At 44.1% G+C, this 109,955-nt stretch overlaps 1 protein-coding gene across 1 annotated transcript; it reads right to left on the reverse strand.

Moving 5' to 3' along the window:
* Nucleotides 1-14,226: 14,226 nt before the first annotated feature.
* Nucleotides 14,227-100,767, reverse strand: LOC310792198 (stonustoxin subunit beta-like; the record flags this gene model as incomplete). The annotated part of the gene is made up of 5 exons (XM_083653927.1): nt 14,227-16,657; nt 55,022-55,068; nt 60,684-60,842; nt 99,996-100,169; nt 100,763-100,767. 5 exons carry the CDS (start codon nt 100,765-100,767, stop codon nt 16,113-16,115), a joined length of 930 nt encoding a protein of 309 aa, XP_083510053.1. The 3' UTR covers nt 14,227-16,112.
* Nucleotides 100,768-109,955: the final 9,188 nt, after the last annotated feature.

A 109,955-nucleotide genomic window follows, 5' to 3' on the forward strand; every position in this document is an offset into this window, starting at 1 on the left:
ACATCACAGTTACAGTAACATGTTCTGTCTGTATCACTGTATTACATCACAGTTACAGTAACATGCTCTGTCTGTATCATCAGTTACAGTAACATGTTCTGTCTGTATCACTGTATTACATCACAGTTACAGTAACATGCTCTGTCTGTATCACTGTATTACATCACAGTTACAGTAACATGTTCTGTCTGTATCACTGTATTACATCACAGTTACAGTAACATGTTCTGTCTGTATCACTGTATTACATCACAGTTACAGTAACATGTTCTGTCTGTATCACTGTATTACATCACAGTTACAGTAACATGTTCTGTCTGTATCACTGTATTACATCACAGTTACAGTAACATGCTCTGTCTGTATCATCAGTTACAGTAACATGTTCTGTCTGTATCACTGTATTACAGCACAGTTACAGTAACATGTTCTGTCTGTATCACTGTATTACATCACAGTTACAGTAACATGCTCTGTCTGTATCATCAGTTACAGTAACATGTTCTGTCTGTATCACTGTATTACATCACAGTTACAGTAACATGCTGTTAACAGTAAACCAACACAGCTGTCAGCACTGCCCCGCCCCCGACCCAAACCACCAATCAGCATGAATTAAATGTGTTGATAAACGTAACCATGGCTACGGGCGCACCAGGCCAACCAGGGTGACCTTCTGGTCCAGGTTAATGATTAGGAGAGCTAAGTCCCTCAGAGTCTGCTGACGACAGGAGGTCAAACAGTCTGTGATTCTACTCAAAGCTTGATTCTCTCACAGGGGAAACCTGCCCGGCAGACAATAAAAAGCCATCATGACAAACGCAATACAAACATCAGTTGATGAGAGCAGACAGAGAGTCAATAGCTCAACACAGTACAACAGTCATTCATGAGTGGGAAATGTCTTTTGTATATGCATGCAAAAATCTGCTCTGCTGTGCAAATTAAATCAGTCTCTCAATAATATTGAAATCAAGCAGTGGCTAGCTGCTTCAATGCAAATTAATATTTAATGTGGTGGTTTTAGAAAATATCTAATACAGTCAACCTATATTAAGATCGGAATTCACTCTGTAAATAAAAGCGTTGTTAAATATGTGCAGGGTAGATGCGGGTAGACGGCGTATACCCACTTATTTTTCAGACGGCTTTGGATGTATTAAAATAACTTTTGGGCCGATTTTCTTGAAATATCGTGATATTTGGGAAATAGCACAATTTTGAACATTTGCTTTCAGAGGCTGCAACAGGCTCAGTTTTAAAGCCAGAGTGAAGTTTCTGGTATCATATGAAACTTGAAGACCTGAGGAATCGATTTGTACCAACCATGTCGTGCTAGCTTGTCAGGAGGCATGTTGGCAGGTGTGTGTGTGTGTGTGTGTGTGTGTGTGTGTGTGTGTGTGTGCGTGTCTGTGTGTGTGTGTGTGTGTGTGTGTGTGTGTGTGTGTTCTGTGTGTGTGTGTGTGTGTGTGTGTGTGTGTGTGTGTGTGTGTGTGTGTGTGTGTGTGTGCGTGCGTGCGTGTGCGTGCATGTTTGCTTTGAACCAGCTAGTAGCCTTATATTGTTATTTAGCCTTTCTGCTGCTATTGCACGGTTAAATCAGCTAATTTTATTTTATTTTTAAATAAAATTTGGCAGAGGAAACAGTGGATGGATAAATCCAGAAGGAGGCGGTAATGCAACATAAAGGATGCAAACTAGGGGTGTCAAAAATAATCGGTTATAAGATGCATCGCGATGCGGACGTCGACGATTCTGCATCGTTTCACAAATGTAAAAAATAGTTTATTACATTATTATATTATTTATATTTTCTGCGAAACGGAAGGTCAGATCGCGATGCCTATAATGTATGTATGTATGTATGAACCCATGAGTCTCTACGAGTTACGGTTGCGGAGATACTGTACGTGCATGCAGGGCTACAAGAGAGAGATAGAGTGCAGACAGAGTAGTGTCAAGCCGTTCGTCGGCTAGCAGCTAGCGTTAGCACTTTTGCTTATCAAGTGTTGAACTTAGCTCCGGTGGAATCAATGGTGTCCTTGTTATTTTGTGTCCTGTCGCAACATCAAGGTTCCGCTTCTGGCACCATGTTTATATGATGGATGTCCAGTCAGGTGATATGTTTTGACTCGTTCTTTATTGCAACTTAATGTCAGTAAAGCCTAATGTCAGTGAAGCTTGTGCTTCTTCTTCTACTCTCTCCGCTTATACTGTGGCTTTCCTGCATGCTTGGAACCCTGACTGCCACCTGGTGGCTAACTCTCGTAAACAGAGGGCAGCATTTGTATTAATAAAACATAATGGAAGTAAATGCATTTGTTTATTTTAATTATGGATCATAATACACTGCAATTCCAAATGCACTTTATTTAAAAGTAGCCACACAGTGAGAAAAAATAAAGTGGGAAAAAATATATAATGTATTGGGAAAAAGTGATCCATCGATTCAAGATGCATCGAGATGCATCGATAATCGTTTTATAATTGAATCGTGTGGCTTTGACTTACAACTGAACATTTAGCCCACTTTGTAGAAAAGACCAAGACAATCTAAAAATGTATGATTTTTGGTTCATAGTCTTTAACCAACATGAAAGAAACGTGATAAGATCATGGCTCGGAATCCTACCTGAATTTTATTTTTTTATTTTTACCATATCGTCCGCCACACTCTCTCCCTCTCCCTCTCTCTCTCTCTCTCTCTCTCTCTATCTCTCTCTCTCCCTCTCTCTCTCTCTCTCTCTCTCTCTCTCTCCCTCTCTCTCTATCTCTCTCTCTCTCCCTCTCTCTCTATCTCTCTCTCTCTCTCTCTCTCTCTCTCTCTCTCTCACGAAGCACATCTGAGTTTAGTGGCCTCACCCTCCACTACAATTGAGGCAAACATGAATATTGATTTTAAATGTAAATTATACTATATGGTGCTCCCTATACTGTCGCCTCAGTTCACTCTCTCAATAGTAATCTCTCTGGTTATACAGATATTACAGCAAAACTATAAGTCCTATAGGAATAACACATAGTGATGAAAATACAATAAAAACATACAATAGGGCCACTTATAAACTCTATTGAGAAGCTCAGACTCACTGTAAGACGCTGTAATTATAATACTGTACAACAATGATTTTTTGCAGTGTTATACGATTACTATAGGATGTAAAACACCATTTAAAAGTATGATAAAGCTGCTAAAGTGCCATAATGACATTACCATTGGGAACATTACAGTTTAAATACTACAGGAATATTATAGGAATATAATTATACTATAAGAGATTAAAATATACCATCAAATACCATAAAGTAGCTATACGTTTACTACTGAGTGTCACAGACACGTTAGACATATCAACAGATATTGTTAGTGATATTGTTTTTGAATGATGATGCATCAATATTCAGTATCACAGCTGCTGTAATACTGAATATTGATATGATTATAATATTGAGCATGTCAGTGAAGCTACTAGATGTTCATCCTCCTGCCAGTCTGTCTTGTGCTGCCATACTGTTGACTCTCTCTGATAGCTCTTATGTAAGCACAAGACAATATAGAATACAGTATTATCTATATCAGATATTTATAGCTTCTGTGCATGAGAGAAATGAATGCACATTTACCATCAATACTGGCCTGTGTTAGGATGACAATACAAGGGGAATTGGAGAGGATGTGAGGTCGTTTTCCACTCATCCTGCACTGATGCTGTCACTGATGGATGCTGCCTCCTTGTTTACAGTGTAAACACATCTCAAACCTCTTTCTTCATTTGGATGTTGTGTGTATATTTTATTTATTTATTTTGTATAATTATTTATTAACGTGTTTTTCCTCGTTTATTGCATTATTTATTCTATTGTTTTGTTTTATTGTTTTTGTATGCTCCTATTACATCATTGTCGGCTATATTACATTAGGCCATGTCCCTAGATATCTGTCAATCAAAACGTTCTATTACAGATATCTGCAAATCAAAATATTCTGACTATAATTAAATGTAGGCCTTCCTAACAGAATAATGCATCTTGTGTCAGTGAGTCTGCACTAGTGTAGTGATGTGACAGCACCTTCCTATAATATTCCTATGATATTACTATATTACTATGTAGAGACTTGTGGGTTTGCTATTCTTCTGAAATGTCTTACAGATGCACAGTGCTGGTTTACATAGAGCTGCAGTAACCTGAGCATAGATGAGCTTTGAGCCTGGCTGCCATCCTCCTCCACTAAGAACATATTGACACAGATCAGAAGCTGACAGGAATAGTAGCTACTAGCTTAGGTGTGCGCGTCTTGCAGGCTGCAAAATGGCTCTGTGAGGTTTCTCTCCGCATCAATCAAAGAATCCAAACCGAAGCTGAAGCATCATCTGAGGGACACTCACCGAACCTCCTGTCCGCGGAGGCTGCAGGGCACTGGGAGGCGAGCAGCACGAAGAGCAGGATGCAACGCAAAGGCTCCATGTTTCTTCTCCTCTTGTTGTTGTTGTGTTTGCACTCTTCTCTCTCGGAGTGTTAAAAGGCCATGTTGTTTTTCCTCTCCCAGCGGGGTTGGGTTGGTCTTGGTGCCCGGGTCAGAGCTGCCCTGCTCGGTGTGGTGGTGTGGTACAGTACCGGACCGCTCCGAAGCGGAGGAGCTGCTGGATGGATGCGAAGAGAGGAGAGGATACTCGGATACAGGCAGGGCGTTCCTGCTGCTGCTGCTGCTGCTGCTGCTGCTGCTGCCGTGAGCTCAGCCCCCACACACCGCGTCAAAACACATGCAATTAGCACTTCCGCTGTGCACTTTCACAATAAAAGCCTCGCTGATCAACAGTAGCCTATGTTGACGTTTTTTGCTGTGTTGCTGCCCAGTAGGCCTATGGTAAATGAAAATACAGTGTTTTGTTCCCAAAATATATATTTCATAGGATATGAAGATATTCAAACAAAACTTGTGAAAAAATGTGCAGCGTTTTTGGAGAATATTCACCTTAGAGACAGGAAGTATAAATACAATTGGAAGTTCTGATTGTGTTTACACTTGCTGTGACTCATAAACCCCAGTCTGACTCATATGTGAGTCAAACTAGGTTTGACCAGGTGAGTCAGACTGAGGAGTTAAAACAGCCGGCATTTTGAACAGGGACAGAATGGGTCGTGACAGAATGGGTCAAGTGGGCAGAGCTACATAAGGTGAATACCATCAATCGACTGTCTAAAAATTAGCGCCGTTAGCGTGCTGTCAGAACCCCCGCTAAATACATGCAAAGAAAAAAAAGGAGTCCCCCTTGCTCAATTCCTGGATGCCTTTGTGATCGTGATTATGTTGTTTGACCCTCATAGACAATCAACAATTGAGCCAAGAGCTGATTTCTGTTTGACAAACTTCAGACTGCACCAAATAGATAAAAGGTGTCTGATGGCATTTATTTGTTTCTGACTCTGGGGGAAGTGGGAAAAACTGTCAAACCTACGTGTTGGCCCTGTTATAAACTCGGGCATTTTCACATGGGGTGGGTGGGAAATTACTCCCTTTCGGAGCTAGACTCAAGTGGCCAATTTTGGAACTACAGCTTTTAGTATCACTACCGTGGTTTCTTCTGTCAAAGCCCGAGCAAGCCCACTGAGAAATATAAAGTATCCAAGTGAAAATAGAGAGAGGCCTATCTAAGGAGGAATGTGCAGAAGCTTTATCTTCACACCGTGTGGAATTTGACTAAATTATTGACATTATTGTATTTTTTACTCTAAAGGAAAGTCAAGAATACATGTATGCTTAAAATCTGTCATTTTGTTTGTCATCAAATATGTTTAAACTGCCTATTTTACAAATAGAGTTTCAATGCATGTTGAATGTAATGCTTCCATTAAATATTTTGGAAAAAATGCATAGGCTTAAGAGGACTTTTTCTTTTTCTGATGATTAATTGTGATTTTATTTAGTTTCCAGTTTTGTTCTCTGTGGCTTGGCGCAGCTCTTCAACCCTACAGCCTCAACAGCTTCAGCATTGCCGCTACCTTCAGGTGCTGTGGGAAATATCAGATACGCTATTCGACCCATGAATGACCCAACAGAATGATAATACTACTGGCTTTCTCATCCATAGTTCAGTCATGTGTTTTATTGTATGCTACTGGTAGGCCATGTTTATCTGACATTTTAATAACAGTCATGTAACCAAACAAGCTCTTTTCCATTGGCTTTTATTTCAGGATATTATTTTCATGTGAGAAACATACATGAGATTGCAAGTTCATCACCAGAAATGTTACCAATTACCATGAAACAAATGACAGAATTTAAACCATATTAACCAGAGTCTGCTTTAACTGAAACTAAAACCCTTTTTGATGATAAAATTATGTTGCCAAGAATCAGAAAGGAAAAGAGACAAGATACATGAATAGTTACAGGACTTGTTTCACCGGCAGACAGTTTGTCAGTGGAGAACTCAATTGAAAGAACAAATCCATCTTCAAATGTGCTTGACAAGTCTGAAGTGTTTTTTTCTGTTGTTTTATTAAACAAATCAATAATGGCTATAATCGACAAAAAACAATGTACATATGTTGATTATTTGTCTTAGATGACAGTGAATCCTGACACCACTATACATCAGATGGCAATAAGTCATTTTGTTGTAGGCTCATAGGCCAAACACCCATTTAGGGGGACACCTGCCATAGCAAAAGACTGTACAAGAAGCCGAAAATACTTCAAACTATTTCCTGTGTTGTTGGTTTCACTAATGATAAAAAAAACATATAGGTTAGTAAACACTATATTATTATAAACATTTTCAAACCCTAGTTTGATTCCTAGTTTATATTTACTAGGTATCTTGCGCGCTATACGCGTGTGTAACAGGGTTGTTATAGTTTGTTGAAGTTCGACAAAATTCTTTATTATTTTTTATCTGGCAAGCAAGTCTTGCAGGTTTATTACTTTCTTTGGTTTTACATTTTGTTAATCTATGCAAGGGTTCTCTTTTTTCTTGTTGCACTTAGCGCCCTCTTGTGGCTTGTGGTGGATGGTGGTAAACATAGCAACCCGGAAGTCGTCAGCTCGCCCCCTTTGCTTGCTGACGTCTCCACCTATGGTACGTACTGAAACAGCTCCGTGGCTTTTGTCAAATGCTAAGTTATAAATCTAACTTCACTCAGATCAAAGTGTATAGGAAGTGACATGACTAGTCTGGTCACGGTATGTGACTGTCTGTAAGTTGCAGTTCCACCGTCAATGCTGCTGTTTTGATCAGTGAAGTGTGTTAGCTTGTGTAAGTGGTTAGCTGCTGCTGTGTCATGCCCTATCGTTCTAACGAAGTATTGCGCAACTAATGCAACATTGCGACTGCTTCAGTGTGTTGAATGTATTCCTATTCTGGTGTGCAGGGGCATGGAGCTGTGTGTGTAAATGACAGTCATCACCATCCACAATCGTGTGTTTGTTTACAGGTATGTTTGCACTATTTTATGAACACTGTAAAAACTGCATAGAATTATTTTGTTATTTATTTTTGCATATAAATATGGAAAAAATGGGTTCATGGTAGTTTATGTGAGAACACAAAATACATATTTTGTATGTTTTATTTGTAGAGGTTTTATTTTATTTTGTAAAAGGAAAAACTATACGATCACTATGTGAGAGAGTTGTGCCCCTTTGCTAGCTGACGTCTTCACCTATGCTCGGCTGGAAAATAAATGCCGTGAACCTGAGAGAAGTTGTAGCGTGGTCCTTCAGTCTGCTGTGGGTGAACCAGAAGGAGGGGTTACCATGCCACTCCCCCCATGCCACTCCCCCCCCCCCCCCCGCCCACCCACGCTGACCATCACAGCGGACCAGGTGAAGAATCAGCTGAGGAGACTAAACACGAGAAAAGCAGCTGGCCTGGATAGCGTCAGCCCCATGGTGCTCAAAGCCTGTGCCCCCCAGCTGTGTGATGTGCTACAGCTGATCTACAACAAGAGCCTGAGTCTCCAAAAGGTCCCTGTGATGTGGAAAATGTCCTGTATCGTTCCTGTACCGAAAAAGCCAAGACCCAGTGGCTCCAACGACTACAGGCCGGTAGCTTTGAAGTCCCACATCATGAAGACCCTGGAGAAACTCGTCCTGGAGCAGCTCAGGCCTATGGTCAAACCATCCCTTGACCCCCTCCAGTTCGCCTACCAGCCCCGGCTGGGAGTGGAGGACGCGGTCATCTACTTGACCAACCGCGCCTACGCCCACCTTGACAACCCTGCCAGCACTGTGAGAGTCATGTTCTTTGACTTCTCCAGTGCGTTCAACACCATCAGGCCGGCTCTACTGGGTGAGAAGCTGATGGCGATGCGAGTGGATGCCCCCCTGGTGGCCTGGATTGTGGACTACCTGTCTGGCAGACCACAGTATGTTCGCCTGCAGAACTGTGTGTCAGACAGAGTGGTCAGCAATACGGGAGCACCACAGGGGACGGTCTTCTCTCCCTTTTTCTTCCCCATCTACACCACGGACTTCACCTACCAGACAGAGACTTGCCACCTTCAGAAGTTCTCTGATGACTCTGCGATAGTGGGATGCATCAAAGATGGCGATGACGATGAGTATCGGGATGTGGTGGCCAACTTTGTCACATGGTGTGAGCAGAACCACCTGCAGCTCAACGTGTCAAAGACAAAGGAGCTGGTGGTGGACCTGAGGAGGGTCAAGGCTCCGGTGACCCCTGTTTCAATCCACGGGGTCAGTGTTGACATAGTGGAGGTTTAGAAGTACCTTGGAGTGTACATTGACAATAAACTAGACTGGGCTAAGAACTCTGATGCACTCTACAAGAAGGGGCAAAGCCGTCTCTACTTCCTGAGATGGCTGAGGTCCTTCAACGTCTGCCGGACCATGCTGAGGATGTTCTATGAGTCGGTAGTGGCTAGTGCCTTCCTCTATGCTATTGTGTGCTGGGGCAGCAGGCTGAAGGCAGCGGATGCCAACAGACTTAACAAATTGATCCGTAAGGCCAGGGACATTGTGGGGCTGGACCTGGGCTCTCTGACTGCGGTGTCAGAGAAGAGAACGTTATCCAGGCTACGCTCCATCATGAGCAATGACTCGCATCCACTCCACGGCGTGCTAGTCAAACACAGGAGTACATTCAGTGAGAGACTGATTCCACCTAGATGCAACACGGAGAGGCACAGGAAATCATTCCTGCCTGTGGCCATTGGTCTATTTAATGCCTCTCTTAAAAGAGCACCTCGGAGACGCTCAGTCTCCCTGAGACTGAGCCAGCCGATAGGCTAACTGGAAAAGTGCCTGGCTGAGCCACGTGTAACGTATAGCAAGCCGAATAATATAACTTCAGTGTGCAATAAAGATAGGCTAACTGGAAAAGTGCATGGCTGAGCCACGTGTAACGTATGGGGCAGGCCGAATAAGAATAATATAAGTTCAATGTGCAATAATGACAATTGGCACGTAAGGTATACTTACTCTATGTATTGCTTACTTAGACGTACTCCACTATTTTGCTCCTATTGCATTTAATACTGTTTACTGTTTATACTGTTTATTCCATGCTATGTTGTGTTCTTTCTTATTCTCATTCTGCTTATTTTACTATTGCATTACTACTGTGTATTTTATTTTATGCTATGTGTGTTATGTGAACGAGCAACTGTAACTTGTCCCAATTTCCCCCCGGGGATCATTAAAGTCTTTCTGATTCTGATTCTGATTCTGATACACGTGCTCGATTCCTAAGCTCGCCCACCCTCGCTCGGCCGCTGTGTCGCCACGCCCGCAGCTCAGCTACTGCGTGGCCTCGCCTGCGCTATCGGCATGCGCGCAAGGCCTCCCTCTCTCCCGCTCTCTCTCCCTCTCTCCTCTCTCCATCTCCCTCAGTCTCTCTCCCCCTCTCCCTCAGTCTCTCTCGTGTGTGTGTCAATGATGACATCATCAGCGATGTCACAATGATCTCACAATGCCTATGTATGACATCACTTATGACATTATCACTGATGACATCATCAGTGATGTCACTATGACATCAGTTGCCCTAATTGCTCAAGTGACATCACTGATGACATCGCTTATGACATTGTCAGTAATTTATGACATCACTTATGACATCGGTAATTAGGGCAATCACCTAATTTAAAAAATATGGCTCCGTCAGGTCACCTGCACGGGTGCTCTTTACACCCCCCGAAGTTTCAGCCCGATCGCACGTAAAACGGCATATTTATATATATATATATATGATATACAGTAAATAGATGTGAGCACAGTATCGAAGCTTCTTTCCTTTCTCTCAGAATCAAGTCATCACTTTACCCGTCTACCAAAAAGGGCGAGTATGAGAATAAATGTCAGGTGAGTTGACATTTACACCGGCTACAATCAGGAATGTGCAAATGAGCTGAAGCTGTTTTTCAATGGCTTTGATGAGGCTGAGAGTTTACTGCTCTCTTTTCTCATCAACTGGATCAATCAATGAGGGGAAACAAGGTGTCACTTGGACCTATAAGGGTCTATTTGTCTTTGATGATATGTTTCCCTTCTGGGTTGGAGTGCAGGTTTCATCCCTGTTCAGTGCTATTGACTGCTGATCACTTCACTGGGCCTACTGCTATTCAAACTAATGCTGCTTACAGTAATAATAATGATAACTTAGGCTAAATGTAGTCTAGGCTTATAACACTTCCAAAAGTTTACAAAGCACATTACAGATCAACCCAAGTCCTAAAATAAAAATAAAGAAAAAAGAAAAAAACTCCAATATGTTCATGTAAAAATACACCTGTCAGATCACCTGATTCCCCCTATTTGCCCAAATTAAATTCTGTATATTTACAGTGATCATTAAATGACAAACAACATGTACTGTAACATATGTCTACTCCAAACCCTTTGTGGTCTCATGAGATGATATTTTCACTATTCCATGGTCCAAAACATCTCTGTATCAGCCTGCCTCTTTGTGCGGTCTGTGTATCTATCAGGAGAAGGCAGGGCTCTCCCAGCTCGCTCTCACTCACACTGTCGCTGTTCTATTATGCATGGCTGCTGGTAGCCTAACACAGTCATGACCAGCATGTCATGCCTCATATTCCGCCAGCAGAGGGCAGTGTAACCAAGCAAAGGGATGTGCATAGTCAGAACAATTGGTGTGTTGTTGTTGTTGTTTTTCTTTATTTGAAGTTATTTTCCTCCTTTTATTATATGTTGCTGATGGTTTTGTCTATACGTATGAAATGTCACACATAAAAAGTTAAAAAAGAACAACTGGTGTGTGTGTGTGTGTGTGTGTGTGTGTGTGTGTGTGTGTGTCCTAATTAATAAGAAGAAGAAGAAGCTCTAAAGTCTGAGACTGTCTGCTTTTTCACATTCTGGATCCAGGCGGAGCAGCATGGCTACAGATGATCCAGGCTGACTTGGTGGAGCAGCATGGCTACAGATGATCCAGGCTGACTTGGTGGAGCAGCATGGCTACAGATGATCCAGGCTGACTTGGTGGAGCAGCATGGCTACAGATGATCCAGGCTGACTTGGTGGAGCAGCATGGCTACAGATGATCCAGGCTGACTTGGTGGAGCAGCATGGCTACAGATGTTCTAGATTGGCAGAAAATGAAATGAAAGACTGTATAACAGTTGATATAATTTTAGTGTGTTGTTGTTTTTCATCACCACTTGTCACAACCATAGTGGGAGGGAACATCACAATGATAAATACAAAGGGGGGGGGGGGGGCTTATTATCATTTGTCATTGAAATCAATCTGAAGCCCTGCATGCTTATTATGGAATAGTTTGAGCCTCAAACCTTGAGGATAGTTTGGTATCCATTGGTTTAAAAACTGTGCCAACAAGCCATTGATAGTGTGACACGTACATAGTAAAAAGAAAACAGAGTAATATTATTAACTTTTGACAATCTGTCACCTTGTCTTCCTTGGTGAGTTTCCCCTGGATCTTCTCTGGGTCAGAGATGGTGTCTCCAACATGGGCCATATATGACATCAAGTCCTGTTTAGCTTCTGTGGCCATACATACAAACATACACACACAAGCTGATTAAAAATGATACCAAGATCACCTCTGCTGCCAAAGAGAACAGACGCGCTCACCTGCCAGGATAAGTCAGTCAGCACAGTCTGTGTGTGAGTATCTGGTGGTCAGGTCTGCAGCCCGCTCCCCTCTGAAGGTCTTGTGTGTGTCGGCTCCCAGGTCAAGCAGAGTCCTCAGCGTCTCCTGGTGGCCACAACAAGCAGCACAGTGCAGCGAGCAATAACCTGCGACACACAGCAGAGAGAACTTCCACACATCTGGGGAGACTCAAACTGATGCCTGCCTTTGTAAGACAAAACACAAATATCAGAATCAGAATCAGAAAGACTTTAATGATCCCCGGGGGGAAATTGGGGAAATAGTATACATTGATCTTTTTTAACAGGTTATTTTGTGACATCCGTGAGACTGTAATATGTTTATTTCGTATACGGTTAAATGGTCTGTCGACTTATGGTATCAACCAAAACTAAGAACCTATCGTCTCATAAAAGACAGTTACTGTGTTGAACCCTATGCGAAGTTTGATTTGAACAGAGGAAAAAGATCTCTGTGTGCTCAGTTACGATTGGGAACCCTTAGCACTAGAAACTGGTAGGTTTTATGCTATCCCTGAAGAAGATAGACTGTTTACTATGTGAATTACATGAAACTGAACATGTGGTTAATTTCTTGTTCTATTGTAGCCTACTGCTTATGATGAGGCAAGGGACGGACTCGTGGTAAGATGCCCCTCTTCTTGTGGTGAGAGAGGAGGGCATCTGCTCAGCCTAGAATAGAGAATCCCCCCAAATGTACTCTTTAGTCAAATGTCCTCTATTTATTTTGACTTTTTTTTAGTTGGACGACTATGAGAAACTTGAGCTGTGTTTAAAAAAGGAACCTTAATTCCTCTCCGCAAATTGTATTTGTCATGGGAGCAAAGACAGAACCTTTGGTTTAGAAACTGATGTATTGTTCATTATTGCTGTCTTATCTATTGCTGACTTGTGACTTGTGTTATTTTAAATGTAGCACTGTTGTGATGTTTTATTGTTGTATTTGATGTGTCTTGTAAACCCATGGGGGTTGGTGCACCTGGAGTGCATCATGACACTTGAATCAATCAATAAAACCATGTAGTGTATAATGGGACTGAGATCTTGTCATGTTTTAGAATAGCAGCTCTTCTCACACATTGGTGGTTCTGGACAGGTGGGGAAGACACATTTATCTGCAGGCATATTTTCCCCCGCTCTTCTTCTTTGGTTTTTGAAGTTATCCAAACTGCTTATTCTTTGTTTCATGCTCAATAAATCAGTGACACATAGCCTATATTTTTATTTTAAAATCTGTATTTGAATATGGCAACATGATACCTCCTATCTGGATCATTATAGTTTTGTATTTTTCATCATTTGTTATTTTTATTCTGTTCTTACAGTTATCTTTGTTTTCAAGACTAAAACAAAAACTGTCTGTATATTTTAATTTTAGTTTGTTTCATAAGTACACAATATCATTTCAGTTAGTTTTTTTCTAAAGTCTAGTTTTTGTTTTGATTTTGGTTAACTAAAATGTTTTTTTTTTTCAGACCTAGTTTGAGGTTTTAGTTTAAGTTAACTTTAATAACCTTGCTTCCTACAGTATTTATATCATGACTTAACTGACAGAGATCCAAGACAGCCCAAGACCACCAATCACAGTTTCATGAAGCATGACATCATCATAGCAACAGGGTCAACCCCGCCCTTTCTAATAGTTTAAGAGTTCCCCTCGTTCCTTAGTCAAAGTTGCTCTCAGCAGCTTTGTGAATATGTTAGAGGAAACTCTTAGCTAGGAACTTTTAGTGATATATTTAGGAGTCCCCCTAGTGGTAAGATAAAATGCTTTGTCAATACGGGCCCGGGGCATATGGAGGGTAAACACAAGTAAACACAGTTTACTCACCTCTTTGAAATGAGGCTGCCTTTACTCACCTATTTTCAGATCAACTGTATAACTCAATGAGGGGAAACAAGGTGGATAAACTACTGACCTTGGATAGTTTACCCACCTCTGTATTTACCACTACACACCTGTCTCAGAATGTCATATGTCATTTTCACATTTTCTCCAGCAGCTTTGATACACTTCCTGGAATTAATATAGAAGAAATACTTTATTGATTCTTAGAATGAAAAACTTTATTGATCTTTACAAACATTCACTTTGGCTTCACATCACATGCTGCTAAAAGACACTGGTTCAATCTTTATATGCATATAGTCAATTCATCAACACAATCAATTTGTGAAACCAGCATGTCAGCACTGTGGAGGAAAACAATGTGCATTACAATTGTGGTTCACTTTTCTTAACAAAGTTACAAAGTGTCAGGAACAAAATCAACATATTAACAACTATTCCGCCATAGATGTTTTGCTGTCTCCATTGAGGCCCATGCAGTGAAGAGAAACAGCAGAAATATTACAGAAACAATACAAAGTACACACATTCTTTAGGCTATTAAGTAGAAATAGACTCTGGTCAAAGTATAACTACCGAGTTAACTTGTTTACTCAAGTTAAAAAAAAGTAAAAAGTAGGCTACAGCCTCTGAAATGTAGGCTACTCAAAGTATAAAAGCATTTCTGCAAAGCTACCTGAACCTCACATCATATTAATATAATTAAAAGACTATTAGACTTAGATGTAGGCCTATATTAAACTTTACTTTGATTAATAATTTGTGTCTGATATGGTTTGTCCACAAAAAAGTTCAATAGGCGATCATTTCAATCCTTAAAATAACAACTTCTTTGTCTCCCTCATTACATTGCATCATTGATGTGATGTGACATGTTGCAGGTTTAGCCTGTCACCTTAAATACATTATTTTCCACTTTCGCACATAATATAATTCAATTAAACGTCAAGGGCGTTTTATTTTGAAAGTAATAACAGGAAGTGGTGTTGTTCACGTTGTTTAGCTTGACCAACGACCTCCGCCATTTTGGCCCCTAAGGAGACTAGTGAAACCTGTCTGTCTATGGTCAAAACAGCATCCAGTAAAACATCCCGCATACAAAGTGCCGTACAGAGCTTATTTTTCAACTGTACATTCTCCTTCCCGGTCAAAATGCATTGTGCTGCTGCTGCTGCTGCTGCTGCTACTACTGTTGTTGTTTTAAGGGCCAAGATGGCGGCGGCGCTGCTTGGGCGCTAACGCAGTGCAGCGCCTCTAATGCAGAACACACTCTTTCCTTCCACCCTCTTTGGCTTGATACAGAAGAGGAACGCACGCGGATGTTTCTGTCACTAGCGGGGAAGCTGGGAGAGCGCGAGACAAAGTGAGTGAGACAAACTGTTACATGTTTTTGTCTGTTGTGCTTTAAAACTGAAGTCACAAGCCTGCTTTGAAAATATAATGAGTAGAAAGTAGATATTTGTCTTTAAATGTAGGGAGTTAAAGTACAAAGCTGTCAGAAAAATAAATACTTAGTAAAGTACAGACACCTTTTCAGTTTTCAAACAAGGGAATCCTCAAATCCTCCAGCAAGCTGATTTTTTTTTTTTTTTTTTTAACATGCTAGCAGTAACCAATCACGCACAGTCACACACACACACACAGACACACAGTGTCCCTGAATATAAAATCTTCTGCTGACAGTGAATGTTGGTTAAAGTGTATTTACAGTAAGTGAAACACACACGCCCACATTAAGGTGTGTGTGTGTGTGTGTGTGTGTCAGAGACACGCCCACATTAAGGGGTGTGTGTGTGTCAGAGACACGCCCACATTAAGGTGTGTTTGTGTCAGAGACACGCCCACATTAAGGTGTGTGTGTGTCAGAGACACGCCCACATTAAGGTGTGTGTGTGTCAGAGACGCTCACATGTCTTTTTTTTTACTCTAAGTCAAGTCTCAAGTCTCTTATGGACGAGTGTTCTTCTATCATCTGCTGGATGTCATCTGGTCACATGCACGCACACGCACAGGCGCATGCAGTCGCACACACACACGCATGATAAGATGGCTGTCTGTGTGTGTGTGTGTGTGTGTGTGATGCTGTACAGAGTGAAGCATCATGTCAGCAGCTGTGTTTGGTCACAGTGTGTTTCTCTCTCACTCTATCTGACACAGAGACACTGAGTCACCATCAGACCAGAACATAAACCCAGGGTATAGAGGTTCAGTGAATGAAGTTTGGAAAGTGTACAGGTGAGTCAGTGTGTCAGAGGAAACTGTGTAGAAGGACAGAGAGCCAGCAGGCCAGTCGAGAAACACTGCGACTCTGTTAGAGTCAGAGGAGGAGAGAGGTATGTATGCCCCTCTGTTATTGTGCACGGCAGTGTAATGATCATCAGAGCAGATCAGACTCCAGGTCTTTTCATTATATCCAAGCCCACAGTCAAGACCCCCTCCTCTCCTGCTGATTCCTCTGTAAGTCACTCCTATAGAAACCCATCCTTCCCTCTCCATCTCCATCTCCCAGTAACAGCGACCAGTCAAACCATCTCTACACAGCAGCTGAGGGTAGTCGGTGTCAAATCTCTCTGGGTGATCAGGATATGGCTGCAGCTCTCTCACCCTCGTCACCTTTCTGTTGTCTTCAGACAGGAGGAGGTGTCTGTCTGCTGTGTTTGGGTCCAGTGTGAGTTCACAGGCATCTGGTGAGACAACAAGACTCAATACAGCAGCAGCTTCTCATCTAATACACCTGCTGTGTTTATTATTTTATTAATTACTTCACTGTTAATTATTCAACAGTTTAATTTAGGTTAATACTTTATATTCATGTATTGATTTAAATGACAAGACAAGACAACAAACCTCTGATGTGTCTTACATGAGCAATGAGCATGAACATATGATGAAAAGAGACGAATGACAACAGGGATTTAAACACACACACACACACACACACACACACACACACACACACACACACACACACACATATACAGACACACGCAGGCATAGACATAATTAAAAAGATAAATATTTCACAGCACCAACACCTTAAAACACACACATGCTCCGAACACAGTCACACACACACACACACACACACACACACACACACACATGAAGGCACACACACACACACACACACACACGCACACACACACACACACACATGCAGGCATACATGTGCATTAGTGATGCGTGGGTCACCCAGAACCCGCCCGCCCCGCAGCCGGTCTGTGCAGTAGACGTGACTGTAGTCACGTTGTACGCAACAATTGAGAGCGCATGAGGTAATTAAAAGAAATGGGGAAGAATAAGAAGTGTTTCTGTAGCCTGCCTCTACCTGCTACCTCCATTTGAAGACCTTGGATTAATTGAAGAAAGACAGATAATAGCGGAGTAACGAAGCAGAAAGAAATCGACGACATGAAAGCAGCCGCGCAACGCATGTGAGTGTCTGTGTGTGTGTGTGTGTGAGAGAGAGAGAAAGAGAGAGGGGGGAGAGAGACAGAGTTACTTTGCACACCATTGGAGAGCTCTGCTGCGCTCCTTCTGAGTCCGGAGACATATTACATTAAATTGGCCATTGCGGGCTGCTGGGTTGGGCTGGGTTCAGAATTTTCTGATATTTTAACGGGCCGGGCGGGGCGGGCTGGCTCCAATGACGGGTTGGGTTGGGGCGGGCCTTAAAAAACCCTGACCCGCGCATCACTAACATGCATACATAGACACACACACACACAAGCTGCGTACACGCATGACGCGCGTTGTAACAGTCACAAATGCCTAGATCCTCTGTTTTGGGAACATTGTTTGGTTGCAGTAACATATTGGTCCACTGTGTGGCGCTCCTTGTTTTGTATTGACAACAGGGTTGGTTAAGACGACAGGACCTCCGTGGAGGAAGTGCATTAAGGAGGGAGTGCGAGTTGGACAGGCACCCGGAGGCGCACAGCAGAGGAGCTCCACACAGCCCTGGAGACGGCGAGACAGGACACGAGGACAAGTGCCCTGGGGGGGACCGCAGTGTCCGGTCAGATCGGCCATCCTGCATGAGCGATGTTTAACACACGTCTGCCTCCACACAGCCTCACATCACGTCACGTCTCTCTCACCTCGGGAGGTGAGAGAGACGTGACGTGACGTGACATCACCCAGGAACATCTTTACCTTACTCTTCTTCTCCAGTCTGCCTCCATGCAGTCTATATGCAAGACGCCAGAACAGTCTTCTCTTCAGTGACAACTTGGTGTGTGTAAAACTATAGCCTGTTTGTCTGTCTGTCTGTCTGTCTGTCTGTCTGTGTGTCTGTCTGTCTGCCTGTCTGTCTGTCTGTGTGTCTGCCTGTCTGTGTGGCTGTCTGTCTGTCTGTCTGTCTGTGTGTGTGTCTGTGTGTCTGTCTGTCTGTCTGTCTGTCTGTCTGTCTGTGTGTCTGTCTGTATGTCTGCCTGTCTGTCTGTCTGTCTGTCTGCCTGTCTGTCTGTCTGTCTGCCTGCCTGTGTGTCTGTCTGTCTGTCTGCCTGTCTGTCTGCCTGTCTGTCTGTCTGTCTGTGTATCTGTCTGTCTGTATGTCTGCGTGTCTGTCTGCCTGTTTGCGTGTCGGTCTGCCTGTCTGTCTGTCTGTCTGTCTGTCCGCCTGCCTGCCTGTCTGTCTGTCTGCCTGTCTGTCTGTCTGCCTATCTGTCTGTCTGTCTGTCTGCCTGCCTGTCTCCCTGTGTGTATGTCTGTCTGTCTGTCTATCTGTCTGTGTGTCTGTCTGTCTGTGTGTGTGTCTGTCTATCTGTCTGTGTGTCTGCCTGCCTGTCTACCGGTCTGTCTGTCTGTCTGCCTGTCTATCTGTCTGTGTGTCTGTCTGTCTGTGTGTCTGTCTGCCTGCATGTCTGTCTGCCTGTCTGTCTACCGGTCTGTCTGTCTGTCTGTCTGCCTGTCTATCTGTCTGTGTGTCTGTCTGCCTGCCTGCCTGTCTGTGTGTCTGTCTGTCTGTCTGTCTGTCTGCCTGTCTGCCTATCTGTATGTCTGTCTGTGTGTCTGTCTATCTGTCTGTGTGTCTGTCTGCCTGCCTGTCTACCGGTTTGTCTGTTTGTCTGTCTGTCTGCCTGTCTACCGGTCTGTCTGTCTGTCTGTCTGCCTGTCTATCTGTCTGTCTGTCTGTCTGCCTGTCTACCGGTCTGTCTGTCTGCCTGTCTATCTGTCTGTGTGTCTGTCTGCCTGCCTGCCTGTCTACCGGTCTGTCTGTCTGTCTGTCTGTCTGTCTGCCTGTCTATCTGTCTGTGTGTCTGTCTGCCTGCCTGCCTGTCTGCCTATCTGTATGTCTGTCTGTGTGTCTGTCTGTGTGTCTGTCTATCTGTCTGTGTTAGGGCTGTCACTTTTTCCCAAAATAAAATTCGAACGAACTTTAATTGACAAAAATTTGTTCGAACATATCCGAAGTTAATTGGTTAATCTGCCCCCCCCTCCCCCCCCACCTCGCTGCCGGCCTTTGCGGGAAGCAGCGGCCACCGGCTTAAATGAATGCCAACAACATTATTTCCACACTTCATTTTATTTTTTCCGTTAACAGAACATACTTCAATGTATTTATTTTCGTTAATACAACATACTTCAATTTATTCTTTTCGTTATTTTTGTTAATACAACATACTTCAATGTATTCGTTTCGTTATTTTCGTTAATACAACATACTTCAATGTAGCCTATTCGTTTCGTTATTTTCGTTAACACAACATAGCCTACTTCAATGTATTTATTTTCGTTAATACAACGAACATACTTCAATTTATTATTTTCGTTTAATACAACATTTGTAACATTCTTCCAGCAATAACTTTTTTAGCTGCTATGTTTATCTGATGAGTAGGCCTATGTTCTTTCCAACACTTCAAGTAGGCTCTAAAGTATCAATCAATGTGCTATAAAACACACAACACAAAGGGCTTTGTAATAAAATGTAAAAAAGAGTAGGCATTTATAAGCTGCGGCTTCAGCCTACACCTTTTCGGTCTCCTATATGTAAACGCACATTATTACTGTAATGCATTCATGTGAAACTGAAAAATTGACCGAAATAAATTATTTACTTCCTTCCTTACTTACTTTGAAGTAATATAGATATAATTCTTTCCTTATTTTGTTTGACATTTTTTAGCATCACTCCAGCTCCATTTCGTGCTTACCCAAAAGTAGCCGATTTATTTCATATTATTTGTTACAAACACAAGTCTGTCGACATTTTCGGGATCGAGTGCGGCTCTCTTTTTATTTACGATATTACCTGCCGTCGAGAACACCCGCTCAGAGCGGACAGACGTTCCAGGCACGCACAGGTATTTACGTGCCAGCTTTGCGAGTTGCGGGTATATGCACTCTCTATCTCTCCACCAAATAAGTGGGTTTCGGTCTGCATCGAGAGGAGGCTCCTTCTTGAACGATCGCATCTCCTCCTGCACCCCGCGTTCCCCTTGCTCATCGTCCTCCTGCCGGGAGTCACCCTCGCCCGATTTGTACAAGTCCCCAAACAGGCTTCCCATCGCACCCAGGGCATCTTTGTTTCTCCCCCGTGCTGCTTGAGGTGGAGAATCGTCTTCGTCTTCCTCTCCCTCAATTTCGCTCAGCTCTCGTAATATACTATTACCGACTACATTTCTCTTTCCAGGTGAAAGATGGACTAAGCGCGAGAACCGGGGCTCCAGGAAAGACGCTTTATTGAGAAGCATCCACTCGCTGGTCGTCTCTTTGTAGCGTGGTTGCAGATTTTCCGACATCTTGCCTGTGAAAATAATAATGAAATAAATTTAGCTCTATATCACAGCCTTTTTTTTTTTTTTTAGCAAACGATGTTTCTAATCTTGTTCATTTTGAGATAGGCTATCAGTATTTTATTCGTCTTGGAAAATACGCATTGTTGTAATGTAATAAGGCATTGACTTATAAATGTAATAATAATTAAAAATGATAAGAAATAAAAGTTAAATAGCTACTCACTTCTCACTTCTTTGATAGCTGGTTTGTGTGATGGGTCAACAGTCTTCAGCTCAGATAACATCACGTGCTGGAGAGGGAGGACAGCAGATGCGGTGGGATAGGACTCTGTGGAGAGGGCCTTAGTTGCGGTTTTAAAAGGATGCAGTATATCTTTGAGTTGATCAACCACAGTCCACTCAGTTGAGCTGAGTTCCAGATGAGACAACTTCTTTTCAAAAATGATGGCTGCCACTGGTAATTGCTGTTCAGACGCACGACATATCATGTCATAGGTGGTATTCCATCTGGTGACACAGTCATTTATGAGTTTGTTTTTGGGACATTGAAATTGTTCCTGCTTTTCTTCTAGCAGGCATGTGTGTGCTGGAGACCTTCCAAAATGAGCTGCAGTTTGCTTAAGTCTGGAAAGCGCTGTATCAACTGCTCTCACTTCAAGTCCCTTGCGCACGGCCAGGTTTAGCGTGTGGGCCATACAGGGTACATGGATGAACCCCAAGTTGTGTATGGCGTTGATGTAGTTCGCAGCATTGTCTGCGGTAACAGGTTAAACCACTTCATCAGAGATGCCAAAGTGATCCAGTGTGCTGCTGATGCTGTCGGCAACATGGTCTGCATCGTGGCTTCCTTTCAACTCCTTAGTAGAGAGAACACAATTTTCAGCTTCCCACTTGTCTGAAATCCAGTGAGCTGTGACGGTCACATAACTATGTGTGGCCAGCGACGTCCACCCATCTGTAGTAAGAGAGAGTGTTTTTATGTCCTTGAGTATGGTCTTCACATTTTCCCGTGTAGTGTCGTACAGTTTCACTATGCACTTTGTGATTGTGGCACGACACAGGATTTTATACCGAGGCTCAAGTTCCTCCATGAGTCCCCGAAAACCTGCTCCCTCAACAACACTAACTGGCCGCATGTCTTTGCATATGAACTTTGCAATCTTCTCTGTGATCGCCTTTTTACGACCTTCTGCCAACACCCCTGAAGACGAGTAGTAGGCAGTGAGACGGGGTTGCACCGGTTCCACACTTGCAGGTCCATCTCCGCTTGCCGCTTGTAAGAGTAGTTTTACTTTGTTTCGAACTCAAGCTCTCACTAGTGCCTACAACGCTGCGACGCAGCCCTATGGAAGACTGTCATTTTGCTCCAAAATTACTTATCATTAAAACCTGACCACCCACCCGTAAGTGGCGTGGTGCCCCCCTGGGGCTGACACGGATCCACGTGATTACGTCACGTCCTGTCAGCCCAGGGATACTCACTTTCCGTTTCTTCCAGCTGCTGAGAAGACGTGTTTTAGAAAGCTCTGCGGTTAACTCTGAGTTAACTCTCTTACATAGCTTTAGATACTAGGCTCGTTCCGTCTGGTTTGCCCACCTCAAGAGGTTCGCGTGGACGGGATAAAGCAGGCTTCGGGAACCCGATCCTGTACCCTTCACCAGCGCGCGTCGGAACAAGTCATCTAAAAGCTAAGAGTATCTTCCTTAGTTAACTGTTTATTGCTACAGTGGTAGACGGATCTATAAGCGTGTTTTACCACGATGCGGCAGTAATTCTGTCTAACGGTAGAATGTGGTATCATAGTGGGCCACTAGAGGGCAGTAGCGCACAACTACCTACAAGCGGCGAGACCAAGCAGGGCCTCTGCTGGTCTCGCCACACTGGTCTAAGCAGAGGCAGAACGCAGCAGAGAAGACGCCATAAGCTCCGGGAAGTTTTTTACAATTTAAAGTTTTATTTCATCACTAAATTAATTTCTGATGACTTTTGATGCCTACAAGCAGGGTAGTAGGTTTCAATAAGTGCTACTTTACGAACATTTATGGCGAAAAATGGCAAAAAGCTCCAGAGCACAATTGGCTGCAGCTGAGCTTTTTATTTGTGTATTATCCTGCGCTGGTATTGCGCAATACCCTCTATAATAATACAGATATTTATAATAAAACAGATTTATATATGTTTTGTTTTGTTTTGCCAGGGTTTTTTTGTTTTCTCCACAGGGTTAGGGTTGCAACCTGTAATTTTTTATGAAACATTCGCACTGTTCCGCCTTGCTGCTCCGACGCTTTCAGGTGGAGGCGGGTTGTCCGCTAATACGGCGCTGTGACAACGACCATAACCAGAGTAGACCTATATTGTTTGATAAAAATATGTTTTCAGACAATGGGCACGGCGCGCGCGCGCGCACGCACACACACACACACACACACACACACACACACACACACACACACACACACACAAAGGACACAGACTAGAGAGTGTACATTTTTATAATAATAGTAGGCTGCAGACTGCAGCTGTTTGATATGCGGTATTCTCATATTAGCCTATGAAAACGAATCAATCAATCATGTTTTGTCTCTCCCCTTGATGATTAAAGTCCCTGGAAACCAAAATCCACAAACTAACTATTAAATCCACTAACTAACTATTATTAACTCATTAAGTGCCATAGACGACCTAACTCGTCTTACATAATCCAGCGCTTAAGTGCCAAGGACGAGCTAACTCGTCTTACATAAACATTTTTTTTTTTTGACGGTGGGACATCAATCAACCCCTTTTACATCTTCGAGATAACTATTTGGAGCAAGAGCATGTGTGTAATCTATTTTACCGACCACTAAGTGGCGACAGAGACCGAGAGAAGTCACAGCCACGGGACCCAAAAGCCACAAAAGCAGCCGCCTCCCGCGGAAATGGCTTGGCGATTTTACAGTCAGAAGCCCGGACACACACACACAGAACGGACAGAGATCCCTTCCCCCCAGAGCCGCGCAGCAACGCGCGAACACACACACACACACACACACACACACACACACACACACACACACACACACACACCGCGGGAGCAAGCCATTCAAGGAAATGGCGACGCGATTTTACAGTAATCCATTTCAGACTCGTCTTGCCCGACAGGCAGACAGGCAGGCAGGCAGCAGCAACGCGCTTCTGACACGCCCGCTGTTAGAGCCAGGAGGAAGGAGGAGAAGACACACGGAGGGAGGAGTTTGAATGAGAGGGGTGTTTCCTGTTGTTATGGAGGAAATTACTGTTCAAAACTATTGTTTAGAATGTCTGACGGTCTTACTGATGCCAAAAATGAATGGTTAAAGTGACTGTTTCACAAAAAGCCATTTATCTCTGAATAAATTTCCAGACGCTGAAACCATGCTGTACTCAACGGCTAATATCTACATAACTACTAACTCTGCAAACTAACTCTTTTAGACAGAGAAAGCACACATTCTATTAGTTATTTTTAGATGATTGGTGTTCATGAATTCTTAACAGAAAAGAATCCTCGGCTCTTCTAAAATGAGCCAGAATCGTCAAAAACACCCCTGGCACAACTTACCTACAGGAATGAAAACATGGCTGGCATTCAATGTGTTAAATTAACTATTAAATTTAGTGTCTTATGTGCGTAATTGTGTGCCTCTGAAAAGAGAGAGAATTACTTTCAACCCTAACCCCAAAAATCGACACTTTTCTACAAGGTCTGGATTTCCATTTCCTCATTGAAGATAGCGGAGCGCGCGGTGCTAAAATGCAGGAGCTTTAGCACGTCATAAGATTTAATCGAATCACACACACGCATGCACGCACGCACGCGCGCACGCACACACGCACACACGCACACACACACACACACACACACACGCAGGGGCGCCGTATAGGGGGGGAAACCTAGGACGATTCTAGGGGCCCTTGAAGCTGACAGGGGCCCTAAAAAAAAAAAAAGAAAAAAAAAGTTTTTTTTTTGCAATTCCATCGCGGGCCACACAGGGGGCGCCCGCGGGCCGCCAGTTGAGTATCTCTGGTCTAGTCTGTCCGGCGCCATCTGAACATTTATTCAACTTTTCTTAACTACTGGAAATTACCCTGTTAGACCTTAGTGAAATATGCTTACTTCACAGAGTGTTTACATTTCCCTCCTGTCTAGCGAACATTTAATCAATGCAAACAATTGTTTGCAAGCCGTTCCTAACTGATGAAGGAGGTGAGACACACACAGCAGCATTGTGTTGAATGACATGGTAGTTGGCACAATTGCAGTGGGTCTGTGGAGATTTATTTGTAATACTAATAATAATAATAATAATAGTAATAAAAAAATAAGAAGGATCAACACAATTTATTTGTCCACATAATGACCATTATATGAAAGGAAAAGCAGCCCACAAATGACAGCCAATGAGAAAAGGAGAACATAATGATATTAAGACTGAATAATGATATCACAACAGTCTCATGCTAAACACTCTCCTGTTGGACTCCACATGTGTATCAATATTCTTTCTAGTCATTAGTTGATAGTGTTTCTTTGTTCCCTCTGGTGTATTCAGAGCAGAGTATGATGATTCAACAGGGATGAGAGTGAGAAAAGGAGCAAATATTGATGGTTAAGACTGAATAATGACAACACTACAGTGTTATCCTAATATAATTTAAAATGCGATATTATCCTCTAAATCAGCTTCAAACAGCCCAAATTTTTCGGCCGGCGCCCTTCGGACGCCGGCATCAGTGGGGCCCATACTATGTCCTGTCATGGGGCCCAAAATCCCTGGCGGCGCCCCTGCACACACGCACAGTAGTGCTGTGAGCGGCGAGTGTGTTCGCCGAGCAACATTCCTTTATTTCCATTTCAATAGGTTGGCTACATGAGACAATAGACTAATAGACTTGTGAAACATTCCACCCCCATCTCAAGTGTCTCTTAAAATGCGCATCAGCCCGAAGAATGACAGCAGCCCTCATCCCAGCTCTGCAGGCCCAGTCTGAGGCCCGTGAGGGGCATGGTAAGCTAATAGTTCAGCCTGTAATATTTAATTATTTTAGCTTGTAATTAACTCTTTCAGCGTAATACTTCAACCTGTAATACATAAATAAATTATAAATATATAAATTGTACAAATACGATAGCCTATATATAATAAATTTATTAATAAATATGATATAATAAAAAATAAATTATATATATATATATATATATATATATATATATATATATATATATATATATATATATATATATATAATACATATTTATTTATGTATTACAGGTCAAGGTTTAAAGGTTAAAAAGCCTTTATTGCCATATCAGAGTTGAAAATAACACTGCCCGCTCGCAGGGCCATCAGGCCTTCATCCCTGCAGCGTGTTATTTTAAATTCCGATATGCCCTAGAAAAATAAATAAATATTATATATATAGGCTATATATATATATATATATATAATACATATTAATTTATGTATTACAGGTTTAAAGGTTAAAAAGCCTTTATTTCCATATCAGTTAAAAATAACACTGCCAGTGCCCGCCGACCGGTTTCAGCCTCGCAGGCCGTGTTATTTTTAATTCCGATATGCCCTAGAAAATAATTATTATTAATAATTATTATTTTTAACCTTTAAACCTTGACTGTATGAGTTGAGTGCCTGAATAAAGTTGCTTATTCATAGATACTGATTATTATTGGGTTAATTTGTGTAGCATCGGTGGAGGCGACTCCGGCCACATCACGCGCCCCCGCGGAGGAAGAGACTCTGGAAGCGGTTGAGACAGAGGCGGTTGGGGAAGACACCCCAGACCTGATCGAACCAGATGAAGTTGAGCGTGTGTGTGGAGGGGGGGTGGGGGGAAAGAAGATAGTTCATGTTTATAGCTATAGCCTAAAATTAAGCGTTCAGAGAATAGTTTGTTTGTGTGAACGTGATATGTGCGGGTGTATGTTAAAACAGGTAGCCTATTTGTTAATAATAAATTAACGTTTGGATCTCTGTGAGAGATACTTAATGTTTAAAACACCTATTCTTTAAGAAATGCACCGTTAAGATGTGAAGAATGTAGCCTTAGCCTACTGTGCATTAGAGAAGTAAAGAGTTCCTCATGGTTACATGACAATGTTTTGCTGCTGTGTGCTGCATTGTGCATGCTCTGCTGTTTGTTCGCCAATAAAGAACACGTTTGGAACAGTTTGTCTGTTTATTTAACCGTAGATCTTCTCAGGGGGAGTACAGAAGCATTTCTGCACCTTGGAGAGCGCAGCAGCGCTTTGCCCCGAGTCCAGAGACATATTGCAATAAATTGTCATTTTGCGGGTTTCTGGGTTGGGGCGGGCTCGGCATTAAAGCCGATTTTACGGGTTGGGTTGGTGCGGGCTTTAAAAAAACCTGACCCGCGCATCACTTGTAGCTATTCCCCCGACCAACTATGCAGACTGCAGCTGTTTGATATGCGGCGTTGTCTTTCAGAACCGCCCCTAATTAGGCTACTTGATGGTGTGTCTGTGATGCATAAAGTCGATCATGCAAGTCAATGCTATTTATTTATTTGTTGATTTATTTGTTGATTTATTTATTTATCTATTTATCTATTTATCTATTTATTTATTTATTGGCCTCTTCCAGGCCAGGGATTTTATTAAATGCCTTGATGTTGCTTTTGCACTGTCAGTCACTACACGAATAACACATCGTTGCACGTTCCAATTCTTCAGCACACTTTCATACTTTCGGTAAATGCGATCAGCGGTATGGTGATCATGTGATCACAGCCTAACAGAATGGTGTGCCCCATGAACGTCCCGTCAATGAAACTGGCCACGATGCCCAATGTTGTTGGTTCGCCTCGCTCATAAATAAAACATATTCAGACGGTCCGAAATTAAATTAACATTATAGGCTACTTTTTTATTTTATTTTAACGCTATATTGGGGCCTATTTAGCTGGCGTAATTACCTGTTTTCTTCCCGGCGCTCCACCGCTCCCCACGCCTATAATAGCTTATAGTTTCATTTGAAACACACAGACAACGAACCAAGTAGGCTACCAACTCAGCTCAAATTTAAAGTTATTTCGTTTGTAAATGATTAAAAACAGTCAGACACCTCAGGCTATCATTGAAAATGTTTTTAATTAGGCTACATGAATAAACAAACATCTTCAGTCAGGGTTCCATATTCCAGTATTTCTCTCAGTCAGGATGCTCTCAAGGAATAAGATAGCCTAATGTATAACAGAATAAGTTTTCAAAAAATGACTTTTGGGGATAATACCAATCGACTCTAAATCTTCTCCTTAAGGTTAAACCTTTTAAGGAAAACATAAGATTTAAGGGTGTTTTGTGCAGCCGATTCTATTTTATGGACACCTTGGGCTCTATTCTCCCACAGGCCATCGGCGCTATTACGGGCCTTAACCGCAAAAAAACGTGCCTTGCGCCTGTTTCGGCAAGATAGCAATAGGCTTTAGGCTGCCAAATGCGCTTTAGGCCGAATGGGCGTGGCGCAGTCCCAAAGTGGGCGTGTCGGCGCTAAATACCAGCCTAGTGATATCTTGGGACCTGGCCTACATTTAGCGCTTTGCGCTTTTGAAAAGCAGGCCTATTCTGTGCCTTCACTGCTTCTTCTCTGTCACCCTTCTCTCTCTCTCTCTCTGAGTTCCCAGCATGCATTGTGTTTCTTCATTTCGCTACTAAATAGCCACCAAATGAGCCAAAATAGATATAAAAGGTAGTTCTAAATTAATGTGTAATGGTAACACAGCCTGCCATTGTCAACATTTCAATATTGGACCAAATAAAACATCGAAATGAAAACACCACCCTATGTGAAACATATATGTCCTCCTGGGCCTATATATACCCCTTGTCGAGTTAACGTGATTTAGAGAAGTAACAGCGGAACGCGCTTCGGAACGCGCTTCTAATGGCATCTGCTATACTGTGATGTCCCTCCAATAACTTGGCCCTATTTCACATTTAGTTTTACAATAAAAACACATTTATGCAATGACTTGACATAATGTAGGGTATATTTATGTGCATCATCCTTCCTGCAGCAGGCGAGAGAAAATGATATCTTTCTGGACAAACTTTCACCAATCTAATAGGCTATATTTTTCTAGCTGATGCATAGAACATTATTTTCACTTTGATCTTGCTATAGTGTAGCGTATTTACATGCTTGCAGTATTGAAACTGCAGTTAGATTGGTTTGAGAAGCATAATAATTTGGAATAATAGCCTATAATGCAGACAGACAGGCTGGATGAAGGGAGGGGGGGGGGGGGGGGGCAGAGCGTTTGGCTTTCGTCTGGTTTTGCGGGATCACTGGAATTGGAGCTAAAAAGGCAAGCGTGCGATTCGTTTATTGCACTTATCCAATGAGCATGACGGTGCATAATTTTACGCCTAAAAGGCGTGGTTGTAATGCTTTGGGCTGCATCTAGCGCCAGCACGACGATATCAAGTGCGCCTGTCCACGCCCACTGCTTTGATCTGCGCCTGCCGCTCGGCCTAGAAACTGCGCCGATGCAACGATAGGGGCCCTTAACTCTGACTCTAAGGGAAATCTTAACCTAAGGTGCTTTGTGCAACTGGGCCCAGATCTTATCGCGTCATAAGATTTAATCGAATCACACACACGCATGCATGCACGCGCGCACACACACACACACACACACTGACACACACACAGTAGCATAACATTAAATGATCTCTGTCAATTTAAAATAAAGTGCAATTTAAAATAAATAAAAATAAAAATAAATAACAGTCTTTCTTTACAGACTATACGTTATAGTAGCTAGTCTATAGGCTACTATCCTTCTATAGCCTTGTCAGCTGACAAGACAAATCCATCACTCTTTTCTAATAGCGCCCGCAGTCCATGTAAATCATTTTGAAAAATGATATATCCGTCACGGTTGGGCCTTTGTGTGCAATGAAGAAGTAAGTAACCGACCAGCATATTTATTGTTGTTTTTAACTGAGCAGCCTACTACTACTAGCCTGCAGTTTGAGTCGCGCCTGACTCCGTGACATGACATGTTTGTGAATGCGCATTCGCAGCGGTGCCGGGCCGGGCACTGGTGGCACAAATACACAAATATTTCCGTGCCATGCCGGCCATGAGTGGAAGCCGTGCCTGGTTATCTTTCCACCAGGCTAGAAATCCAAAATGCTGCCAGATAGGCGAAGTTGTGCCTTTTTTTGCGACAAGGTTCGTCTCCTCATGATTGAAGAAGGGCAAGTTTCCAACAAAGCCTCTAGTTTCTCTTTCCCGAAATTTCCACACCAGCCGCTCCCCCTCCTTCCCTCTCTCTGCTGGATGGCGCTAGTCTTACTTTCGGTTTCAACACCTGCCCCGCATTTATTGCTGTTTAAATGTTATTTCTGAACTAAATTCAAACCTGAACCGAATTAATTAATGAATTAACGAGTGGTGAGGCTCACGGCTCTTTCCCTTTGCACTGCACGCACAGACCGCGCACTGCGTGCAGACCACAGTCTAATTATTTTGAAACATTAAAACATATTTTATGTTTCAATGAAGATTTTGTTTGCTAAAAATATGTTATGTATCACAAAAATGATTACATCGATTTTTCTTTCTTTATTGTCCTCGCTTTTCTCTGCTTCCTCAGCCTGCTGCAATTTCATGACATTGTACTGTGTGTGTGATTACGTGATGGAAAAAAAAGAGGAAAAAGTCCGCACACTAAAGCTCCCTTTATGTGCATTTATTTAGCACCGATAGGATGTGATAAATAAATGCACATAAGGTCGGAAAAAGCATCCCCGAACGTCCCGTCAATGAAACTGGCCCGGCAACACTTAATCTCAAGGATGCTCACAGATGACACCTGGTGGTCAACGGTGCAACTACACCTCCCTGGGTTTTAATGCCGCCGCGCGTCAATACACAGCTTGCGGTAAGGCACGCTTATTGATCCGTCTACCACTGTACCACCGTGTAGTTCTGCTGCTACCGCCGTGTAGTGGTTATTGCTGCCGCTGTGTAGCTTTGCTTCGCTCCCCCGTTGGGGCAGCGTTTATCGTTTGAGGGCCGACTTAGGTCCGCGCTCAAAACTGTTAAGGCTAGGTTGCATACGTGCAAATAGCTTGTACCATGTAGCACAGGAACAAAGAGGCTAATTAGCCCAGTTGTTACAGATAGCTAGCTTTGGCACCCGTGCGGGTAGCTTTCGTGTGCTAAGTACTTTAGGCGCCGGCTACTAGTGTTAGAGCGCGCGCTGTAACGATAGATAGATAGTTAGCTAGTTTGCTCAGTGCAGCTAGCTTGGACTACCTTGTAGCACTCCAGCTATCTGGCTGCGTCAGGGTAACGCACCCGGTTATTGTGGCAGATAGCTAACGTGCAGTTAGTGTCTGTGTGCTAAGTACTTCGCGCCAGTTACCTCTGTGTAGGGCGCGCGTTAAGCGAGAGTAGTAGCTAGAAGCCATGCTCTTCAGTTAGCTAGATAGCTAGCTTGCTCCCGTGCAGCCAGTATCTAGTGTTGTGTAGCACTCCAGCTATCTTACCGTTGCAGGCTTTAGCTTGCACGGTAACCCCGTTATTCCTGTTAGCAGAGAGAGGGGGGAACAGCTAGGTGCTGTATTAGCTGTGAGGCTACGCTGGCCGGTTACGACCGGCACAATTAATTAATGTGTGCATGCCTAAGGGCAGGAGCACGCCGCACAGGCGTTGCTGGGACCTACATAAATGTAGTGTAGCTTTTACTGGCATCGGCCCCGAAGGGGGCACTCTGAGATATTAGCTGAGCGATTACGCTAGCTAGGTGAGCTCGCCCCGCACGTTGTGTGGGCCGCTTCTCTCAGTACTTACGCCATCTTAGCCAGCTTGCTTGTCTGCTAAGTGTTGCTTGCCTCGTGCAAATAGCATCTACTAGATTTAACTCCCTCTGAGGAGTTTCTTCTGAGATTGGCTAGCTTCGCGGGCCGCTGGCCTCTGCTTGCGGTCACGCTTGCTTCCCCGTGTTACTCAGGGTAGAGACTCGCCGCACCGGCTTGTGCGCAGGCTTGTGTTAGCGCACGCTTGTCTCTCGGTGCTTATGCTAGCTTAGCTAGTGGCTTCCACGCCTGTTCTCTCGGGTTAACAGGTTGTGGGTATTGGTGCCTCCCCTTCGGGATGGGCTATTGCCGCTTACGTTACCATTGCACGCGCACGTTCGCTAGCCTCCGGGTTGCTTACTGTCTAGCCTGTGCTTCTTGCTAGCCTGCTAGCTTGCTTAAGCAGTACTCCCGCTAATAGCGTGCGCCCTGCGGGAGCTTGCTATAAGTGAACCGGCACGTTAAGTGCGTGTTCTGCCTTGGGCATGAGCATGCGGCACAGGCGCCTTGAACCCTCGGTCTTGTCCGCAGCTAAGCTCTTGAGAGCAGACCAAGGTCCGCTCTCAAAGGAGTGTGAAAGCTAGCTTGCATACGTGCAGATAGCATTAGTACTGTTTAGCACAGAACGATAGTATTTTTGCAGATAGCTGGCGTGCACCCGTGCAGTTAGTATCTGTGTGCTAAGTACATTGGGCGCGAGCTACCTCCGCTACAATAGACGTACCGCCCCGTGCTGGCGCTACGCGTCCAGCAGGGGTTACAGCTCGCCAAGGTCTGGGCTCAGTGCCAGCCTTTGGCTTGTAGCTCTAAGGACAAGCCCACTGCCCTTGGTGCCCAAGGCCCGGGGTGGTTGGGAGCTCTCCATGGGTCGCACTCCCTTGTTGGAGCGCCCCCTGCAAGCGCAGGGAGCCTGGCAGGGGGCACAGCGCACCTTGGTCCAGGGCCACGGCCTGGCCTCGGTTGGCAGCGCTCAGGTCAAGCCCACCGGTTGGCTCACCAAGGCTGGGCTCAGTTCCAGCCTGCGGCTTGTAGCTTTAGACCCACCGTCCTCGGTGCCCAAGGCCCGAGCTCGGTCGGGAGCTCGCCCAGGGTCTCATACCCATCATCAAGGCTCGCCTTGGTCCATGGCTACGGCCTGGCCTCGGCTAGAGGCTCCTAGGACAGCCCACCGTCAATGGCACCGAGGGCCCATTGCTGGTCGGGAGCTCGCCTGGGGGCCGCACTGTCGGGCAAGTCCACGTGCGGCCGGTCTCGAGAGAGAACGTTACCTCCGCAGTCCCCCTGGCCTACGAAAGTCGCACGGTGGGGGGGGGGGGTTACTTCGATACAACACGCCCACGGGGCGCGTCAGTGGACGGAGCTTGCGTAAGAAGTTATCCCCCAGCATGCACAGCTTCTACGGAACTGACCATGCGGCAGGGGGGGCGTAGCCGCTCACGTCCCGCCCCCCCATCAGGGTACCGGATCAAAAGGTCCCGGTGCCCAACAATAGGCTCATGACGGGTTCCGCTCCTTTGGCCACAAGAGACCATCTTGTCCAACAGGCTCGATGCCTGGGAGCATCTATGTTCCCCGTCCCCATTACGGCGCACCCTCCAGAAGGGATACGCTCTACAGTTGCCAGGCCCACACCCACGTTCGACGGGACCCCCGATCCGGCCGTGGAGGGGGGAGGCCATGGACATACTCCACAAGGAGGTTATTCGTTCCTCGCCAAAGGGGCGATTCCCTCGGTTCCCAAGGCAGATGTGCGCTTGGGTTTTCTACCACAGGTACTTTGTCGTGCCCAAGAAGGACGGCTCCATGCGTCCAAAATTGGACCTTCGGCGTCTCAACAAGACGCTGAGGAAGTCCCGTTCCGAATGCTCTCTTTCCCCGCCTGTTCAACGAGTTGAGACAGGGGGATTTCTTACTTCCGGGGATCTGAAAGATGCGTTCTTCCATGTCCACGTGGTCAGGAGACACAGGAAATACCTGAGGTGCTCCTTCCTGGGGGAAGGCTTACGAGTTCTGTGTCGTGCCATTCGGCATGTCTTTGAGCCTGCGAACCCTCACGGTGTGCGTGGAGACAGCCTTGGCTCCCCTCCGCGCGAGGGGGATCCGTGTCTTCCTATTTCTCGACAACGTTCTCTTAGCGGCCGACTCGAGGGTCCGTGCCACGGAACATACCTAGGTGGTGACCGATCACCGGCAAACCTTAGGGTTTTTGGTGAACTGGCAGATGAGTTGCCTCGTCCCAGCGCAGGCGGCGACCTTCCTGGGGCTCGAGATAGACTTCCTGCGAACCTTTCGCCAGAGCGACAGGCTCGCACGGTGCGGACAGCAAGCCAAGGACGTTAGGTATGTGCCCTCGGTGTCAGTGCATCAGTGATGTTGGGCCTGATGGCCTCAGCACTGCATGTGCTCCCGCTGGGGAGGCTACACAGGCTCCCGTGGTCCAAATCTGGTTTCTCAGGCTTCGCCTGGACTCGGCCGGGGACCGTCATCGCAGGGTTCCTCTGACAGGTCAGGCCGGGCAGGCGCTGGCCAAATGGGCGGACCCTTGTTACCTCTCGAGAGGTACTCGGTTGGGCCCTGTCCCGCTCAGGATGGTGATTCGCACAGACGCCTCCCTCTGGGGACGGGGTGCGATTTGCGGGCATTTTTCGGCGAACGGCCGGTGGGAGGCTCAGGAGCTTCGCCACATAAACGTGCTAGAGCTGAAGGCGATTCGCCTGGCTCTGCTTCAGGACAAGCCCACCATCAATGGCGCCGTGGGCCCGTTGTTGGTTGGGAGCTCTCCTGGGGACCGCACTGCCGGACAAGTCCGCGTGCGGCCAGACTCGAAAGAGAATGTTGCCTCCGCAGTCCCCCCAGCCTGCGGAGGTAACACTTCCAGCGGCTCACACATGGGCACCATGTTCTGATTCGCTTGGACAATATGGCAGCGATCGCTCACCTGAACAAAACAGGGCGGTGTGCAGTCGGGGGCGCTGAACCATAGCGGGGATTCACCTGTGGGTGTATCCCCGTCTCCTTTCAGTGTCAGTGGTCTATCTGCCGGGACGGCTGAGTTACGACCGACCTGCTGTCTCGAGGCAATCCCTGTTATACGGAGTGGTGCCTCCACCCTCGGGTGATGGAACAGGTTTGGGCCAGGTTTGGTCGCGCCCGCGTCGATCTACTTGCATCGCGGCGCGCGACACACTGCCCACTGTGGTGCTCGATCCAGGAGGACAGCCCCCGTTAGGTCATGACGCGCTAGCGCACGCGTGGCCGAGGGAGGGGCTCTATGCGTTTCCCCCGACCCCCCTGATCCGTCAGGTGTTGGACAGGGTGAGGGAAGAGCGCCTCTGGCTCGTTTTAGGCCGTTTTGGCCCAGACAGACATGGTTTGCGGACCTGGTCTCCCTGGCGCAAGATCCGCCCTGGGCGTTGCCGGTACGGGCCGATCTCCTATCCCAGGCGAAGGGGGAGGTGTTCCACCCCTCCCCAGGCAGGTGGAAGCTAGCAGTCTGGCTCCTGAAAGGGACCAATTGCTAGCCCAGGGCTTGCCTGGTAATGTGGTATGCACTATGCAGCAAGTAAGGGCGTGGATCCAGTGAACTGCAGTGTGCGACCAGTTCTCTGTTTCCTTCAGAGCCTTCTTGACGCGGGTCAGTCCCCGCAGTCGCTTAAGGTGTGCGTAGCCGCGATTTCTGCTTGCCACATGGGAATTGAAGGGAGCCCCGTGGGGGCGTACCCTTTGGTCTCGCGCTTCATGAGGGGGGCGCGTAAACTGCGCCCGCCGCCGCGGTGCGTTTTTTCCCCAAATTGGACCTGGTTACGGTGCTGGACGGGCTAACGGGTCATCCGTTTGAGCCCTTGGACTCCGCCGATTTAAGGGTTCTGTCTTTAAAGACCTGCGCTGCTGCTGGCCTTGTCGTCAGGAAAGAGAGTTGGTGACCTGATTGCCCTCTCGGTGCAGCAGGCCTGTGTGGTTTTGGGAATAATGGGCGCAGGGTTACGTTGCGACCTAACCCGGCTTACCAACCTAAGAATATTAATGCCAGCTATAGGTCTATGGTCATAGACTTATCAGCATTCTGTCCCCCGCCGTTCAGTTCGGGTGAGGAGTGACGCTTGCACATGCTGTGCCCAGTAAGGGCGCTCTCGGCCTATGTGGCCAGGACACGTTCATTACGCACTCCAAACCAGTTGTTGGTCTGCTTTGGCAGAAGGCCCAGGGTGGCCTCCTTTCCAAGGATCGCTTATCACACTGGATAGTGGAGGCGATCGCTTTGGCATACTCTGCCGTGGGTAAGATACCTCCGGAGGGTATTAAGGCGCATTCTACGCGGGGTGTTGCGACATCCTCTGTGTTGTTGCGCGGTGTTCAGGGGAGGACATGTGTGCCGCGGCCTCATGGTCCTCTCATCACACTTTTGTTTGGTACTACAGTCTCGACGTGTCCGGTTCGCAATTCGCGCACGCGGTGCTGTCGGTGGCAAGAAAGTAGTATCGTTGCCACTCTAATATGTCAGACGGTCAGGCATGAGCGTTGCCATACGGCTGTGGTTCACCGGTGCCTTTCGGGTCGCCCTGTGGGGTGCTCCCGGCAGCAAGGTCGGTTGAATTAAGGCACTAGTGAGAGCTTGAGTTCGAAACTAAGTAAAACGTTAGGGTTGTGCTACAACCCAGGTTTTACGAGTGAGAACGAGAGCTCTCACTACCCAGCCTTGCTGCGTCGATGCGTCACGGGGTGCGTCGGATCTCAGCTGGCTGGAAGAAATTAGAGTGAGTATCCCTGGGCTGACAGGACGTGACGTAGTCACGTGGATCCGTGTCAGCCCCAGGGGGGCACCACGCCACCTACGGGTGGGTGGTCAGGTTTTAATCAGGGGTGGAAGGAACGAATTACAACTACTCACGTTACTGTAATTAAGTACTTTTTTTTGGTACTTGTACTTTTAAAAGTAATTTTTTCAAGTCTGTAATTTTACTCTTACTTAAGTATGGATTGCACCATGTAATCTACTTTGTTACTTTTTAAATCATACTGAGTACTGAGTACAATTTGAATTAATTAAATCCAAACATCCAAACCTTTGATCTGCATTTTACACAGCCAATAAACTATCAAGTGATCGCAAACGGGCCAATGAAAACCATGAAATGGGGGGGGGACACGCCCACAGGTTAGATGTTGTTTTCCAGCTTGGATAGGTGACATGACCACGCCAGAGACGGGGATTTAATCAGGAGAATGACTCTCACCTGAGAGTGAGCAGAGGGGAGACGCTGATTGAGAACTGAAAAGGCAGTCAGTCTATGGCTGCGGTGTTGCTGCTGGAGCGTTTCTCTCATTGATACGGCTGGTGACTCTCTGGGACGAGGGAGACGTTCGCAGCTGGTTAGGGCTGCCGACGCTGAAGACAGCTAGAGAGGGGGAAGTTATCCCAGTGTGGCTGTAAGAGGGGAGGTCAGCTGCCTCCTGTACTAGTTAGTCAGGGCTGGGGCTGTAGGAGTGTCAACTGGCCGCCGCTCTCCAGCCGATCCTCAGCAGCGGTACACTGCCGTATGCTGTCCACAAACTTTCCTGAGTCATCACTGACTTTGTCCAGCGCCGCCAACGAAGCCGTGATTGAGTAGCCTATTTTTTTTTTTTTACCATATATATGTTTTATGTCTGTGTTTGGGTCCTGTCTTTGTTTATTTGTTAGCTTATAGGTTTTAGATAATATAGTGACTTTTGTATTGCCCTTCGGTTTCCTGTGTGGGATCATTACAGCCTCTTTGACATTGGACAGGCTCACAACATATGTTGTTGTGTTTCTGACTTGGATTGTGGTTGTTTCCACAATCTTTCCAAATCTTTACTACTGTACTGTACAGCCACCCTAGTGATGTCATCAAGGAGCGCAATAGTTGGCAAAAAGGTGAAATGTTCATCCTTCTAGCAAATCTAGGTAAATTTCAGACTTGAAAGCAGTGTCCTGTCTTCTCTGAGGTGACATGCAAATTAACTAGATTCATATGATCAAATGTTTCCTGTCCTCTTTAAGAGTCAAATGCTTACCAGTATTATTAAAAATGAATAACATCTTTGGGATAAGCAAACCTTCAGCAGGTGTGACTGACAGACCCCTCCCACCCACCAGTTTTCAGTTATTTAGGGTTTTGCTCCCTGTTGATACTAAGAAGTGATTGATATTTCATTCATATCATTTATTAGATAAATATGCTTTGTTGAAAGTGTAGAATGTAGTTTCTACATGGATCTCCCGTTTCAAGTGAATGCCTGTGACAGCCTGCTATTAAAAATCGATGGTTAAAAAAGTAACTAATACTCTGAGTAGTTTTTTAGAAGAGTACTTTTTACTTTTACTTAAGTATATTTTTAACGGCAGTACTTTTACTTGTAATTGAGTAATATTTCAGTAAGGTAACAGTACTTCTACTTGAGTACAAACTTTCAGTACTTCTTCCACCACTGGTTTTAATGATAAGTAATTTTGGAGCAAAATGACAGTCTTCCATAGGGCTGCGTCGCAGCGTTGTAGGCACTAGTGAGAGCTCTCGTTCTCACTCATAAAACCTGGGTTGTAGCACAACCCTAACGTTCTGCTGCCTGAGTCGGGTGACTCACTTGCAGGTGTGCCCGCAGATTTGATGTCGTGCTCATGTAAGACAGCTGTCTTTTACAAAGTCGACACACAGCCTTATCTCTGTTTGTTTTGCCATCTACGGTGTAAAATCCAAAATGTTTCCACACACTGCTCCTAAAATGAGTAGGTGTTGTGATTGTCCGGCGTGTCCGCTCCTGGCTTTCTTCCTCTGCATCTTCGTCCGCCTCCATTTTGTCTTGTCTCTCTCATCAAACCGCATCAAACGGATCAAACAGCCTGTCATGTCATGTCAAGTCAAGACAAGTCAGGTGGTCCGCATAGGTCAAGCTGTTAGAGCGGAGCGCCCTCTGTTGGATCATCAATGAATAATATAAAAAATAATCCCCAACGCCAAAAAAACAATGTTTTTTTTTTTTTTTTTTTTTTATATATAATAATTCGAACAGTCAATTTACATATCGAAAACGAACCCCTCCCCCACATTCGAAGTTGCATTTGAATTCCGAATGAAAAGTGACAGCCCTAGTCTGTGTGTCTGTCTGCCTGCCTGTCTACCAGTCTGTCTGTCTGTCTGTCTGTCTGTCTGCCTGTCTACCGGTCTGTCTGTCTGTCTGTCTGCCTGTCTATCTGTCTGTGTGTCTGTCTGCCTGCCTGCCTGTCTGTGTGTCTGTCTGCCTGCATGTCTGCCTGCCTGTCCTCCTGTCTGTCTCTCTGTCTGTCTCTCTGTCTCTCTGTCTGTCTGTCTGCAGAGCAAGTCTCACCCTTTGAGAGTGAGAGTCACGCCACACTTGCTATTTCACATGCTCATAAAGGTTTTTCTCTCTCACTTCTATGATAAGATTTCTATCTTTTCTATCTATTTATTTAATATTTAACTTGTTGCTTGCCGAGTGAGCCCACCTTATTCTGCCTCTGACTGGCTGACCCAGATATTCTTATCCTACCCTTAACCAATCATCCCCTGCCTAAATCTAACCAACCCAACAAAATACAACCACGAGTACCAACCAATCAGAGGCAGAGTAGGGCGGGTCATGGCGTCACTATCCCAGGAAGAAGAAGAACAAAACAGTTTGGCGAACAGTTTGAAAAGAGAACTCAGTTTTCTGTGTCAGCTGAATAATGCCGTGACACTCTTTCAACTGAAGCAGGAGGTCAAACGGTAGGTAACCACCTCATCTTGATCATCCAAAATACCTTATTTTTATAGAATAAAATAAATGCATTCTAGTCACTCAGTCCGATCAGGAGTAACGTTACACAGGCTGCTGGTGAACAGCGTGGCAGGTTGCTGCGGTGGGTTTAACAAAAACAACAACTGTGACTAATAGCTAGTTAGTTAAAATCATCAGGTATTTGCGTGTGTGAGCTAACTTTACATTACATTACATTACATTACGTCATTTGGCAGACGCTTTTATCCAAAGCGACTTACAATAACACACTTTTTGTCAGTAATAGAGCAATCAACTATGGAGCACAGTCTATGACAACTACAACTTCTGAAGGAACAGTGGTTCGAGTTTAGTTTAGGATTTTTTTTTTTTTTTTTTATAAAGAGAGAAAGAAGCTAGATCAACAACAGCACACTGCTAGCTGTCTCCTCTGTCTCTCTCTGCTTACTGCTAGCTGTCTCCTCTTCACACATATCAGCAGTGGCTGTGAAGTGGAGAGAGGCACGCACAGAGGCACGCACGCAACAGGTCGCAACAGCTCTGTCCTTCATTTCATCTGTTTTCCCAGACTTTCCCCCGTTGCTTCCCCGTGATTAGATTCAGGGTAGAGGCTCGCTATTCACAGGATTGTGTTTAGCTCAGAAGGGTTTGTCGGCTGGACTATGAGCAATCTGCGGACTTTGTTTGCTAGCGAGCTGGCTAGCCTGCCGAATGGCTACTAGTGCTAGCCTAGCATACATTTTTGATTTTTGGCTTGATAAAACTTCCCGGCTACCGACCACCTCTATTGCATCAAAGACCTATCAACAGTGAGACATCGGCCCTTCCAAAAGAGCCAGAAATCTCCATTAAGAGCTGGAAACCTCTTGCCCAGCTTAGCTGCTAGCTAGCCACTGGGCTAACTGTTGCCTGTTACCCCAAAGGCTAAGCTGCTAGCGCTAGCGCTAACAAACACCAGCGAGAAGATCTGCTGGGAGGAGGCTAGTTTACAATCCGGCTGACAAGCTAACCAGCTGGAGTCAAACGCTACAGAAGAAGTCTGTGCCCGTCCGACCAGCGGCTACAGCTGCCAGCAGCACCAGAGAGAAGACCTGCTGCGCGGAGGCCCAGCCGCGCGGCCACTCGGCCTACTGTTGCCCGACCAGCGGCTGCAGCTACCAGCACCAGAGAGAAGACCTGCTGCGGCGGAGGCTAGTTTTCAACCCGGTTCCGCGGCAGGACTGCCAGACGAACGGCTGGCCACCCAGCAGCTGTCGAGCTGCCTACAAAAACACACACAGGACACGACCAGCATCCGTGAGTTAAGCACATCATGGCTAAACAGAAGCAGGACATCGAGGAATTAAAACAATCCCTCAACTTCATGTCTGCAGAGCTATCAAAGGTAGTAGAGCAGCTAAAAGTAATCAAGGAGCTCATGGGTGAGATAATGAATCTGAAAGAACAGAACCTTGAAAAAGACAAGAAGATTTCCAACTTAGAAAGAAGAGTTGAAGACTTAGAGCAATATTCAAGAATGAATGATGTAATAGTTAGCGGACTGAAAACAAAACCACGGTCCTATGCCAGGGCCGTTGATGGGACAACTGAGCCTACAGAAAGTGACATTGAGTCGATAGAGCAACAAGTTGTTTCTTTCCTAGGCAGCAAGGGAATACAAATCTACGAAGGAGACATTGAAACCTGCCACCCTCTGTCGGTCAGGAACAGAGACTTCCCGAACATCATTGTGCGTTTTGTAAATAGAAAGAGGAAAATTGATGTTCTCAAACAAGGCAGAAAGTTGAAAGGAACGAACATCTACATAAATGAACACTTGACGAAAAGAAACGCTGACATCGCCAGGCAAGCTAGGATTCTACGGAGGGAAAAAAAGATCCAAGCGACGTGGACAGCCAACTGTAAAGTATACATGAGGCTAAATGGTCCTCCCGAACACGCTAAATCACTATTAATCAGAGACATAGCAGAGTTAGAAAAGTATGCATGAGAAAACAACTGTGGATCCCATCACTTTCTCCACTCTCAAGTTAAGTTGATAAAAATGAAAACATAAATATACAAATTCACTATCTACTTATTTATAGGGGTGTCACGATACACTCAGTTCATGATACGATACGTATCACGATACTGGGTTCACGATAACGATACGATACGATACGATTTTAACAATATTTTTTTAAACTTGAATAATGACAATATATGACTGGAAAAGTAGTATTTTATTTGAAATGCACAAATACAAAACATGCTGTTGTGGGAAATTGTTATTACAATAACAACTAGAAAAAACATGAGATTGGAGATAAGGCTTATCTTGAAATAGAATGAGTTACACCGTCACTTAGATTTACTTTGAACTAAAAGGTTTCTCAGCAGTATTAATTATTATGCATCTTCAGTTTTTCTTCAAACTCAAACAACAAGACTTTTCTTAATCTATTTTTTATGCATCTTCAGTTTTTCCTGTCAAGTAAACAGTTTTGCCAGAAACTCAATTGAATGGTTTCTCTCCTGTATAACTTCTCATGTGTCTCTTCAGAGACTTGTTCAACTGAACTACTTTCCACACATTGAACTTCAACAAACAAAGACGTTTCTTAGTCTATTTTTTTTGGGGGGGGGGTTTTGTTTTTTTGTTTTTTTGCGATATGAGATTTCATCTCAACGATACATATCGTGACGTTTTACTATCGCGGACGATATATTGTGACACCCCTACTTATTTATATAAAAATGTCTGCAATTATGGTTATAATTATGGTTATATTTGCTATTATTATAATAATAATTACAGTCTTCTTAACACGTTCACTGCCAATGACGTGTTGATACGTCAAAAAAAATCCAACGGTTGACTGCCAATGACGTGTTAATACGTCAAAAAAAACGGTGGGACGTTGATCTAACCCTTTTACATCTCTTATATAAATATTGAAGCCACCGAACGTGTACAACCCATTCCACCGACCCACTAAGTGGCGACAGTGCTCTCCATTCTAGAAAAAGCCGAGCCAAAACTGCAGGGGAACGCGCGATGAAACCATTCTCATACTGTAAAATGGATTGGCGAAAACGCTTTCGCTTTCGCGCTGATTGCTGGCGGTGGGGGATTGCAAATTTGCATAATAGATTATGGGTGCAACACACTTTGAAACACGCAGCATAAATAAGACCAGAATCGCAAAAGAAACACCGTTTCTTGGGGTTTCTCAACCGAAACCCCAAGAAACGAGCGAGCCCATCCTCGCCCAGCGGCCGCCAGCAGACAGGAGCAGCAGCAGGAGCAGCAGCAGAAACGAGCTTGTGACACGCCCGCTGCAGCCAAGAAGAACACACACGGAGGGAGGAGTTTGAAGTAGAGGGGGGTTTCCTGCTGTTATGGAGGAAATTACTGTTCAAAACTATTGTTTAGATGTCTGACGTCTTACTGATGCCAAAAATGAATGGTTAAAGTGACTGTTCTATCGAATTTCACAAAAAGCTATTTATCTCAGCTTAAATTTTCAGACGCTGAAACCATGCTGTATTCAAGTGCTAATGCCTACATAACTACTAACTCTACAAACTAACTCTTTTAGACAGAGAAAGCACACATTCTATTAGTTCTTTTGAGATATTTTGTGTTCACAAAATCTTAGCAGAAAAGAATCCTCGGGTCTTGAAAGATGAGCCAGAATCCTCAAAAAAAACCTCTGGCAGAAGCTACCTACAGTAAAAAAAAAAAATGGCTGGCAGTGAATGTGTTAAGAGCTGGAATTCTTTGCCCTCAAAGCCCTCAAAGCCAGAACACTCCTGTCTTTTCGCAGTCCATTACGACAAGCAACTGTTGTTGTATTCCTTGTATAGCCGATCAATTTCACACTTGGTATCATGACATATAAACTACCAAAAAAAGGCCTCAGAATGGCCCACTTAAATATTTGTAGTCTCAGGAATAAAGTAACAGAAGTAGAAAACATTTTAACATCAAACAATCTTCACATATTACACTAGATGAAAAGTGGCATTTTCGTCAGTAAGCGCCATTGTGAATGGCTGTGGAAGTTCAGATTAACAACTATTTGTGGTGATCTCCTGAGAGCACAGGAAACTCTGAAGGATTGACGGGGATGGCTGTTTTACACAGCCCCCGCAGCCTCCCCCTGGCTTGGGGCCTTTCACATGTAAATAATAATGAGGTGATACAGAAATGCAAATCAGGGCCAGGGCAGGGCATGATGCTCGTGAGTGTGGGGGGGCTATTGTTTACAGACAGCCTTTAAATCACAGCCTTTAAATCAAACTTTACAAAGTTCACAGCAATATCTCTATCTAACAAAAATGACCAAAATGCACAAAAAAATCTGATTATCTCTGAAGAATATTACATTAGAAAAATTCCACATTTTGTTTTGTTTTGTTTTGTTTTATTTGTCAGGGTAAACAGAAATCTGCAGATAAGGCCATTTGTTTTTACAAAATATAATCAAAATACAAACAAAACATATCAAAAACATATTTTTGCTAATGTACACAAAAAAAACAAAATATTATAATATATTCTGGGCTGGAACTGCTTTTCCTTTGCCCTTTGGTTTGAGGTCTGCAACACATTACACATTACACTGGACATTAAAGTAATTTGAAACCAAAAAATGTGTTTAAGTGTGTCACAGCCCAGGAAATTGAGTTATTAACCACCCAGTCAAATTTGAACTGAATTGAATGTCTCCAAGTGTATAAAATTAGGAGCTGAACATTTATGTTCTCAATGCAGTTCAGCTCTGCTTTTCTTTAATGGATTTTGGCTTCACGCATCCGCCTCGGCTTCTTCAGGCTGAGCAGCCAGGCAGAGATGCTCCTCCTCCCCTCCCCCCACACGCACACCTACCAGGGGGCAGGGCCAGAAAGTTTGGGGAAGAAAGCAAGAAAGTTTGGAAAGTGAGAAGATGGCGACGCTGCCGCGCAAGAAAGTCAGCACCGTTTGGCAGTATTTTGATGCAGATGACGATGACAACAAGGTCGTGTGTCGGCTGTGTAAGCAGAAACTCGCATATAACCACTCTACCGGAGCGATGAGAAACCACATCCATATGAGACACCTCGATGTAAACCTGCAGGGCGGAGGAGAAGATGGCGAGGTTGGGCCCGGCGGCGCCAGGCAGACGAGCATGAGAGCCTTTGTTCCAACCCGCAGACGCTGTGATGCTTACCACGCAGCAAAGATTACTCAACTGATTTCTGAAATGACTGCCCGGGATATGCTGCCGCTGTGTTTTGTTCTCATCAGAGTTTGCTGAACAGGTAAATAAATAAATATTAAATAATTTAGATAGAAGTAGCCTAGATGTCGGTTTTAACTTTAATGATTTACAGTTGCACACATTGTGTGTGTGTGTGGAGGATGGGGGGTGTTTGGGGCAGCAGAGACACAAAGAAGTTATATTATGTTTTAATAATTTCTCCATTTAATTATCTCCACTATAGGCATCTCAACTCAGCAGGGGACCCCAGCAAGGTGGTGGACTTCAAGAAGACAGTGGCAGCATCGCTGGAGAGAAGAATTTCTCACATTTCACGGGGAACCAAATGAAATGTGAGTTCACGTGACGGGCTGGTTTACCAGGCTGTCCACATAGGCCTACCTATGAGGTTCAAAACTATAGATCTCTGACACCTTGTAACAACCAAATAATCATCATAATAATAATAATAGTAATAATAATAATAATAGTAACAACAATAACACTACCAATAATATAATAATAATAATAAACAATAATAGTAGTAATAATAATAACAACTTACAATAACAACAACAATAATAATAATAATAATAAAAAATATAGCCGCAAGCGGCGATGCGGGGTCCAAGCTTCCGGTGACTTGGGGGGTGTATGTCAGATGATATAGACACTGAATTGCACATTTAGTCAGAGTTGGTATGTGCACAAGTGCACAAAGTTTGGTTGAGATTTGGTGACCTGACCGGGTTCAAGCAGTAGTAGCAGTAGTAATAGTAGTGTTAGTGTATATGTGTGTAAGTGTGTATATGTGTGTGTGTATATATGTGTGTGTATATGTGTGAGTATATGTGTGTACTATTATTATTTTATTATTATTATTATTATTATTATTATTCTCAGCTAAAACAGTATGCACGTCAAAAACCGTAAGGGGTACAGTAGCCAGACTTTGCACATAGGTTGGAAATGTGCCCACGGAACAGATACAATAGGGATCCACGCACTTCGTGCTTGGACCCCTAATAATAAACGGAACAGATACAATAGGGATCCACGCACTTCGTGCTTGGACCCCTAATAATAATTAGCCGGCACTCACGGTAGGCTAATTTGAACAAAGCCTTTTGATGTGTGTTTGTATATTTCTGAATGTGTCTTTCTCATTGTTGACAAAGGCTTTACGCCGAAACGTCCTATTTTTCTCTGCCCAATAAAAGGCTTTGTTCAAATTAGCCTACCGTGCGTGCGGGCTCTCCTCTTTTATTGTTATCTATTATCCAGGCACCCGGTCTGTTGTTCATACAAGGAGTTGTGCACTTTACCTCAATTCTATGTAACAGTAATTAACCTTGATCAATGCTGTGTTGGGTCCTTGAATTTGGGGAAAAGGGTCCTTGAAACACACACACACACACACCTCCTAATGTAATAGTTTTCATTTAATTGTGTTCCAGCTGCCTGTAAGACGTACTATGAAACACTACGTCGTAGTTACCGTTACACCCAACCAGACCTTGAGGGGCAGGCCGAAGCGATGAAGACATCGGCCAAGAGTCGACAGAGAAGGAAGAGGGTAAGCACTGACCACAAAATGCATATTTTCATTTGCATTATTTTTCTGTCACTTTGAGTTGAGTTGTACTGATTGTCTGTACTGATGTTCACAGTTGCTGGAAGCAAGGCGGAGTGTACTAACGGCAAATGACATGGACTTGTGGAAAGGCGTCACAACAGACATGATGTCCGTTGAAGAAGATGGCGTAGTTGATGGACTGCCTGGTTGGGTCGTGCGACCACCTTCCTTTCGCAGCCAGGAGCTCGCAAACCTGTGTGCTTCACTCCAAGCAAAGCTGGACTCTGATCAGAAATACACTGCGACACACCACAGACGCTTGCGCACGGGCACAGTTTCTGACAGAATGCCGCCTAGATCATATGACCCAGAAGCAGCAAAAATACATTTCAGGCCTCACTTGATGCCATTGACTAGCATTGGCCACTGAATTTATTTTAGAGTTTGCAGTTGAGTGGAGTTGTTTACATTTGCAGTTTATATTTGAAGAGCGTTTTAATGGATCTTTTTTTTTTTTTGCAATATGTGTGAGCAGCATGTGCACAGGCTGAATAATTTGTTTCAGAGTTTGCAGTTGAGTGGAGTTGTTTCAATTTGCAGTTTACATGTTGACATTTTGAAGTGTTTTTTTTATGAATCTTTTTTGTTGCAAGAACTGCTCATCCTGTTTACATTAATTAACATTAGTTAATGCTGCCTTTACATGCTGATACCTAAATCTTTTTTTCTTCTTAATTGTTTATGACATGTACATGTGTATTTTGATTTGCATTTGATTTAATAAAACTTTACTATTCACGATGTTCCTCGCAAATGTTCTTCCCCATTCAATAAATAAATATTGATGGCATTCATTGAAGTGTAACAATAACGTGAATTTAAGCACAGAGCATTGATTTATTATTATTATTATTATTGTCATTAATTACTACCAGCACCACTATTATTATTATTATTATTATTATTATTAGGGAGGGGTTTAACCAAGCATGACCAGGGGTTTGACCAATAGCAAGTGATATTTCTCTGTGGCTCCATCCAATGAATGGACACGCTAGCGGTTAGTGACAGCTCTATCCACCAGTCACAAACCATCTTGTATTGTGAGAGTGAGCTGCTCTCATCCAATGAATTCATTCGTTTTTCGCTAGAGGGCTGAGCTTGCTGCTATTCACATTCTAATTAGGCGCACTGCAAGGTGTGAAACATCTATTGTCGCGGCTGAAAGTACCCCCCCCCCGCCCCCGCCCCCCGTGCCGACACCCGCGGATGCGTTTTCGGCGATCAGCAGACAAAACAAACGCAACACCACAGGTTTTGTACTGCCGTGAACTGCCAGGAATTAGAGAGGTATGTGGCCGTATGTGGCCATTTAAGGGGACGGAAACCCGGCTTTTCGTGCAGTGTTAGCATTATCAGAAACACACCTGGACTCATCACTGGAAGATGGGGCATTACATATAGACAATTACAATATTTACAGAAAGGACAGAAATAACTTTGGAGGTGGGGTAGCAATTTACACACAGAATAGTATTCCAGTGAAAATCAGAGAAGACCTCATGAACAAGGATATTGAAGTTCTATGGCTACAAATGCACCTGCCTCATGTGAAGCCCTTTTTGATAGGCACTTGTTATAGACCACAGTGCAAGCATTGAATATCTTGAGAATATCTGTAACATGTTGGATCAAGTGTCAGATTCTAGCAGGGAAATTTATTTCATGGGTGACTTGAATATTGATTATTTTTCATCTAATTGCCCTTTCAGGAAAAGATTAATAACTGTAACTAATGCATGTGGTTTGTATCAAGTTGTGGACAAAGCAACAAGGATTTTTATGAAATGTGATGGTACACAAACGGCAACTTGTATAGACTACATTTTCACTAACAAAGCTGAGCTATGCTCAAAACCGGTATCCCTAGCTGTTGGTTGCAGTGACCATAACATAATTGCTATAGTAAGAAAAACCAAAATGCCTAGGCTTGGTCCTAAAATCATTGTAAAAAGATCTTTGAAATTGTTTAACAAGGAACAATTTATTAAGGATGTCAAAAAAGTAAGTTGGAGCAAAGTGTTAGCACAAGAAGATCCTGATAAAGCAAATTTGACGCCATTTTTACACCACTGATGGATAAACATGCACCATTGAAGAAGTTCACAGTCAAGAACATTAGAATTAAAGGAACACATGAAACAACGTGACAAGGCCAAACAAAAAGCAAACACATCAGGTGAGGGACTAGACTGGTATGAATATCGAAAATTAAGGAACTTTGTTACAAAGTTAAATAAAAACAAAAGAAATTGTACTATCAAAATAAGTGTAACTGTATTAAAAATAACTCAAAATTATTATGGAATACTCTTAATGAGCTAATGGGGAGGAATAGAAAACAAACGCCAGCTTTTTTAGAATCAGATGGATGCTTCTTAACAAAACCAGTTGACATTGCTAACAATATCAACAATTATTTTATAGGAAAAGTAGATAAATTAACACGTTCACTGCCAATGACGTGTTTTTACGTCAAACAAAATCCAACGGTTGACTGCCAATGACGTGTTTTTACGTCAAAAATGACGTTTGTTTTTTTTTGACCGTGGGATGTGCATCTAACCCTTTTACATCTCTTATATAAATATTGGAGCCACCGAACGTGTACAACCCATTCCACCGACCCACTAAGTGGCGACAGTGCTCTCCCAGACTAGAAAAAGCAGAGCCAAAACTGCAGGGGAACGCGCGATGAAACCATTCTCATACTGTAGAATGGATTGGCGAAAACGCTTTCGCTTTCGCGCTGATTGCTGGCGGTGAGGGATTGCAAATTTGCATAATAGATTACGGGTGGAACACACTTTGAAACACGCAGCATAAATAAGACCAGAATCGCAAAAGCTTCATCAAAGCTCTCAACCGAAACCGCAAGAAACGAGCGAGCCCATCCAGACTTGCCCAGCGGCCGCCAGCAGACAGGAGCAGCAGCAAAGCAGTGAGCCTGGTGACGCGAGGTTACAGCAGCAGCAGAAACGAGCTTGTGACACGCCGGCTGCAGCCAAGAAGACACACACGGAGGGAGGAGTTTGAAGGAGAGGGGTGTTTCCTGCTGTTATGGAGGAAATTACTGTTCAAAACTATTGTTTAGATGTCTGACGTCTTACTGATGCCAAAAATGAATGGTTAAAGTGACTGTTCTATCGAATTTCACAAAAAGCCATTTATCTCAGAATAAATTTTCAGACGCTGAAACCATGCTGTATTCAACTGCTAATGCTTACATAACTACTAACTCTACAAACGAACTCTTTTAGACAGAGAAAGCACACATTCTATTAGTTCTTTTGAGATATTGTGTGTTCACAAAATCCTAACAGAAACGAATCCTCGGCTCTTGAAAGATGAGCCAGAATCCTCAAAAAAAAAAACTTGGCAGAAGCTAACTACAGTATTGAAAAACGGCTGGCAGTGAATGTGTTAAGAAATGATATGAAAATAATAGATAATGATATATCCAGCTTATTAATAAAAGATAAAATAATGAAAGACAAAAATTGTACATTTAATTTTGAAAAGGTAACCGTAAAGAATATTGAAGAACTGCTGAGAAATACCAAAGAAAAACCACCTGGTGTAGATGGTCTTGACGTGCGACTTCTGAAAATGGTACCCGATGTAGTGGCCCCTGCAATCTGTCACATCATAAATCTATCCTTCTCTGAATCAGTATGTCCGGAAAAATGGAAAATTGCTAAAGTGATACCACTCCCCAAAAAATGTAAAACTGCCTTTTTCAGGACCGAATAGTGGGCCGATAAGTTTACTGCCTGTCTTGAGCAAATTAATTGAAAGAATTGTATGTGAACAAATCCAATGCTATTTTTCCATCAACAATCTAATCACTGAATTTCAACATGCATATAGAAAAGGACGTTCTACAGCGACTGCTTTAACACAAATGACAGATGACTGGCTGAGAGAAATTGACAAGAAGAAAATGACTGGGGCTGTCCTGCTAGATTTTACTGCAGCATTCGATGTAATTGATCATGGATTGCTGCTGAGAAAACTAGCAAGTTATGGTTTCTCTCAGCCAGCATCATCATGTATAAGAAACTATTTAACGAATCGCTCACAGACAGTTTTCATCAATGGTAGTTATTCACAAGCTAAATCAGTAAGATGCGGAGTGCCCCAAGGAAGTTGCCTGGGACCTTTGCTCTACACCATTTTCACTAATGATCTGCCTCTTGTACTGAATAACTCCTCCATCTCCATGTACGCAGATGATTCAACTATATACACATCGGCGTTCACAGAAAATAAATTAAATGCTGTCCTTGACGCAGAACTGAAATCAGTAGTTGAATGGATAAAAAATAATAAACTTGTATTAAATACATCAAAAACAAATAGCATTGTATTTGGTTCAAGTCATGCCCTTAGTTCAAACCCGGTCTTGAAACTCTCAATAGACAATGTGACAATCAATCAAGTCCAGGAGACAAAACTCCTTGGAATTATATTAGACAATAAATTAACTTGGTCAAAACACATTGATAAACTTGTAGTTAAAATGGGTAATGGGATTTTTGTTGTTAAAAGATGTGCAAAATTTCTGTCGCCTGTGATTCTAAAGCAGGTTATTCAAGCTATAATTTTGTCGTATCTTGATTATTGTCCAGTGGTGTGGTCTAATGCTGCAGTGACCAATCTAAGAAGACTGCAGATGGTACAAAATAAAGCAGCTAGGATTGCACTTCGTTGTGATCATAAAACAAATGTGTCAGCCATGCACAGCTCCTTGGATTGGTCATTTGTAAAAAATAGACTACTCTATTCACTTCTTATGTTTATGTGGAATATTCTTGACACTAAAGACCCCTTATCTCTGTATGAAAATGTAACTCTTAGTCATAACAGGCACACATACTCAACTAGACATGCTACTGCAGGAGGTTTTACACTTCCAGTAGTTAGAACAAATGCGATGAAAAGAACTGTCATGTTTAGAGGTATGCAGGAATGGAACACCCTTCCCACATATATTACACAAAAGAAAAGCAAAAAACATTTTAAATTATTGGTAAAACAGCACTTACTACTGTGATAATATATAATATATATGGTGATGGTAATAGTTATATGTATAATTATATATATAAGATATGGTAATGGTATATATACACAATATGTGATGTAGTTTATATATATTCTACACATCTGTAATGATATGTAGGTATTTCTGATGTATGCAATACCTTGAAAGGTACAGTATGTATGTATGTAATATCCAAAACTGTACCGTTTGTACAGAATGTATTTTTTACACAGAATGTAAATTTTGTATGTGATTGAAACTATGCAAATTGTTTGATGTCTTGAAACTATGCAAGTTGTTTGACCCCAGGAAGAATAGCTGCAGCTCTGCTGTAGCTAATGGGGATCTTAAATAAAGACAAAGACAAACAAGGGCCCAGATGGAGCCTGAAAAGGTGAGTCTTTAGTCTTTTCCGAAAGATCGGCAGTGATTCAGCAGTCCTGACCGAAGGTGGCAGCTCGTTCCACCATTGGGGTGCCAGGGACGAGAAGAGTCGAGATCGGGATGAGCGACTTTTGAGCGCCCGTAGCGAAGGAGGAGCGAGGCGCCCTGCACTGGTGGAGGAGCGAAGGGAGCGGTGAGAGGTTTGGAACCTGACCATAGATTGCAGGTACAGGGGAGCTGACTGGTGTACTGCCCTGTAGGCCAGTACCAGTGTCTTGAATTTGATGCGAGCTGAGATGGGAAGCCAGTGGAGGTCCCGGAAGAGGGGAGTGACATGAGAGAATTTGGGTTGGTTGAATACCAGACGGGCAGCAGCGTTCTGAATGAGCTGAAGCGGTCGGATGTCGGTGGCAGGTAGGCCAGCCAGGAGCACGTTGCAGTAGTCCAGGCGAGGGATGATAAGTGACTGGACCAGGAGTTGAGTCGCTTCTCTTGTGAGGAAGGGACGGATTTTGCGGATGTTGTAGAGGGAGAACCTACAGGAGCGTGCTGTCGCAGCTATGTTGGCTGAGCAAGACAGCTGGTTGTCGAGGATCACGCCAAGGTTCTTAGCTGTTTGGGAGGGCAGTACAGTGGTGTTGTCGATGGAGATGGAGAGATCTGCGAGAGGACAGTCTTTCCCTGGGAGGAAGAGTAGCTCTGTCTTACCAAGGTAGAGCTTGAGGTGGTGGGCAGACATCCAGTCACCAATGTCCTTGAGACATGCAGAGATGCAAGCCTCGATTTGAGTGTCAGAGGGGGGGAAGGAAAGGAAAAGTTGGGTGTCATCAGCATAGCAGTGATAAGAGAAGCCATGAGAAGAGATCACATAGGCAAGAGATCTGATATAGAGAAGGAAAAGTAAGGGGCCCAGGACTGAGCCCTGGGGGACACCAGTGGTAAGAGGGCAGGATCTGGAGACGGACCCTCTCCATAAGACCTGGTATGAGCGGTTCGAGAGATAGGAAGCAAACCAGGAGAGTGCAGAACCTGAAATGCCGAGGTCAGACAGAGTGGAAAGAAGGATTTGGTGATTGACTGTATCGAAGGTCTAACTATGAGCTAAAGGGATTTAGAGTAACATGTAGCTCTCTTTTGAGACTGTGGGTCATTCATTCCTTAACTGCACACTTCCATTTTTGTGTTTGAAACAAATTGAAAGATGTCAGGGAAGAAGAAGCAGAGAGACCTGCTGTCATTCTGGGCAGTGAAGGTCAACCACCCCCTGCCAAACTTTCCAGGTCAGAGGAAACAGTGGAGGAGGCTGTGGATGACTTCTCTTCTTACAATTATTTTCATTTCGACTTGTGCTTGTCAATTAGCAACACTATATAAAATAGCAGGAAACTGGTTTTAAAGTTGCACAAATAATTGGGTGGAGAGGAGCTGCCTGAATAATGACATCTGACAGTCTAATCCTAATGTAGACTTGGACTCTGTGTATTCTATTCTTTTTGATCATATTTCTTGCATGTTCACTATTCAGAGTAAAGAGAGAGAGAGAGAGAGAGAGAGAGAGGGAGAAAGAGAGCGAGAGAGAGAGAGCATGAGGAGGCCGACAGTGCAGAGAGAGCAGCTGGCATGAATAATGACATGACAACAGTCTAATCCTGATGTTCATTTACATTGAGATATCGCTCTGTCTGTCTGCCGGTCTGTCTGTCTGTCTGCCTGACTGCCTGTCTGTCTGTCTGACTGCCTGTCTGTCTGTCTGTCTGACTGCCTGTCTGTCTGTCTGACTGCCTGTCTGTCTGCCTGTCTGTCTGTCTGCCTGCCTGTCTGTCTGACTGCCTGTCTGTCTGTCTGCCTGCATACCTGTCTGTCTGTCTGTCTGCCTGCCTGTCTGTCTGTGTCTGTCTGTCTCACTGCCTGTCTGTCTGCCTGTCTGTCTGCCTACCTGTCTGTCCGTCTGTCTGACTGCCTGTCTGTCTGCCTGTCTGTCTGCCTACCTGCCTGTCTGCCTGTCTGTCTGTCTGCATGTCAGTCTGTCTGTCTGTCTGCTTACATGTCTGCCTGTCTGCCTGTCTGTCTGCCTGTCTGCCTACCTACCTGTCTGTCTGCCTGGCTGTCTGTCTGCCTGCCTGTATGTCTGTCTGTCTGTCTGTCTGTCTGTCTGCCTACCTGTCTGTCTGCCTGTCTGTCTGCCTGCCTGCCTGTCTGTCTGCCCACCTGCATACCTGTCTGTCACTCTGCCTGCCTGTCTACCTGTCTGTCTGCCTGCCTGTCTGTCTGTCTGTCTGCCTACCTGTCTGTCTGCCTGTCTGCCTGCCTGTCTGTCTGCCTGCCTGCCTACCTGTCTGTCTCTCTGCCTGCCTGTCTATCTGTCTGCCTGCCTGCCTGTCTGTCTGTCTGTCTGTCCGTCCGTGTCTGTCTGTCTGTCTGACTGCCTGTCTGTGTCTGTCTGTCTGGCTGCCTGTCTGTCTGCCTGCCTGTCTGTCTGTCTGTCTGCCTGTCTGTCTGCCTGCCTCCCTACCTGTTTTCCCCCCTCAAGACTCGACTTCAAACTTGGGGAGTGCATTTACAGTAGGGGGACCTGACAGAGTTCAGTGCCGAATTTCATGCTATTCGGCATAGCGCCACCTATTGGCAAACACAAAAAACGGTTTATCTCGGGAACCATTCGTCTGATCGACTTCATACCTGCCAACACGAGAGTCTCCTCATTTTTACCCCTCTCTCTGTGATTGGTCATTTCTCCTGTTCATCCCCTGATATAAATATATAGCGATACAAATCAAATGGCTGTAGCAGATGAGATTCATTCACATAATTCTGCCTTTTATTGAGTTTTTGGGGGTTGTTTTCTTTTCAGGACATTGGGGGCCACATTGAGATTTTTGCCCATGTGTGTTTGCCCCTAACTTAGGGGGACCTGATGGAGTGCAGTGCCGTTCATCTCGAGAACCATTCGTCGGATCAACTTCAAACTCGGGGACTGCACTTAGGGCTACATGTTGGATTGCAGTGCTGAATTTCATGCAATTCAGTATAGCGCCACCTACTAGCAAACACAAAGTGGTGGTTTATCTCGAGAAGCATTTGACGGATCGACTTCAAACTCGGAGAGTTCATTTACAGTAGGGGGACCTGACTGACAGAGTTCAGTGCCAAATTTTGTGCTATTCGGCATAGCGCCACCTATTGGCAAACACAAAAAGCGGTTTATCTCAAGAACCCTTCGTCTGATCGACTTCAAACTTGGGGAATGAGCTTAGGGCGGCTTGACGGAGTTCAGGTTCTGGAGTTCTGGTTAAGCCTACAAAAATACATCATCCCTGCGGTACTCTATAGTTGATTGTGTTACTTTGTTTTCATGAATCAAACTAAATGCATACTTACATTTCCTCAGACCTGGTTTCAACCACTGCACTGCATCATGGTCCACCCTGGAGGAAGAAACAAAGTCAGATCAGCAGATTCTCTTTGATGATGTAAACATTCAAGAGGAAATTAAACATTTGATCATGTGACTACTTCATTTGCATTTTACCTGAGAAAAGACAGGACAATGCACTGCGGTTGGGGGGGAGGGGCAGAGTACTACTTTAACAGGTTCTGATAAAAACTTATTTGAATACGTTATTATTATTATCAAAAAGTGCCAGTAAACTAAATTTCTGTATTGCAGAACAAGTCAGTTTGATATTACTATTACAAAACTCCTTGTAACAGCACTGATACAGTGCCATTTTGATTTTGCCTGTTCTACCTGGTACAGTGGCCTGATAATGAGATTAGAGAAGAGGTTGCAGGTTAGGCAAAATAACATCATTCATTATCTACTGAATGCTCCTCCTAGGACACATGTAGGAGGTAACGAATTCAAGAAGGTGGGCATGTTGCCTGTTGAGTTTAGGATTAAACAGCTAAAGCTAAACATATGTATACCACAGTGGGTAAGCCCACCCCCTTTACCCTGAAGATGTGGACGTCTTTGTTTAAGCTGTAATTCCTTGAATGGTCACTTGAGGCAGGACTCAGAAGTCCCATCATTCCTGTTAAAATGCCCCACTTTGTAACAGTAATTAAATATCTTTATAGTCTGGACCGAAACACGGTTTTGGTCTATATAGCTAATTTCACTTTTTCATAACAACTGTGGGGTGGGGGGGGGGTAATTTTTTATATAACTCGCCCGTTTGGAGTCAAATAGATAGATAGAAAAGGGGGTGATTGACAGATCGCCTGTCCAGTGAACGCGCAGCTTGCAGATCACGGACCAATAGCAGGCGGAGCTGTGGCTCTGGGAAACCCCCATCTCACGTACATCGTCAGATGTATGCTGACGATACGATCATATATCTACATGCAAAAAATAAGGCACAAGCTGCAGCAGATCTGTCAGCTGCAATGGTCAATATATCAAACTGGTTAACTGAGTCATGTCTACACCATGTAAGCAAAACTGTATGTATGTTTTTTTCCAAGTCTGCCAACAGAGATCCAGACCCAGATGTGTTGGTAGCAGGGAGCAGTCTTGCAGTCGTGCAAGAATTTAAATACCTAGGCATAATAATAGACTCCCAGCTAACATTTAAAAAACAAGTTAAAAAAGTTGCCAACCGAATCAAATTCAACCTGGCAAATTTCAAATATATCAGGAACAATCTGACTACTGAGGCCTCAAAATTGTATGCCAATGCTATGATTTTTTTCACATATTAATTACTGTCTCACTAGTTGGACACAGACAGGTAAAACTACTTTAAAATCAGTAGAAACACTTTATAAGCGAGCCCTGAAAACACTGGACAAAAAATCTAACTCATATCACCACTGTAAAATCTTAAATATGACTTTTTAAATTGGGAAAACATGATCAAATTTGCAGATATTTTACTTGTGTATAAAATTTTTCATGGTCTGGCCCCCCCTCCGCTCAAGGAATTAATTTCACAAATCCAAAATTCATCTACCAGAGCCTCTACCAGAGGAGACTGTACCATTAATGGTAAGCAGCGGTAAGCAGCTTGAAGCTGTCGGCGACCCGCCTACAAACAACAGAAGAAGAAAGCATGTCGCACTGGTCACGCACTTTTTGTGGCGATGCACTGTTTACATATACCCCGCTAGTTGAGAGAAGTGGACAGACGTTTGATCATGGGTAACGAAATGGATAACCAAATTATTCTGTCCTTTTTACTTGTGATCCGATGCATCGTGGTGGCACCTCAGTAGTTTTTGGATATTATCTCCAGACCTCGCGTCACCAGCCTGCCCCGGCCGCCTGCGGTTTGACGTTACCTTCCACAAAATTGAGGTCATCTTTAGCTAACGTAATTGCAAGCATGACATTTAACATGTCCATTTGTCAAATATTACATGAGGACTAACATTCTAGAGAAGCAGAAGTTACGTGTTAATGTTTTAAAAATGTTATTGCATGCTGCACAGCATTGTGTTGGGTAAACAAATGCCCATTGATTAATAACACGTGACGTTCGTTTATTCAAGGGAATGATGACCGTCGAGTGACAACAGAGGAACAGGATTTTTGGAAAATGAACGTTATTAAATGCTGTAGCGTTAACAGTAATTCTCATGTGTATGGTTTATTTAGCCTACTTAATCTCTCCTGAGATTATAACGTTAACCTGTTAGGCTACTGTGCAGGTTAATACTGCTGATAATCAGTTGTTTCAACATCAGATATAACACAAGTCAAATGCCAACAGTTTTGAGACTGAGATATTTGTTTTGAACTATTTGTACGCATCTATCTGCCAGTGACCGGAGAATTATATTGTTATTTGCTTGTTTTAATGCTTTTGTCAATAAACATCGCCAACAAAAAACCTTGTTGTTATTGTTATGTACTTCGGTAAATCATGTAGGTTACCTGAATGTATCACAATATGATCGCAGAAGGAGCCCATTAGTTGTCAGAGGCAGGTTGGATAAAATTATCAGATGTGATATAATAAAGATTGTTGATGTCGAGTGAACACGAACTATGACACGAACCGAAGATTGGACCAGACGAGGCACACCAACCGAAGATTGGACCAGAGGATATGACGACGGCCGAAACAACCGACCAGCAGCCTGCTTCAAATCAATGCTTTATATTTATTGAAATTAAATATGGTGATATCTGTATAAATTTGGAATACGGTACATCAAACAACGGTTCCTTTCCCATACCATGGTGGGCTGGACTGTAGCCTACAGTAGGCTATTGCTGTGAAAAAGTGACTACACATTTGATTGTGTTAAGTGTTACACTATCAATAAATGTTTTCCAATGACACATTAGCTTGCCATATTCTTAACTGAGCTTCGTGGAATTAGCTCAAGACAAGTGTGTATCAGCTTAATGTCCAATACAGAAGAGCATGAAACAAATCTGCAAAAACTATATTTATTGAAATGTGATCGTCACGTTATATAACGTTATAGAGCCCAATTGGTCTGCCCATAGCCTCACTTTACATGGAGGCTATGTAAGAAATCATTTGCATCTGTTAAACCAACATATATCTTCCATAATGAATTCAATCATAATCATAATGCTACAAAGACATGAGTTAATCACCACAGAACCGCACAGACCATTTCGCCCGGTATCACGGACGTAAATGTGTCCAGGCCACTGAGATGAATATGAATCTTTATTATATGTCGATGAAGCTCTGAGCTTCCATCAGCTAGTATGGTCGATGTGCTGGCTGGATCCCCTGCTCTCAAAAGTCAGATTTCGAAATAGGCGTTATTTTTTTATAAACTGGCCTCATAACGGGGATCTATAGCCTACAGTTATGTGTCTACTAACATTATTAAAAGATCATAAAGGTAATGCTGTTTTCTGACAGTTTGCTGCTTCTTCTTCTTCTTCTTTTCTTTTCTTTGACTTGAACGTAGGCGTAGTTGCTGCCCTCTCGTTGTGGACTCCAGTACTAAACATAGAGGCGTGCGCATGCCCAGTGTAGGTAAAGCATCGTATTGCGGGCGTCTCGCATGAGCTAATATGGACGGAGACTGCTCGGAGCCTGCTCTAGTGTAGACTGGGAAGGCTTCAACTACGGGGTCTTTGAAAACGGCTTAGTGAAGATGTAGCCTAAGTCGAAGCCTCTGTTTCCTCATGTTTCTAGCCTCTGTTTATAATAACAAAGCTATGAAGTGGCAACTACATCTGACTGACATACAGTTATCCTTCCCAAACTCCACTAAGAAAGTTGGAAAGCCCTCATGGCTGAGTGGTTAAAGCCGCTTGCTTTGCAATCTGAAGTTCAGTGGTTCGAATCCACCACTGGGTTTTAGCAATCTCTGTCCCAGCCCGGAGCTTCTTTACAGGTCCGGTACCATGTAACTACATATGAACTACAGTTGAATAGACTCACTCCACTTTACAGGTCCGGTACCATGTAACTACATATGAACTACAGTTGAATAGACTCACTCCACTTTACAGGTCCGGTACCATGTAACTACATATGAACTACAGTTAAATAGACTCACTCCACTTTACAGGTCCGTTACATGTAACTACATATGAACTACAGTTGAATAGACTCACTCCACTTTACAGGTCCGGTACCATGTAACTACATATGAACTACAGTTAAATAGACTCACTCCACTTTACAGGTCCGTTACATGTAACTACATATGAACTACAGTTGAATAGACTCACTCCACTTTACAGGTCCGGTACCATGTAACTACATATGAACTACAGTTGAATAGACTGAAATTGAGCAATGCGGTAGTTCAGGCAGGCCACGAACGTCAAGCCCAGCTTAAACCCAGCCCACAGCTGATTAGGAGCTGATCTCAAACCCAGCCCACATCAGCTCAGCTGATGCCATTGGCTCAACTCATACAGGGGCGCCCTATTTAAACCTGCTTTACTCTGCCTGTCATTGCTGCTTCCTCTGCAATCCTGTTTGCAACCCACCTCCTCCCCAGCTCCTCCCTATGCTATATCTGACTTAAACAATGTCAATGATTCTGTTGTCATTGTTGCTTGCTCTGTTCTGTACCTGGGGGTCTTTTGCTGCTCCTTGCCTTAAGGCTATTCCACAGATTGTGGAAGGGCAAGGAGCTCCCATAATCTGCTGCTGCTGCTCTCTGCCTTAGGCTTTCCATGCTTGCTGCATGGAAGGGCAGGGAGCCTCCAGAACAGAGCCATACCACCAAAGTTAACTTATGCAAATAAAAGCTTTAAATTGATCTAAAGTGGTGTTGTGTTTTGACTAAAGTGGTCCTGACTGAAATGTTTTTTTCTCTCAACAATGGCTTACTTTTATTATGTTATTTTTTATTGTAGTACATCTTAGTAAAGGGCGGTACATAGTCCATGCGCGCTTCCAACCGCGAGGGCCGTGCGGCCAATATGACGTCATTACGGTGGGGGCGAGGCCACCGCAGCCGTAAACGCGTGTCGCCAGATTTTTCTAGCAGCGCACCGCACCGCTCTGCTGTGCAGGGAGACAATAGATCCATGGGAGAGACAGGAAGATAAATGAAATGAAGAAGTAAGTAGGCTACACTGAGCCATGTTTTGACCACGTTTCTTGACCCATGTGGAAAATTTGGATTTCTAACTGTTCGTTTTTAGTCATTTCAAGTAATGTGCTGTGTTGAGACAGATCTAGGCCTATTTACATTCAATAAAAACAGGATTGGCGATTCTATTCATGTGCTGATACAATCGTTTGAGAGTGAAACCGCAGTCTACTGAACATAATGGCATTCCATTGACTTTTAATTGCGTTTCATTGACTTTATCATGGGTCATTCACTGTACTATGTAAACAGCTGTGCTCTGAGCAGCACTCTGAGTATGACCCCGTCTGTCCCAGCGCAGGGTGCGCACGCAGTCTGCGGAGCTCCGCCTCTCACTGCCCGCATGGAGTATGTCCCGGGCTTAATACACAAAGCTCTGTGTAAGTGTCTATTTTCATTGTTTCATGTCCTCTTTAATATTCCTCCTCTTCTCAGTGTGACAGAGAAAATGTGTGTGACTCTCAGCCTTCTAGCAGATTTTGCCTCTCCGTACCTGAGAGAGTCCAGTCTCCAGTGTGGATCCTCCAGCAGCGACACTGAGGCTCCTGGATGATTGTAGCTCAGGTCCAGCTCTCTCAGATGGGAGGGGTTGGAGCTCAGAGCTGAGGCCAGAGAAGCACAACCTTCCCCTGTGAGCAGACAGCCTGACAGCCTGCACACGCACACACACACACACACACACACACACGCACGCGCAAGCACACACACACACACACACACACACACACACACACACACACACACACACACACACACACACAGGTAAGTACATATATGATAATATGGTAATTGGATTACTAAATGTGACTTTGATTACATGAACCATATTGACTGACCCCTATGACTATCATATTGATTTATATCGTATCGCCCAGCCCCTATAGTGTGTGTTCTGCTCTCTCTTCTCCCCCTCCCTCCCCTGTTCTCCCCCCCTCTCTCTCCCTTCCCCCATTCCCTCTCCTTCTCTCCCCCTCCCCCTCTCTCCCTCTCTAATAAAATATTGTCCATTCTCTTCATTGATAGTGCTTAGCTAAACTTAGACATATTATCTGTAAAACCCTCTGAGACATGCTTGTGAATACGACTATACAAATAAACTTGAGTTGACTTGACACACACACACACACACACACACGCACACACACACACACACACACACACACACACACACACACACACACACACACACACACACACACACACACAGCATATTGCATTGTTGTATCTTCTTCACTGATGTATAGTTTGTAGTACTGGGTGATAAAACCTAGATTTAGGAAAGATTGATGGATTCAATATTTCATCAGTTCCTTCACTGTTTGATGTAGCTTCAGTTAAATCAATATTCCACGAGTTTCAACATGGATTTATTTATTTGAAAGGCAGAATATAATCTACTGACCAAGACCAGATGCAGCTGGACCAGTTTGTAGTTCAGATTTCCCTTCTCTTGTCTATGGAGAAAATTAATGGGGAATTCTCGTCTGGGGTTGGAGACCTCACGTGACTGTTGAGATCTATTGTGGCTGGGGGAGCTTAATTATTTACAGTGGGTGCTCACTTAAAATATATATATATATAAGAAATAATAATTATATGATTGGCAGTAGCATATGTGCTATAGTGAAAATAAATAGAACCATTCATATAGACTGCACTACTTAACCACACCAGTGGACTGCGTTTGACAACAGGTGTTTTGATACTTTTATCTGGCTATACTAGCATGAGAAACATTTACCATTTTGTCATTTCATCCAGAGGAAGTGGCCCCACCTCACATATTTAAAGATATTAAAAGTCTTAGTACAGAAATTGATTTGATGACTAATTCAGAGCCACCTTTAATAATAACCACCATTGTTTATTTAAACTTGAGGATCTCCTCCTTGCATGCAATTGCAATTTCTGTTAATTGAATTTCATTTTTTAATGTTATCAAATCAATTAGTAAATTGGAGATGACTAGTCAAAGTGAATCTATGCATTCTCCAATCAACTACATTCATCTTCCAGGCATTTCTACTAGAATCTTTTTAATAACCGTAGCAAATAAAATTGGGCCTGAAAGAAGCACATCTACCACTTCCCACACAGAGGTTGTGATCTATAACAAACTGGATGGGAGAATGTGCGCATCTGTGCGTTAACTTTGATCCATGCACATTTTGGAGACAGTGGAAACAGCGACTGGGGTGGCAAAGCTAAAATAAAGCAAACAAGCAAATAATTTCCAGGCCGACTCCACAACAACTTACCACTATAATAATAACAACCTATAATTATTGTTGGAAGAACGTCTAGGCTACAACGAAATGTGTCTTTGTTGCTTTATTAGTTCCAAAGCCGATCTGCTGTGAATTAGTCTCAAATGAAGCTTAGGTGAAACTTCAGACCAGAAAGACCTTTGTTTGTTTCACACTAACTCATTCCCCTCTTTCCTTTCAGCTGCCCTGCATTCAACTGATTAGGGGAGCGTTAGTGATTTTTCTAAACCAATCACAGTTGGCCACATCTTCCCATTCAGCCAATCTCAGCCTTAGCGGCAACCTTTAAAAACTGCTCTCTTCTCATACACAGTCTGCTGTTATTTCAGTGTGATTGCTGCAACCCTCCTCCACCCCAGTGGCGGACTGCATAATCGGGCACGTCGGGCAAATGCCCGGTGGCCTGGCCTGGCCTGGCCTGCCAAAAAAAAAAAAAAAATTATTTATTTTTTGCAAGCCAGGCCAGGCCACTCACTGAACAGCAGGCCAGGCGCCGCCTACTGGTTTACTAGTGGTTTTATTACTTTATTCAGGAACACAGTCATCGAATGTGTTCCTGGGCGGGGAGGAACTTGAACTGGTGTCTGAGTTCAAATACCTCGGGGTAATGTTAGACTCTACCCTAACCTTCAAAAAACATGTAAAAAAGGTTGCTAACACAATTAAGTTCAACCTTCAAAACTTTAAACAAATCAGACCTTATCTGACAGTAGGGGCCGCCAAATCTTATCTCCAATGTATGATACTATCACATATTGAGTACTGCTTCACAAACTGGTCTTGCACAGGAGTAACGATCCTCAAACCCATTGAACAGTTATATAAAAGTGCACTGAAGGTTTTTGACAGAAAACCCTACTCATATCACCACTGTAACATCCTCAGTAAGTATCATTTTCTAAGTTTTGTCAACTTTAAAGTTTTTAAACAGGTTGGTATTGTCTATAAGACCTTACATGGACTTTGCCCGCCCCCCCTGAGGGAATTCATAAAACGGAAGCCTGACACAGGACTCAACACTCGGGCTTTCGCCAGAGGGGACTGTGTAGTACCACACCGGACAACTGCCTTCGGCAAAAACACCCTCTCAGTCCAGGGCTGCCAAATCTGGAATTCGCTACCTCAAACTATAAGAAACTGTCTGTCATTCCCATCTTTCAAACACAACGTAAAAAAATGGATTTTAAATAGCCAAATCTGCGACCATGTGTAAATTGTACTGTAGTGCTCTTGTTTTGCTTGCTCTGTTATGCTTCTTGTTTTTGTTTTGTCTTGTTTTATTAACCTAGTTTAGTTCATTTTGGTTTACTTTAGTTTCTGATCCGTTTTGGTTTTGTTATTGCTCATGTTGTTTTTTGTATTGTTCTGTTTAGTTCTGTCCTGGTGCTGCCTCTGTCGTTTTTCTGTCTCTCTGTGGGGACTACGGATGTAATTTAGCATTCTTGCTAACTCCGGCTTATTTACGTTGCCTTGTGTAATGTTCATGAATATGCACTGTCCCGTCCAAATAAACAAATAAAGTAAAGTAAAGTAAAGTGGGTGCATCTCATTGTAAAATTGGACTTGGCCCAAATTGGGCTTCAAACGGCCCAAATTGGGCTTCAAACGGCCCAAATCGGGCTTCAAACAGCCCAAATCTGGCTTTAAACGACCCAAATCTGGCTTCAAACGGCCCAAATTGGGCTTCAAACGCCCCAAATTGAGCTTCAAACGCCCCAAATTTTCCGACGGCGCCCTTCGGACGCCGGCACGCGCGTCGGCCCGTATCGGCCTGGCCTGCTTGGTATCTAATGCCCGGCCTGAATTATGATCCCAGTCCGCCCCTGCTCCACCCCATTCTCCTCCAGGGGTCTCATCTATCAAACCTTGTGTAGAATCCCTACTAAAACCATGACTAACCTGTCCAGTGACTATCTACTCTATCCAATCCGTGTTTCACCACCCAGTATGATATCGTCTTGCAAAGGTATCCCACACAGACGTAGTTATGTAAACAACAAAACGGTTAAAAAGTAAACAAGACAACTTATGCAAATAATCTGCACCAACCCTGACACTTCTTTAACTCCAGCGCCCCCAGTGGTTTAGTGGCAAAGAGAAGTCAGTGAGAAGTGTGCACAGGCGTACCTTATCCTACACAAACTATATTCCAAAGCCGAAATGCGCAAGCTCAGTTTCTACAGTAGTGCAATTATCTACAGTCCACTGTAGACAATTGCGCGCTCCGATGGTCTCGCCGACTGTAGACTCCCAATCAGATCCTAGAATCCGACCGTAGACTATCAATCACGTCTCGCTGACTGTAGACTACCAATCAGAGGCAGCTTAGGGGCGGGTCTTGCCGAGGTTGCTTCAAGATGCCTTGTAGAGAGGCAGAAACTATAGGACAGGTGTGTCAGGCTGAACAAAAACAAAGGGATAATGGCGATTTAATTCTCCTCCCTTTAGACATGTATGTATTCATGAAAGCATTGCCATACGATGGAATATTGCAGAGGCTACGTGCACCGCTAAATCTTTCCCGTTCGGCTTAAACCCCCGTTCACCCAATGCGTGTTTTGGCCGACAGCAGAAAGCATCACTTTATTCCCCCAACGCTTCCCTGATGAGTTTAGTTACTTTCAACCAAGTCCTATACTCTCAGAATGGCCTTCATTTTGTAAATGATGGTCCCATTTCGAGCAGACTATGTGAATCATTGCCTTCCAACTTCCACCCGTAATGTAGCGTCATATTGATGCTGTGTATAAGCAATGGCTATCTGTCAAAACATCACTGTGCTCTTCATACATAGGCCGCGGGGTTCCAGTTATGGGGGGACCTATGGGGTCTTGGACCCCATAGATAGAGTCTGGGACCCCATAGTCCAGAACACCTGTGGGACCCCCACAAATATAACTTCTTTCCACCCCCGCCCCCCCCCCCCCCCCCCGAATAACACATTTTTCGATGTAAGAATTAGTATTATTTATGTTAACTAGTTAAATAGGCTAAATAAGAAACACGTTTTCAGTTTTCCCAAAACAACCGTTTGAATTGTTGTGTGAAATAGGCTGCATTTCACCTCCAAGCCACCATGCGTTGCCCATGAGCGCGTGTTCTACTACTACAACCGAGTTGCAGGGAGAAGAAGCCACAATATGCAACCATCACGTGATGTAAACAGTCGCCTGAGCCAACAAGATATTATTAATCTTTAGTATAGCGTTACCATGCCACCGAAGAAAAGGCTGAAGCTGCCAACGGGGTGTACAAGCCTGGATAGCTTCTGTTTCAGAAAGAAACAAAGAACGGCTTCAGACAACGGACAACGACCTGTTAGCGCAGCAGCCAGGTTGCTACTAGCTAGTAGGTAAGCTAACGTTATGGTCTGATGATATCGTGGACACAGCTGAGAGGAGAGGAGACTGAGACTTTTCATTTTGTAAGTATTAAGCCTACAGTTGTTTTTGTTCTAACAAGATGCTGCTACTGTATCTGCTGAAATATGCTGCTGTTTGTTAGGTGCAATTTGTTTTTCATTCACAAGTTCTTGATTACCTGTGCACATTAGTTTGTTCTTAAGGTTAGCCTACTCACTTCCGGTCTGTTGTTGCTATGCAATAGTAGCATAGGGGATGGCTGCCCCATTCATCTGTTTTCTTCTTGTTGTTGTTTTTAGATAGCGTTTCTTGCAGAGTGCAGAGAACTGCGCGGAAAGCAAATTGTATTTGCATTATGTATATGTATGTATAAGCATTATGTATTTATTTTTGTAGTTTTTGATTTATAAGTGCAGAGACAGAGTTAAATAAATGTTCATTTAAGTTCAGCAATTTTGTCTCATTTGTAAAATTAAATTGTTGTATTTTATCAAATGCAAATAAGTAAATATCACGGCATTATATAGGCCTAGCTATCAGAGCGGAGGTGAGTGAGAAAAGGAACAAATTGATGGTTAACTCATTCATGGCCAGTTTAGGACTGCCATTATTTAGCACAGGCCAAAGATTTTCATAATTGTTGGTCATCTTTCAAGACCCACAGTAAATTATCTATTAGCACCAGAGTGATTTGCAATACCTCAAAATGAAGATGTACGTCTCTGGGTTCACCAAGAAAAAAAAAGTGAGCTTTTAGCATGTTCTGTACTCTACTTATATCCATTTATATACACCCTGTTTTCACCCAAAAGGTCTCTCTGAGATGACAAACAGGAGAAAAGGCAATTTCTGTAAAATACACATTCTCAGGCAGAACTCGCTCTCAATTCTTTTATTTTGAACTGTATTGACATCAGACATGTAAATACTATTCGTTATGACACAAATGAAAATATATATATATATATATATATATATATACACATGAAGTGCTTTTTTTTTACATTCAACAATACAGCAGTGTGAGTGAGTGTGCAGACAGACACACAGACAGACACACCGACAGACAGACAGACAGACAGACACACACACACACACACACGATCCCCCTTCGTTGCGTGATTTCTAACCCCACATAGGATAAGCAATAACCACGCCCTGTGGCGCCGGGATTGGCCAGGAGCAACACTGGAGGGCACGCAGCCCAGCGATTTCATGAACCAACTGAATAGCTCTTGAGAACGGACAGCGGGCTGCTGTGACTGCCGCTTCTGCCTGCTGTTCGTGTGTTTATTTTGTTTTGTTCTGGTCCACCCGTCCTCGTCCATGCTGTCCTATCCTCCCTGCTATTTGATCGTTCCCGTTTTCCCCTCGGCTATTCAACACGTCCTCACCGCCCTCTGATCGATCATTTCCTCATTCCTCCGATGATCAAACGCATCTCTGGATTACTTTCTCCCGTTTTCTCCCGGCTGGCACACAGGAAAGCGACCAGCTCCTGCAGCGCGCCGAGGGGCGTTTCAATGGCGTTTCTCCTGTCTGCAGAAGGAAGCGTTTATCCGTTTTCTGCTTTTCCTCCTGCTCAATTTCAAAACAACAGCTGCGGTATGTGTTTGTTCACGTGTTGTCTTAGATGCTAGGGACCTGATACTATGTCACAGGCTGAGGAAGTGTTTGAACTACGCGCTGCAGTAATAAAAACAAAAACCCGTCAAACACGTCATTGGCCCTCTGGGCTATTCCTGATAACACGTCAAAGACGTCATTGGCCCTGAATGAGTTAAGAGTAAAGGTCCTTACACATCGGGAGCATTTTTTTCATGCGATTAATTCGCACATCAATATTATTTTCCGAACCTATATCAGTTAATGCAACCGTGCATACCAACGGCGAGGTTTCGGCGAGCGTTATTGCGGTGTTTATTTTTTCGAACCACGGTCGATTTTTCTGAAATTCGCTTCCGACGTGTACACATCTGTCGCTGTGATTGACAGGTGGGTCAAAACTTGCATCGCAATTTCGTGCTGTATATTCGCATCGCTCTTGATGTGTAAGGACCTTAAGACTGAATAATAACATCACACAACAGTCTAAACCGAATGTTAATTTTAAATTAGATATTCCTCTAAATCTGGCTTCAAATGGCCACAATTTGAGGAAAAGACGGCCCAATTCTAAATCGGTGGCCCCCATAGCTATCTGACTATAACTCGAACACTGCATAGGCCTACTGTAGTCATGTTGTGTAGCCTATAGTGTAGGCTGGCTGTCAAAACGTTACTGTGCTCTTATTCTGTCAAAACGTTACTGTCTTATTCATACATTATGTTAGAAACTACAAGTTTTTTCCCTGATCTCCACAAGGAGACACCAAGTGCTTGTTCAGTGTGCCTGTGCTAGTACCTCCCACTTTATAAATAGAGGCAGGGACCAGGCCATCCTCCTCTGTCTCCAAACATCTTCACCTCACCAGAGTGCTTGTACCTGTGTGCCATGTGTCTTTTGAATAACCTTCAATGTAAGTAGCAATTCAGTTTCTTTATACAGTATTTAAATTTGCTTAAGGATTGATATGAAGGTTAATTGATAATAGATTATACAGTTTGTTAACACATTCACTGCCAGCCGTTTTTCAATACTGTGGTTAGCTTCTGCCAAGGTTTTTTTTTGAGGATTCTGGCTCGTCTTTCAAGAGCTGAGGATTCTTTTCTGTTAGGATTTTGTGAACACACAATATCTCAAAAGAACTAATAGAATGTGTGCTTTCTCTGTCTAAAAGAGTTAGTTTGTAGAGTTAGTAGTTATGTAAGCATTAGCAGTTGAATACAGCATGGTTTCAGCGTCTGAAAATTTATTCTGAGATAAATGGCTTTTTGTGAAATTCGATAGAACAGTCACTTTAACCATTCATTTTTGGCATCAGTAAGACGTCAGACATCTAAACAATAGTTTTGAACAGTAATTTCCTCCATAACAGCAGGAAACACCCCTCTCCTTCAAACTCCTCCCTCCGTGTGTGTCTTCTTGGCTGCAGCGGGCATGTCACAAGCTCGTTTCTGCTGCTGCTGTAACCTCGCGTCACCAGTCTCACTGCTTTGCTGCTGCTCCTGTCTGCTGGCGGCCGCTCTTTGAGGAAGTCTGGATGGGCTCGCTCGTTTCTTGCGGTTTCGGTTGAGAGCTTTGATGAAGCTTTTGCGATTCTGGTCTTATTTATGCTGCGTGTTTCAAAGTGTGTTCCACCCGTAATCTATTATGCAAATTTGCAATCCCTCACTGCCAGCAATCAGCGCGAAAGCGAAAGCGTTTTCACCAATCCATTCTACAGTATGAGAATGGTTTCATCGCGCGTTCCCCTGCAGTTTTGGCTCTGCTTTGGAGGGCACTGTCGCCACTTAGTGGGTCGGTGGAATGGGTTGTACACGGTCGGTGGCTCCAATAATTTTATAGGAGACGTGGGGGGCGTTGATCCACGTCCCACCGTCAAATTTTTTTTTTTTTTTTTTGACGACTCAACTCGTCATTGGCAGTCAACCGTTGGATTTTTTTTGACGACTCAACTCATCATTGGCAGTGAACGTGTTAAATAACGTTGTGAGGAAGATCATTTGCCTAACTATTATTTTGGATATTTATGGTACTTTAATTTGCATATTTGGAACGATTGAAATGCTGTATTTATGTATTTCTTTGGACAAGATGTAATTTGTCTTTCCTTCTGTTCAGAACCATGGCGATCCTCATGGCAATCTTTGGGCAATCCTCATCAACATCAACCTTTAAATAAATAAATTGGACGATGGATTGCAACTCTTGTTTCCTGGTGGTTTGTGGCTCCAGTTAGAACTTTAAATCCAGTACACATTACATAGGCCTACTGTTATGTTGTGTAGCCTATAGTGTAGGCTAGCTGTCAAAACGTTACTATACATACTATTGATATTTACAGGACAGCCCATATTTCTAATCAATAGGGTGATCATATATGATTGCCCATGTGCTTTGGGGTTGATGTTGAGAGCTGCCCATGTGCCCATGTGCAATGGAGTTGATGGGGTTATCCCTGGCTTTGCTGAGAACAGTTAGTGTGAGAAAAGTACCGAATTATGTAATCATCCCTCTGCAGTTCCCACCAAAAAAAGCTGTTGATGTCTAGCATAGAACAAAGACGGTCTTATTTTATTATCAGTGCTGTGTATGAAATGACGTACTTCGACCTTGCAGGTGGCCGTGTATCAGAAAACATGGCGTAGATTTCCCATCAAGGCGTATAACAGAGCATTGTTCTTCTATGATATCTAGAAAATGAGTCACATAACTGATGAGCTGGCAGAATCGCACACCACCGGCCCCCACCCTTCTTGAGCTCTCTCTCACAGAAGACATGTCACTGCAGAGTGTACATATATGTTATTGTTTATATAATGCACACTTTATATACATTCATCATGACACATACACACACACGTGGACAATGAGGGAAGGAGTGGGTTAAGAGCAGAAAACAGCTGGTTTCCTGGCACTGAGTACGCACACCTCCAGCTCCGACTCTCAAAGTCTGCCCCCCCCCCCCCTCCCCCCCCCCCCCCCCCCCCCCCCCCCCCCACTAGAGCCGGTACCCATGAACTCGGGAGTTCACTCGAAGGATGAGTTTCGATGATGTCATTCTGCTCGGGGTGGAGACAATTGGACGAGCCCCCAATCATGGGAGACACACACACACAAACACACTATCTCTCTCTCTCTCACACACACCCTATATCTCTCTCTCAGACACCCACACAGCGTCAGGCTATTGGGAAACGGAGCAAGGGAGGGAGTGGGCCTTGCAGTGGATTGGCTGCTCCTTAAGGCTCCTCCTAAACTCTCCACCCCAAAAGCCTGTGTGAACCAATCAGAAGAATAACCAATCACAGAAGACCAACTGACTGAAAAGCTGGAGTTCAAACTTCATTCAGGTCATCCATCTCTATCTAAGCTTTCATCTTGCTCTGAGATAGTTGGTCACTGCTGCAACGATCGTTGGAAGCTGGGAAGAACTTCACATTCTATCCTCTTTGGGTAAATGTATCGATGAGTTCATCAATTGTTTCTGACTTGTACCAATTTTTTTTTTTTTTTTTTTTTTTAATGTTTTTTTTTCCCGATTTTTTATCCCATTTTATCCCCCGTTTAGTGCTCATTTTGATTACTCAATCCTGGTTGCTACTCCATCCTCTGCCGATCTGGGGAGAGCCGAGACTGATTCCATGCATCCTCCGAGACATGGGCAGTCAAGTCAGCCGCTTCTTTTCACCTGCCCGAGGGAGCTTCACCGGTAGGACATAGCACGTGGGAGGTTCACGCTATTCCAACCAGTTCCCCTCCCTCTGAACAGGCGCCCTTAACGATCAGAGGAGGAACCATATAAGCAACCAGGATGTTGCATGTTTTTGTGAAGGGGGTTCCTATATGAAGGAGACCCCCAGGAGGCACGGGGAGAACATGCAAACTCCACACAGAAAGGCCATTTTGCCGACCCCACCCGGGCGGTGGGCACTCGAGGACATGCGGACGGGCACGCATTCCTTCAGTGTTCACATCGGTCCAGGTGGGAATCGAACCCACGACCTTCGAGCTGTGAGGCGATAGTGCTTACCACTGCACCACCGTACCTCCCGACTTGTACCAATTTTAATATAATGCTTTGATATAAGCATTCATGTCTGCTAGTCTTAAATAAACGTGTGTCACTGTGCACTTAAACTTATCCACCTGTCTGTTGTCGGATGTTTCCTTGTCCTAGTCTCGCTGTGTTTTCCTCCCATTCAACGAACACGCCTGGGTTTCATGTGACAAAACCCTAATAGTAGTCATGTTGTGTAGTAGCCTATAGTGTAGGCTAGCTGTCAAAACGTTACTATACATACTGTAGTCATGCTGTGTAGTAGCCTATAGTGTAGGATAGCTGTCAAAATGTTACTGTGCTCTTATTCATACATACTGTAGCCATGTTGTGTAGTAGCCTATAGTCTAGTCTAGGGCTGTTAACTCATTCACCGCCAGTTTAGGACTGCCAATATTTAGCACAGGCCAAAGATTTTCATAATTGTTGGTCATCTTTCAAGACCCACAGTAAATTATCTATTAGCACCAAAGCGATTTGCAATAGCTCAAAATGAAGATGTACGTCTCTGGGTTCACCAGGAAAAAAAAAGTGAGCTTTTAGCATGTTCTGTACTCTACTTATAGCCCTTTATATACACCCTGTTTTCACCAAAAAGGTCTCTCTGACAAGATAAATTGCAGATATTGGCATTTTTCTAAATCACACAATCTCATGCAGAACTCGCTCTCAATTCTTTTATTTTGAACTGTATTGACATCAGACATGTAAATATTATTCGTTATGACACAAAAAAAATAAATATATATATATATATATATACACATGAAGTGCTTTTTTTTTTACATTCAACAATACAGTTTACTCGGTGTGAGTGAGTGTGCAGACAGACACACAGACAGACAGACAGACAGACAGACACACCGACAGACAGACAGACAGACACACACACACACACACACACACACACACACACACACACACACACACACACACACACACGATCCATCTTTTATCTTCGTTGCGTGATTTCTAACCCCACATAGGATAAGCAATAACCACGCCCTGTGGCGCTGGGATTGGCCAGGAGCAACACTGGAGGGCACGCAGCCCAGCGATTTCATGAACCAACTGAATAGCTCTTGAGAACAGACAGCGGGCTGCTGTGACTGCCGCTTCTGCCTTGTCTTCTTGCCTCCCTGCTATGATCGTTCCCGTTTTCCCCTCGGCTATTCAACACTTCCTCACCGCCCTCTGGATTACCCGTCAAACTGATCGATCATTTCCTCATTCCTCCGATGATCAAACACATCTCTTGATTACTTTCTCCCGTTTTCTCCCGGCTGGCACAGAGGAAGGCGACTCCAGCTCGTGCAGCGCGCCGAGCGGCGTTTCAATGGCGTTTCTCCTGTCTGCACAAGGAGGAAGCATTTATCCGTTTTCTGATTTTCTTCCTGCTCAATTTCAAAACAACAGCTGCGGTATGTGTTTGTTCACGTGTTGTCTTAGATGCTAGGGACCTGATACTATGTCAGAGGCTGGGGAAGTGTTTGAAATACGCCCTGTACTAATAAAAACAAAAACACGTCAAACACGTCATTGGCGGGGAGGGCTATTTCTGATAAAACGTCAAAGACGTCTTTGGCGGTGAATGAGTTAAGGGAAACTTGGTGTAAGATAGATAGATAGATGTAGCCTCACCTGACAGTTCCATAATTTTCCTCAAATGTGATGTTTGACTTTAGGTTGAATAATTACATTAATAGACACTGATTTAATGAGACACAAATAAGTGTAGCACAAAGTCTGGGACCCTCCAATTGCTTACTTTGACAGACTTGCATTACTCCCTTCTCAGTAGCTTTTATCACATGACACACAAGCATCTGCAACTATCACATAATGTGTAAAAACCTACACAATAACTACAACCTAAAGCTGAAAGGGATGGAGAAGAAAGAAGAATAATCATTTTACCCAATACTGTCTTTATTGTAGCCTATATATTTTATGTCCCTCAATAACGGTAATTAACCTTGGTCCATATCTCAAACTCTGCTGTACAGTGTTGGGTCCTTGACTTAGGGGAATTGGGCATTGAAAGTCCATTAATTTGATGTTGAACAAGGTGTGGGAACCCTGGGGAAGGAGGACAGTCCACAATCAGGTGTAGCAAACTGGGCTCCCCGTCACATCTCCGAACATGGCTTTGACGCTAGTGGTTGTGAGTCGAGAGATATGATTGGTAGTCTACAGTCGAATCCTACGATGGACGTGATTGGCCGTCTACAGTCGAATTCTCTGATCTGATTGAAAGTCTACAGTCACTTCAAGACCAATCACAGCGAGTAACTGTTTACACTCACTGTAGAATAAATGTAATTGGTTTAAAATCCAAAACCACGTTGGGAGCATATATACCACATACCGCAACTGTGGAGGAAAAATATCCACTGCAATGCTCTGCCGATTCATCAATAATGAGATATCCGTTTTAAATGTTCATAGGAGGTTTTCTTTATTTCCACAATCATCTCTCCGTGCACGGAGGTCTCCTCTTGTCTACATTTGACAATGCAAGAGCCCCGCATTATTGTTTACTTCACATCATATACTGAAACTATCGCCCGCCCTCTTCTGGATCCGTTCATTCAACCTCCCTCCAACTCAGTACTTCTCCATGACGTCCATAGTTAATCTGATGTTCACTAGAATACATAACAAATCCAGTCTATAGTCACAACAAGACACAGGTTCCCACAGGAACCTCTATTCCCATAGACACTTCCCAAAACAAGATACTTGTTCTCACAGAACAGCAATCCTCTGCATTGCTGAAAAACACAGTTCACTAAATACAGCATGGAATTGCCATAGCTAATAACTAATCAATCAATACACACTTGATCAATAATTTGCCATTACAATTGCGAGCACTAACGTCACTTTTTATGTTTCCAGATACTATGTATCACCCCCCCCCCCCCCCCATTAAAAGCAAATGCTGCAGAAACAGTTGTTGAGATCACGTGTATGTATTCTATATGTGTATATGTATATATATATAGGGCATTTTGGATTTATATGGGCTACTTGTGATTCCTCTTGAAGCCAATGCAGAATACTCCTACAACACACACAGTCTCAAGTGAATTGTGTAGCCTATACAAATGCTATAGTTCATGTCATTATTCTTACTGCACTGATCCCCCCTCCAAATGATAAACCGAATTTTTAATCCTCCACTTTGCGTGTGTTGTAAAGGCAGCTCTGAATGTGGGCAATGTGGAGTTGCAACTCCACCTTCCCTGCAGGCTGCAGTCCTTTTTTCTTTATTTTCTTTTTTACCAATGGCGTAAAGGGGAATTGCACTCCGGTACGGCTCATCCCCGGTCGCAGACTGCCGTCCAACTGAAGTGCGCAGTTCCCCAGTTAATTTGTCCTGTTGGAAAATTGCTTTGCATCTGTTGTGACAAGCGGAGATTATTGTTGTTTGCAGTGAATGTGTTTGGTAAAGATAGCCTATGGGTTGTAAAAAAGATGTTTTGAATTATATCTCCCGTGTCAATAAAGTCTGTTTTTTGCCGTTCACACCTCCCCGCCTCAAGTCATTGGAAATGTTTAGAACTTGGAACAATCATATTCTACCAGTCAACACTGGAACCTTCTCTTTTTCTTTTTATCTTTGTGATTAATGATTTAAATCCATGTGGTCATGAATGGGCTGTTAACTCATTGAGTGCCAAGGACGAGTATGTTCGTCATTTCGTTTAGTAACGTAGAGTGCCAAGGACGAGTATGTTCGTCAATTGCGTTTTTTGACGGTGGGACGTGGATCAAAGCCTCAGGCATCTCCTGTACAAATATTGTAGCTATTGAAGGTGTATAACCTATTTTACGGACGACAGTGCTCTCCAGATTAGAGAAAGGTCCGGAAAACAGCAGGAAAAAGCCCCGTGATCAAAGAGAAACCGCTCATGCTGCAGCCAGAGCCATATAGATTGCTCTGTCTGCAGCTGACGTTGGCTGCGAACAGCAGTCAATCCGCGCCCACAACTGAGCCCCTCTGCCTCTGTCTGTCTCTGCTGTATAGTTTCTCCACACGATTAGCCGCCAGAAAGGCAGCACCCGACGCCGAAGGGCCAAACCTTTCCCTGCAGTCCGGTTTGGCATTTCCGTGTCGCGCTGGGAGCCGGGTCAATATAGGGTCAATATAAGTAAATTAATATATGATAGCCTTTCCACAGGAGTAGCTTTTCATATTTATTGGACATTTTCTTATTTTCCCCTATTTAGTCCATGGGCCAAACACAAAAATTGCACATATCGGTACCACTCAAGTGGACAAATTCTAATCATGATTTTTGAACAGGTATATATCCATAGATGCTATTTTAGTATGATAGCCTTTGCAGAATGGCAGCTTTGTCACAGTTATCGGCTCATGAAGTTAGCAAACCCCTACAATAAATTCCATTCTAGGTGCTGATCCATAACCTATTTTAGGCTCAGGACCTTTAACCATGTTCTATGAGAACATGTTTGACAACATTTGAAAGGGTAGCTTCTTAGCTTTCATTTGAGCTCAGTTGTGAGTCTGTCTGACAAATAAAGAGCTCACATGGGCTCTTCAAAGTGTCAGTGACATTCATTTTTCCACAGTTTTCGCCTAAATTATAGTCTTTATTTCAGCACTGTGGCATCTAGGAACATCACAGACACAAACAACAAATACTGGAATACTCATATAGGACTATAAGGATTCAGAAAAGGTATAATGAACCCATACTATCCCATCGTGAGGGGTGAATTTTGCCCTTTGAATTTGGTAGAAGAATGCCTTCTCGAGGGAAATGGGCCAGAACCCAAAATGTAAGATATCGGTACCATCCGGGTGGAGAAATTCTACTTGTGATTTTTTTAAATTCCTATGACCATGGTAGCTTATTAGTGCTTAACCACTCCTCTTAAATTATGGACTTATGGGAATTATGGGAACTCATCTTTCTTTCATTATATCCTCTCCCTGGGGTGTCTGGACTACTAACTGTTAATATTACATGTCTAGATATAGGCATGCTATCCTATGATACTATACATACCATACCATACTATACTATACTAGATAGATATATATGCTATACTTAATTGTCTACTAAATTGGCACATTTCCCAGTCAAAAAGAGGGTAAATTGGCATGCTTTTCAGTCAGAAATTGTTTTATTTGTGTTACGGTATATGTACAGCTACATTCAAAATGTTTCCAGTCTTTCAACACAATATTAGGACAATTTACCCTTCCTGAGACCATGTCATCCACGAGGGCAACACCATCATCGTCATTCACATCTGAGTCTGTCAGCTGTGCAGCAAGCTCTTCTTCACTGTGTTGGTTGGCACATGTTTGTAGTTTGCACAGGTTTGTGCATTTCAGACCGTTATTGAGACATGTGCACTCTGGTGGTTTGCACGACCTCACACACTTGCAGGAGAGCAACTGCAAGACGGCACCTGGTGCTGGGGAACCGTGCATCCACTGGATTTCAAGCTGCCCCTCATCATCTGTGGTCCACCTATGGTCCTTAACACTTTGAGTGCCACGGCCCTTGGGCAAAAGGTTGCTGTACTGTGCCACATAGGCCGCAATGCATTTTAATATAGCCATATCATTTTTTGTGTTCCTCTTATATGGACAACCAATAGCCTCAATGAAACTTTAAACCCTTCTGTTTCATTTAAAAAAAAACTGTGTTTATAAACCGTTCCATTTTGGAAATACACCCCTCTGAAAAAGAGTGTTTTTGACCGAAAAGAGCATGCTGAAATTAGTTTCTGAGATAATCACATCTTTATGTTAGAAAGGCGACAGAATGAATTCTGCTTTGAGTTGAACAAAATGCTATAGCTGGTGTGTGTGTATTGTCAACGGTTGTATGCTCTAGTGCCCTGCGTGCCCCACCCCCCTCCTCCTCCTCCTCTGTGGTGGGAGGAGTCGAGTGTCTCTGCTGCGGTTTGCTCTGAGTTTGATCTGCACTGAAAAGTCCGCTGCCTGCATCCCCCCGCTTTTTTACAGCGTGTCCTCGGCTCCCAGCTGAGAATAATGTAACTTTTCAGAAAGACGCTGGTGTCGCCGTGTCAGCAACTAAATCATATGGATGGACTATCGCAGTGGACACGGATGGGGCTCAATTGTGGCAGCAGATGACTGCTGTTCACAGGCACAGCTAACGTTATGCTTCAAGCATATCGATGCGATTTCCGTATTCCGTTTCCTCATGACTTCTTCTCTCTTTTCTCCTGGCCTTTGTCTAATCGGGAGGGCACTGTCGCCACCTAAGGGTTCTGTAAAATAGGTTAGACACATTCAATAGCTCCCATATTGTAAGAGGCGATGTAAGAGGCTTAGGGACTGTTCGTTATTTATGAGAGGGGGGGGTATGGTGCAGGGGCGACTTTGTTTTCGTTTTGTTCCTTCACCCTCCCCAGATCTATAAATATTTTCCCATGTCCCTCCCTGAGTGACTGGAGATAAATGCATCACCCTCCCTCCACCATAAATAACCACACTTTATCATATTCACACCAAAGGTAGTAGCCTACTGAAGAACGCTACGTTTGATAGCGCCCGACATCGGGGGGGAGAGGGGGCGGGCGGCATATAACGTTAATAGTACCCAGCCCAATATGGCCTCATCTCCTAGTTATAAAGCCTACAGTAGCCTAGCCAACTGCATATGTGTCAACAATTCCAGCTCTGAAACAATATAGGCTAAAGCGATGATAAACGTTTCCAGTCAATGCACCAAGCAAACTGCAGGACCAAAACAACCTATTCTGCACGCACACACACACACACACACACACACACACACACACACACACACACACACACACACACGCACACACACACACACACACACACACACACACACACACACACACACACACACACACACAAAACATACCGACACGTGCATATTAATGACCGTTCTCCCAAATGTACTGAATAGGCCTGTACACAGTGCATACTGTAGGAGCAGCGTCCACAATATTGGCACGGCGGCCATATAACACTTACCATTTGATGGTCGCATGACAACGAAATCCCTGGAGTTGGGGGGAAAGTATAGGTTTTCTGTACCAAATCCTGGTGTACGTTTTTCATCTTGAAGGATAAATCCTCACTTTCAGTTTCTGTGTTGTTTTTTCCCGCTATCTTGTATTTGGTACCACCCACTGTACAACGCTATCTACCACTTTCTCCTGTGCATAAAACACGGAATGTGCGCACGGCGGCGCAACCACAGTAATATAAGACTCACAATGTATTTAGCCTATAGCCTATATCATCAGCAGATTCACAACTTAACAAAGGCGAGTTGTTGTTACGAGCTGTTGGCAAATAAAGCTTGTTTACCTTTCAGAAGTGGACACCAGCGGGGGCTGCGTCAGCAAAGGTCTTTAAATAAATCCAATCATCCTCTATTAGGATTCTCTCTGCCAGTTCATTTTATATGGAGATTGTTGCCAGTCCATTAAGTCTGTCTTGTTTCATTGTAGGCTACTACTGCAGAGGTAGTTTCAACTTTGAGAAACTTCAGATATTGTATCTTGAATGAATGGGCAGGCAAAGTGCGCACTGCGCGCTGCACAGGGAAACAGATTGTTTTGGAACCCAGAAACAACGTTAGAAATATCGCGCTTATTTACTGATTACACTAATACTGGTACACACATATGAGCACATGGCCTAGGCTACCTTAACCCAAAGTTAATGATGTAAATTAGTCTACTTGTAGGCTATGTCATTTCATTTACTCCGTGTCCCTTTTCCTCATTCAAGCGGGATGGAGAAGACATGATGACCCGCCCTCCTCTGCCTCTGATTGGCTAGTAGTAGTGCTTGTTTAGGCATGAGTAGTGATGATTGGTTGGGTTAGGGTAAGAATATCAGGGTAGGCCAATCAGAGGCATAGTAGGGCGGGCGGTTCGCAGTCAATGCACCAAGCAAACAGCAGGACCGAGTGAGGGCCTGTACACAGTGCATAGGAGCAGCGGTTTACGTGAAAGGAAGGAATGGGAGATACCAAGTCCAGTCACCATACAGGTAAACCATAGATATAAATAGGGGAGTAAACACGAATTTTGGAACGAAAAAACGCATTTAAAATATATACAAAATACAAAAAATGAATGTTGTATAGCCCTCCCTAAAGCCAAAATAAAAAACACAAGTCCCTCCCCAGTACTAAAAAAAATATTTGATATCCCTCCCCCTTTCTGCACCATACCCCCCCTCTCATAAATAACGAACAGTCCCTTAGATCGACATCCCCCCGTCAAAATATGAATTTGGAGTTATTGACGCCATTTGGCGTCGCTGGCAGCCTACGGTAAATTTCTCCTGACGCCATTTGGCGTCGCTGGCACTCAATGTGTTAAAGTACAGTCCATTGTTGATATCATGGGAAACTCCTTTGTGAATCCACTCAGTCCAGATGAATATGAGTTTGTCAGCTTGTCAACTGCAACTGTTGCCCCGCCAGATGTAGCCAACCTGCATGATTCCAGCCACAACATCCAGCAGTGGAGGAAACTGCTCTACAGCGCTGCCAGCAAAGTCAGTCTGATCAAATTCTTGTTTGAGCAATGGAAAGGACCCAAACACAGATAGAAACTACAAGACAAGGCCTTATATGTTACCTGTGAAGTAGTCTGCTTCAAAATCAACAAGAACCAATGGAAGGAGGTAACACAGCTCAAATCCTCTCAGGAAGAAGCTGACACCTGCATGCTAATGCCTGCTCTCCATGTAGCAGAGTCTGGCTTCAAGGCAATGATCATCATGGCAGACACAGATGTCCTGCTACTGACTCTGGGTTGGAGCAAGGACATCCCATGCCCAATGTACCAAAAATGTGGAACACAGAACAAGGCAATGTTCCAGGACATCACCAAACTATGCAAATCACGCGGCGATAGTATTGCTGGCGCCTTGATTGGCATGCACACGTTCACTGGCTGCAACACTGTCAGCGTATTTGCAGGACACGGAAAAGTGGGCACCCTGAACAGACAGGACATATCAAGAAGCCTTCCTTGAGCTCGGCCGTGCTTGGGATGTCTCTAATGAGCTCTTCAAGAAGCTGCTGGAAATCATGTGCCACATGTATTATGTATATGTACTAGGGCTGGGTCGGTTTGAAAAATTTAAAACCGGTTCGATATTGCCGTCTAAACCGGATGGAACCGGTATACCGATTTTTTTTGTAATTCTTTTTTTTTTTTTTTTTAAGCAGGGCTCCCGAGTGTGGCCCATAACTGTCTGTAGTGCAACTTCAGTCCACCTGATAGCGATAATACACCTCTAAGCTGGTATTGTCAACCAGCAATGATACTGAATAAAAAGAAGCAGGACACCTGTGTAACAAACACACCCTGTATTTATTTCTCATAACTATTCAGCTTAACTTTTCTTCAAACATCAACATAATAAACAAAATAAGACTTTTGCATACTAGTGCAACTTGAGAAGAGGCTAATATGAACAATAGTGCAATCAGAATGGACTGGCAATTTTTTTTTTTTTTTTAGGTTTTTTCGGTTCGCACGTGATCAAACCGGTTTGGGCTCGTACACCGAACCGAACCGGTAAAACCGGAAATCGACCCATGCCTAATATGTACCCTCTACACACATTACAGATGTCAACCTCCTCCGATACCAACTTTTCTGCACCAGACGTGGGGAGGTCGAGTCCAGCCAGCTTCCACCATTTGAGGATTGGCTATTAATGCATTCCATTCATGCAAAAGATCAGACTGCAATCTCTAGACGGTCTCTTCAAACCCAGCCATCTGTACCAAGCCCCAAGGACCATGGGTGGACCACAGACGATGAGGGGCAGCTTGAAATCCAGTGGATGTGCGGTTCCCCAGCACCAGACCGTTTTGCAGTTGCTCTCCTGCAAGTGTGTGAGGTTGTGCAAACCACCAGAGTGCACAGGTCTCAATAATGGTCTGAAGTGCACAAACCTGTGCAAACTACAAAAATGTGCCAACCAGCACACTCAGATGTGAATGACGATGATGTTGCCCTCGTGGGTGGCATGGTGTCTCAGGAAGGGTAGATTGTCCTAATATTGTCCTGAAAGACTGGAAACATTTTGAATGTGGCTGTTCATATAATGTAACACAAATAAAACTATTTTTGATTGAGAAACGTGTCAATTTACTCTGCTTTTGACTGAGAAATGTGCCACTTTAGTAGACAAGCATAGTATATCTATAGTATAGTATAGTATAGTATAGTATGTACAATATCATAGGATAGTTTGCCTATATCTATGTAATATTAACAGTAGTCCAGACACACCCTAGGCAACGGATAATGAAAGAAAGATGATTTCCAGGGAGGGCACTTTCCTAGTTTTGAACGACAGCAGTCCATAATTTAAGAGGGGATAAGCACTAATAAGCTACCAGTCATCAAGGTCTATCATATAAAAACATAATCTAGGGATGTACGGTATATCAATTTAAAACTAGAACGACCGCAACGCGGACTTATGCCTCCGCCATTAGTTCATTCTTGAGTCCAAGTGGATGTTGGAGCCAAATAGGAAGAAATTGCATCAAGGCATTTCTGTGCAGAATTGGATATTTGAGCCAAATGTGAAGAAATTTAGTCAATGTGTTACTGAGATATGGCGTTACCGAGCTTGAAAATGGCATTTGTTAGGTCACTGTGACCTTGACCTTTGACCTTTAATAACCAAAATGGAATCAGTTCATCCTTGAGCCTAAGTGAATGTTTAAGGCGAATCTGATGAAATTCCATCCAGGCGTTCCTCAGATATCGCGTTAACAAGCTTGAAAATGGCGTTTGAGAGGTCACAGTGACCTTGACCTTTGACCACCAAAATCTAAACAGATCATCCTTGAGCCTAAGTGAATGTTTAAGATGAATCTGATGAAATTCCGTCCAGGCATTCCTCAGATATCGCGTTAACAAGCTTGAAAATGGCGTTCGAGAGGTCACAGTGACCTTGACCTTTGACCACCAAAATCTAATCAGATCATCCTTGAGCCTAAGTGAATGTTTAAGGCGAATCTGATGAAATTCCATCCAGGCGTTCCTCAGATATCGTGTTAACAAGCTTGAAAATGGCGTTCGAGAGGTCACAGTGACCTTGACCTTTGACCTTTGACCACCAAAATCAAATCAGATCATCCTTGAGCCTAAGTGAATGTTTAAGGCGAATCTGATGAAATTCCGTCCAGGCGTTCCTCAGATATCGCGTTAACAAGCTTGAAAATGGCGTTCGAGAGGTCACAGTGACCTTGACCTTTGACCTTTGACCACCAAAATCTAATCAGATCATCCTTGAGCCTAAGTGAATGTTTAAGGCGAATCTGATGAAATTCCGTCCAGGCGTTCCTCAGGTATCGCGTTAACAAGCTTGAAAATGGCGTTCGAGAGGTCACAGTGACCTTGACCTTTGACCTTTGACCACCAAAATCTAATCAGATCATCCTTGAGCCTAAGTGAATGTTTAAGGCGAATCTGATGAAATTCCGTCCAGGCGTTCCTCAGATATCACGTTAACAAGCTTGAAAATGGCGTTCGAGAGGTCACAGTGACCTTGACCTTTGACCACCAAAATCTAATCAGATCATCCTTGAGCCTAAGTGAATGTTTAAGGCGAATCTGATGAAATTCCGTCCAGGCGTTCCTCAGATATCGCGTTAACAAGCTTGAAAATGGCGTTCGAGAGGTCACAGTGACCTTGACCTTTGACCTTTGACCACCAAAATCTAATCAGATCATCCTTGAGCCTAAGTGAATGTTTAAGGCGAATCTGATGAAATTCCGTCCAGGCGTTCCTCAGATATCGCGTTAACAAGCTTGAAAATGGCGTTCGAGAGGTCACAGTGACCTTGACCTTTGACCACCAAAATCTACTAATCAGATCATCCTTGAGCCTAAGTGAATGTTTAAGGCGAATCTGATGAAATTCCGTCCAGGCGTTCCTCAGATATCGCGTTAACAAGCTTGAAAATGGCGTTCGAGAGGTCACAGTGACCTTGACCTTTGACCTTTGACCACCAAAATCTAATCAGATTATCCTTGAGCCTAAGTGAATGTTTAAGGCGAATCTGATGAAATTCCGTCCAGGCGTTCCTCAGATATCGCGTTAACGAGCTTGAAAATGGCGTTCGAGAGGTCACAGTGACCTTGACCTTTGACCACCAAAATCTAATCAGATCATCCTTGAGCCTAAGTGAATGTTTAAGGCGAATCTGATGAAATTCCGTCCAGGCGTTCCTCAGATATCGCGTTAACAAGCTTGAAAATGGCGTTCGAGAGGTCACAGTGACCTTGACCTTTGACCTTTGACCACCAAAATCTAATCAGATCATCCTTGAGCCTAAGTGAATGTTTAAGGCGAATCTGATGAAATTCCGTCCAGGCGTTCCTCAGATATCGCGTTAACAAGCTTGAAAATGGCGTTCGAGAGGTCATAGTGACCTTGACCTTTGACCACCAAAATCTAATCAGATCATCCTTGAGCCTAAGTGAATGTTTAAGGCGAATCTGATGAAATTCCGTCAAGGCGTTCCTCAGATATGGCGTTAACAAACATCCGTACGGACGGACAACCCGGATCCATAATGCCTGAATGCTTCGCCGGCGGAGGCATAATAATCACAAGTAAGATTTGCCCACCTGGCTGGTACCGATTTGTTAAATTTAGGGCTCTGGCTCATTTCCCTTGAGAAGTCATTCTTCTACCTTAAGGGCCACATTCACCCCTCACAATGGGATAGTATGGGCACATGATACCTTTTCTGAATCCTTATACTCCTGTGAGTATTCCAGTGTTTGTTGTTTGTATCTCTGATGTTCCTAGATGCCACAGTGCTGAAATAAAACTATAGTTTAGACGAAAATTGCGGAAAAACGAATGTCACTGACAGTTTGAGGAGCTCCTGTGACCTCTGTATTTGTCAGAGAGACACACAACTGAGCTTAAATGAAAGCTAGGAAGCTACCCTTTAAAATTCTATCAAATATATTCTCATCAAACATGAGTAAAGGTCCTATAAAAAGAGCCTAGAATAGGATATGCATCAGCACCTAGAATCCAAATTATTGTAGGGGCTGGCTAACTTCATGAGCTGATAACCGTGAGAAAGCTACCATTCTGGAAAGGCTATCATACTAAAACATCATCTATGGATATATACATGTTCAAAAATCATGATTAGAATTTGCCCACTTGAGTGGTACCGATATGTGAAATTTTGGTGTTTGGCCCATGGACTACTTCAGAGTCAGAATGTGCTTGAAATGCTTCATTTCACAAAAGGCGGAATAACTCAGCTTCTAATTTGAAACGTGTCTTTTTGCTCAAAACAACCTATCTTCTCCGGCTCATAACTAAAGAACGGAAAATGGTATCAATAAACTTTTTTTTGCAGATGATAGAAGAGAGTCTCATTGTTCTTTGTGCGTGTTCGGTGTTTACATAGTAATATCACACAATATTCTGTGGGCCTCGAGAAATCACTGAAAACGCTCTGAAACTCTGGCACTGGGAGCGTCCGTTCTCCAAAAGTGGCTGGCACTCAATGAGTTAATGGTCATTTACGGTATTTATGTATTTATTTCCTGTCTATATGAATATTTCATTTGAAAAACAGATTTAAATCCATCCTTAAAATTAGCCCAATAGACAACACGCGGATACGCCATAGCCTACGAAAGTGAAAACGATTAGGTGAAAGTTGTAGGCCTATTTGTGATCTACAACAAGAACAAATATTAAAAGTAAAATACAATACAAATATATAAATAAAATTTAATCATATAGACTAGGGATGGCACGATACCACTTTTTCCATATCCGATCTGATACCGATACCACATTCTTGAGTGTCTGCCGATACCGATATCAATCCGATCCGATCTTTTTCCTTCGCTTATACAACTAAGCTGTTAATAATAAATTTACCAATGCACTTTGCTCAACCCAGCCATCTAAACAGCATGTTCAATCTGTGGAACAATATTCCTTAAATGAAAGGCTATAGCCCAGAACATAGACTCAAATGCACTATTGCTGCTGCTTCTTTTTAAGCCTTCACACGCACGCACGCACGCACGCACACACACGCACGCACATGTCCTTGTTATAACTGTCCCTGGTTTATTGTCACACGGATGTACAAGTACACACGGTGAAATGCTTGAGCTGTGTTATGTTCCGTTACAAGTCATCATCGTCATCAACATCGTCATCATCATCGTCATCAACATCGTCATCGTCATTCACATTATCATCGACATTATCGTCATTGTTTCCTGTCATGCTTAAACTGGTACCTTAACATCAGAACAATTGTCATCGTTATTGTCATCTGTTTCCTGTGCTTTTCGGGTCTGTGCTGTATATTGCGGATGCCCATAAATAATCTTTATGTTATATTAATTAGTAGTTACAAGTCTTTGTCTATATATTGCGGTTGCCCATAATAAATCTGTACATGTTATCTTAGCAGCTGGTCATAATGGTGGGGTAGATCTGTTTATTGTTTAGGAGTCTGGTGGCTTGGGGGATGAAGCTATTTCGTAGTCTGCTTGTCCGGGTTTTGGGGGTTCTGTATCTCCTACCAGATGGTAGCAGGGAGAACATGTTGTTGAGTGGGTGGGTTGGGTCCTTGATTATTTTCCTGGTTCTCTTGAGGCAGCGCTGAGTGTAGAGGTCTGCCAGTTCCGGCAGCTCGCAGCCTGTTACATGCTGGGCCGCGCGCCTCACTCTCCTCAGTGCTTTTGTGTCTTTTATGGTGCAGTTTCCATACCAGGAGGTGAAGCAGCCGGTCAGTAGGCTTTTGATGGTGCCTCTGTAGAAGTCTTTGAGTATTGTGGGTCTCAGGCCGAACTTCTTTAGTCGTCTGAGACCGTGCAGCCGTTGTTGGGCCTTTTTGGCAACAGAGGTGGTGTGGCTGGACCATGTTAGGTCCTGGTGGATGTTGACACCCAGGTATTTAAAGCTGTCCACTCTTTCCACCTCTGTGCCGTAGATGGTGACCGGGCGGTGGGACCCCCCCGTAGATGGTGACCGGGCGGTGGGACCCCCGCCCCCTCCTGTAGTCTGTGATGATCTCCTTGGTCTTGGCCACATTCAGGGAGAGGTGGTTGTCCTGGCACCATTGTTCCAGGACAGCCAGTTCTTTCCTGTATGCCGTCTCGTCGCCGTTGGAGATCAGCCCCACCACTGCTGTGTCGTCCGCAAACTTCTTTGAGGTTTGGGTTGCCACGCAGTCGTGGGTGTAGAGGTCATACCAGTATAGGGGCTGGAGACACATCCCTGTGGCGCTCCAATGCTGATGGTCAGTGGGGAGGAGGTGCGGTCTTCTATTTTCACCACCTGTTGTCGGTCTGTGAGGAAGTCTGACACCCAGTCACATATGGCTGAGTTCAGGCCAAGGTGCTTGAGTTTCTCGACCAGCCTGGAGGGCACGATGGTGTTGAACGCTGAGCTGTAGTCCACGAACAGCGTTCTTACATAAGTGTCTTTTCCTTCCAGGTGGGAGAGGGCCGTGTGGAGCACAAGGGCTACGGCCTCTGCTGTGCTCCTGTTAGCGCGGTATGCGAATTGCAGGGGGTCGTGGGTGGGGGGGAGCAGGGGGCGTATGCAGGATATTAGTATAGTTTTTCCAGGCATTTGCTGGCTATGGGGGTTAGTGCTATTGGGCGCCAGTCGTTGAGGCTGGTAATGTTTTTCTGCTTTGGAACGGGGATTATTGTGGCCGATTTGAAGCAGGTGGGGACGGTGCGTAGTGCTATGGATTGGTTGTAGATGTCCGTGAATACCCCCGCCAGCTCTTTAGCGCAGGCCTTCAGGACGCGGCCGGGGACGCCGTCCGGCCCGGGCGCTTTGCGAGGGTTGATGCGCATGAACGCTCGCCGGACTTCGTCCTTGGTGAAGGGGATGGGGCAGTCTTGGTCTTCAGTGTGGGAGGGGGGGGCTAGGGCATTGTGCAGGGGCTCTTGTGTTTGGGTCGGGTGGAGGGGGCGAGGCTGGTGGGGTGGGGTGGGGTTAGGGGGGCGGGGCCTACGGGGGTGGGTGGGTAGGAGGGGATGTGGCTCTTGGCTGCGGGGGAGGGGGTGGAGTGGGGGGGGGGGGTTTCCATGGGTGTTGAGGGGAGAGGTCTCCTGTCTGCTAGGGGGGGGGTGCCTGGGGTGGGGGGATGGGTGAGAGTGGCGTTCTCATCTGCGGGAGTGGGGGTGGGGGGGTTGTGGGTGGGGGGAGGGGATTCCTGACTGTGGGGGCCTGGGGTGGGGGGTTGCCGGTGTTGGGTGGTTTAGCGGAGGGGTCGACCCTTGCGTAGAACGCATTCAGCTCGTCTGGCAGGGAGGGCGAGGTGTTTTGGGGCTGTGGTTTGTCCCCTTTGAAATCCGTGGCTGCATGGAGGCCTCTCCATAGGTGCCTAAGATTGTTGGTGTACAGTTTATTTTCGAGCTGTTTGCCGTAGTCTCGTTTTGCTAGCCTGATGGCCTTCCTGAGTGCATGCCGTGAGTGCTTGTAGTCCTCTGTTGCTCCAGAGGTGAAGGCTGATGTCCGGGCAGCGCTCCCTGTTGATCCAGGGTTTTTGATTTGGTGGAATTTTTATTGTTTTTGTGGGGATAACATCCTCCGTGCATTTCTTTATGTAGCTGGTGACTGTTTGTGTGAAATCACTGAGATTTCCAGCGGCTTTGAAGACGGACCACTCGGTCCGGGCGAAGCAGTCCCGTAGAGTGTCTTCTGACTCATCATCCCAGCGGTGTGAGGTGCGGGAGCGGGCTGGCTGCTGTTTCAGTCGGTGTTTGTATGCTGGGAGGAGGAGGACGGAGGCGTGGTCTGATTTCCCAAATGGAGCTCTGAGCAGTGACTTGTAGGCATGGCGAATGTTGGAGTAACACAGGTCGAGTGTGCTGTCGCCTCTGGTTGCTACTTTCACGTGCTGGTGTAGATTGTGGAGTCTCGTGTTTGCCCTGTTAAAATCTCCTGCCACGATTATAGCTGACTCAGGCTGTTTGTTTTGTTGCGCGCTGATCGCTCGTTCTAGCTCTTTGAGCGCAGCGCTCTTGTTTACTTGTGGGGGGATGTAAACACCGAGCAGCGTTATCGATGTGAATTCCCTTGGGAGCCAGAATGGTCGGCATTGTACCACTATATATTCTATGTCAGCGGAGCAGTGTGTTCTTACCGGTTTGATGTTTGTGCACCAGGATTCGTTCATCATTAAACACACTCCTCCGCCTTTTGACTTGCCCGACGCTGCCTGATCTCTGTCGGCTCAGTGGACAGAGAAGCCCGTCGGGCGGATGGCATGATCGGGGGTGTCCGCTGTGAGCCACGTCTCTGTTAGACACATTATGTTGCAGTCTCTTGTTTCTGCTTGGAAGGCTATTCTGGCTCGCAGCTCATCCATTTTATTTTCCAACGACTGTACGTTGGCGAGCAGTATGCTTGGTAGCGGTCTCCGGGGCGAGCGCTTTCGGGTCCGGACGAGGACCCGAAAGCCTATATATACATAATGTCTATACACATAATGTCTATGTGTCTTTGATTCACATCAAATGAAATGCTGTGTGCAAAGTTCATTGGGAAAAAAACTTTGAAAATGGCTGTTTCCAGTAACTTTGGATGTCATTGTGTGGTTGAGTACACGAGTCACAACATGTACATGTGAATCTTTCTGGCGCTGAATGTTGAAAACTACAGTAATTTCAGATATTTTTTTGCTTACAAACTGCCAACAATTAGCCAATGAGATACAGCAGCGATACTCTGTGCATGTCTGTATATATGGAGAGATCACGGCATCTCTGTCTGTGGAGAGATGGTTGCGTTTCTGTCTCTGCGAGACCGCTGTGTTTGAAACAGCTGGAGGCCTAACTTACTGTATGCATTTTTAAAGTCAGTAACAGTCCTTTACTTTATGTAGCCTACTGTATTAATGTAATACATATACAAATGTCAAGTACATATCAATATCAAAGGAATATACTGTAATATTATAGAAATATTGTTGTGATATAAGAGATTAAAAAAAGCAGAAAGCACAATAATGTCACTATAGCCACTTCTTAACATGCAGTGGAATCCGTATTATAACCAGCTCCTAGCCGGTTGGCCTGCATGTTACACAACAATTAGCCGGCCTACGCGCACTCCCGCGAGTCCGTATCATATTCATCTTGGTCCCATGTATAGGATCCGCATTAGAGCAAAAGCGGCTGCTGTTTAACTCTGGCAGCTCATGATCCAGATCATCTAGCTGTTATGTCTGAGTGGGCGCGTGGTGGCACTTTACAAACCATTAATGTCCCATCATTATTTTCATGAATGGACGTAGAGTTAGTTACGTGGCTGGATTATTTGGAAGAGAACCAAATTAGGTGAGTAAACAACTAAAAGTTGAATCCCCCATCTGCGAGTTTAAAAATGCAAAAAGAGAGATGATAGCCTACTAGAGTTGCGCGATCTTGACCTCAGTCAGATCGTCAATCGCCACCCTTTGACATCGCCAATACATGATGTCATCGCGCAAGCACATGGCTATATATTAATATGGATGTTAATGTCCATATTAATTAGCTTCAGCTGCGCTCTTGCTGTAGGCTACTTTGCTAACTTAGCATCGATGCTAGCGGGACTTACCCAGCTATCGTCATTGCCTGCTTTTACTGCTGCTTGCTGGTAATAATCCCATCATTCCCATGTCAGAAAAAGTCTCCAGATTTGTCGCTAACGTTAGTCTCTTCTGAGAAGTTTTCTCGAGTTGGATGCAGCCAAGTCTATTGTGTGAGGCAGCCATTTGAGGCAGGCAGTGTTGTGTGACTGTGAGCGTCCACAGCTGCGGATAGAGGAGAGGAGCTGACTGACTGACAGCCTATATCGAGACATAGGCCTAGCCTAACTTTTGTGGGGAGAAATAAATAAAAAAATAGTCAGATATGACTTGAATGCCACTTGTTGACTGGGCGGCTTTATATAACAAGGCAAGCGCTCATTTTTGGCACAATGCCACCCCTCGTTATTGCCTGAATGGTTGGAATGGACCCTCTGTTAAAACGGCATGTTTTTGAGTGGAGTTTGGTTACAGATTCGCTAAAGCTGTTTCCTATCACATTTCTTGTTATCGATACATGCTACGGCAACCCCCCCCCCTCTCCCCCCCACCCACTGGCAGGAAAAACGGCTCATATTCAGTTGTTTCTAAACAAAGACCCCTCATGTTTAAAAAGGTAAAACCGGAAAATATCCTGCTCTGGCTAGCCAGACATGATCCAGACTTCATGTTTAAAAGCCACTCATGAGTACTACATAATACACTATATGGATAATTATAAGAAAACTAGATTATCAGGCCGCTACGCTGCTTTTAAATCTAGTTTGGTGGGACTCCAGCCGTGTGTTGTGTGTGTAAGGTCTGTGTCTGTTTTGGATGTAACAGCCAGACCTAAAACCACATAACAGCCTGACCTAAAAACACATAACAGCCAGACCTAAAACCACATAACAGCCAGACATAAACCATGTTACAGTCAGACATAAAACCATGTAACAGCCAGAAAAAAAACCATGTAACAGTCAGACATAAAACCATGTGACAGCCAGACGTAAAACAATGTGACAGACAGCCAGACAAAAAAAACATGTAACACCCAGACGTAAAAGCACATAAGAGCCAGATGTAAAAGCACGTAAGAGCCAGACGTGAAAACACGTAAGAGCCAGACGTAGAATCACATAAGAGCCAGACCTAAAACCATGTAACAGCCTGGGCCCGGGCCGCGTAGTATCGAAGGCCCGATGTCACTTTCGTGACACAAAATGTGACGCAAATGTGACAGGCACTGGTAATTACAGTACAATCTCGCCGAGGTCATTTTTCTGTTTTTTGCAGATTATGAAACTACAGACTGTAAGCTTGCAAATAATGTGTCACACATCAAAATCTGAAAATAATTGAAGAAGATCTGCTTATTTGAATGTTTGTACACCTCAAATCAAGTTTCCTAGAAAATCAGCCTGAAAGGTGAGTACTTCTCAGCCCCTGGGCCAGCCAGATAATGGGGGGAGTGAACAATAGCTGCTCATTTACATTAACCACTCCCCATGCACTCCAGCTGTCATCTGTCACAGGTCCCCAGCAAAAAGTGGGATACTTATTTTCACTATAATTCCATCCACAAGTAACATAATGATAGAATGTAGGACTATTTTGGTCATGGGTTTCATAGACTTTCTGTAATAAAACATCTAAAAGCAAAACTCTTATCAAAGGGGGGTCCGTGGTCAAAATTGTTTCATTAGGCCTACATTACATTACATTACATTACATTACGTCATTTGGCAGAAGCTTTTATCCAAAGCGACTTACAATAACACATTTTTGTCAGCAATAGAGCAATCAACTATGGAGCACAGTCTATGACAACTACAAATTCTGAAGGAACAGTGGTACAAGTTTAGTTTAGGTTAGTATTTTTTTCTTTTTCTTTAGAAAGAGATCAGTTTCAGTTTAGGGAAAAAGTTTTGAGAACCACTGTCTTTAGTGACCTTGACTTTAAAGTTGCAAGTAAGCAGCAGATGTAACCGTTCAAGTGAATTTATGTCATATTCATGGTAAACACGAGCCCTCTTATATAGTTATAGTGTTGTCTACAAGTGTGTCTTTTTGTTGTCTGCGTTCTGTCGGTCTTGTGAATAAAATCTGTCGTTCCTCCATGTTGTCAGATGAAGTGGCACTCGTCTTGCAGATAAAGTTTCAATAATTTTAATCCACACAGACTGTCCTCTCCCGTGGCTCCTCTCTTGACTTGTAAACATGGGGGCTGCTCCCCGCCCCCATGAAACACGTTGAATTCTATTGTGGCTGATTGGCCGATACTCGGAACAATAGCAGACATTAAGCCAGTGAAAGGCCGCATGCAAATTAATACCAGCTGTGTCGAGCGAGAAGGAATTCCTCTGTCAGAGTCGGTTTTTATCTTACAAAATATACCTATTTACTGACTCTAAAACGACTCCATTTTATGTGGAATGGATAGTCCATGCTCTTCTTTGTGTAATAATACAAAAAAACGAAAAACATATTTTTTCACAAACCAATCTTTCACCTCCATTTGCACGATTTCTACGTGGCGAGATTGTACTGAAATTACCAGCGGCTGTCACAAATCATGACTGACACCACCCGTCCGCCACCCGCCAACTCAGGCAACTGTCAGGCGAATGCAGGAGGAGACCATGTTTTTGTACGAATGTGTGTGTGTGTGTGTGTGTGTGTGTGTGTGTGTGTGTGTGTGTGTGTGTGTGTGTGTGTGTGTGTCTGTCTGTCTGTGTCTGTGTCTGTTGCTGTGGCTGTGTGTGTCTGTGTTCCTCCTGTAGCTCAGAAACCATAAGAGCTACAGCTACAAAATTTGGTAGGTAGGTTCATCTACATTACTATGGACTAAAAACATTACACCAATTGACCTGATGGTGGCGCTATAACAACCCTCTTTACATTTTGGTTGATAACTTTATGTTTTGGTTCATAACTTTTGAACCCTAGAGTCTACAATCAAAATTATTCTCTCCCTGGATTCCTTGGGTCCTTACGGATCTACTGATATAGGCCACACCAATTTCTGTCTCACTAGATTTTCCGCCATTTTGAATTTTGTCCAAAACAGTTTTTCCGCTACTCCTACAATTTCTGTTGAATCTTCACCAAACCATGACACACACCATGCCTGGACTGACATGCATAAAACCCATGCTAACCAAACTTGGTATAGGTTTACAGGTATGTACTCGGAGGTAGCAATTGGGTGTAATTTTGCTTGTAGGGGGCGCTATTGCAATATTTCAAAATTTAAAATGGCATAACTTTGTGGTTGTAAATCATAGAAACACTATTGCTTGATTGTTGTTTTCCTTGGGCCAAGCCACATCTATCCATGGAGGGCCCGCCCATCTCCGCCCTTGTGTCTTGCCACCATTTATAGTTTACTCCAAAACTACTATTTCTGCTACTCCTCCTACAAATAATGTCTGGACTGTTCTGCACTAAACCTCTGTAACCATTTTTTGAAAGTCCACAACGTTTTCATATCATTGACTTATAAAGTTTGGTGGGTGGAGCCTATTTCACAAAAAAGTCCACTATAAACCATCAATCTGGGTTGTTTACCTTTAAAAAATGCTTTAAAGACAACACATTACCTGATGTTGTTGTTTTTTCTCTAAATGTGCATGTTGGTTAAGTTATTTCCCCTCCTAACTCTTCTAGTTATAGGATTATGAAAATACTAGGAATCGATTCCTAGGGTGGAGACTCGAGTTGATGCCCCATGCCTGCAGGTATGGAAATCGCCCGCTCCGTATGCTCCCAAAATCATGACTGACAGACAGACACTGCCCACCCACCTAGGTGCCATCGTGCAACTGCGCCATTGGCTCATACTACATCACAGTTGTCTCCCCTTATTTCACTCTATTGTCTTCTTCGAAGATGACTGTTTCCCATAAAGTTGGATTATTATTTAATCGCGTGTTGAGTACACGAGTCACAACATGTGCATGTGAGTCATGCACATGGTTCTGTTGGCAATTCTGGTGCTGTTGGAATGTGTAATTTTTGTGACTGAATAAGGGTAGGCAGCTGTACCGTATAGCCTATTGCCATTGTAGTGCTCACTAGCAGGAGGGGTGAAACACACTTTCTAATGCACGCACAGGGAAATCTACATTCAGTTTTACTATTGGGAATATGGCAAAAAGGCAAATGTCCAGATATGTTGGCGTATCCCTTTAACAGCTGACCCCAGCATTAGGGTTGTGTTTTCATTTCAGTTTTGGACTCAGTTCGACAGAATCTGACAAGTCATTTACTTCAGGTTTCACCAACAGAGGCAGTGAGGATAGAAATAATGAATATTTTAGAGGAGAGAAATTCAAGCTGAATGTTGGTTTCAAAAACCACATCAGCAGGAAAATGCGAGAACAGATATTTTGGTAACACTTTATTTTAAGGTACACTTATTAACCACTAACTAACTGCTCATTAGCATGCATATTAGTAGCATATTAGCTGTATATTAGCCATTATAAAGCACTTATTAATTATTCTGCATGATCATATTCGACAACTAGGAGGCCATTAACTACGAGTTTTCCCTCAATAACCTCCTAATTACTGCTTATTGATAGTAAATAAGCAAGTTGTTGTGCATGAATTATGATCTTAATAGGCTTTGCTCAGTATGGGCATTATAAGGTGGTAATACCACAAGAATAGTTATTCTTTGTTTGTTAATAACTCTTAATAAATATGGTCTATTCCCATTTAAGGAAACACAAAACTAGAAGTGTTACTAGTGTCCAATTAACTCCAAACTAAGTCTTTATAACTCAGAATATGTTCCCCAATCTAAAGTGAGGTCTTATTCATAACAAATTCACTAGTAGTTTGACACTTATTAACCCAAACAGGTTCCCTAATCTAAAGTTGCCTCCTCTTCATAGTTAGTAAGTCAACTACAACACAAAACTTCTACAATTAACAGACACTATTCGGTGTATGGTTACACCTTGAAAGTTTGTTAGGTCTGTGATTCAAATGTCTATTCCCATTCAGTGGTAGAAGAACAAAGTCAACACAAGTAAAAATATCTCCTTTTTAATGGACCACTTTTTAAAACATCACAGAACAGATTTATAGATACTGACAAGAGCTTTTAGGTGTAAAGGATCACGCAGATTGAAACCATTTACAGTAGCACCTTAAATACCATATCTGATGACAGGCCAGGCAGCAGCACAAGAGACTACATTCTATACTAGCCTGCATCATCAGGCATAGGAAATTTATAGAGCAAGTTTACATTGTGAAAGTTAGATCTTTGTACAGTTTTATACTAATTGTTCAGAGTAGCTGTATAGAATAGGCTAGTATAGAATGTAGTCTCTTGTGCTGCTGCCTGCCCTGTCATCAGATATGGTATTTAAGGTGCTACTATTTAAGGTGGTTTAGGTCGGGGGACAGAGATAGGATCCGAGCCATCCAGGGGGAACTGAAAGCGAGCATTAAAGTGGCTAAAGAATGCTACAGGTCGAAGCTTGAGGCAAAGCTCCAGCAAAACAGCATGAGGGAGGTGTGGAGAGGTGTGAAAGCCATTACTGGCTTCAACCAAGCGGGGGGTGGGGGGGTGGAGGGGGGGGTTGATCGGGCCAACGAATTGAATCTGTTTTTCAATAGGTTTGATACGGCTGGCCCGGGGGCCCCCTCCCCCGACTCCCCTGACTGCAGTATACAGACAGCAGCCCCCGCCACACGGCTCTCCCCCCCCCTCTCTCTCCCTCTGGCCCCGGCTGATGGCCCACCTCCCCCCCCCCCCCCCTCATCCTCCAGGCCATACCCCGTCTCCCAGTGACGAGGCTTCACCCCCCCCCCCCCCCCCGAAGGGCCTCAGAGCTGATGATGCCACTCCCCCCCCACCCACGCTGACCATCACAGCTGACCAGGTGAAGAATCAGCTGTTGAGACTACACACAAGGAAAGCAGCCGGCCCGGATGGCGTCAGTCCCATGGTGCTCAAAGCCTGTGCCCCCCAGCTGTGTGATGTACTACAGATGATCTTCAACAAGAGCCTGAGTCTCCAAAAGGTCCCCGTGATGTGGAAAATGTCCTGTATCGTTCCTGTACCGAAAAAGCCAAGACCCAGTGGCTCCAACGACTACAGGCCGGTAGCTTTGACGTCCCACATCATGAAGACCCTGGAGAAACTCGTCCTGCAGCAGCTCAGGCCTATGGTCAAACCATCCCTTGACCCCCTCCAGTTCGCCTACCAGCCCCGACTGGGAGTGGAGGATGCGGTCATCTACCTTACCAACCGTGCCTACGCCCACCTTGACAACCCGGCCAGCACTGTGAGAGTCATGTTCTTTGACTTCTCCAGTGCTTTCAACACCATCAGGCCGGCTCTACTGGGTGAGAAGCTGACAGCGATGCGAGTGGATGCCCCCCTGGTGGCCTGGATTGTGGACTACCTGTCTGGCAGACCACAGTATGTGCGCCTACAGAACTGTGTGTCAGACAGAGTGGTCAGCAATACGGGAGCACCACAGGGGACGGTCTTCTCTCCCTTCTTCTTCACCATCTACACTACGGACTTCACCTACCAGACAGAGTCTTGCCACCTTCAGACGTTCTCTGATGACTCTGCGATAGTGGGATGTATCAAAGATGGTGACGATGATGAGTATCGGGATGTGGTGGCCAACTTTGTCACATGGTGTGAGCTGAACCACCTGCAGCTCAACGTGTCAAAGACAAAGGAGCTAGTGGTGGACCTGAGGAGGGTCAAGGCTCCGGTGACCCCTGTCTCAATCCACGGGGTCAGTGTTGACATAGTGGAGGATTACAAGTACCTTGGAGTGTACATTGACAATAAACTAGACTGGGCTAAGAACTCTGATGCACTCTACAAGAAGGGGCAAAGCCGTCTCTACTTTCTGAGACGGCTGAGGTCCTTCAACGTCTGCCGGACCATGCTGAGGATGTTCTACGAGTCGGTAGTGGCTAGTGCCTTCCTGTATGCTATTGTGTGCTGGGGCAGCAGGCTGAAGGCAGCGGATGCCAACAGACTCAACAAACTGATCCGTAAGGCCAGGGACATTGTGGGGCTGGATCTGGGCTCTCTGACTGCGGTGTCAGAGAAGAGAACATTGTCCAGGCTACGCTCCATCATGAACAATGACTCGCACCCACTCCACGACGTGCTAGTCAAACACAGGAGTACGTTCAGTGAGAGACTGATTCCACCTAGATGCAATACGGAGAGGCACAGGAAATCATTCCTGCCTGTGGCCATTGGTCTATTTAATGCCTCTCTTAAAAGAGCACCTCGGAGACGCTCAGTCTCCCTGAGACTGAGCCAGCCGATAGGTTAACTGTGCCTGGCTGAGCCACGTTTAACGTATAGGGCAAGCCGACTTAATATAAATTACGTGCAATATGTGCAATATGTGCAATATGTCACGTGCAATAAGGATAATTGACACGGAATGTATACTATACTTACTCTACGTATTTGTATTTTGCTACTTAGGCATTCTACTTATTTTTTTTGCTTTTTGCTTATATCGCATTTACTAGTTATTATATTCTATTCTATGCTATGTTGTGTTTTCTGCTTATTTGCTTAATATTGCATTTACTACGGTTCATTTTTATTTTATTTTATTTTATGCTATGTGTGTTCTGTGAGCGAGCTACTGTAACTTGTCCCAATTTCCCCCCGGGGATCATTAAAGTCTTTCTGATTCTGATTCTGATTCTGATACTGTAAATGGTTTCAATCTGCGTGATCCTTTACACCTAAAAGCTCTTGTCAGTATCTATAAATCTGTTCTGTAATGTTTAAAAAATGGTACATTAAAAAGGAGATTTTTCTACTTGTGTTGACTTTGTTCTTCTACCACTGAATGGGAATAGACATTTGAATCACAGACCTAACAAACTTTCAAGGTGTAACCATATACCGAATAGTGTCTGTTAATTGTAGAAGTTTTGTGTTGTAGTCGACTTACTAACTATGAAGAGGAGGCAACTTTAGATTAGGGAACCTGTTTGGGTTAATAAGTGTCAAACTACTAGTGCAGGGCTATTCAATTGGCGTCCCGCGGGCCGAATCCGGCCCGCCAATCAAGTCCGACCGGCCCGCGAATGAGTTCCCAATTTTTTTTTATTTTTTTTATTTTTTTTTTACAATTAAACCTTATTTACTTATTACACTCGACTGGTTGTTTTTGAGATGTGATGTGAATCTAAAGTGAACTAAACAAGTCAGATCCACTATAAATGTTTTTCAGTAGATGCTGTGATGTAGCCACAAGAAAGGTGCAATATTAATGTTTTTCAGGAGATGGCGATGTGATGTAGCTAATCAAGAAAGATGCATTATAAATGGTGTTTCAGGAGATGTGTGATGTTGCTAGCTATAGGTTCTAAACAAGAAATATGGTTTGAATGTTTACAGTAGTTTTCCTTTCTTGTGCACTTCGTTACAATGCTGTGAGACGGAGCTAAACACAAAAGATGCAATATTAATAGTTTTTCATGAGATACTCAGTATTTAATACTAATACTAATACTAATAATAGAAAAGGAGAAGATACTGAATAATGACATCACAACAGTATAATCCTAATGTTAATTTAAAATTAAATATTCTTCTAAATATGGATAAAAGTCCAAAAAACATAACATTTTCTTCGACAGGCAGCGTAGGCTCCCCCTACTTAATAATAGTTCCAGCGCGGCTGTGAAAATGTGGTGGCGCATTGTGTCAAGTGGAGTTTTAATGAAGGTTCAGACAGGATGATCTTGATCCTCACCGGTTCCACAGTCACTGCACTTCTCCTGCTTGCTCACCTGTTAACCTGTCAGCTTCCTGGTGATAATTGAATAATCAGTGGTTGCCTCCCAGTTTCCCATAAGCCAATAGCATAGCAACACATCACCTCATACACCTTTGCTCACCTGCACTTCTACCACATTGTGGCACTCCCCTTTAGGCAGCCTATCACATGGTTGCTGTGTGCATAAATATGCTTTTCTGTGTCTCATTCAGTCTCTCTAAACCCTGCTGGTTGACGCACACCCACCACCTCCCCGTCTCCGCCAAGTTCCTTGATCCATCAGTCATCAAGAGGTTTCACCAGCACCAGTATCCTGACTCCACAGGGGGGTATATATGGCTGTGCTGATCCAGCTCGATCTCGATATCTCCCTGTGGTGTCAAGCTCCAAAGACTAACTAACTTTCTCATCATAATATTCTGTAAAGATCATTCATCATGCTTATAATAAATCATTGTTTATCCATCAAGTCTCCTGATTGAAGTGTACATATAATGGCTCGGGGAACGGTCCGGCCCCCGGTCCCTTAGGTTTCTGACAATGTGGCCCCCTGAACAATTTAGTTGAATAGCCCTGTACTAGTGAATTAGTTATGCATAAGACCTCACTTTAGATTGGGGAACATATTCTGAGTTATAAAGACTTAGTTTGGAGTTAATTGGACACTAGTAACACTTGTAGTTTTGTGTTTTCTTAAATGGGAATAGACCATATTTATTAAGAGTTATTAACAAAGAATAGCTATTCTTGTGGTATTACCACCTTATAATGCCCATACTGAGCAAACCCTATTAAGATCATAATTCATGCACAACAACTTGCTTATTTACTATCAATAAGCAGTAATTAGGAGGTTATTGAGGGAAAACTCGTAGTTAATGGCCTACTAGTTGTCGAATATGATCATGCAGAATAATTCATTAATATGTGCTTTATAATGGCTAATAAACAGCTAATATGCTACTAATATGCATGCTAATAAGCAGCTAGTTAGTGGTTAATAAGTGTACCTTAAAATAAAGTGTTACCGATATTTTCTCTGACATTAATGAGCATGTGAAGCAGAATTTAAATGGTCTGTTGAACAGTAACAGTGATCCTGACCTGAGAGTCTCCAGTCTACAGTGTGGACTCCTGAGTCCAGCCGAGAGCATCGTCAGCCCTAAATCTTGTAGGTCGTTGTTATTCAGGTCCAGCTCTGTCAGACTAGAGGACTGGGAGCTGAGAACTGAGGCCAGAGCTTCACAGCTTTTCTCTGACAGCTGGCAGACACTCAGCCTGAAGGACAAGAAGACATGTGGAAATGTTATTCTGTTATATTTTATGTCAGTGTTGTATTATTTCTACTGACAGACTGTATAATGAGGCTAACTGACCCTTATATTTAAAGACAGTTTTTCCTACCTGTATAACTGTTGGGGCCCTATTGTTGTCAAACGCTATCTGCTTTTCACGCTTGCGCCCCGGTTTGCGTGCCGTAATGCCGTGTCTATGCTATCGTCGGAAGAGTGCAGACAGCCATTTTGTTTTTTTCCATATTTTTTTCGCCTCTACACAGCTGCGGGTGTGCCATATGCGAAACCAGGCGTGGCTGCGCTAAATCCTCATGTTTGCTATTGTTCCTATGTGTGCAACTCTTTGCGCTAAGACCTCTGTAAAGCAGGTCTTAGCACAGAAATACCCCACTGTGCTTGAGCGCACCATTACTCTCCGTGCTGCGCAACGCAATGCAGGGGAAATCCTTGGATATGTCCTTACACACGGATGTCCCATTAAAATACAAAAGACACAGACATGCTGCTGATATTGTTTCTCTACCCCTCTCTCTCCCTCTCTATCTCTCTCCGAAACCTCACACATGCCCAACATACTGCATCGCCCAGATTAATTAATAGCCAATGCTATAATTATTAGCCTACTATACTATTAGTCTACAATCCCCCCCCCTTTGAGTAGCCTACAATCATCTATCAGCATCTATGTCACTCACTCGCCCTCGCTCTCAGTGAAAATAAATACATTCTACTGAAACTAATTATTCCCAACCAGACCTGTCAGGTTTTCTGTGGAAACACAAACAGGAACAAATAGGCTACAAAGAGGGGTTAATGGGAAATTAATTGAGAAAGCTTGGACATTGTAGCCTACTTGCAATATTATTGTCAATAAAATGTCCCTGTTTCCCTGTGGCAAACACGTTTATATTTTCCAGTCAACCAAATAACCTGAATTGCATCAATTAAAAGCTGCAAATCTGTCACGGGGTGACTGTGTGTGGGTGTGGGTCATCTCTCCTTCACTGCACTCTGTATGAATGCACCCATCCAATTCCCTCCCTCACCTGGTGATTAGTGTGAATGTTTCCACCTGGGGTGATTGGCGCACCTGGGGTGAGCTGTGGGTTTTCCTGGCCACACAAGCTGCCATATATACAGGTGGAGAGAGGAGAGAAGGCAGAGCAAACCGGCAGAGCAAACCGGCATGAGCAAGTGACAGACTGGGCTGAGACGGCACAGAGGGACGGAGACAGGACAGCCAGGGCTACAAGTGGTACGAGAGCTGGTGACAAGGCGGTGCGTGAGACAGCACACAGGACTGGATTGAGGAAAAAGAGAGAGGACGCCCTGTGGGAATTGTGGAGGAGTGAAGTTCGCTTCACCCTCCTCCCAGTTAAGTACCTCTCTTTTACATACAGCCGTATATTATTGTCCAAGGCTACAGGATCAGTTGCTTGGGTCTTTAGCTTATAGGTTATTTGATTTGTTTTGTGTTATAGTTTGGCGTGCCGTGGCCATCTGATTTTGATTTGTTTTCCTCAAGTTGGCTTGTTTGTTAATTTGACATTACTATTGACCCAATGCAAAAGACTGGCTGTGCCTTGGCCCCTCTAAAGCCGCTGGCTGTGCGAATCCCCAGTAACTGCCGTTTTTCCTCCTAGGCGCCCCACAGCCTATTCGGGGGATCGAAAGAGCCGGGACGTCGTCACGTCGGACATCTGCCACTGTTGGACTCTTAAAAAGACTTTTAGCCGGGACTCTTTTTACCCTTTTTAACTGTTAAAATAAATGCTTTTTGTGAACTTTGAACCTGTGTCTGTGTGCTGGTTCGGACAGAGTGCTCCCCAGTAAGGAGGAATAGTGAACAACTGAGGGGTTTCTCCCCCTGGTTACAATTGGCGTTGTCGAGCAGGACTTTACTGGGTTGAGCAACTGTCCTCCAGCATGTCAGATGACGAGGCACCAACCCCAGGACAGCAGACGATGATGATGCCCTTTTTCATGGGAGGCCCGTGGGTCCCAAAATTCAGTGGCGCTGGGCCAGATGTTAAGTTTGGAGAATGGAGATCCCAAACAGAAACAATGCTGAGTTTTCAGCCAATCAGAGACTCTGAGAAAGCAGACTTTGTACTGGGCTTATTAGAAGGGGAGGCCAAACGAGAAATTCTGACCCTGGAAAGAACAAGTAGAAATGAGCCAAAGAAATTTTTTGATATTTTGTGTGAACACGCATGCTTCCACCCTGAGAGCCCAGTTTTTTAATTGTAGACAAGGACAAAATCAGTCATTGCGGTCTTTCTCCCTACGTTTACGTGAGCTGTTTTCCAGGCTGAAACAGAAAGATGCCACCGGCCTGGAGGAAGCAGGAGACGTGCTATTGAGGGACCAGTTCATCATGGGCCTGAGGGAAGGCCCTATCCGCCAAGAGCTCCGGCGACAAGTTCGGAAAAACCCTCGGATGTCGTTTGACGCCATCAAAGTGGACGTTGGCACTGGAGGAAGAACAGGATGAGCAATGGGCGCCCTCCGGCTGTATGGCGGTGAGTAAGCCGAACTTTGGTGGGCCAAAACCAGCCACAGACTGGAAGCAAGAGCTACGCTCTGAGATCATGAATGAGGTAAAAGAACAAATGGCTTCCATGACAAAGACCATCTTGGACGAGTTGAGAGAGACCAACAGAACCAGTCAGTTTAGTCCTCGACCCCAGGCTACTTCCAGTCGCCCTGACCGAGCTTATGGGCCCAACCCTGATCGAGCTTATAGGCCCAGACAGCCAAGTAACAGCCAGGCAAAATATCATTGGGATCCCCAAGGCCGCCCGATATGTAATGTTTGTGAGGAAACTGGACATATTAGCCGTTACTGCCCCTCCAAGGCCCCCAAACAGGATTTTTAGTTTCCCCGGCCACTGCGGGTCAAGTGTCCGGACCTCCCCAACATGACCCCACAAACTGCAGCCCTGATGTCAAAATGACTGGAGAATGCCCCTTAGTAAATGTCAAAGTAGCCGATGTGGACATTAAATGTTTAGTTGATACTGGTTCCCAGGTGACTTTGTTCAGCGAAAGCATCTGCAAGGACTTTCTGAAGCACCAACAGCTGAGAGACAGCGAACAATTGTCTTGGCTAACACTGAGGGCGGCTAACGGTCTAACCATACCCTATGTAGGCTATGTGGTCGCAGATTTTCAGGTCTGTGGAGTCCGGATCCCCGCACGTGGAATCATAGTGGTCAAGGATGACTGCATCGGAGCCAACAAAGCCATCCTGGGGATGAATGTAATTTCAGATTGTTGGGAGGAACTATTTTCAAAAAATAATTCGAACTTAACCCACTCAAGGGCACCAGCCCTCAGCAAAGAGTGGAGTAACATTTTTGTTGACTGTCAGCGCATCCAAGCAGCTTCCATCCGGGATAAATGGCAGGCCACAGCTAGACTAGCCAGCCGTGCCACAGTGACCGTCCCTGCACAGAGTGAAGCGCTAGTATGGGCTAAGATTCCCCCCCGCCCTTCTACTCAGAAAAGCTATGGGCTGGTAGAACCACTAGGGGCGGATGAAAAGGTAGAGGTGGCCAGAGCCTTGGTTACAGTGGGGAGGGGTCGTATTCTTTTAAGAGTAAGAAATGTTCACCCTTATGCTGTTGCTCTTAGCAGGTTTCAGAAGTTGGCCACTGTCTCAGCCATCGAGCCCAGGAAGGTGAGAGACGACAAGGATCTCTCCATTGTGGAGGTCAGCTCGGGGGTGGTGGAGGTTGGTATCATTGATGCAGGCCAGGGACCACCGGAGACAGCTGGGGGATCTGCTGGCCCCTCCCTTAAGGGAGATGGGCTAACAGAGGGCGAGCAACAACAGGTTGACCAGCTGCTCCATCTATGGCAGCACATCTTCTCCACCCACGAGGAGGACTATGGCCGCACGGATGTGGTGAAACACCGGATTCCAACAGGTAATGCAGAACCTATTCGGGAGAGGTTTAGGCCCGTCCCCCCTACACTCTACAAGGAGATTCGTGGTCTGCTGAAGGACATGTTAGAGGGAGGGGTTGTTAAAGAAAGTTGTAGCCCCTGGGCAGCCCCTATTGTCCTAGTGCAAAAAAAGTGTGGCGCGTGGCGGTTTTGCGTAGATTATCGCAAGCTTAACAACGTCACACACAAAGACGCATTCCCCCTGCCTCGAATTGAGGACTCCTTGACCAGTCTCACCAAAGCAGAGTGGTATTCCACATTAGACCTCGCCAGTGGCTATTGGAGGTGGAAGAGGGTGACAAGGAGAAGACTGCATTCACCACACCATTTGGCCTATTTGAGTTTGAAAGGATGCCATTTGGCTTGTGTAATGCGCCAGCTACCTTTCAAAGGTTAATGCAGAGGTGCTTAGGAGAACAACTAACAGAGTCTGCTTTAGTATACTTGGATGATGTCATTGTTTTTTCCAGGAACTTTGCAGAACATCTGGCCGACCTGGAGTCTGTGTTCCAGGCCCTCGGAGGCTACGGCCTTAAACTACGCCCAGAGAAATGCCACCTTTTCCAGAAACAGGTGAAGTTCTTGGGACATGTGGTTAGCAGCCAGGGAGTCTCACCTGACCCGGACAAAGTAGCAGCCGTTGCAGATTGGCCACCCCCCAGCACCGTAAGGCAAGTCAAGTCATTCCTGGGGTTTGCGGGATACTATAGACGTTTTGTACGGGACTTTGCAAAAATTGCTAAACCCATTAACCAGCTCACCACAGGCACAGGTCGCAGCAAAGGGCGACGCTCTCCCCCTATTCAGTGGACTGACCAATGTGAAGCTGCTTTCCAGCAGCTAAAGAGAGAACTCCTCCAGGCCCCCATTTTAGCCTTTGCTGATTTTACACAACCATTTATCCTGTACACGGACGCCAGCAATTGTGGGCTTGGCGCTGTCCTGGCCCAAGAGCAAGATGGTCTTGAACGAGTCATTGCATATGCTAGTAGGAGCCTCACCCCACCCGAACGCAACGATGCTAACTATAGCTCATTCAAACTAGAATTCCGTGCAATGAGATGGGCAATGGTAGAAAAATTCAAGGACTATCTGTGGGGGGCAAAGGTCACGGTAGTGACAGATAACAATCCGCTAGTACATTTACAAACTGCAAAATTGGGGGCCATTGAACAAAGGTGGGTTGCGCAATTAGCCAACTTTGATTACACCATCAATTACCGCCCTGGGAAAGATAACACCAATGCTGATGTTCTCTCTAGACTCCCTGCTGTTCTCACAGGCCCTGACCAAGCTGGAGGGAAGCCACAGGAGGAGCGGCTGGTGCGGGCTGTTGAAACTCCGCCCACTCAACAGACTGTGCCGGACAGTTGGGGGTGGGATCCAGACCGGTGGAGGAGAGTGCAAGCCAAGGACCCCACTATCTGTAAGGTGAAAGAATACTTGGAACGAGGTAGGCTTCCCTCTGCTCTGGAGAGACAGTCACTGGCTATGCCAATTAAGAGACTACTGAGTCACTGGAGGCGTTTGGAAGTAAAGGAAGGTGTTGTGTGTAGAAACGTACAAGATTTCCAAACTCTCGAGACACTCAAACAGATTGTGATCCCTGTTGCCCAAGCCCAACCACTATGGGAGGCTTATCATGGACAAGCTGGACACCCGGGCCTGGAGAGATCGCTGTCCCTGTTGAAGAGGGGCTTTTACTGGCCACAAATGGAGGAGACTGTGCATGCCTGGATCCAGACCTGCCCCCGTTGTGTACTGCACAAGGCTAGACCACAAGGTAAAGCACCTCTTGTTCCTCTGATATCCAAGGCACCAATGCACATTGGGCCTCGCGGCCAGGTAAATGTATGGATACACTGCATTGTATTGCTGCTATCAGTCCGCACTTAACACGCCTGTCCCGTCATAGATCTAGGCCAAATGGAACTACATATAGTAATCTGGTCCATATTACTATACAACCACCTATACATGGATCTCATAACAATAATCTACCACCCACCCCAATCAATCTAAGTAGTCCATACATTTTTAAAGAACGAAAAGGTTTAGGTTTGATTCACTTAAACATAAGAAGTATATTACAACACCAAAAATTAGACCATTTAAAAATCCTGGTTTCCCAAGCTAATCCAGACATATTAGTATTGACAGAATCCTGGCTGAAGAAGTCAGACAGTGATTCATCCATAGCCCTGGACCATTTTACTATATTTAGAACAGATCGAGTTGGGCGTGGCGGTGGAGTTGCTGTATATGTAAAATCTTCTCTCTCAGTTACTGTTGTGAAATCTATCACTATTCCAAAATGTTTTGAATTGCTTATGTTAAGGATAGAACTAGGACCAAATAACTTTTTCTATTTGATAGGGATTTATAGACCTCCATCTGCTGATAGTAGCTCAATCGATAAAATAGCAGACTTACTTTCTCAGTGTTCTAATACAGAGATGATTGTAATGGGAGATTTCAATCTCGATTGGCTGAGTACTAAATCCCATTATCTTAAGGAGGTAAGTGGTAACCTTAATTTGTCCCAGTTGATTACAGAACCAACTAGACCAAACCTAAAAAATATCGCTAAGTCCACCTTAATTGATTTGATTTTCTCCAACAGGAATGATAAAATTCTGAGCTGTGGTGTCTTTGACCTAGGAATTAGTGATCACTGTCCTGTAGCGTGCATCAGAAATTCTAAATTAAGAAAATCACAATCACATAAAATCATTAAAAGAAATTTAAAATGTTTTGATGACCAAGCATTTCTAGCAGATCTCCATCTTAGTGACATTCAATATACATCTGAAATCCCTGATGTAGAAATGGCTTTAGACTTTTTCATTAAAAAATTTACTGCTATTATAGATAGACATGCCCCATGGAAAAAACATAGGGTTAAAGATAGATCTTCACCTTGGTTTACACCAGAACTTGCAGCTTTATTCAGAGAAAGAAACAAAGCCTGGACAACTGCTAGATACTCGGGAGACCCTTCCAATTGGAATCTGTTTAGGCAGTTTAGAAATAAATGTACATCTGCAGTGAAAAATGCCAAAACAAATTATTTTCTAGATTTGGTCACCAGGTCATATTCAGACCCATCAAAGTTCTGGAAAGCAGTGAATGCTGGTAAAAATAAGGGCACTACCTCCTTACCCACAGATGTAAAATTTAATGATTGTTTACTTTCAGGACAAAATGAGATACACCAAGCCTTCAATATGCATTTTGTAAATGCTGGTTATCTGTTTGAAAATAATTATGCGGGGCCCCCTCCTGGTGATGAGAAATACGTACGGGTAAGACATGATCATGATCACCAATTCCATTTCCAGCCCCTCACAAATAATCTTGTTTTAGAAGCTCTACAATCAATTGACCCCAGGAAATCAACAGGAGAGGATAATCTAGCCCCCTTTTTCCTTAAATTGGCTGCACCCTTAATCTCAGAACAGGTAACACATATTTTCAATCTTTCTCTGTTAACAGGTACAGTCCCTATAGCCTGGAAAACAGCTCATGTAACCCCATTGCATAAAGGAGGAGATAAAAGTGACCTGAATAATTATCGACCAATATCTAAACTGTCCTGTCTATCAAAAATCCTGGAATCACTAGTGAATAAACAACTAAAAGCATTTCTTTCTAAATACTCCATATTGACCCCACATCAATCAGGCTTTAGAGAAAAGCATAGCACAATCTCTGCTACCACTTTAGTCATAAATGACATTGTATCTGCCCTTGACAAGCAAAAACATTGTGCTGCCCTGTTTGTAGATCTTTCAAAGGCATTTGATACGGTTGACCATTCCCTTCTGTTAAAAAGACTGTGTGATATTGGCCTTGATGCAAATGCTTGTAGTTGGTTTAAAAACTATTTGTCTGAGAGGCAACAATGTGTAAAAACAGGAACTGCTCAGTCAGAGTTTCTGTCAATTACTAAAGGTGTCCCTCAAGGTTCAATCCTGGGCCCTGTCTTATTTACTGTTTATATTAATAATATTGTTTCGTCACTTAGTGGTTGTCAGTGCCATCTCTACGCGGATGACACTATTATCTATTGTGTTGCGGATTCTGTGAAATTGGCCACTGAGAATCTGCAAATCACCTTTAGTGCCTTGCAGGATGCCCTTATAAATCTTAAATTGATGCTTAATGCTAGTAAGACCAAATTTATGCTGTTTTCTCGGGCCAAAGACATTGTTTATAACAACATGCATATATCTACTGTAGATGGATCTAATATTGAGAGAGTCCCAGAATATAAATATCTTGGTATCTGGCTGGATGAACAACTTAATTTTAAATTTCATGTGGACACTCTTGCCAGTAAATTGAGGCAAAAAATTGGGTTCCTGTATAGGAACAGATCCAGCTTCCCGATGATTAGTCGGAAAAGAATAATCGAAGCAATTTTTCTGTCTGTATTGGATTACGGGGATGTGATTTACAGACACGCCTCTACTTCTATTCTTAAGCCCCTAGACTCTGTATATCACTCAGCCATTAGATTTATCACCGGTGATAAATACGATACTCATCACTGTGTTTTATATAATAGAGTTGGCTGGTGTTCCCTAGCACAAAGACGAAAATTGCACTGGCATTTGTTTTTATATAAAGCCTTAATTGGAGACTGTCCAGATTATCTCACTTCGTTAATGAAATGGAAATCTGGCTATTATAGCACACGTACCACAAACTGGCTCACTCTTGTGATTCCAAGAGTTCATACGGAACTCGGAAAAACTGCTTTTAACTACTGTGCACCTCATACATGGAACACCATTCAACAAACACTAAAACTCAATACCCTGGTATCTTTCGGTCAGTTTAAATCTCTGATCACCAACCATTCCACCACCATAACCTGCACTTGTTTTGATTAACTGTACATACTTTATATTTATTTACCATTTATTATGTTTGCATTTTGTACATTTACTGTATTTATTATGTATGTATTTCTTTACTCGACATCATTGCAAATGAGGCTTGTCCTCAATGAATTTTCGAGTTTAAATAAAGATTGAATGAATGAACATTGTAGCCATTGACTTTTTCACACTAGGTCGCCCCACAGACAGATATCAAAATATACTGGTAATGACAGACCTGTTTTCAAAGTTTGCATGGGCAGTTCCCACTGCAGACCAAACAGCCCTCACAACAGCCCGTGCCTTATCGACCTATGTTATCCAACCCTTTGGCTGCCCCGAAGTATTTCATTCCGACCAAGGCCCAAACTTCGAGTCAAGGTTGGTGAAATAACTTTGCCAAATCTATGGGTGTCGAAAAAGCCGTACCACTCCCTATCATCCAATGGGGAATGGGGCCTGCGAAAGGTTCAATCAGACCCTCCTGAACCTACTTGGCACACTGGAAGTGGAAAAGCAGCATAGGTGGGTGGAGTACTTACCTGGGCTAGTGCAAGCGTATAATAACACTGTTCATGGTTCTACAGGATACGCACCAGCCTTTCTGATGTTTGGCCGACACTTGAGGCTGCCTGCAGACATGCTGACTGGAGTTCTAGGACCTGCCATACCTGGCAATACCACAGACTGGGTCAGTAGGCACCAAGAGCAGCTACGCTATGCCTATGGGAAGGCGTCTGACAACCTGCAGAGAGCAGCAGAGAAGAACAAAAAACTGTACGACCGGACTGCACGAGAAGCCCCCCTTCTACCGGGCGAGCGAGTCCTGGTTCTGGACCAGAGGCGGCGAGAGAGGGGGCAGAGGGGCAAACTCGGAGACAGGTGGGAGGAGCAGCCATACGTGGTGGTGAGTCGGACACACCCAGAGCGCC

Source organism: Poromitra crassiceps (assembly GCF_964638095.1).
Source record: "Poromitra crassiceps genome assembly, chromosome: 17".
In the NCBI taxonomy this organism is placed as follows: domain Eukaryota; kingdom Metazoa; phylum Chordata; class Actinopteri; order Beryciformes; family Melamphaidae; genus Poromitra; species Poromitra crassiceps.